The sequence below is a fragment of the Meles meles genome, chromosome 7, assembly GCF_922984935.1.
Source record: "Meles meles chromosome 7, mMelMel3.1 paternal haplotype, whole genome shotgun sequence".
In the NCBI taxonomy this organism is placed as follows: Eukaryota; Metazoa; Chordata; class Mammalia; order Carnivora; family Mustelidae; genus Meles; species Meles meles.
Genome location: NC_060072.1, coordinates 146316779 through 146460957, shown reverse-complemented (window position 1 = coordinate 146460957; position 144179 = coordinate 146316779). Strand labels below are relative to the sequence as shown.

Below are 144179 nucleotides of genomic sequence, written 5' to 3'. Positions count from 1 at the left end.
TTAGTGAACTAAAACAGTGAAGGTTCCCTTCCTCACCCAAGTTCTCCTGCAAGTCCTGGTGACCCACTTTCTTCCCTCTACACTTAATGTGAAAATCAGTAGCTGTATGTGCTTGAAGCTGAACCCTTCACTGTCTCTCAGCTCTATTACCTGTTTTCTACCTGCCCCACCACCGTCACCATTTCAGATCAACATCATACGCCAACCAGGTTCTGTCCCCCCATAATGGCACCTGCTTCTAATCTTTCCACAGCTCCCCCTATCATTCGCAGCCACAGTACACTTCCAGTAGATTTACATGTGTGTCACTGGCCTGTGTCTTCGGGATGGTGTCTGAAATACCCACAAGGTGTTCAAATTCTGAGCAAGCTGGCTCAGAATTTCTGTTTTACTCCTTCCCATCTGTCTACAGATCCCATCTGTCTTCTGTTTGTCCATAGTATTTTGCTTTCTCTCTCAACCTCAGGCCCCCATAAAAATGATTTCTTCTCTGGAGGATTATTTGTTCATTAATATGATTAACTCCCAATCACTTAGCTCTCTTAGAATTCGCTTCCTCCAGAAATCCTGTCCTAACTTCCTGAACACTAACCCTTATTACAGCATTTACTGGACATGAGGAGTCTGCTACTGTGTCTGTATTCCCCAAGGCCAGGATAGAGCAGGAACCCTGTCTTGTTTGCCACCAGATTGCTCTGCCTGGCACAGTGCTTTAGCCTTAGTAGATAGTCAATAAATGTTCATTGATTTTAAAAGAATGGGATATCCCAACCCTAACTCAAATAAAATGTACTGTAGAAGAAAGTACTTATTTTGCCTTTATGAAACACCTTATCTTGCTGAGCAAAACCACTTTAACATCTATGGAGATCTGCAAGTAAAATGTAAAGAAATATTTTGGAATTATGTCTATTCATCTCTATCAATTTTACAGTGAAACCACTTTCCAATTATAGAAATTAGGAATTTGCATATTTATGAGAGTTATGATATTACAGAGTATTTCATAAATCTGCTTTTACCACAACTTTATTATTATCAATGTAGTAGTCTAGGATTTATTATCAATTTAATCTATAACTTGACTATTTTCCAAATGACTGCAGCATACAATTTTCAGGATTCTAAACTGGCTCAGGGTTTTCTCAGACGTTCGTATGTCCTTCATTATTGTCAATAGCAATGCAATCTTTTATTCATTCATTTATTCATACATTCATCCAATATTCAGTAAGAACTATGGGAAATACGAATTGAGAATAATGTGTGTTCCTTACCTAAAAATATAATTTAGTTGAGGAGGTAACCATGGATCAGCAAAATACAACACAGGGAGGAAAATATTCTTGTAAAGTGATAAACACAGAACAGGAGAATGCCAGAGGAGAGATTCTGAAGACATTCACAGAAGATGACATCTAACTGGAGTGTGAAGATTAGATCAGATTTCAATAAACAGAAAGAGAAGATGGTGTTTTGAGGGCGAGGGAATAAGGTGAGCCAACGCACAGTGGTCCCACAGGAAAGAGTGGAATCCAGTGCAGCAGAATTACAAGACGCTGCTTGCAAATGATGGACTGACATAAACACCAAATGAATCATTTGTCTTTATCATTATTTCAACGGGAATCCATTGAACATTTCCAGAGCATGAAATGTCCTGAAATTTGAGAATGTAAAGGCAGCACAGAGCTGAATGAGAGAGCCTGAGCTGAAAGCAAGGCTGGGGACTCGGTGATAACAAGGAGATGACGTGATAGAGATTTGAGCATGGCAACAACAACAACAAAAACCCACTCAGGTCTGAAATCCACAAAGATCTGTTACTCATGGAGCTGAAATAGAGACTGAGGGGATCAGAAACATAAAGATATTTTTAATTTTGATGTTTCTGAACTGCCCTTCCTAGATAGAGTACACATACCTAATAAAAGCACAGCCCCCTTGGGACACCTGGGTGGCTCAGTCAGTTAAGTGGCTGCCTTCAGCTCAGATCATGATCCCAGGGTCCTGGGATCGAGTCCTACATGGGGCTCGTTGCTCAGTTGGGAGAGGGCTTCTGCCTCTGCCTCCTCTGCCTCCGCCTGCTCTGCCTACAACTCCCTCTGCTTGTGCTGTCTCTCTCTCTGACAAATAAATAAAATCTTAAAAAACAAACAAACAAAAAAAAAAAAGCACAGCCCCTGAAATAAAACGAGACGTCACGCTGTGTTCCAGATCTCTTCACAGACAATGAGGGATATGCAGACCACACCCCCAGAAACAGTTGAGTATGGTTTTCTTGTACCGAAATTTACGTTTTATGTCTAATAATTTTTTATGTGTGTATATACTATTTCCTCCAAATTGTCTCTTTCTTTTTTTTTATTTTTTTTAAAGATTTTATTTATTTATTTGATAGAGAGAGATCACAAGTAGACAGAGAGGCAGGCAGAGAGAGAGAGAGGGAAGTAGGCTCCCCGCTGAGCAGAGAGCCAGACGTGGGACTGGATCCCAGGACCCTGAGATCATGACCTGAGCCAAAGGCAGCGGCTTAACCCACTGAGCCACCCCAGGTGCCCCTCAAATTGTCTCTTTCTGAAGAAGGTAAGTGTTCTAGTTGGGAATGATCACTTGGGATCTTGGTGCCACAAGTTAAGTTTTTGCTTTTTTTTTTTTTTAATATGTTTTATTTGAGAGAGAGAGCATGAGCAGGGAGAGGGGTAAAGGGAGAGGGAAGAAGAAAGTCCCCAGCAGACTCCATGCTGAGTGCAGAGTCCAATGCGGGACCCAATCTCACCACCCTGGGATCACAACCTCAGCCAAAATCAGAAGTCAGACGCCCAACCAACTGAGGCACTTAGGCACCCCACAAGTTTTAAGTAGTATATTAGTGAGTTCAGAAATGAAAATCGAGATTTGTCACACAGACAAGAGAAACGTGTAAATTTTCATGAGAGAATGAGTCTAGATTTGGGTCTAGATTCATGGAATGAATATGACTAAGAATATAAGTCACCAGTTTCTATAAATTTATGTATTACCTAACACAATATCTCATAAACAGGTCATCATTAAATGTTTTGACTGCTAGCAACATCAATAAAATCTTGAGGTAGTAGAGATCTTCTAAAAATCTTATGGTTCTCCTACACGTAAAGGAGCTGGAGAAAGAACAAGAAAGAAACCCTAAACCCAGCAGGAGAAGAGAAATCACAAAGATCAGAGCAGAAATCAATGAAATAGAAACCAAAAAAACAATAGAAAAAATCAATGAAACTAGGAGCTGGTTCTTTGAAAGAATCAATAAGATTGATAAACCCCTGGCCAGACTCATCAAAAAGAAAAGAGAAAGGACCCAAATCAATAAAATCATGAATGAAAGAGGAGAGATCACAACTAACACCAAAGAAATACAGACAATTATAAGAACATACTATGAGCAACTCTACGCCAACAAATTGGACAATCTGGAAGAAATGGATGCATTCCTAGAGACATATAAACTACCACAACTGAACCAGGAAGAAATAGTAAACCTGAACAGGCCCATAACCAGTAAGGAGATTGAAACAGTCATCAAAAATCTCCAAACAAACAAAAGCCCAGGGCCAGACGGCTTCCCAGGGGAATTCTACCAAACATTTAAAGAAGAACTCATTCCTATTCTCCTGAAACTGTTCCAAAAAATAGAAACGGAAGGAAAACTTCCAAACTCATTTTATGAGGCCAGCATCACCTTGATCCCAAAACCAGACAAGGATCCCACCAAAAAAGAGAACTACAGACCAATATCCTTGATGAACACAGACGCAAAAATTCTCGCCAAAATACTAGCCAATAGGATTCAACAGTACATTAAAAGGATTATTCACCACGATCAAGTGGGATTTATTCCAGGGCTGCAGGGTTGGTTCAACATCCGCAAATCAATCAATGTGATAGAACACATTAATAAAAGAAAGAACAAGAACCATATGATACTCTCAATAGATGCTGAAAAAGCATTTGACAAAGTACAGCATCCCTTCCTGATCAAAACTCTTCAAAGTGTGGGGATAGAGGGCACATACCTCAATATTATCAAAGCCATCTATGAAAAACCCACCGCAAATATCATTCTCAATGGAGAAAAACTGAAAGCTTTTCCATTAAGGTCAGGAACACGGCAGGGATGTCCATTATCACCACTGCTATTCAACATAGTACTAGAAGTCCTAGCCTCAGCAATCAGACAACAAAAAGAAATTAAAGGCATCCAAATTGGTAAAGAAGAAGTCAAACTATCACTCTTCGCAGATGATATGATACTATATGTGGAAAACCCAAAAGACTCCACTCCAAAACTGCTAGAACTTGTACAGGAATTCAGTAAAGTGTCAGGATATAAAATCAATGCACAGAAATCAGTTGCATTTCTGTACACCAACAACAAGACTGAAGAAAGAGAAATTAAGGAGTCAATCCCATTTACAATTGTACCCAAAACTATAAGATACCTAGGAATAAACCTAACCAAAGAGACGAAGAATCTATACACAGAAAATTATAAAGTACTCATGAAAGAAATTGAGGAAGACACAAAAAAATGGAAAAATGTTCCATGCTCCTGGATTGGAAGAATAAATATTGTGAAAATGTCTATGCTACCTAAAGCAATCTACACATTTAATGCAATCCCTATCAAAATACCATCCATTTTTTTCAAAGAAATGGAACAAATAATCCTAAAATTTATATGGAACCAGAAAAGACCTCGAATAGCCAAAGGAATATTGAAGAACAAAGTCAAAGTTGGTGGCATCACAATTCCGGACTTCAAGCTCTATTACAAAGCTGTCATCATCAAGACAGCATGGTACTGGCACAAAAACAGACACATAGACCAGTGGAACAGAATAGAGAGCCCAGAAATCGACCCTCAACTCTATGGTCAACTCATCTTTGACAAAGCAGGAAAGAATGTCCAATGGAAAAAAGACAGCCTCTTCAATAAATGGTGCTGGGAAAATTGGACAGCCACATGCAGAAAAATGAAATTGGACCACTTCCTTACACCACACACGAAAATAGACTCCAAATGGATGAAGGACCTCAATGTGAGAAAGGAATCCATCAAAATCCTTGAGGAGAATGCAGGCAGCAACCTCTTCGACCTCAGCCGCAGCAACATCTTCCTAGGAACAACGGCAAAGGCAAGGGAAGCAAGGGCGAAAATGAACTATTGGGATTTCATCAAGATCAAAAGCTTTTGCACAGCAAAGGAAACAGTTAACAAAACCAAAAGACAGCTGACAGAATGGGAGAAGATATTTGCAAACGACATATCAGATAAAGGGCTAGTATCCAAAATCTATAAGGAACTTAGCAAACTCAACACCCAAAGAACAAACAATCCAATCAAGAAATGGGCAGAGGACATGAACAGACATTTCTGCAAAGAAGACATCCAGATGGCCAACAGACACATGAAAAAGTGCTCCACGTCACTCGGCATCAGGGAAATACAAATCAAAACCACAATGAGATATCACCTCACACCAGTCAGAATGGCTAAAATTAGCAAGTCAGGAAATGAGAGATGCTGGCGAGGATGTGGAGAAAGGGGAACCCTCCTCCACTGTTGGTGGGAATGCAAGCTGGTGCAACCACTCTGGAAAACAGCATGGAGGTTCCTCAAAATGTTGAAAATAGAACTACCCTATGACCCAGCAATTGCACTACTGGGTATTTACCCTAAAGATACAAACATAGTGATCCGAAGGGGCACGTGTACCCGAATGTTTATAGCAGCAATGTCTACAATAGCCAGACTATGGAAAGAACCTAGATGTCCATCAACAGATGAATGGATACAGAAGATGTGGTATATATACACAATGGAATACTATGCAGCCATCAAAAGAAATGAAATCTTGCCATTTGCGACGACGTGGATGGAACTAGAGCGTATCATGCTTAGTGAAATAAGTCAATCGGAGAAAGACAACTATCATATGATCTCTCTGATATGAGGACATGGAGAAGCAACATGGGGGGGTAGGGGGATAGGAGAAGAATACATGAAACAAGATGGGATTGGGAGGGAGACAAACCATAAATGACTCTTAATCTCACAAAACAAACTGGGGGTTGCTGGGGGGAGGTGGGATTGGGAGAGGGGGAGGGGGCTATGGACATTGGGGAGGGGAGGCGAACCATAAGAGACTATGGACTCTGAAAAACAACCTGAGGGTTTTGAAGGGTCAGGGGTGGGAGGTTGGGGGAACAGGTGGTGGGTGATGGGGAGGGCACGTTTTGCATGGAGCACTGGGTGTTGTGCAAAAAGAATGAATACTGTTACGCTGAAAAAAAATAAATAAAAAAAAAAAAAATCTTATGGTTCTCCAAGTCAGTTTTAAGCATTGATGTTTTATTGATTCCAGAAAAACTTCATGTAAAATCTGTTTGCTGCTACAGTACTCAAGATGGAGACATTTACAACCTTAGAATAGTACCCTAGAGAGAAATTTGCCAAGAACTAATAATCAAGATGTTATACAGTCAGCCAACTGTGATCTTTATTAGACAGTAGGATTATGAACTATATTACCTATTTCAGGGCCTACAATAAAGATTCTTTTCAAAATTGTAATAGGAAATAATTCTGTTCACTCCATAGCATGATAGAAGAAAATTTATGTTTTAAAAATATTTCACATTCTGTGTGTTTTGAGACGCATCTAAATTATCATTTAAGACATTGATGGGCACCTGGGTGGCTCACTGGGTTAAGCCTCTGCCTTTGGCTCAGGTCATGATCTCAGGGTCCTGGGATTGAGTCCCGCATCGGGCTCTCTGCTCAGCAGGGAACCTGCTTCCTCCTCTCTCTCTGCCTGCCTCTCTGCCTAGTTGTGATCTCTCTGTCAAATAAATAAATCCTTAAAAAAAAGACATTGACAATATGAAGTGTAAAATAGTAAGTTCCTGTTAGCCATACTGTTACTTTTTTCCCAAGGGAAATCCACTAAATGTAAAAGAGGTACTAGAGAACCACACATGTTATTCCCACCATTAATTAAATCAGTGGAAGAGCAAATTAATGGGATTTTTAATGCTATAGATACATTCATATGTGTTTTAAGTATTTTTTTGAACGTGGTGAGTGGGGAGTCATTTAGGTGCGGCTGGTTATGGGTACAGAAAAAGAGCTCCTCAAGGCAATGTAGCAAATAAGAAAGGAGATGGACATTTGGAATAAATTGAGAAACTTATAGACAATCTGGTTTCTAAAAGTAAATTAACTTAGTGATAAACATAGCCTTATGGGAAATACATACATTATGTCTATCTAGAGAGAGACTTGCACAGCAGGAAAACCAAACCATTGGCAAACAACCTCACAAGTATACAGCCAAGGACGTTAAAGCATTTAATCAGCCTCCATTTCCCAGTCCACAGCCTTCACCGTGTAGAAGCAGGAAAGCACACGCCTGTATCTCAAGAAAGTCAGGCCAAGTTTAACCTGATATTTAGCAGGAGGGCCTGGCCAAACTAGCTTCACACACTAGGTGGGAGTAACTTACAAGGGAAAGCCTTGAACATACGTTAGAATGGTGGAGATAATGTTGTTTAAACGTGGTTTCCTCCTTGATGTATTTCCCAGTGCCCACCCAAGTGCCATCCAGTTCCTACTGTTCTTTTTTTTTTTTTTTCCCCACTGAACTTAATTCCCGAGGCATATATTTCAAGTAGATTGCCAATATGTTCGGGTTTGGCGATGAGAATGCATCGAGAGCATTTTTATAGTTCTAAAACAAAATAAAAACATAAGCAGTAGATCTTCATTAACGAGTGCAAGGAGAAGATTGGCAAAAGGTCCAAAGCGGTTCTTGTTGTGATAATTAATCAAACAAGTACGATGTGTGTACTTGAGGTAATAAACACTTTAGGAATCGTGAAATAAACAGCAAAAGAGAGAGAGTAAGCAGGGAGAAATGCAGATGCCTGGGGACCGTCCTGGAGCCTTGGCATTCTCACGCTGCGCAACCCAACACTTGCCAGCCTCCTGCAGACAGCCTCCTTTCCACCTGCTACTCCAAGCCTGCACCCTGCTCCGCTCAGAGCCTCTCAGCTCCTCCTTGGTTCCTATCTTGGTACCAACCTATCAGCCTTCTGACTAGAAACTTAAGCCTTTCTCCAGCACTCTTTTTGTTTTTTAAATTACTGAATAGTAGTCCATCAAATGTTTTTATTGATAAATTACATTTCTGTTGTAAGCATAGATAAGCTTATTACAAAAAATGCAGCAGGCTAGAGAGAAAAACATTCTCAGAGTATCCATCCATATATTGAATACTAATATATAGGTAATAATTGATGATTTTTCAGGTACATTTTATTTCGTATTTTTTTATAATGTTCAGTTAGCCAGTAGATATGGTACACCATAAGTCTTTGTTGTAGTGTTCAACAATTCATTAGTTGCATGTAAACACCCAGTGCTCATCCCAACACGTGCCCTCCTTAATACCCACCACCTGATTACCCCGTTTCCCCATGCCCCCTTCTGTAATCCTCAGTTTCCTTCCCAGATTCCAGAGTCTCTCATGGTTTGTCTCCCTCTCTGATTTCTTCCCATTCAGTTTTCCCTCCCTTTCCCTGTGGTCCTTGTCCTCCACATATGAGTGAAATCCTATGATAATTGTTTTCCCTGCTTGATTTATTTCATTTAGCATAATCCCCTCCAGTTCCATCCACCTCAATGTAAATGGTAGATATTTGTCCTTTCTGATGGCTGAGGAATATCCCATTGTATACAAAGAACCACATCTTTATCCATTCATCGGTTGAGGGCATCTCGTCTCCTTCCTCAGTTCTGCTGTTGATCCACTATTCTTTTAATACACAACTCTTCCTGTTGAAAACACTTCATTGAATCCTTTCCTTCTGCAGGAAAGGACACTTTCTGTGGTGCAGGGAGATTTTCATAATCTGGGTCCTAGAATTCTTGTCACTCCCAGATGGAGACCACATTCCCCAGCCTCACTGAACTGACTTCATTTCATGGAATCTACCATAGTCTCACATCCCTGTCTTCTCTCACTTAGTGTTTACTCTCCTCCATCGTGCTAACTCCAAAGTCAGGACTTAGCTCCTGAGTCATGTTCTTCAGGAAGCCTTCCCTGACGCCCCACCCATGCTCTGCCTGTGCCCTTGGTCTCCTGCACATCTTCAAAGAGTGTGTTTGTGCTGTTAGTCCATTTGTATACCTCTTTTCACTGATTTGATGTACATGTACATCAGATCAATCTAAATCAGCATTGTTGACCGCAAGGGAAGATCACAGGTTAAAATTAGATGGATTTTACATGTAGACCACAAAATGGAGTTCTGCTGTATGATGACTACTATTTGAACTTGATTCATGGTCTAGTTTTTAAGCTGCTGGATCCCCATCAAAATTGTGTTATAGGGTTTAGAAATACTTTATCACGTTTTTATGTCATAAATGATTATAATTTAGCACATAGAAATTACTTTTCTTTGAAGGACCATATCTGAACAAAATATATGAGTTCTGTTTCAGTGTAACAAGTCTGAGGGCAGTGTGTTTAGACAATATAAAGTTAATTAATTTGGGGGGGAAAGGAAAGATTACATAAAAGATGAAAAAGAAGTAGATCAAAGCAGATTTCAAGAATACATAAACATAAGAAAACAAAGAAAATTGGGAAAACCAACAGAACTAGAAAAAAACAGACATGAGATTTTTGATATGAGGTAAATATCTGAAATAAAGGCAAATTGGATGACAAAACAAAAAACAGAAAGCATTGTTAATGCAATAGGAACAAAATCCTGTTCTCTCTTGTAGAATAATATATAAAAATATTCAGAACATGTTCTTACAGTAATAGAGAGTGAGAAATAGAAAAAAATTTTGTTCTGGTTTATTTTTAGTGAAAGTTTGAATGTTACATGACAAGTTTTCTTATACTAATTGTTTTCTAGACTATCTAACATTCATGGTGGTCTTGCTCAGACTATTGTTGATTTTAAATGTCTTTCAATTTATCTTTTCCCCCAAATATCTAAATGTCTTTTAATGTTTCTATGATATGAGTTGTACATGAGCCAATTTCACAGCCATGATCACATATATTTTTGACAGTTTTATTAATTGATAAATCTCTAGGGACAAGAAGAAAATGGAACACAAATTGGGTGCTTAATTAATACATTTTTATTAAGTGAATTTTATTTTACTGCCATACGCATTTAATCTTTGACATTAACTTTAGGAAAGGCAACTCCCAGAAAGAAAAAAAGAGGGGTAATAAGACCACACTTCTTTGTACTTCTTTATTTAAAAGAAATGAGATGGTTAGATCATTTTATTTCTGTAATGATAAAACAAAAACGCTACTATAAGCATGTTTGGATTTTCCTATCATTAGTCACTTTAATGACGGGTATTGCACCTTTAAGTAGTTGGTTAGTACCAATTGCTTCAAGAGAGAAAAACCATAAAAGACTCTTAATCTCAGGACACAAACTGAGGGTTGCTGGAGGGCCATGGGGAAGTATAGGGTGGTTGGATAATTGGCATGGGGGAGTGTATGTGCTAGGGGACTGCTGTGAATTGTTTAAGACTGATGATTCACAGACCTGTACCCCTGGGGTAAATAATACATTATATGTTAATAAAAAAAGAAAAAAAAGAAGTATTCTTTGACAAGGAGAAGGACTGAAGTCACTGCTCATTCTTAAGGCACATATTCTGTGTTTCCATGAGAGTGCTGTTGATTTGGTTATTTAGCTGGTTTATTTATTTATTTATGTGTAGTCTCGCTCAGTGTGACTTAGATGTGTTTTAATTTTTTTGCTTTGGATGGATGTAACAGATACACACTCAAACTAGCTTAAATAAAAAGTGGGTTTAGTGCAAGAATGCATCAAGACCCCAGAATTCAGTCTCATTCAGGCATCTCAAAGAGACAAATACAACTCCTGAGCCACATTTACAATTTCAAATCCTCCAAAAAATATGACTCATGGGTCCTGTTATCTAGTTCATCTTTATGCCTGTCGTCCTAGAATTCTGGCTGGTCTGCTTCCTGGCTACTGTTGGGTTGGAAGTCCACTCCTGCTCCAGTAACTGTACCGGGGGTGAATTTTGTCCTGATGCATAGAATATGGCTGCAAAAGAAGGCAGACATAGCAAAAGCAGATCTCCCTTAGCAAGAAACGTGAGGGCATTTCTCAGTGGTGCATATTGAATCCTAGAGATGCTGTTGCTACTACTCATTGAGCACATGATGATGAGACATATTCATTGATTTATCCACCAATTCCACAAATGCTTGTTGAGCTCCACTTTCAGCAGCCACTGGATTAGGCATTAGGGATGCATAACTGATTAAAAGCAGGCAAGTAACCTAATTCCATAACTCCTCAGTGCTGGGTAGGGATAGATACTTATCAACTAAAATATGAACAGGATAATTGCAAATGGTGATAAGTTGTATAAGGAAATTAACAGAATAACACTATAAAGCAGTGGTCAGCAATTTTTTTCTTTAGAAGGCCAGATGGAAAATATGTTAAGCATTACAAGATATACTGTCAAGGAGGAGGAGTCAAGATGGCGGAGAAGTAGCAGCCTGAGACTACATCAGGTAGCAGGAGATCAGCTCGATAGCTTATCTAAACATTGCAAACACCTACAAATCCAACGGGAGAGCGAAGAGAAGAAGAACAGCAACTCTAGAAACAGAAAATCAACCACTTTCTGAAAGGTAGGACTGGCGGAGAAGTGAATCTAAAACGACGGGAAGATAGACCGCGGGGGGAGGGGCTGGCTCCTGGCAAGCGGCAGAGGAACGGAGCACAAAATCAGGACTTTTAAAAGTCTGTTCCACTGAGGGACATTGCTCCAGAGGCTAAACTAGGGTGAAGCCCACGTGGGGTCACCGTGGCCCCAGGCCCCGCAGGGTCACAGAAGGATCGGGGGTGTCAGAGTGTCGGAGAGCTCGCAGGTATTAGAACAGAGAAGCCGGCTGCAGAGACAGAGCCGAGGACTGAACTCTCAGCTCGGGGTTACCTTGAACTGGTCGCGGGCTGGGTGAGCTCGGAGCGCGGCTAGAGGCTGGGGATACGGGAGTGATTGGGTGCTGTCCTCTGGGGGCGCACTGAGGAGTGGGGCCCCAGGCTCTCGGCTCCTCCGGGCCGGAGACTGGGAGGCCGCCATTTTCATTCCCGTCCTCCGGAACTCTACGGAAAGCGTTCAGGGAACAGAAGCTCCCAAAAGCGAACCCGAGCCGATTACTTAGTCCGGCCGCCGGTAAGGGCGGTGCAATCCCGCCTCGGGCAAAGACACTTGAGCGTCACTACAACAGTCCCCTCCCCCAGAAGATCAACAAAATATCCAGCCAGGACGAAGTTCATCTATCAAGGAGAAAGCAGATTCAATTCCTAAGACAGCAGAGCAATTCCAGAGGAGGAGAAAGCAAAGCACGGAACTCATGGCTTTCTCCCCATGATTCTTTAGTCTTGCGGCTACTTCAATTTTTTTTTTCTTTTTTCAATTTTTTTTCTTTTTTCTTTTTTCTTCTTCTGCTAAATTTTTTAAAACTTTTACCCTTTTCTTTTTTAACGTTTTTTGACTAGTTCATCTAAATATATATATTTTTTCTTTCTTTTTTATATTTTTTCTTTATTTGTTTTTTTTTTAATTTTTTTCTTTTTTTTTTCTGAACCTCTTTTTATCCCCTTTCTCCCCCCCACAATTAGGGGTCTCTTCTGATTTGGTTACAGCGCATTTTTCTGGGGTCTTTGCCACCCTTTTAGCAGTTTATTTGCTCCTTCATATCCTCTTATCTGGACAAAATGACAAGGCGGAAAAAATCACCACAAACAAAAGAACAAGAGACAGTACCGAAGGCTAGGGACCTAATCAACACAGACATTGGTAATATGTCAGATCAAGAGTTCAGAATGACGATTCTGAACATTCTAGCCGGGCTCGAAAAAGGCATGGAAGATATTAGAGAAACCCTCTCTGGAGATATTAAAGCCCTTTCTGGAGAAATTAAAGAACTAAAATCTAACCAAGTTGAAATCAAAAAAGCTATTAATGAGGTGCAATCAAAAATGGAGGCTCTCACTGCTAGGATAAATGAGGCAGAAGAAAGAATTAGTGATATAGAAGACCAAATGACAGAGAATAAGGAAGCCGAGCAAAAGAGGGACAGACAGCTACTGGACCATGAGGGGAGAATTTGAGAGATAAGTGACACCATCAGACGAAACAACATTAGAATAATTGGGATTCCAGAAGAAGAAACAGAGAGGGGAGCAGAAGGTCTATTGGAGAGAATCATTGGAGAGAATTTCCCTAATATGGCAAAAGGAACAAGCATCAAAATCCAGGAGATGCAGAGAACCCCCCTCAAAGTCAACAAGAATAGGTCCACACCCCGTCACCTAATAGTAAAATTGACAAGTCTTAGTGACAAAGAGAAAATCCTGAAAGCAGCCCGAGAAAAGAAGTCTGTAACATACAATGGTAAAAATATTAGATTGGCGGCAGACTTATCCACAGAGACCTGGCAGGCCAGAAAGAGCTGGCATGATATATTCAGAGCACTCAACGAGAAAAACATGCAGCCAAGAATACTCTATCCAGCTAGGCTATCATTGAAAATAGAAGGAGAGATCAAAAGCTTCCAGGACAAACAAAAACTGAAAGAATTTGCAAACACCAAACCAGCTCTCCAGGAAATATTGAAAGGGGTCCTCTAAGCAAAGAGAGAGCCTAAAAGTAGTAGATCAGAAAGGTACAGAGACAATATACAGTAACAGTCACCTTACAGGCTAATAATGGCACTAAATTCATATCTCTCAATAGTTACCCTGAATGTTAATGGGCTAAATGCCCCAATCAAAAGACACAGGGTATCAGAATGGATAAAAAAACAAAACCCATCAGTATGTTGCCTACAAGAAACTCATTTTAGACGCGAAGACACCTCCAGATTTAAAGTGAGGGGGTGGAAAACAATTTACCATGCTAATGGGCATCAGAAGAAAGCTGGGGTGGCAATCCTTATATCAGATCAATTAGATTTTAAGCCAAAGACTATAATAAGAGATGAGGAAGGACACTATATCCTACTCAAAGGGTCTGTCCAACAAGAAGATCTAACAATTTTAAATATCTATGCCCCTAACGTGGGAGCAGCCAACTATATCAACCAATTAATAACAAAATCAAAGAAACACATCAATAATAATACAATAATAGTAGGGGACTTTAACACTCCCCTCACTGAAATGGACAGATCATCCAAGCAAAAGATCAACAAGGAAATAAAGGCCGTAAATGACACACTGGACCAGATGGACATCACAGATATATTCAGAACATTTCATCCCAAAGCAACAGAATACACATTCTTCTCTAGTGCACATGGAACCTTCTCCAGAATAGATCACATCCTGGGTCACAAATCAGGTCTCAACTGGTATCAAAAGATTAGGATTATTCCCTGCATATTTTCAGACCACAATGCTCTGAAGCTAGAACTCAATCACAAGAGGAAAGCTGGAAAGAACCCAAATACATGGAGACTAAACAGCATCCTTCTAAAGAATGAATGGGTCAACCAGGAAATTAAAGAAGAACTGAAAAAATTCATGGAAACAAATGATAATGAAAACACAACAGTTCAAAATCTGTGGGAAACAGCAAAGGCAGTCCTGAGAGGAAAATATATAGCGGTACAAGCCTTTCTCAAGAAACAAGAAAGGTCTCAAGTACACAACCTAACCCTACACGTAAAGGAGCTGGAGAAAGAACAAGAAAGAAACCCTAAACCCAGCAGGAGAAGAGAAATCATAAAGATCAGAGCAGAAATCAATGAAATAGAAACCAAAAAAAACAATGGAAAAAATCACTGAAACTAGGAGCTGGTTCTTTGAAAGAATCAATAAGATTGATAAACCCCTGGCCAGACTCATCAAAAAGAAAAGAGAAAGGACCCAAATCAATAAAATCATGAATGAAAGAGGAGAGATCACAACTAACACCAAAGAAATACAGACAATTATAAGAACATACTATGAGCAACTCTACGCCAACAAATTGGACAATCTGGAAGAAATGGATGCATTCCTAGAGACATATAAACTACCACAACTGAACCAGGAAGAAATAGAAAACCTGAACAGGCCCATAACCAGTAAGGAGATTGAAACAGTCATCAAAAATCTCCAAACAAACAAAAGCCCAGGGCCAGACGGCTTCCCAGGGGAATTCTACCAAACATTTAAAGAACTAATTCCTATTCTCCTGAAACTGTTCCAAAAAATAGAAATGGAAGGAAAACTTCCAAACTCATTTTATGAGGCCAGCATCACCTTGATCCCCAAACCAGACAAGGATCCCACCAAAAAAGAGAACTACAGACCAATATCCTTGATGAACACAGATGCAAAAATTCTCGCCAAAATACTAGCCAATAGGATTCAACAGTACATTAAAAGGATTATTCACCACGATCAAGTGGGATTTATTCCAGGGCTGCAGGGTTGGTTCAACATCCGCAAATCAATCAATGTGATAGAACACATTAATAAAAGAAAGAACAAGAACCATATGATACTCTCAATAGATGCTGAAAAAGCATTTGACAAAGTACAGCATCCCTTCCTGATCAAAACTCTTCAAAGTGTGGGGATAGAGGGCACATACCTCAATATTATCAAAGCCATCTATGAAAAACCCACCGCAAATATCATTCTCAATGGAGAAAAACTGAAAGCTTTTCCGTTAAGGTCAGGAACACGGCAGGGATGTCCATTATCACCACTGCTATTCAACATAGTATTAGAAGTCCTAGCCTCAGCAATCAGACAACAAAAAGAAATTAAAGGCATCCAAATCGGTAAAGAAGAAGTCAAACTATCACTCTTCACAGATGATATGATACTATATGTGGAAAACCCAAAAGACTCCACTCCAAAACTGCTAGAACTTGTCCAGGAATTCAGTAAAGTGTCAGGATATAAAATCAATGCACAGAAATCAGTTGCATTTCTGTACACCAACAACAAGTCTGAAGAAAGAGAAATTAAGGAGTCAGTCCCATTTACAATTGTACCCAAAACTATAAGATACCTAGGAATAAACCTAACCAAAGAGACTAAGAATCTATACACAGAAAATTATAAAGTACACATGAAAGAAATTGAGGAAGACACAAAGAAATGGAAAAATGTTCCATGCTCCTGGATTGGAAGAATAAATATTGTGAAAATGTCTATGCTACCTAAAGCAATCTACACATTTAATGCAATCCCTATCAAAATACCATCCATTTTTTTCAAAGAAATGGAACAAATAATCCTAAAATTTATATGGAACCAGAAAAGACCTCGAATAGCCAAAGGAATATTGAAAAAGAAAGCCAACGTTGGTGGCATCACAATTCCGGACTTCAAGCTCTATTACAAAGCTGTCATCATCAAGACAGCATGGTACTGGCACAAAAACAGACACATAGATCAGTGGAACAGAATAGAGAGCCCAGAAATCGACCCTCAACTCTATGGTCAACTAATCTTCGACAAAGCAGGAAAGAATGTCCAATGGAAAAAAAGACAGCCTCTTCAATAAATGGTGCTGGGAAAATTGGACAGCCACATGCAGAAAAATGAAATTGGACCACTTCCTTACACCACACAAGAAAATAGACTCCAAATGGATGAAGGACCTCAATGTGAGAAAGGAATCCATCCAAATCCTTGAGGAGAATGCAGGCAGCAACCTCTTCGACCTCAGCCGTAGCAACATCTTCCTAGGAACAACGGCAAAGGCAAGGGAAGCAAGGGCAAAAATGAACTATTGGGACTTCATCAAGATCAAAAGCTTTTGCACAGCAAAGGAAACAGTTAACAAAACCAAAAGACAACTGACAGAATGGGAGAAGATATTTGCAAACGACATATCAGATAAAGGGCTAGTATCCAAAATCTATAAGGAACTTAGCAAACTCAACACCCAAAGAACAAACAATCCAATCAAGAAATGGGCAGAGGACATGAACAGACATTTCTGCAAAGAAGACATCCAGATGGCCAACAGACACATGAAAAAGTGCTCCACATCACTCGGCATCAGGGAAATACAAATCAAAACCACAATGAGATATCACCTCACACCAGTCAGAATGGCTAAAATTAACAAGTCAGGAAATGAGAGATGCTGGCGAGGATGCGGAGAAAGGGGAACCCTCCTCCACTGTTGGTGGGAATGCAAGCTGGTGCAACCACTCTGGAAAACAGCATGGAGGTTCCTCAAAATGTTGAAAATAGAACTACCCTATGACCCAGCAATTGCACTACTGGGTATTTACCCTAAAAGATACAAACATAGTGATCCGAAGGGGCACGTGTACCCGAATGTTTATAGCAGCAATGTTTACAATAGCCAGACTATGGAAAGAACCTAGATGTCCATCAACAGATGAATGGATAAAGAAGATGTGGTATATATACACAATGGAATACTATGCAGCCATCAAAAGAAATGAAATCATGCCATTTGCAATGACGTGGATGGAACTAGAGCGTATCATGCTTAGTGAAATAAGTCAATCGGAGAAAGACAACTATCATATGATCTCCCTGATATGAGGACATGGAGATGCAACATGGGGGGTTAGGGGGTAGGAGAAGAATAAATGAAACAAGATGGGATTGGGAGGGAGACAAACCCTAAATGACTCTTAATCTCACAAATAAACTGGGGGTTGCTGGGGGGAGGTGGGATTGGGAGAGGGGGAGTGGGCTATGGACATTGGGGAGGGTAAGTGCTATGGTGAGTGCTGTGAAGTGTGTAAACCTGGCGATTCACAGACCTGTACCCCTGGGGATAAAAATACATTATATGTTTATTAAAAAAAAAAATTTGGAAGGGGAGGCGAACCATAAGAGACTATGGACTCTGAAAAACAACCTGAGGGTTTTGAAGGGTCAGGGGTGAGAGGTTGGGGGAACAGGTGGTGGGTAATGGGGAGGGCACGTTTTGCATGGAGCACTGGGTGTTGTGCAAAAAGAATGAATACTGTTACGCTGAAAAAATAAAATGGAAACAAGATATACTGTCACTGTTAACAATTGTTCAACTTTGTCATTTTAGGATGAAAGCAGCCATAGGCAATGGGTATAGCTGCATTAAAAAAAAAAAAAAGCTTATCTTAAGAAAAAATCAGGTGGTGGGCTTGATTTAGTCTGAGGGCCACAGTGTGCTGAGCCAGTCACAGAGAATGATAGAGATGGTGTCCGGGTGAGCATTTGCTATAGAAGATACAATAAGAAGAAGCCTTTCTGAGAAGTAATGTTTGAACTAGGGTGCAAAGGATGAGAAGGAGGCAATGACAGCTGAAAAGCAGGCATTGCTCCCAGAAAGGAGCAGCAAGTGCAAAGGCCCTGAGGGGAATTAATAGAAGACTGAGATGGCTGGCGTTTAACGAGAAATAGAGCAGACATTGTAATTAAGTTTCCAGAGGCAGACAGATGTCAGCTTACATAGCTCATCATATTGAAGACAAACATGAATAACTGGAAAAATCAGAACCAGGTCAGCCAGAATTGGTGGGCACCCTTAGCGGGGCACTGCTATGAATCCATCAGCTCTCACTCCCTTCCTGTTCTGCCAAGAGATTCAGATTCCTTGGAGAAGAATCAGATGGCCATTGACCATACATGCTGAAGGATCTGTAAGGCAGCACAAAACAGAGTAAAGGACATTTCCTAGAGCCAAAATGAGATTCCACACATGAACAAGAGAGGGAAGGCTATAATGCAGACATGCAAGAACGTGGGTTTGCCCATGGTAGCCCCTAGATGAGCATGCATTTTCATGAATCTTGCAATCTGGAAAGTGTCAAGGGTTTCCCAGGTACTCGGAAACAAGCATTCAGATTCCAAGAGGGAATGAGCAAGTAAAAATGTTATTTATTGATGCGTATGCAAAAACTCTCATCTCTCAGTTAAGCAACTTTTGTTTTACTAAAGAAGCAAGGATATTTATTTTTTTAAAGGTATTTTTTTAAAGATTTTATTTATTTATTTGTCAGAGAGAGAGACTGAGCACAGGCAGACAGAGTGGCAGGCAGAGACAGAGAGAGAAGCAGGCTCCCGCCGAGCACGGAGCCTGATGTGGGATTCCAGGACGCCGGGATCATGACCTGAGCCGAAGGCAGCCGCTTAACCAACTGAGCCACCCAGTCGTCCCAGAAGCAAGGATCTTTAAAATGTACATGTCACGAATCATTTCTACAATGCCTGCTGGAATAACTTATTTAACATTTCTTTGGGGGCTTTTACATGTTTGTATAGATGACAGTTTTGTAAAAAATAAGACCTCCTTATGGAAAGAACCTAGATGTCCATCAACAGATGAATGGTAAAGAAGAAGTGGTATATATACACAATGGAATACTATGCAGCCAGCAAAAAGAAATGAACTCTTGCCATTTGCGACGACGTGGATGGAACTAGAGCGTATCATGCTTAGTGAAATAAGTCAATCGGAGAAAGACAACTATCATATGATCTCCCTGATATGAGGACGTGGAGATGCAACATGGGGGGGGGGTTAGGGGGATAGGAGAAGAATAAATGAAACAAGATGGGATTGGGAGGGAGACAAACCATAAATGACTCTTAATCTCACAAAACAAACTGGGGGTTGCTGGGGGGAGGTGGGATTTGGAGAGGGGGAGGGGGTTATGGACATTGGGGAGGGTATGTGCTATCGTGAGTGCTGTGAAGTGTGTAAACCTGGCGATTCACAGACCTGTACCCCTGGTGATAAAAATACATTATATGTTTATAAAAAAAAAAAATTGGAAGGGGAGGCGAACCATAAGAGACTATGGACTCTGAAAAACAACCTGAGGGTTTTGAAGGGCGGGGGTGGGAGGTTGGGGGAACCAGGTGGTGGGTAATAGGGAGGGCACGTATTGCATGGAGCACTGGGTGTTGTGCAAAAACAATGAATACTGTTACGCTGAAAAAAATAAATTAATTTAAAAAAAAAAGACCTCCTTGGGCCAATGTCTGAAAATTGATGACATTTTTATTTTATGCATTATCATTAGATAATCCAAATTGATAATGGAAGCAAATAAAGATAAACATTTTGTTAGAGTTAACTCAGTATCTCAAAACCCCTTCCTGTCCATCCTTTCTGACTTGGAGCAATAAGCGGGTGGATGCCTTCTCCATGGAAGAGTAAAATTCATTTTTCATGGTTAATCCAAAAAAAAAAAAAGGCATCTGAAGTAGTTGAATAGATTTTACACTGTCAGAACTAGAAGGTGTATGGGACTATCCAGCTGGGTAATTGATTATGATGTACTTCACTCAGAAAACCTATGAGCCACAATGCAGATTTTAATAACAAAACATCTCTGCTAATAAGAACTTTATTCAGTATATCGACAAATGTAAAATCATCATGCATCTGTATAAATTATTGAACATCTCCAGGAATGGAAGTTTTAACAATTTATGTTCAAGGATACCATGTATGTATCTCACAATAAATAAAAGGGTTTAATCCAAAGGAAAAAAATTTGACATTTTTGTGCTTTTTTTTGTAAGCCAGATTTTTTAATGATCTTTATTTTTTTATTTTTATTTATTTTTAAAATTTCTTTTCAGTGTTCCAGAATTCATTGTTTATGCTTCATCAAGATCAAAAGCTTCTGCACAGCAAAGGAAACAGTCAACAAAACAAAGAGACAACCCAAAGAATGGGAGAAGATATTCACAAATGACAATACAGACAAACTGGCTGATATTCAGGATCTATCAAGAACACCTCAAACTCAACACACACAAAACAGATAATCATGTCAAAAAATGGGCATAAAACATGAACAGACACTTTTCCAATGAAGACATACAAACGGCTAACAGACACATGAAAAATGTTCATCATCACTAGCCATCAGGGAGATTCAAATCAAAACCACATTGAGATACCACCTTACACCAATTAGAATGACCAAAATTAGCAAGACAGTAAACAACGTGTGTTGGAGAGAATGTGGAGAAAGGGGAAACCTCTTACACTGTTGGTGGGAATGCACGTTGGTGCAGCCACTTTGGAAAACAGTGTGGAGATTCCTTAAGCCAGACTTTTTTAAGGTGACAAAGTGATACTGATCAAGAGGCTCTATTTTTAATTATCTTTATTTGATTCGGACACATTTAATATTTTCATCATTTATGTCTTTTATACATATATGCTTTTCTAGGACATGAAAATAAAATTACCTTGCTATTTTGAAATATTTCGCTGCTTTTATATATTATATTGGATGTTTTAAAGATATATAATGTTTATTTCTCAACTATTCATATATATTCTTCAAAATTTTCCTATTAAATAAGTGCATTGTATTTGTGCACTTATCTCATGAAACTTAGAGATGCACCCAAAGTTTTTATTAGTCTCATAGTATTGGATATTTATCTATGAATCATTTAGCTATTGTCATAAAATTCCATTTAACAAGCCATCTCTGGGTTTCATTGTTTACAACAGTCACATACTGTCACATATCTCCACGGGAGCTGATGCTCAGAAGACAGGCAGGGTTTGGCTGGCTGGAGCTGCTGATCTTGACCAGCTCTGCCATGCCTCTGTCACTTACATATGAGTCATCTGGTCAAGCCAGGGTTCCCTGGGGTGTTTCAGCCCCAGTTCAAGTTCTCAGTTTCAAGTTCTCAGTCCCTTCCTGGAATCAGCAAGCTAGTCGCATGAGACTCTTCTCATGGCCATAGGAGAGATGAACAAAGTCGTGGTTGTGTGTTTCTACTGCAGCCTGCCAGTCTCCACCCCTTCCCTCCTTGGTTTCGCACTCTGTCTCTCTCTTCTTGCAACAGCTAGAATGCCAACATTTTATTCTTCTGCTAAGTTGACAAATTTAAATAAAAAGTAGATAGCTTTTGGCCTAAGGATTTAAGTAACATTTTTGAACCCCCCCCGAAAGATTTACTGGGGTAACACTTAAACTTACTGCATTGTTTACAGTTTTGGCTCCACTCCTGTCACTTCAAGAATCATTGCCTGAGTGAGTCTTAGTGCGTGCCAGCCAGCAGAGCAAGTTTCTGAAAGGATATGAAACTCCAGGGCTTGCAGACCCTGCCCCCCCCCCAAGTGATGTACTTGTTGTCTTTGTTTTAACTTTATTTCTGGTGGATGCTAACCATAGCCAGTGTAGATGACACCAAATTGCTCTTGCTGAAATTGATTTCATACTTCAAAGAGCTGGCTGGCATCACAGAGCCCTATGCTCTTCCCGAACCCTTCTCCACAGCGCCAAGTGTATACAGTCCTTCTCCCGAAGTCAAGCATCTGTTTCTGCCACTTAAACTTTGTGCAATAAGATTTTTTTTAATTAATTAATTTTTTTTTTCAGCAAAACAGTATTCATTGTTTTTGCACAACACCCAGTGCTCCATGCAATACGTGCCCTCCCTACTACCCACCACCTGGTTCCCCCAACCTCCCACCCCCGCCCCTTCAAAACCCTCAGGTTGTTTTTCAGAGTCCATAGTCTCTTATGGTTCGCCTCCCCTTCCAATGTGCAATAAGATTTTAACAAGCCTGGCCCATTGTCTGTTTTCACTGTTAGATGTTTTATGTAATTTAAGAAAATATATACACATGGATTTTTTTTAAAAAAATATTCCCCATATTCAAAGCTTTTACTAATAAACTATTACCCGACTAAAGGAATCGGTAAGAAATTGGCATTGATGGTTTGCTTTTCTTCCATCACTTCATTATCTTGATGGGTTGAAAGTTCATCATTTGTTTGGCTGAAGTGAATGCAAGCTGGTGTTGCTATCAAATTATGAAACATGAGGACAACTGTTTTCACACAAAACTCTTTCAGAAGATGACCCCTTAGTGAGGTCCCCTGACACTCAGTGGCCTTGTATCCCCAGCCACCCCCACTTTTGACTAATTACCCAGGCAGAGTTGTGTGGCTCAATGATATTTTTAAGAGATTTTGGTCTACTGTGGAACACCAGTGCTGAAATACTAATTAATTCAGCCCTGCAGAAATACAGTAAGGGACATTTTTGGCATGTAATCAGTCCATTACACATTTTCTAGCTCCGGTGTTAATAAATATGTAACATTATAAACCCAAATAAAAGTTTCTAAATTCCTCATTTAAAAATTTATTGTTTATGTCTCAGTCCAGACATCAGATCTGCACTGCAAGGGAAAAATGTACAGTCCTGCTAGATGGAATAAATTGGAATTAGTGTTGATTGATATCTACCAATCCATTCAATCCTCGTTATAATTCCGTGTAGTACATGTGCTCCTGTTTTGTGTGTGTGTGTGTGTGGCTAAGATTGGAATTATTTGTCTAAAATCACACAACTAAAAGGAAGTAGAACTAGGTTTTCAATCAAATCTGCCTGACTCAGGAGTCTGTGTTCTTTCTATTATACACCGGTACTGCAGTGATGTTTGCTCTTAAAGTCCTTTATTAAACCAGGAAAACTTCACAGAATATGAATTTTTAATGACAAGATTTATGAGCTTCAACACTCTGATCTCAGCCTAAATTTTCTAGTTTTGTCCCCTATTCTCTTCTAGTACCATCTGTCACAGTCAAGGTACTTACTCCTTCTATACCAAATCCTCTGACCCACAGACCATTACATGCCATTTCCTTACGTTGCCACCTTCTGATCTACTGGGTGGTGGGAATTCCATCCACCACATCTCAACTCATCAACATCTTCTCTGATTGTCTCCTTCAGGGATGAGCCACACCATTTATCCAGGTTTCTTTGCTCCTGCTGTTGACAGAACGTGACTCGACTTGAAGACAGGGACCAGTTCTGAAAGACGTTTCTGAAATTTCTCTTAGTGCACACTATCTTATCTTCACACACACGGTAAAAATAAGTGTGCGATGGAAGGACTAAAGAGTCGCTTGCATTCCCACGTCACACCTTCCAGTTCCATTGAACAGTGACATCCTATCCTGCTTTATAATACCGTAATGATAGTACAGTACGGTTATACTCCATTACAGTTGTGAGAAACAAATACATTTAAATATAGTATAATACATAGTACTAGACTGACACATTATAGTGGCATCGTGTTCTCATTTCAACTACTCTCCTGGGCCCTCTCTATTTACTACGTACAGTAAGTGGTCTTTGTGCATTACAGAGTCAGTCATCATGGCGACACTGTGATAAGTATTATTATCCCCATTTCACAGATGAGCAAGAAGATTAACTGGAATTATCACTGACACAGAGCTCCTAAGTGAAGGAGCAGGAAAGTCTGATTCTAACGCTTAAATTCTACTCCACTGAGCTTTCCTGCCTTCTGGAAAAGAAATGGATTCAGAGATGTTAAACACCAAAGAACCAATAGAAATGGTAGCAGTTTACTCCCAGATCCTTCAAAGCCAGTGTTCATTTTATTTTATCCAGGTTGCCTTTCCCCCATGTATGTACTTGTAAGTCATTTAGATTTAAAGATGCTGGCTTTAATTATTACCAAAGGAAAATGGTTCCTAAGGGAGCAGAAATTTTTCCCTTTCCAACTTAGCTACCAGTATACTCAACAATCAAAGTGGTTTGGGCTAACATTGAAAATCTCCCTGTGTAGTTCACTTACATGCTTGTATATCCTTGTGTAGACCATAGCATCAGTCTTAGGGAAGCCAGATCATAGGCAATGTACAGTTCAAACATTTGAAACCTATATTTGCCCCTAAGCCAAAAAGAACGGATCTGCTATCATCGATCACTATTTTAAAGGCTTACTTCCTGTTTGGAATTACAGTATAAAATGGTGTCAACTTGTCATTCTGACTTTGATTATTTTTCAATCTTAGTTTGAGAAAGTTGCTTTGATGGAGGACTCAAACATTCAAGGTATAGAAAGAAAAACCCATAATTTCCCTAATAAAACAACTTCATATGAATCACAGTCCTCGTAACGAACTTGCAGCCATGACACCGTGACCGTAACTCAGAACATAGCCCAGGGCTTTCCAACATCTTGAAGGTTTACTGTTTCTTCAAATATCTGCTCCAAAAAAAGCTGAAGGCCCTAAAAGGATCAGGATGGGCATGATCATTTAAGCAAGCAGGGAAGGTTTTTATGTACAGTTGGTCGCTGCTGGTAGTTAATGATTAATATGGGTACTAACTGTGGTAAACCTGTCTTGCTTTGCTAACAAGTGATAAATCTCTTTGATATAACATAGATGTGAAAGGTAGATTCCAGTTAGGTCCATTACAACGTCCATACTCCCCTTTATATCTGATTGTAATCTTTTTGGTAACAATGATCTCAGAGTACTGTGCAAATTATTTTTTATGTATTTCTTTGTAATGTTGTTTACTAAGGATATTTTAAATTGCACCGGCTTGTTTCTTATAGTGTTGTAGATCTGAATAGACCGTCTCCGTTCGGAGTGCTTTGTTCCTGTGAGCAGCTCCGAGGAAGTCAGTGAGAGGGTGCAATGGCCACTGTTGATCCAGCAGCTGGACAACAGGGGACCCAGTATCTTTGCCATACCTGTAGCTTCCTTCATCTCATTGCTTCTCGGTCATGTTAGGCATCACTACTCTGTTCATGACAGAGAGAAGTGAGTTTTGCCAGCCTTATCTCTATGTCACCAAATCCAGCAGACGTCTGTTCTCTTTTATGACTAGAATCAAGTTTCTCAAACAACCCTAGCTAAAATGTTGAGGGAGAGTTTGCACAGGCATGGAGAAAATGAAGATTTAATTCATTCAGATACATACTTAGGCTCTACAATGTGCAAGCCACAAGGCTATCTGCTAACTTACCTGGATGACCTGCGGAAGCTTTCTTCATTCTCTGGGTCCCAGAAGTGAAGTGGAGGGCTTGCAGATGGAGAACCCATAGAGGTTAAAGCAGGGGAATGATTTTTTCATGGCCGTGCATGAGCATCTAGGAGGACAATGAGAGTGTTAACTGGAGGATTTGAGATGTGGCTTTAAGTACAAATCAGGAGTACAGGATAGACGACTAAGTTAACCCGATGACCCAAGATTTGTGTCTAATCTTCCTGCTGGAAAGCAAAACCACAAAATCAGCAATTTCAGATACAGATTTCAGACTTTATCTTAATTACTCTGACTCTCTAATTAACCTCACTATTATTTTATATTGCTTAAATATTTATAAAGTCATATAGAAAACTCAGAACAAGCTAATGAAGTTACCAGAAGCATTATTAGACTCTATTATGGATGAATGTTGGTGTCTCCTCAAAATTCACCTGTTGAAGCCCTAACCCGCAATGGGGTGGTGTTAGCAGGTGAACCCTTGGGAGGTGATGAAGTCATGAGGGTGGGGTCCTAAGATAGCTTTAGTGCAGATACCTTGATCTCGGACGGCCAGCCACCAGAACTGTAAGGAATAACTTTCTGTTGTCTTAGGACATCCATCTATGATATCCTGTTATGGCAGCTTCTGAGGGCTCACACAGGCTCTGTCAGATGCTCTCCAAGAGGTCATGTAAAAACCATTATGGTTTATCCTGGAGGTTTCTTTGTTGTGGTTGCTCTTGTTCTTTTAGTCAAGTGTTTAAAAAGCAAATGTCTGTGACTGTACATATAATTGTGTAAAAGTGAAGCATCTGTTATTTTGGGCTCTAACCTTCAAGCCTGATGAGAGAGAAGCTGCTAGTTGAGGAAACCAGCTGTGATGGCTGGGGCATGCTGGACGGACACAATGAAAGATGATACGAGTTTCAGGGAAAGTCCTGAATAAATTAGGAAGGGAGAATGCATTTTTTAAAATAGTTTTATTTCATATATTAATTGTAGACTTATCTTTGAAAAAGAATCATTTGTCATTCACTTGATCAATATTTATTAAGCACCAGTTATGCACTGTTGCAATGCCTGGGTAGATCACAAAATAAAACACAAATCTAGCTGAGGGAGACAGATGATAAATAATAAATATGGAAGTAAGTAAATTATGTAGTATGTTAGAAGTTAAAGGGAAAATGGTAAAGCATGATAAAGAAATTAATATTCTTCGGTAGTGACGGTGTTGAAGAGAACGGTCTTACCGAGAGGGTGAGACTTGAGCCAGGCCTTGAAAGGCAAGGAATCTGCCAGCTGGATCCTGGGGGAAAGACACAGGTCAAGGTGTAGTTAGCACAGACGGTATACAAGTTACTCTAACACGTTTATGTCACCTACAGTCTCGTGAGAAGACCACTAGAAATCTATAGAAAGCACAACAGTAACAAATTTAATTTTCGAAAATGTGAATTTGGTTAAGAAAATGGAACAAAGTGTTAGTTAAAATAGATCTGAGATCTGCGAGTTGAATGTAAAATGATGTCTAAGAAACATGGTGCGAACATTTTAATTTCTGCTACATTCAGGTTCTAGACACATGAGAGAAATTGGTGTATTGGTTACGCTTGTGACCAATAATTCCTCTTCTCTGTTTGCCTTTCAGAACATATCCCATAGACATCACTGGTATTAAGACATTTATTTAAGGCAGAATTTTAGAATTTTGGAGAAGAATCAGGTTCATTAGTTACACTTACTTTACAAGGACAGACTTGTTACCTTTTTTTTTTCAGTTCTGAAATATTTATTTTTTTAATTATAAGGTTTTCACAGTTTTAGGTTCATAGGAATGTACAGTAGAAAATGCAGAGTTCCCAAATATCCCCTCCACACACACACTCAAATCCTCCCCCACCATCAACATCCCACACGTGGGGATGTTTATTACGTTTATTACAACTGATGAACAGATATTGACATATCATAATCACCCAAAGTCTATAGTCTACATTAGAGTTCACTCTTTGTGTTGTACCTTCTCTGTGTTTTGACAGATAATGACTAGTATCCATAATTACGGGATGGTTCAGGGTAGTTTTATTGCCCAATAAATCCATTGTTCTCCACCTATTCATTCCTCTCTCTTCCCAAACCTCTGGCAATCACTGATCTTTTTACTGTCTCTATAGATTTACCTTTTCCAGAATGCTGTATAATTGGGATCGTACAGTATAGAGCCTTTTCATTTTTTTTAAGATTTTATTTATTTATTTGACAGATCACAAGTAGGCAGAGAGGCAGGCAGAGAGAGAGAGAAGGGAGGAAACAGGCTCCCCGCTGAGCAGAGAGCCCAATGCGGGGCTTGATCCCAGGACCCTGAGATCATGACCTGAGCCGAAGGCAGAGGCTTTAACCACTGAGCCACCCAGGCACCCCGTATAGAGCCTTTTCAGATTGGCTTCCTTCACTTGGTAATATGCATTTAAGTTTCCTCTGTGTCCACTGGATAATATCCCATTGTCTGGATGTATCACAGTTTGTTTATCCATTCACCCACCAAAAGACATCTTGATTACCTCCGAGTTTTGGCAATTATGGATAAAGCTACTCTAAACATCTGTGTGAAGACTTTTGTGTGGACAACTTTCAACTCCTTTAGGTAAATACCAAGGAATGGGGTTGCTGCATTGTATGATAGACTTGCTTAGTCTTGTACAGGAAACTGCAAAACGCTCTTCCAAAGTGGCTGTCCCATTTTGCATTCCCACCAGCAATTAAAAAAAAAAGACTTTTTCATCAAAGTATTTTGGTATTTAAAAAATCCAAGGGAGGAAAGGAAAGCTCCTTTCTCATAAATAAATAAACAAACAAACAAACAAATAACAACAGTTCCTTGACCTTGGAGATAAGGCATGTAGTTACCTTTTCTCATGAAGAACAGTCTAGTGGAGAAGACTGACATTATTCCTACAGTTTCTGCCCATGCTGTAGAATTACAAGGTGTGACAGATATTATAAAAGGAAAGAATTATTATGTGAAATTGTATGGTGGTGAAGAAAACTCACCAAGACAGGAAATGCTTCCATGGATGTATATGTATCTTAAAGTCTGAAGGACGAGTGGGAAAAAACTAGCTAAGGGTTTTAGGACAGCACCTGCTGAGGCAAGAATGGCCCCACAGTGGAAGTGAGCATGGTGTGCCCAGGCGTGCACTAAGAAGGCCAGTACTGCAGGAGTGAGGGGCGGGGAGCAGAGACACCAGGTGAGGGTAAAGAGCAAATAGGGGACAAAAGTGAAGAATTTTACTTTATTTTTCTCTGAAAGCAATGAAGAAACATGAAACGTTGTAAACAGTGGAGAAGTATCTTGAACATCTTTGGGACAGATATTCTGATTAGAAGTGAGGGAATTTTGGGGAAGGGTCATGGATTAGGAACAGGGGAACAAGTGCTGAAGGCTCAAACTCAGGTAGCAGCAGAACAAATCGAGAAAAGTTGATGGATCTGAGAGATGTATAGGAGAAGTAAATCAGGAGAGCTTTTATTCATGTGTTAAGCAAGGGAAAAAGAACAGCTAAGGATGATTCCAGGTGTCTAGCCTATGCAAAAGGATAAAGGGCAGTGCTATTATGAGGGATCTCCCATAGCTGATGGCAGTGGCCTTGACCAACTGGACTCAAAGACCTTCCAAACCTTGGAAATGCTTTACTGGGTGGAGAAGATGGTGAGCATACATGGCTATGTCTAAGAAACCTTGGGACCACACTCTGAGAGCAATTGCCTGAGCCACGGTGTGAAAGCTCACTAGGCAAGGATCAGAGAAGTTTGCAGAGAACGGATGGGTTTTGCTGGAACCCATCTGCACTGCCCGAAGTAGTCCAGTCCTCCATCTTCTTTCCACTCTAGACCTAGCCTTACACACTCTTTAGGGGACCAACTTCCTAGGAGACAGAGTGTGTCTTCAAAAAAACCGAGACCCTGAAGCCTGCGGAAGATTAGCAGAATCAACATGTACTTCTTTTGTAAGCATGTGTCTAAACACAAGTGGAAACCACTCTGGTGATTTTCTCCTCATTATCAGATGCTTGGACCAGTGATCTCTAGCTTTCTTTAATTAGGAAAAAGAAAGGGCTTTTAAATGTCCCATTAGTCTTCAGATGAGGCAGGACACAACCCAAGTTCAGTTCACTGGTTAGGCATTGGTGAGCCCGAGGGTTGCAGAAAACCACACACACTGATGCTGCTTGGGCAGGGTCTCCGGGACAGAGGACAGCTTGTCTCTGTTGTGAAATTGGTCTTTCCCTGTCAGTATTAAACAGCTCTAGTGGGAAAACTCTTTCCCTTTCTCCTCTTGAAAAATTTGTTGGGAAGTCTGGATGTTACTGCCTGAGTATAAATTGCATTCTGAAAATGAGACAGGACAAGTCAGATGATTCACCAAAATAACTTACTGCTGATAAGGATCTCATGGGACGAGCGCCCCTCCACCCCGGAGCTCAGTTGAGGGCAATCAGAAATGACAGAGATGGCACTCCCAGGCAGGACGTGAGGAGCTGCACTTCTGACCCTCAGAAGTCAGCAAGGGAATCAGTTTCTGATTCATAAGATGAGGAAACATGGCAATTAATGCTTTAAGCTGGAACAACAGGCATTATCTCATTGAATGAGCTTACAATTCCCCAAATAAGATGCTGAAAGTATGCGAAAGAAATGCCCAGATTCCAGTCATGGAAAACTGCCCCAAAGCACCTGATTGAACAGTGATTCTCAGAAGAGGGCAACTGAGGAGAATATCCAGATTCTTGAAGTTTCTGGAATATTGCGAGAAGATGTCATCCACACAGAGGAACGTGGCATGAGGTGTCTACAGAGGCAGATAAATCCTCGCTTCTTCCCACCATCTTTGAAGGAAGAATGGCATTCCCAAGCAACTGCACCACCCAGGTTTTACTTGGATTCTGTTAACAGTGTGACTGTAGGGAAGGCCAATCTTATCTTAGGGTGACCTTGAAGAGTCAACCTGTACTGGGAGGTCAGTGTCCCAAGTAGGACAATATTTTAATCTTTCAGCAATGCACCTGAGCAATCTCCTATGACTAGGTGGCTCTGACTCTGTCTGTTTTAGATTTGTTTCCACAGAAAATAAAGACTGAAATTTGTTTACAGAATTTTATCAGGAAGGACTCTTAGGAGTAACATGTGAGGAAATCCATGAAGATTTGAGCAGAGAGAAAAACTGAACTGCAGGACAACCTCAGAGAGACCTTGGCCGATCTGACCCATGCTCTGGCGCTCAAAACACACCTGAGCGTCCCTCAAAGAAACTTAAAGCCAGGGCCTTCCCGGGAAGGGCCTTGGTAGGGAGCACTCAGCAGGCAGCAATCCTTCAGCGGGGAAGTGCCAATCTCAGACAAGGCAGATCTGGGAGGAACGGTCTACTTGGGCCCAGTGAGCCAGGCCACACTTGTTAACACAAGGGTTCCTCTGAAAGGAAGTGAGGTCCTGTCACCAGTCGTCCCAGAAAGAGGTTAATCTGGGAGAGACTAGGAGCTGCTTTTAAGGATGATGTATTGGAGGAGGGAGTTCAGTTTATAACCACATCGCCAGTGTGAGCTGTACTCGAGATATTATGAAATGACACAGGTATCTCATGCAAAGCATGACTAGAGTCTATGTTGTCTGATTCTGATTTCAGCAATCAGACACAATTATTCTAGTACAAGAAATACACTGCTATACAACAATTACATGATTAAAAGAATCACGGTGTTGATTATAGTACCATGGCTTTACTTCATGTGGGGAGCCCGGGAGCCACAGGGGCCAGAGGTAGAGGGATGAACACAGCCTTCAGGACGGGTTTGACCGCCGGTACCTCCATAGCCTGCCCCATGAGCTTCTTATCTAAGACAGTGAAGGAAGCAAGAACATTACCGTCTTGTAGAAACAAAATGGCGGCCACACACAGAAGTTCAAACTTTCTAGGACCCGCGCTAAAACCAGGAGGAAAAAAACACCAGACGAAGTGAAGTTTATTTGGCTCCTTTAACTCAATATGTATTATCATTCGATATGAAAATAAATATTACTGATATATTTTACTTTTTCTTCATACTGTGTTTCCAAACCCATGTGTATTTTACAGTTCTAGCACTTTTCAGTTCCAACTAGCCACATTTCCACTCTGCCATTGTCAAAGATGGCCAGGCGTAACCATAGTACAGTTTTAGCATTATGCCTGGTGCTTAATAACAATTAGCTGTTAGTATTTTTAATTTATTTTATGTTAGCTAGTATATCCTTGCCTGGGTTGATGTTTTAATAACTTTTTATGTCCTTGCAGTGTAAATACTATATATTTTAAAATTTCATCTGCCACCTTTTCCTCTGTGTAAACACACACATGCGCACACATACATTTTAAATGAAAGGGATTTTTATTTGTTTATGTGTTAGTATTTACTTGAAGAGAGAATAAAATGGACTATATTTATATAAGCTAATTTGTCAGAATATCACTGTGGAATTTTCATCACCACTGTAACTATGGGTTAACAATTTAAAATTTGAGACTGTTCAGAAAAACTAGTGTTTCAGCTGGATGGGGTTTTAGGTCCTCATTTTGAAGACATGAAGCTATTTGTATAGAGTAACTATAATTGGCTAAAATTTCAGTGGATAAATTTAGTATTTAGATGTTAGTTTGAAAATGGTTTATCCTAGAAGAATTAAAAATGTGCTTCTGTTACTTTTGAAGGATAATATCAGATAGGTTGGGTTTTTATTCCTCCCATATAGAGAGAAAATATTTTTTCTCATTGCAGGAGGTATTTTTATCATTGTTAGAAGATCTGTAGCCCCCGGTATTTGTCAAGGTAAATAAACACAGAGCTTTCTTTTCCTTTTTACCTTTTTCTTGTCTTTTTTACTGCCTCTTTTTACTAGTCAGGATCTGTCCAACCTAAATCCAAAGGGCTAGTAGAATGTCCAGGAGAATGTCATTTGTCCTTATCTGAAGACTAATCAAGACTACTCAGCCTTAAAGTCTGGGAAACACAAATGCTCTGCTTTGATGCATGCAAAAGCACTTTTCTTCCAGGGAAGAAAAGGAAGGATGTTTGGGTACCATCAACAACAGTGTCTTACTGCTCACAACAGCATGGAAAAGTCCCTCTGGGTCCCTGACTTGCCTGTCCTTTCTGTGACTGGACCAGTGGGCTTTTTCTTTTTTATTATTTTTTTTTCTTTTCAGCATAACAGAATTCATTGTTTATGCACCATATCCAGTGCTCCATGCAATACATGCCCTCCATAATACCCACCACCTGGCTCCCCCAACCTCCCATCCTCCGCCCCTTCAAAACCCTCAGACTGTTTTTCAGAGTCCGTAGTCTCTCATGGTTCATCTCCCCTTCCAATTTCCCTCAACTCCCTTCTCCTCTCCATCTCCCTATGTCCTCCATGTTATTTGTTATGTTCCACAAATAAGTGAAACCATATGATAATTGACTCTTTCTGCTTGACTTATTTCACTCAGCATAATCTCTTCCAGTCCCGTCCATGTTGATATAAAAGTTGGGTATTCATCCTTCTTGATGGAGGCATGATACTTCATCGTGTATATGGACCACATCTTCCTTATCCATTCGTCCATTGAAGGGCATCTTGGTTCTTTCCACAGTTTGGCGACCATGGCCATTGCTGCTATAAACATTGGGGTACAGATGGCCCTTCTTTTCACTACATCTGTATCTTTGGGGTAAATACCCAGTAGTGCAAAAGATGGAAGACCATTCCATGCTCTTGGATTGGAAAAATAAACACTGTTAAAATGTCTATACTGCCTAGAGCAATCTCTACTTTTAATGCCATTCTGATCAAAATTCCACTGTTTTTTTTTTCAAAGAGCTGAAGCAAATAATCCTAAAATTTGTATGGAATCAGAAGAGATCCCTAATTGCTAAGGAAATGTTGAAAAAGAAAAACAAAACTGGGGGTATCACTTTACCTGATTTCAAGCTTTACTACAAAGCTGTGATTACCAAGACAGCATGGTACTGGCATAAAAACAGACACATAGACCAGTGGAACAGAGTAGAGAGCCCAGATATGGACCCTCAACTCTGTGGTCAAATAATCTTCGACAAAGCAGGAAAAAAATATACAGTGGAAAAAAGATAGTCTCTTCAATAAAGGGTGCTGGGAAAATTGGACAGCTATATGTAGAAGAATGAAAATCGACCATTCTCTTACACCGTACACAAAGATAAACTTGAAATGGATAAAAGACCTCAACATGAGACAGGAATCCATCAGAATCCTCGAGGAGAACATAGGCAGTAACCTCTTCGATATCAGCCACAGCAACTTCTTTCAAGATATATCTCCAAAGGCAAAGGAAACAAAAGCGAAAATGAACTTTTGGGACTTCATCAAGATCAAAAGCTTCTGCACAGCAAAGGACACAGTCAACAAAACAAAGAGGCAGCCCACGGAATGGGAGAAGATATTTGCAAACGACAATACAGACAAAAGGCTGATATCCAGCATCTATAAAGAACTTCTCAAACTCAACACACACAAAACAGATAATCATGTCAAAAAATGGGCAGAAGACATGAACAGACACTTCTCCAATGAAGACATACAAATGGTTATCAGACACATGAAAAAATGTTCATCATCACTAGCCATCAGGGAGATTCAAATCAAAACCACATTGAGATACCACCTGACACCAGTTAGAATGGTCAAAGTTAGCAAGACAGGAAACAATGTGTGTTGGAGAGGATGGAGAAAGGGGAACCCTCTTGCACTGTTGGTGGGAATGCACGTTGGTGCAGCCACTTTGGAGAACAGTGTGGAGATTCCTCAAGAAATTAAGAATAGAGCTTCCCTATGACCCTGCAATTGGACCAGTGGGCTCTTACTGCAGTTTGGGATTTGCAGCTGAATCAAGATCGCTCGATACTAATGTCTCAGTCAAACTAACATGTTTAATAATGAATGTTGGCACAGTAGAATGGTTTTGAGTTATTTCTAGCACTGGGTTCTTAAAAATAGGATTGATCTAAACTTTCCTGTATGTCTTTTGATGAACAGAATACATACCTGTCAGGTATATTCATAGGAATGGGATCGATGGGGTTTAAAACATGCATATGTGCAAATTTACAGATATTTTGAAATAATTTCCCAGGGTGGCTGTACCAATGACACTCTCACCAGGAAAGTGTGGGCATTCCAGTTGGTCCACACAACAATGTCTTGATGTATTGTTCCCAGAATTACAGAGTGATACCTCTCAGTTTATTTTCAAAATTCTATAATTTTAATAAAATTTTTCTCAAGGCATTCAGGGATTTGAAAGTTTATTTTTGAATTTCCTTCTACTTAACCTTATGCCATAACCATTTTATTAAATATTTTCCAGAAAAAGAAAACAATGTTGACACAGTGGGCGAAAGAACAAAGATTCAAACCCTCGTTTTCTCTCCCTTTGTGAGTGTTGGTTTCTCTTTCCCCCGTTCCTCCTAATACACCCAGAGCTGGGGTTGCACTATTTAAAGCAAGTGTGACGTATCTTAGGCAGCAGGCATGCATGTGTGTGTGTGTGCACGTACATGTGTGTGCGTGTGTGTGTGAGAGTCTGGGGACAGGGATGGTGTGGGCGTTCTTTGGGCTGCTGTAAAGGAAGTCTGAGATCAGGGTGCTAGCATGTTTGGGTTGTGGTGATGGCCCTCTTTAGAGGTGCAGACAGCTGTCTTCTCTCTGGGTTCTCCCATGGTACAAGAGGCCGGCGGTTCTCTGGAGTCTCTTTTATAGGAACACGAACCCCATTCATGAGGACTCATGTCCTCGTCACCTCCCAAAGTCCCTCTTCCTAACACCATAACCTTGGGGCTTAAGTTTCAATACATGAATGGGGGCGGGGGGGACACAAACATTCAGTCCACAGCAGGAGAAGGGCAAGAACTTGAAGGCATAAGGCATGCGTCAAAGTAAAAGGAATAGCCTATGTCAAGAAATGGTAAGAAAGGTGTTTCCTTAAGTTGTGCCAGACTCTTGAGTTCAGAACTCTTCTGGCTTCTATGTGGCTTCGAAATTTTTATCAGAAATATTACTGGCTCCAAGAAGTAATATAAAAACTTGTCATTTTCATAATCTTCTGGTTCTATTAAATTTACTTAGATATTTTCAAATGATTCCACTTACTAGGAAAGTATTACTGTATATACTTTTATATGCTGAAATGAACTCAAGTACAATGCAAATTGTCTCCAACCGTAATGCCCAAGCCTTGGCTTATGTTTCAGCATCTTCATCCCTAAACTGGGAATAAAAGCTCTTGCCTGTGTAACCAACCATGTGATTGTGGGAATTAAAAGTCTCAGATGTGACAGGATGGTAGATTCTTCTCAGGGAGCTCATGAAATTTAAAACTGCAACCACAAGACCGTCACCTTGAACAAGGAAGAAAAAAAAAAATCAAAGGAGCTGCCCGGTGAATCTGGTGCACCCATCTATTAGGGTATTTATTTGGCCTTTGGATTCCTAATTGTGTGTGCAAGACATGCAAAGACCTGACGGGAGTTTAGGGAAAGTCAATGAAGATGACGAAGGAGCTGCTTGCACTGATTTATGAAGACATTTTAAATGAATGCAGTATGAATAACTCTCCTAAGTGACGACCAGGGAGAGACATAATAAATGTCCACAAATATCTGTTGGGTGTGAACACTGCAAAGAGAGATAGATGAGGTGCAGAAGGCTCTCATAAGAAATAATGAGACAGAATCGGGAGAGTTTATACAAAAAAAATTGTCATCCCTTTATTCCCCTGAAAAGTGTCCATCAGTGAAAAAGCTCGATACCATGACTGGAAGCCCCTCAGACTACAGAGTCCAGGCTGAGGAAACACAATGCTACACACGAGTCCTGGTGAGCTGGGCAGGCTCCCAGCGTGGCTGCAGGGGACCGGAGCAGGAGTACTCATAAATGCAGTGCACTGTTCACTGCACCTCCTCCTGTGCTCCTGGGAAGAAGTGGGGAGAAGGGCTCTGCTAGGTCAGCGCATTGTAGGAGGGGCTGTGTTGCGTACACTCACTTCTCCAACCTAGGGGCGCGAGGCACAACATTTGAAGGTCTATGTGTGTTGGCCCACAGTGTGCTGACATCATGGTCTTTGCTTTCCTGACCCATGACGTCTCCCATCCTCCTTTGCACCCTGAGATCTGAGACCATAAGACAGAGAGAAAACCAGGGAAGGGGGGTGCGGACCCTGGCATGAGGTCCTCCTCAGTCCCACAAAGTACAGATTCTCTATTCAAAAAGGGGAAGTCAGTTGGGTAATGATTAATGAGCCCAGCTGAGGCAAATAACAATTAAGTCTTAATAAGGCCTTAACAATTAGCATTTTAACCATTATTGCATGGGAAGCGAAACATTAGATTAGTTATGCTTGTAGGAAGTCATCGGCTAAGAATCACTCCACTCATTTTTAAGTAATAGAATTATGACTCCGTTCGTTTCTAGCAAGACTTTCAACTGAGGCTCCAGGCTGAGCCCTTGCCACAGCCAAAGAAGGAGCCACCTTGCAGGCTGAGAAAGTGGAATTGTTGAAATGCAGCCTCAAGTTCATTTCTAGAATAAATGCATGAGGATTTTAAAAGAAAAGTTAAATGAGTAGCTTACGGGATGGAAGGGTGCAGGCCTCAGCAGGGATCCATTCCACATTTTGGGCAAGGAATGTGTGTAGATGCCAGATGAAATCACAATAATTTAGCCATCAGGCACCACTGCCCGAAGGAAATTTTGAGCAAGTATGTACATAAGATCTATCATTGATCAAATGGTTTAAAAGAGCCAGGATGAAAATGGGGACTCCCCAGTGAATGAGATAATCCCCGGCACATTGCAGAGGTCCTGGATTTTATATTTTTTATATTTGCCATTTTTATTATTAGTAATGTGTTTCTATTATTTTATCCTCCTGGGGGGATCATCGAATACATATCGGTCAACACTTTCCTTTCATTGTTGACTCTGCCGCGGTGGCAGTAAGCTCTGCGAGATGGAACGAGGAGACCGTTAGAGGTGATCGCAAGGTGTAGTGGCCGAGGTGTGTCCCCAGGACCCTGTCACGAACCACCCACAATGCTTTCGGCTACAGCCCGTCAATAACTCCCTTGCTCTGCTGCACATTTTCTGCCCGTCTCTCCCCGATTCTCTGCTGGCTATGCACAGCCAACAACGTCCGATTTGGCACCCTCGGATCAGAATCGACTTTCACGCCAATCAGCTTAAAGGAATATTGTGTTAATACGCCTCAGTTTATCTGTTAACAGTCACAAGGACAGGTTAGGAGACAAATACATTTTTTTCAAATTAAAAATAAAAGATATTTTAGAATTTGTCGTGAAAACAGGAAAACCTGGGAAATCGCTCGTCCAGAGTTAATTCCAGGGACAAAGGCTTTAGGAAATTGAAAAGAAACAGGTTCTAACATGGACAACAGGAAATAAAAGTGGAACAACGTTTAGCCGTTTTTCCGTCTGCCCGTAATTGATCCTCAGTGATCATCATAATGCTTAACGCTATTGGATACCAATTGCTCTGAAGTCCATATGACACTAATTTTGACCTTTTAAGTCAGGAAACATTTACCCTACATGCCAGAAGAATTCTAATTTCATTTGAAGTCTTGGAGCAGCATACGCTAATGCAGAAACTATCCTTTAATTTCCCGTGACAATCTAATTAAAATGAATGACCTACAATTGAATTGAACCATATCTACCTTCCAGTGAGTGACGTGAAATCCTGCTCAGAGCTCGCCAACTGTAATTCAATAGCGGGCTATATTTAGGTCTCTGGCATGACTCTCATTCTGCGTACATGACTAAGTTTATGACGTTAATAAACAAAAAGCTTCTTGTTTCTATAGTAATAAGAGGGAAGAATTCATTTCTTAATGCCTTGAAAGTTACCATTCTGATATCTGTGAGTCCTTATCCTCGTTCTTAAGTAGATGGATAATCGACTGGTTTGATCCTTCACATTATATAATTTTCTGGACATAAGTTCTTTCTAGTAATGTTTCAAAGTACAGTGATCACAGAGACGTCAGGTTTACTGCAAACGGAGATGTTCAGAAACACCATGCTTTTCCCCCGAAAAGTCTTTATGTTCCTATTATCTTGGTTTTTTCTTTTCTGTTCTCATTGCTTGGGTAACATTTGCCAAAAATCAAAGCACTTACAGTTCATAAATGCGCATGTGGAAACCTTTGCAGTTTACTAAAATATTAACATGTGGGTCGTTGGCTTTCAGGTCTTATTAATAATGAATTATCGGTTCTGTCTTACCAGGTGGCTTTTCTTTTTTTTTCCCTATTAACTTTGCCAGAGTCCTTTGGAGGGAAGAAGAAAAGGAAATGAATTTCAGTTTCTGAAAAACATGGTTTATAAATGAGTATAAGCGTTTGTCAGCAATTTTATTACCAGGAAAAATTTTCTGTACAAAGATACTTCACCAATCCAAGGAGAACACCTTCTCGGTTACCTCTTCTCAGGCTCTGTATCTTTCCAAGGAGCATAGGACTGGCTTGTAGTATTTTGAGACTGATTTCATATGCATTTGCAGAGTGGCCATTGAAAACAGTCAGAAAATAGGGACGCCTGGGGGGCACAGTCAAGTGACTGTCTAACTCAGTGTCGGCTCAGGTCATGATCTCAGGGGTCCATGATCTCAGGGGTCCTCGATCTCAGGGCCAGCTGTTAGATTGAACCCCACATTACTCTTTGTGCTGGAGAGCTTCTCCCTCCCTCTCCCTCTGCCCCTCCCGCTCCTCCTCTAGAATAAATATATAAGTAAAATCAAATAAATAATATATAAATACATATATATTTATATAAATATTTATATGAACTTTTATATATTCATTTATAAATATATAGAACTCTAAAATAAATATATATTTATATATTTATTTGTATATACATTTTTATGTGTAATATATACTTATATATAATACATATAAATATATAAATCTTTTTTGAAAAATAATTTTAAAAGCAGTCTTAACATAGAAAGACCATTCCCTAGTGTTGCAGGCGGAAGGTTTTGTGTCCAGCCCCGTGAGGTTATGAGGATAAGAATTCTGCAATCCAAGAAGGGCCTGAGTGGGAGGAAGGCTGAGGGTCCATGTATGTAAAGACATCAGGGGAGGACACCGTGTTTGAGGAAAGACCCTCGGAGTGGCCAAGCCAGGGCTGCCCAGTCCCAGGGGCAGGGCAATGCAGCAGCAGGAACCTGTGTTCAATGCTCAGCACAGGTGCTGCGTTTCTCTGCACTAAGTGTGATCTGAATTGTATGTTTCTAGGCCACTCATTTCAGCTTCCGGTACCTCACCTATCCTGAGAAACCCTGACCTGGAGAGCTGCAGAGAGGCCAGCCAGACCCTTCAGATGCGTCTTCAGAAAACACCGTGAATGAGCATTTGCTATCTTTGCATTGCCTTGAAAATTCCACTTTTCTTTTCAAAGGATCCTCAGCTGCTTCTTAGACTTTTGGAAGGGTTCAGAGGAGCCTGGAGTGGCCCTTGGAGTGGCCCTTGGAGTGGCTGATGACCTCCAAGGAAATCCCCCAACCCTCTCGGAGCTTTGGTTCCGTGGGTTTTCTTTGTCAAGTGTCAGTGAATGTATTTTCCTGTAAATCAAGCACCCAAGGCCAAATGAGTGACTGAAAGCAGCTGCAGAAAAGCAAGGGGGCGGGGGGAACCTCTGTTTTGACACCTGGGTCTAATGGCCCCAGAGCCACTTATCCAGCAAGCCGACCACCTGGTCACATATCCACACAAAGGAGCCTGTGGAATGGAGAGTGGCTAAAAGCCAGGCCCCTATAATGGATGCGAGGCATTTGCCATTCTTGCTGGTATAAGACAGAAGTCACAGGAAAGAAAAAGACCATCTTCCTGGATAAAAGATTTTTCCTTCCAAATCTGTGCCGGCCACATGGAGTCTCCTTCCCCATGGCCTTTGCTGACGCCGTCCTTCTTGACCAGCTGTCCTTCCTCTCTCAAGTGTCTGCCCGTCTTCTCTCTCCATGTTCTCTAATCAAAGAGCCATTTTCAGGTTGGTTGTCACTCCCCAGACAATAGCCATAATGCACGTTTCTTCTGCATTCACTTTCGCAGCAATTGTTCTTGGGACCTGAATAGGGGCTAAGGAGCCTTTCTAAAACCAATGAACTCCAGAGAGGAAGGAAAAACAAAGGTTGTCTCTGTCCCCCTGCCAGTCTGGGAACAAACAGAGGTCACATCTCTGCTTTCTGGCAGAAAGAAGGAAACTCTCCTTGGCATCTGTCCTCACCACACTCTGCCGACTCAGGCGGAAATTCTAAGCAAAAACAGCCCTTGTTTGATGTGGGATACTCGTTCGGAAACAGGTCAGAGAGAGAATCCCAGGACTTGCCTGTTGGGATACAGCGTAAAAAGGAAAAAGAAAGGGAAACACTGAAAGGACCCTAAAGTAGTAGTAAGAAGGATAATAGTGATGACAAATGTTTATTATTAAAACAGTGTGTCTCTGCTCAGCTTCCGCTCAGCCTCGCAGTGCCGTTTAATATGGACAGTGTAAAAAACTATGGACAGTGTGCATGACAGGAGTAAATAGCTCTCTGCCTCGTCTGTCCGCTTCAAGTTTAAAAGGAACAATGGCTTCCATGAGGGCCCTGTTTTTAGATTCCGCGTACAAGTGACATAAGACGGTATTTGTCCTTCCGCACCTGCCTTATTGTTGTTGCAAATGGCAGGATTTCCTTCTTTTTTAAGGTCATGATATTCTCTTGTGTGTGTGTGTATGGTGGTTGCTAAGAATGGGAGATGTTGGTCAAAGGGCATGAGGCTTCAGTTATCAAACGGATGCGGTCTGGCGATCGAACGTACGGCACAATGACTGCAGGGAACAATATTGTGCTGTGCCCTTGAAATTTGCTAAGAGGACAGATCTGAAATGTTCTCACCACAAAAAGAAAATCCTATGTGAGGCGACAAATGTATTAATTAGCTCCATCGTAGTAATCATTTCACGATCTATGTGTATACGAAACATACCATTTTACACCTGAAAGATGTACAGCTTTTGCCAGTTACCTGGAGAGGCTGGGGAAGCAGGACGTGTTGGCTTCTGGGTACCTACCGAAGTGGTGATGCCAGCACGGCCTTGGCCGAGTAAGGAGCAAGGACTAAGACAAGGCCGGGAGGCAGTCACATTAGAAAGGATTTCTTACACAAAGCCAGAGAACTTGCCAGCTGCTCTGTGTCCTGGGAGGGCCCTAGGATGTTTCAGCCCCGAAAGCAAGAAAGCTCACCAGGGGGGCCTGTGTGTGTGTTTGTGGATCACCTCAGCGTCCGCGGTCCTGTGGGCCAGCTCGAGAGCAGAACGTGAGCTCCCCAGCACCTGTGGGGGTGTCAGGAGTCTGAAGTGGCAGATGCCAGTAGGCAACAAGGGGATCTGTGGCCCAGGTGATAGACAAGGGAGGCACAAGTGAGAGGCAGACAGACAGCCAGGAGGGTATTGCTTGACCTGACTAGAGAACGACCGTACAGAGCACGTGAGCAGTTACCACAAAGACAAATAATGAGGTAGACAAGTTAGGCCGTCTTGCTCCCTCTGTCCTCCTAGGTTCTCTGACTGGGGCAGCCGCCAGTTAGCCTGACAGAAGACTAGCAGGGGAAAAACAAAGAGATTTCCAACACGTGCACTGCACATGCACAAGGACGCACTCAGAGATGAGTGGTCCAGTGGGGGGTTAGAACGTGACAACACATTTGTAGGCGGTGACAAGACAAAGGGAAAGAAGTTTGAGTTCCTAGAGCAGCAAACTATAGGGAAGCCAGTGTCTGGGACCTAGTTTAGTGGGGTTTGCTGCGTAGACTCCTCTGCGCCATCTCTGGGCTGATCAGGACCTAAAGATGTCTCCAGCAGTTAATGTCTGCCCTTCCTGGTAGAGAAGGGGAGACAGGGACACCTTACAAATTTACAGGGGAAGACAGAGAGCTTTTCTTCTGTCTCTTCTCAGTTCTGTTAAGCTTAAAATAATCATTCTGCCAAAGTGACATGTTTTGGAGTGATAGACTCTGTTACCCCACAGTGGGAAGTAAGTTCCACCAAAGGTTAAGGAGTATCAGGTCTGGGTAAAGAGTTCAGGAGCCCAGTGTGCAGGAACATTATGTGACATTACTTTTTTTTTAATTAAATTGAATTAAATGGAATTTCTTTCTTTTTTTTTTTTTATCTGAGCATAGTTGACACACAATGTTACATTAGCTTCAGGCTCGACATCATCTTGAAAGTAAAGAACACACTTGAGTCTTGCATCTCCTGACACAAAGAAGGGAGGGCACTGCTCTCAGTATATGGCTCTTTGGTTTGGGAACCAGGGTAGTCTGAACCCAGAAATACTACTCCAACCCATTATCAGGTGCTGGGGAAGATTGTTGTTTTTGAGAAGAGCCTGGAACAGTGATAACTTTGCAGCAGGTTCAACATGAGTTACACCGACCCTCCTGCTTGAGCCATACCAAACAGCAGATCCTGCTGGGATAGAGGGACCTGTCGTCATAAGAGTGCTGTGTAGACCACTGATAAGCCTCAGTGAGAGGGATGCAGTGTAGACCTCCAGGATCTTGGAGCCTGATCTACTTTCTGCAGTGGAGAACCTGTGGTTTCTGGATACAGTAGAGGAAAGGACACGAGCAGCGACTCCAGAAGTCCTGTCCTGGGGGGATAGGGGTAACAGGTGCAGCCGTATCCTTACTCAGTTGTGCTGTGGCATGTTTGTCTGTGTTTCTGGCTGTGGAGACTCTAACGCTCTGGAAAACTCCATGGACTATCCAATATTTGTGTTTCCAAGTTCAAATTTGGCAATTCCTTCACAGCTTACACCATCACAGTTGGTATCTATTGCAAAGAATCAAAACACTGAGCAATGGTAATGATGACCCCAGCTCTGTTACCACAGGAGTTTTCTAGGGGTGCGGGAACATAAGATGTTCCAGGATTGGGTCAAAGTTTGCTGGTGAGCTAGAAATCATATCATGCACTGCTCTCATTTTTCACACTAAGGAGTGAGTCTCCCAGAGTGATTAACTGCTTGCTCGAGTTCACGTGAGTACGCAGAGTCTTATTAAAAGAACCCATATCTCCTGATGCCCAAGCCGGGGTCCCCTCAGTTCAGGTGCTCTTTCTTTGCCTCTGTAAACACACAGACTGAAATGACTTTCCCCTGTTCATTTTATTAACCTCCCGAGACCAAACTTGATATTATCCAAATGGAGGTCATTCCCCTTATGTCTGAAAAATAATGGTGTTGCGTGTTTCTTGGTGGCTATCGAACTCTATGGATTACTTGTACAATATGATGAAGGACTTTAAAAATGTTGCAGTAATGATAATTGGGTCAAGGATATATCAAGGAGTTAATTGGAAGGGTTTATTAATTAGCATATCTCCCGCAGAGCTGTTGCAACTGATTAATATCTGCGTAGTGTGGAAAGGAACGTGAAGTTTAAAAATCAATGACCCAATCGACACCACTGTGTCTTCCAGATCAATTGCACCGAAGCTTTTTTAGAGAAATCTCAGATTATTAATCATCAGCCCAATAGCCCTTTGTACAAGCTGACCAAGGTAATGTGTGCATAGGGGAAATAGCTTGAATCTCCCTAGGAAATGTCCTGCGAATTTATTTATGTTAGAGAGTAAGTCTTCTGTTCCAATTGAAATAGCTGCACTGTTTAATTTTAGTTTTAAATAGCAACGACAATTAGTCCACTAAAAGAACTAATTGCTTGCAAATTTTCATATTTAAACACAAAGCCATTTTTTGAAATGACAGTACTGAACATCTCAAAGTCTAGGCAAACAATGATTTTTAAAAGTATCAAGTTATGCATAATTTCATAAGATTTCTCACTAATTGTCGTACAGGAATGCAGTGGCCTCAAAAAATTCGAGGAAAGATTAAAAGTCATTATTACTTTGTAAATCATTTATTTTTGTAAGTAAGAGGACATTTTAAAGAGTGCGATTATAATCATTGCCTTTGTTAAACAACATATTCCTATTAACAAACACATCACTCTCAGCGTGCATGCTAACTCACAACAGACTCGTAATGCAATCTACTTCTGAAGATCATCATTATTTTCAGAGCTGCAAAATGATAGACTTGTTTTTCTCTCTCCATTTAAACCCACTTCACAACGACCCCTTCTTCTTTTGAAAGTACCTCAGGTGATTAGTTCACAGAAATAGAGTGGATGAACATCCACAGCACTTGCTTTCACAGGCTCGCCAAAATTATAGAATTCTCAAAATTAAAATGGGCCTTTTGGGGTGGAAAGTTGTTCCTAGAAGGCCCTCCCTTCTCCTTAATCTATTTTTTTTAAGATTTTATTTATTTATTTGAGATACAGAGAGAGAGAGCACAGCATGGGGAGTAGCAGAGGGAGAGGGAGAAGCAGGTTCCCTGCTGAGCAGGGAGCCCGACATGGGGCTTGATCCCAGGACCCCAAAATCATGACCCAAGCCAAAGGCAGACGCTTCACCAACTGATCCACACAGGTTTTCCCCCACCCTTCTCCTTAATCTTATTTCAGAGCTTATGACCAAGGACTTTGGAGTGAGCCAGACAGAAGAGATGACCTTGGGTAAATTACTACTCTTTTCAGCATCAGGGTCCTCACCCATCTAGTTATTGTCAGGATTAAATAAGATAAGCCGGCGCCTGGGTGGCTCAGTGGGTTAAAGCCTCTGCCTTCGGCTCTGGTCGTGATCCCAAGGTCCTGGGATGGAGCCCCGCGTCTGGCTCTTTGCTCAGCAGGGAGCCTGCTTCCCTTCCTCTCTCTTTGCCTGCCTCTCTGCCTACTTGTGATCTCTGTCTGTCAAATGAATGAATAAAATCTTTAAAAAATAATAATAATAAATAAATAAGATAAGCATATGGTGTGATTAATAAAAATGTGCTCAGTTTTTGTATTAATATTTTATTATCATGAGTAAAATGACCATACCTTACAGGAATCAGACACAGGAAAGGTATTTTGTGAACCCTTACTCTGTGGTAATGGCGAAGCAAGGAAACCAAGAAAAGAACTGCTAACAAGACATAGTTAGGAGGGGCCTCTAGACGGAGCAAGGATGATGTGCTGGTTCCCTTCCTGAGATTTCAGGGTGTCTAGGCAGAGATAAAGTGCATTAGGAAGCGAAGTGAAAAAAACAGACACTTTATCTACTCCACGATTTTGCCAAAGACTGCTTCTAGTTTAATTCAGGAGCTATTTTTAAATTATGGCGACCATAGGGAAGATTAAATAAAAGCTTGAGTCGATTAATATACAGCCAAAACATGGAAGAAACCCAGTGTCCATCTATAGAGGTATAGATAAGCAAAATGTAATACGTAGAGAGGGAATATTAATCCCTTATCAGATATATGAATTGCAAGAATTTTTCCCCATTCTTTGGGTTGCCTTGTTACTCTGTTGATTTTGCCTTTTAAAGCAAAATTTTTTTAATTTTCATGGTGCTCAATTTGTCTCTGTTTTTTGTGGTGTCATATCCAGGACATGCGGCCAGATGCACTGTCATGGGGCTTAGCGGGTTTTTACAATTGACAAAAACAAGAAGCAACCAAATCCAGCGTTGGGAAACTTTTGCCCTATATTTTCTTCTAAGAGTTTTATGGTTTTAGCTCTTATGTTTAGGTCTTAGATACATTCTTTAATCATTTTTTCATACATGTTTAAGTTAACTTTTGTATTTGGTGTGAGGTAAGAATCCAGCTTCAATTATTTTTATTTGTGGATTTTTAGTTTTCCCAGAACCTCCTGTTACAAAGACTGCCCTTTTCCTATTAAATTGTACTGGCAACCTTGTCAAAAATCACCTGACCACAGATGAGGATTTATGTCTTGGATCCCTGTTCTGTCAGACTGACTTGTGTATCTGCCTTTATACCAGGACCACACCGTTTTGATTTCTATAGTAATCAAAAATCAAATTACTGAAATAATTTTTGAAGTCAGAAAGTATGAGTCCTCTAGCTTTGTTCTTCTTTTCTTTTCTTTTCTTTTAAGATTTATTTATCCATTTTAGAGAGAGAAAAGGGGGGCATGAGCAGGGGGAGGATCAGAGGGAAATAATTCCAAGTAGACTCTCTGCCAAGGGCAGAGTCCTTCTCAGCTCTCCATCTCACAACCCGAGTTCATGACCCGAGACAAAGTCAAGACTCAGGCACTCTTGACTGAGCCACCCAGGCACCCCTGTTCCTCTTTTTTAAGATTGTTTTGGCTGCTTGGGATCCTTCGTGATTCCCTATGAATTTTAGAATGGGTTTTTCTATTTCTTCAAAAAATGTCATGAGATTCTGATAGGGATTGCATTGAACGGGCAGATTGCCTTAGGTAGTATCGACATCTTGACAATACAGAGTCTTCCAGTCTGTGATGGATGTGTTTTTCCTTATTTCTCTCTTCCTTAACGTCTCTCAGTGGTCTTTTGTAGTTTGCATTGTAGTCCTCCAGCTCCTCGGCTAATTTCCAAGTATCTTCTTCTTTTTGATGCTATTATAATTTGAATTGTTTCATAATTTCTCTTTTAGGTTGTTTATTGTCAGTGTTTAGAAATACAGCTGAATTGCCTGTTGAGTTTGAATCCTGTCCTTTGAATTCACTTATCCGTTCCTAATGGTGTTCGAGGAGTCTTCAGGGTTTTCTATAGATATGATCATACCATCTGTAAAAAGAGATAGTTTTACTTCTTCTCTCCAATTTGGACACCTTTAATTTCCTTTTCTTGTTCTGACCAGAACTATGTTGAGAAGAAGAGGGAAAAGTTTGTTTCCTCGTCTTGTTCCTGATCTTGGAGGAAAAGTTTCTAATTTTTAACCGTTGAGTAGTGTTCGCTGTGGGTTTTTCGCATACGCAGAGAAAGGTCTCTCAAACAAAGATAAGAGTGTATGCAAATGTAAAAACATCTAATAGGTCTAGAGACTAGAGAGCAGTGAACAAATTGAGGAATTTAATGTTCAGAAATGTAGGAAGAATGCAGCTAGATGCAATAAGACTTTAAAGGTAGTTAAGACGAAAACGTTGGATAATAAAGGACAATAGTATCTCATACTGTGGGGGGTGGCTGCCAACCTGACCTGTAAGCCCATGGTTTTCAAACACGCACATGCAAAATAAGGCAGAGTGTTTCAGGCATTTTCATTTTGAGGTTTTGAAACAAATATTACTTTGATAAGAAGAAATCAACAAAGGTTTTAAGGCAGTGAAAGGTATGAAATTCTGGAGGCCAAAAGGTACTCACGCTAAAATGATTATAAGCTATAAGAGAAAGTCGAAAAATTGACCTCTAATAGAGCACAAGTCAAATTAGTTAGATGGCATGGGTGGGGGAATAGAAATTTTAAGCAGACCTGATTAAATTATAAGGCAACTTTTAACAAACCATACATATACAGGTAAAATTAACAATGGGCCAATGGTTAAAACTAGCAGAGCGTTCCGACAACTTGGAATTCTGGGACCTGAATTCTCAGGGTATCCAGCCACCTGAAGAAAACTGGATGAAAGCACAGAATTTCAGGTGACACAATATCTTCATCTCAGAAACATGAAAATTAACACTGCAAGTTTTAAAAATCTGTATTACTTTATGATTTTGTGCAAATCAGTTTGCCAGAGATTCTTTTCACCTCTCCTAAATCAGAGATCCCAGAGTAAAAAATAAGGATTTTTGCTTCAAAAGAACACGTTGGTTTTAGAGAACACATGGATGAAGGAACTCTGCTCCGAATTTGGAAATCACCATCATCTAAAAGGGAGTACATAACCAGCATATAGATATTGTAATTGTTCTATAAACTTATCTATCCAACAGTTTTATTAAATGTCTTTAAGCAGATATATTTAATGTACTATGTGTTTCTTCCTACAGGTAAATTGACTCTACTCTTTATATCCTGGTGAAAAGTGATGCTATCAACCTACCAAGATAGATTTAAGGCTGTCCTCCAGCTTCTCATCTCCCCAGCCTCATCCCATCAAAGGGACCATTACTTCCTTTCATTCTATAAGCAAGAAAGTCCTGGGTTTACTCTCTCCTCTCCCAAGTCAAACATACTATTTTAATAGTAATTTATTTCAGCCGTAACCATTTGTTGGGGACTGAGTACCTTCCCCAGCAGCCACTTATCACATTTCTGCCACAGTTAACGTCTTTTAAAAGTCATGATGCCCTTGTTAGGAAAGTCGCATTATTTGGAATAGAACAAGAATGTGGCCAGGGAGATGAAGCAGCTTAAAATGGGAGCATATGAAGAAGGGTAGAGGAACTGAAGTTTTTAGCCTGGAGAACAGAGGGCCGAAGCAGGGGGATAGGAAATTGGAAAGGGAGAAGATGTGGTAGTTGTCACCAAGCATTTTTAAAAAGTCGTATGAAAGAGTTATCAATCTGTGAGTCCAAAGGAGCATATCGGAAACTAATTGTGAGGCAGTTGCAAAAAGGATTTTGATTTTATGCCAGGAAAGCCATCCATCAGAGCAAGCAAAAGGGGAGGAGGAACCCTAGAACCTTAGCAGGGGAGGTATTCAGAGGCTTGGTAATCACCCAGGAAAATTATTTTGAATGGAATTCTAGCAGTCAAAGAGTGTTGGGCTAGAAGACCTTAAAAGCCCATGTGATGGAGATCTCTATGATTCTCTGCATTCCATTGTCTCTATTCACTTGTTGTCCTTCTGTGATGGATATATTTGTGTTTTCCCTGAACACGTTAAGAAAAGAGTGAGTTTTGTGAACCAGTAACACTCAGGAACATTAATATTCTCTTTGGCAGTAGATTTATGTTGAATAAAATTGCCTTGATGCTAATGGAGAGAATGTGTGCTTTCCAGTCTGGTACATACAGAGAGCTCATTAGTTCTAAATTTAGATGTAAGCCTCAGTGTTGGCGGGACTCCAAGTTTGACTAATACATCTGAACGTGTCCTTGTTAGAAAAAAAAATGATGGAGAATTCTATTTTTCTACTTTGTGTGTGGGGGGGTGGAGAGGGAAAAACACATGCTCTTTCATATCAGCCAATTCCATCTGCTCACAATTACTGAGTAGGTGTGCCCATCTAATGATGCTAAATGCACAGTAGGTATGCAACCGATGCTTTCAGTTTGATAGCATAGTTCTTCCTTGGCAGAGGCGAACCAGTGCACCAATTCTTAAGAGCATCTTGATTTAAATAAACTGCTGTACTTTTTTTCATGGCCAGCTCCCCCAGAATGAGGCAGCGGCCAATGACAAGATGTCATGTTTTATTTCAACAAAGCTTTATTGAACAACTACCAGGTTTTAAGATAAGCAGCAAAGGTAAACAGGTGGCTGCTTTTAAATTTCTACTCTCAAGGAATACAATCTTGACAGAAATGAGTTTCAAAAGTAACAGACATGTCACTACCCCTGCTCAAAAAGCCTGTTATTTAGCATAAATTTCCACATTGCTCCTAAAAGCATAGAGTGTTCAAAATTCTGTAAACTACACTGCCTAAAAGCATTCACTAACTCTAAAGAAACAGTTCATTGTAGAATATACTTTCCCAAATATTTCCTCTCCATCAATATCACAATATATTATAAAAACAATTTGTCACAAGTTTTGTATATCTTTATTAATTACAAATAATGTTACATATAAATTTTAAATCATTTAAAATATTTAGTTAAAATTTTTTAAAGATTTCATTTATTTATTTGACATAGATCACAAGTAGGCAGAGAAGCAGGCAGAAAGAGAGGGGGAAGCAGGCTCCCTGCCGAGCAGAGAGCCTGATGCGGGACTCGATCCCAGGATCCTGGGATCATGACCTGAGCTCAAGGCAGAGGCTTTAACCCACTGAGCCACCCAGGCGCCCCTAAAATTTTTATTTAAAAAAAATTTACTCACAGGGGATCCCAAGACTCAACAGTGTCCTCATTCTATCCACCTGCAGGTTCTGCCTTTGTTGTTATCAACAGGTGGAAAATGACACCATCAAACTTATCACTAGGAAAAGTGGTGAAGTGAAAGAACCACAACATTTCCACCTGGAGAACCAGTTGGAGTACTCTCTGATCAGGAGTCATCGGGTAAAATGATACATAGTTGACATTACAATCTAAAGAACAGCTGATGACAAATTTAAGAATGACATCTTGTCATTGGCCACTGGCATGTCACTATCAGACATTCACTCTGTTTCCTTCCTCCCAGTATTTCCTTAATAATGCCACTGGAAATGGTTTGCCCTCCAATGAAAACCTACTTTACAAGCCTACACCGACAAACACTTTCTCACATTATGCTCACTCAAAATGCACTAGTGACTGTGTTTTAGATATTGTTAATATGTTGGGAAGAAGATGGACATCGTGGTGATTAGGAACCACCATAGTAAGGTGGGAATAGAAATGATGCCTAGAGAAGGGTATGAGGAAAAAAAACACTTATATATAGTATTTTTTCCTCAAAAAAAAAAATCCACCTAGAGTTCATCAGCATCATCAATTACCAGATAAAATTAATACCTATGGACTGCTTCACCAAACAATATCAGAATCTACACTCTTCTCAAGCTCATATGAGACATTCACCAAGAGAGGCCACAATCTGGGCCATGAGCATTCCTTCACAGACTCAAAAAAGCAGAACCCACACAATGTCTGCTCTTAGACCACACAATTAAACCAGAAATCAGTAACAACAATATATCTGGAAAAACCCAAAATACACAGAGATTAAACAACACACTTCTCAATAACACATGGGTCAAAGAAAGAAATCTCAAGATAAAATAAAAAGTATTTTGAGAGTCCATAGTCTCTTATGGTTTGCCTCCCCTTCCAAATTTTTTTTTAATAAACATATAATATATTTTTATCCCCAGGGGTACAGGTCTGTGAATCGCCAGGTTTAAAAACAACCTGAGGGTTTTGAAGGGTCAGGGGTGGGAGGTCGGGGGAACAGGTGGTGGGTAATGGGGAGGGCACGTTTTGCATGGAGCACTGGGTGTTGTGCAAAAACAATGAATACTGTTACGCTGAAAAAATAAATAAAATGGAAAAAAATAGAAAAAAAAGTATTTTGAACGAAATGGAAATTAAAACACAATTTATCAAAATGTGTGGAAAGCAATGACTAGGGGAAAATTTAAAGCATTGAATGCACAAATTAGAAAAGAAGAGATATAAAATCGGTAACCCAAATTTACATTTAGGAATCCGGAAAAAGCAGAGCTCATTAAATCCACAGTAAGCAGAAGAAGAAATAATATGAATTAGAGCAGAAATCGATGAAATCGGAAGACAATGAATAAAACCAAAACCTGGTTCTTTGAAAACACAATAAAACTGATAAAGATCTAACCAGGCTAACTAAGAAAAGAAAAAAAAGAGAGAGGACACAAATCACTAATGTCACAAATGAAAAAGGAGACATCACTGTAGATGGGACTGTAGGTCCCACTGACAGCTAAAAGGATAATAAAGGAATATTATGAGCAAATCTGATGACCTAGTTGAAATGGACCAATTCCTTGGGGCGCCTGGGTGTCTCAGTCAGTTAAGCAACTGCCTCATGCTCAGGTCATGATCCCGGGATCCTGGGATCAAGTCCCACACAGGGCTCCCTGCTCAGTGGGGAGCCCGCTTCTTCCTCTGCTCTTCACCCTGCTTGTGTTCTCTCTCTGTCCCTCTCAAATAAATGAAATCTTTAAAAAGGAAGGAAGGAAGGAAGGAAGGGAGGAAGGAAGGAAGGAAGGAAGGAAGGGACCAATTCCTTGAAAGACCCAATTCCCAAAACTGAAAGAAGAAACAGACAATCTGAAAAGTCTTATGTATTAAATCAATAGAAATATCAGTATATAATAGATTGAATATCTGTTAAAGAAATTCAATCAATAATTAACAAATCCTCCAAAACAGGAAGCTAAGTGCATCTGGGCTTACTGGTGAATTCTACCAAATATTTAAGGGAAAAATAAACCAATTCTCTAGAATTGTTATCCGAGGATAGACGCAGAGAGAAAATATCAAACTCATTACCAAAATCAAAGATATTAAAGGAATAAAACTATAGTCCAAAATCTCTCATGATCATACATGTGAAAAGCCTCAACAAAATGTTATCAAATTGAATCCAACAGTGTATAAAAAGAATTAGATACTATAGCCAAGTGGGATTTATTGAAATATGCAAGGCTGATTCAAACCTTGAAAAACCAGTTATTAGAATGAACAAAATCCATAACACTGACAACACCCATCGCTGCCAAGTGGGGGCAAGGATGTGGAGAACAGGAACTCTCATTTCTTGCTGGTGGGAATGCAAAAAGCTGCAGCCGCTTTGGGAGACAGGTTGGTGGGTTGCGACTACACGTGCTCTTTCCACATCATCCAGCAATTATGCTCCTTGGTATTCACCCAAAAAAGTTGAAAACTTATGTCTACACAAAAACCCACACACAGATGTTTATGGAAGGTTTATTCACAATCCCCAAAACTTAGGAGCAGCAAAGATGTATTCAGAAGATGGAATACTATTCAGCACTAAAAAGAAATGAGCCACCAAGCCATGAAAAGACATGACATAAACTTCAATACATATTACTAAGTGAAAGAAGTCGATCTGGAAAGGGTACATACTGCATGTTTCCAAGTCCAGAATGTTCCGGAAAAGGTAAAACTGGGCAGGCAGTAAAAAGAGCAATGGTTGTCAGGGGCTGGGGGAAGGCGGGTGATGAGTAGGCAGAGGTTTTTTAGCGCACTGGAAATACTTTGCATGATATTATGATAAATCCCTGTCATTACACCTTTGTCCAACTCCCTACAGCCCCCTACACCAAGAAAGGACCCCAATCCCTAATGCAACCTTCAATTTTGCTGTGAAATTAGAACTGCTCTAAAAAAAAAAAAAACTTAATTCTTTAAATATTTTAAACAAAAATACACCCAGCTGTATATCCGCCCTGAAGCTTTGTCAAGTCTCAGCATTAACGACATTTGCTTGGGCTAGGATGTTAAATAATAAATCGGTAAGTGTTGAATGTTGGGGGGAATTTTGATAGGACGTCATCGAACTGATGATCTTCCTAACTCTTCCTTTCTATCACAGAAGCAGGGATAGTGAACAGTTCTGACCTGTTCCTAATCATAAAGCAGATGAATTAGAAGTTTCACATAATACATAATATTTACTGGTCTGGCATGACCAAATTGAGGGGCATTCTGCAAAAGTCGTTGTCTTCCAAGCGTCAAGAAGGATGAGGGTTGAGGTTCTGCTCTACTCACAAGCTGAAGTTAGCTGGCTGCAGCTTCACAGATGCTGACAGAAGACAGAAGCTTTCTGCATCCCAAAGGGTTTTTCAAGATGGTCTTTCTGAAGCAAGATTTCAAAAGACCTCGTGTGGTTTACACACTTCACAGCACTCACGTGAGTGCTGTGAAGTGTGTAAACCTGGCGATTCACAGACCTGTACCCCTGGGGATAAAAATACATTATATGTTTATTAAAAAAAAAATTTTGGAAGGGGAGGCGAACCATAAGAGACTATGGACTCTGAAAAACAACCTGAGGGTTTTGAAGGGTCAGGGGTGGGAGGTTGGGGGAACAAGTGGTGGGTAATGGGGAGGCCACGTTTTGCATGGAGCACTGGGTGTTGTGCAAAAAGAATGAATACTGTTACGCTGAAAAAATAAATAAAATGGGAAAAAAAATTAAAAAAAAAAAGACCTCGTGTGGCTGAGATAATACATATTCTGCCCTTATTTTACAAAACAATTTGGGTTGCTATAAAATTACAGATTCAAAGTTTTGCCTTTTCCTCCCAGGTTTTAAAATAGTACTTCATTATCTTCTTGGTCTGGTTTTGTCAATCTGACTTTTACCTTTGTCGGCGGTCCCTCTGTATCTCTGAAGCATTTAAATGATCATCAGAGCATTTATTCTTCAATTTCCTTTTAATGTGTTCTTATGCAGATTTTTTTAGTTCTCTTTAGTATTCTATAGGCCATTTCAATCAGATAACTTTCACCTTTTTGAAACAGTGGTTTTCAAAGTATGCCCTCCAGAAGGATTCAGCTTGGCTGAAATGCAAGTTCTTGGCCCTGACACCAGACCTGCTGAATCAGAAACGGAGGCTATCACACCTGCTCGCTGTGGCAGGTGATTCTGATGCCTTGTCAATTCAAAACCCACTGTTTAAAAAGCCAAGAAGTCCGTCATCTTATTTTCCTCAAATATTACCTCTCTTCCCTTTTTTCCCCAGCTTTACTGAGAAATAAATGACGAAGTTGCATATATTTAAGGTGCAGAATGTGATGCGCTGAGATGTGTGTGTTCTTCTCACACAGAGAAACAGGAACCACAAGCAAATCAGTTAACACAGCCCTGAGAGAAGGACATGGTGCCATTTGCAACAGCATGAATGGATCTGGAGGGCTCTACATGAGTGAATAAATAAAACACAGAAAGACAAACACTCTATGACCTCCCTTGTATGTGGAATCTAAAAAAGTGGATGGGGCTCCTGGGGGCTCAGTCCGTTAAGTGTCTGACTCTTGATTTCAGCTCAGGTCATGGTCCTGAGGTCCTGAGATGGAGCCTCACTTCGCAGCTCCAAGCACAATGCAGAGTCTGCAGGCTCCCTCCCCACCCCTTGCTTGGTTTCGCTTTCTCTCAAATAAATCAAGTTATAAACAAATAGGAAGGGAGGAAGGAAGGAAGGAGAAAAGAAGGAAAGAAAGAAAGAAGGAGAGAAGGAAGTCACGCAAGCCCAGAGTAGAAGGGTGGTTATTGGGAGCTGGGGGGGAGGCGAGGGAGACATTGAGGTGTTGGCAAAGGCCACGCTTCCAGCTAGGAGGTGCAGAAGCCGCAGACGAGGTGTGCAGCTGGGGATTCTAGCTCACGGGAAAGTAGAAGAACGTCGCCGTTGCTCCTCCCCCATAATTTTTCCTTTCTCACCAGACTCCTTTCCTGGATGTCGACATTGCTGCTTGTGCATGTTTATCCCCTCTGCTGCTTTATCGCAGGCTTCCTCGATGGCTTCACATCCTCCAGTCTGCAGCTTTATCAATTTGCCTGCCCCCCGGCCCGGGCTTGCTTCTTCTATTCCAAATCCTCTACCTGGTGCTTAACAGCACCGTTTGGTATTTGATAAGTTCTTATTTCTTTTTCAGACGAAAACTATCCATCCTTGCCTTCGTAAGGATCTTCTTATTCTAAACTGCTTGTCTTTCGTAACCTTTCAGGTTACCAGGGGTCTGTTGGCTCACCATTGTCCCCTTTGTCGTGGTGGTACTCCCCATTTTCTCTGGGGCGCTCACCACCACTTCTGGTGAGGTCTTTGAAGGAGGGGCAAAGGCAGGCCCCAGTCTGTGTGTCTCCAGGTGAGGTCCATTGGAATGGAGAGAATGTGGCCAAAGCCCTGTGTGCCAAAGAACACAGAGCCACTGCTGATAACTTATCTCTGTTATGGTGTACTCGTCTAGCCAGTGTTTTATTTTTAAACTTTTAAGGGGATGCGGAATTGGCAGGCAAACATTTTTAGTTTATGTTCCTTCAGCGTTTTGCCTTTGGAGGGGGCGTTCTTCAGGACTGCGTATCCAAAGGCAGCTGGTCAACCTGTTTTCATCTGCAACCTACCCTAGGGTGACTCCTACTTTCCAATTTCTTTAATAATGGGACAGCAGGAATCATCCCAGTGCAAGACTTGGGACATTTTCTCCTGCGATTTGTATGCTCTGGGTAGCCAGCAAAGATAACACCTTATTCCCTGTAATCCGTACGCACAACAGTTTATGCCAGGCCTTGTTGTCCCTCAGGATTTGGTTTTCACTGCGTGTGTGTCTCTGTATGTCTGTGTCTGTGTGTGTTGCCCAGACCACGTAACTTTGTAGCTTCTTCAAGCTCGATTTTGGGTGAAGAACTAGTCTAGCAGCCTGTGCTGATTCCCCATTATTTTCCAGTATGATCTTTCTGAAATATGGATTCAATTATTTTACTCTCCCATCTAAAAACATCCAACCACTGCCCTTCCCCAGTGAATCCAAACTCCTCACCACGGATTGCCATACCCTAGGCCCAACCTACCCTTAAACTTTAAATCCTGCTAGCTTCCTTCTTTACCATATAACCTAGTTACCCACACTTTCTTGCATTCTCTGGTATGCCACAGTCTGTTGTATCTTGTCTTTTTAGGTGCTGTTTATGTTTTGCAATATTCCTCTCTCTCTCTCTCTTTAGTCAACAAAATTATATTCTGTATTTAAGACCAAAATCAAAATTTTCATTAAAAGGAATATCACCTACGTCTTAGAGTAGTGAAGTGTTCAGAATGAGCCCCCCTAAGACATGTCACTTTGGTATGTGGATTATTTTGAGCTGAAGAGCATCCGTGCCCAAGAGACTCCAGAAAAGGTTTTATTCCTCCTTAACTCCCTGTAAGAATTTAGACAGGGAGCATGGTTCAAGAAGAGAGATATCCCCAGAAAGATCTACAAAGACTGTGGGCGAGGTGTGGTAATCTGGGGGCAGCTGCGCAGGGTGCGGAGTTCAAATTCCCCTCTCTGATCAGGCCATGAGAAGCATCTACCAACATCCACTCTTCCCACCTTGCATGGATTGTTTTTCTTCCCTTTGAAGCAACAGACACCTACCCATGCTCTTTGGCTCAGATTACTATACAAGCCTCAACTGCCCGACTTGCCAATGGGTCTACTTTTATGATGCTCCCATATGTATCAAATGAAATTGGTTTTTCTCCTATTAGTCGGTCTTCTGTCAATTCAATTATTAGATCAGCCAAAGAAAGACAGAAGAAAACATTTTCTACCTCTATAATAGAATTAGTCTTTTCTTTCTGTGGTCAGGATGTGGAAAGAACACCATGTCTAACTTTCCTGCTCCGTTTTGTAGATATTGCTAAAACTGAACAAAAAATTTAGCTCTGTTAAAGGCATAAGCACTAAGTAGATTCAGCTCCTAATTCTTAAGTGTTGGTCTGTAATCTTGTAAGTATTTGTTACTCTGGCTTGAACCTGGACCAACGTATCAACAAGTTTCTTAAAGTGGATAGATAAACCAAAACTAGGCAAATGTTACTCAGGGTAGCTCATTTAAGTAACAGAACTATTTAAAAAAAAAAAAAATGAAGTAGGCGCCTTGACTGTCAAGTTTTCTCAGTCACTTATACCAGTTGTAATTCCAAATAAATCCACTCTGGTACGAATCTCTGCTAATGCTAGATTTAGCCACTGCTGTCTCTTACCTGAGCTACATAAAGTAGCAGCTAAGTGATGTACCTGCGAGGAGTTTGCTTCTTTACAATTCACTTTTCACATGGCAGGTGATGTGAGCTCTCCAAAAGAAAATTTTCTGCTTTCCTGTGGCCCCCAGTACATCAGGAATAGAATCTTTGAAGACCCGAATGACTTCAATCTAGACATCAGTTTACTCTCAGTTTCTGAAAACTCTCAGCAATTTTCTGCTTTAAGGCCTCTGCACTTTCTGTTCCTTCTATCTGGAATGTTCACATGCCCAGCTTCTCATCATAGGTCAAGTTTCAGTTCGCTTGTTTGCTTTTCTGAGAGGCTCCTCTGGAAACAATATCATATCTGGAGTTTGTCGTTCGGGACACTTTGTACTAATTTCGCAGCCCACTGAGTCCCTTCATTGCATCGAATCCATGGAATGTGATGGTCACCCTGCCTCCTTACGAATGTGTCTGGGCTTGTCTTTGCGGTGTGGAATAGGTAATTCATAAAAGCAAAGGAGAGCTCATCTGGCTTCTTTATTATTCTAAACCCAGCAACACCCACAGGAAAGACTACATATAGTCCTAAAGTCTTACAAAATTGTTTTTTGTTGAATAATTATATATAATACTTAATCATCCCGAACTTTTGTAAAACTAACTTCCCATTATCCTTTCAATATATTTGTTGAAGAAAGACCTGGTTTTACCTTTCATGTTGCCTACTATATTTTCTGGAACAGCACAAAAAAAAAATCCAATATTAACCTGAGCGGTGCAGAGCTAATGAGTAATGAAACATTATGCCCACTGTGTGTAGCGATTTGTCAGCCGATGTTTGGCACTTTCTCTGATATGCGGGAAACAGTTATGTGAGTAACCATGAACTGCATTATAAACTATTAAATATTACTTTTTCAGCACACTCCAGGATTCTTGACCAAGGAGCACTTCAAATTATACTTCTTCATAACAACCACCGTGGGGTTTTAGAAACCTTCCCGTCCTCTCCCAGAGATCTGTTCTTCCGATGGGCGACTTTCTTGTTTACTGTTGCTGTCACACGCTGCCGTCCTTTGTTCGCTGTTACTTCGTTTGCGGCCTAGTGTTGCAACTCTGTCTGGCACATGTCACAGTCCAAACAGAAACGTGTCCAGAGCACTCTGTTCTCGTCCTAGGATTATGTAAGACCAAAACCCACCAGGCATACCGCGGGCTTTTGCACATAGGTTGAAATGCTGGAGGAAACCCACGGCTGAGAATTTTTGTGGTTTCTTCCAAATTTTAGGTCTTTCTAGGCAGGGACTGAGAAGCCAGAGACATGCAGGACGTTGGGAAGAGGCACCGATTACACATGGCTCTTGAGGCACGTGAGGCCCAGGGCCATGATGGAAAAAGGAGGTGGGATTGGGAGAGGGGGAGCGGGCTATGGACATTGGGGAGGGGAGGCGAACCATAAGAGACTATGTACTCTGAAAAACAACCTGAGGGTTTTGAAGGGTCAGGGGTGGGAGGTTGGGGGAACAGGTGGTGGGTAATGGGGAGGGCACGTTTTGCATGGAGCACTGGGTGTTGTGCAAAAAGAATGAATACTGTTACACTGAAAAAAATAAATAAAATGAAAATAAAAAAAAAAAAAGAATTCAATAGTATGTTTAACATTTATAACTTGGGAGTCACTTTTTCTTTAACATACAGAATTCTTTATTGATGCACTTTGGACATGGAGAAGGCTGTTCATTTATCTTCAATAAGTCCGTGATTTATTGAGAGGAATAAAATACTTATTAATCATTTGAGTTCAGGATATGAAATAATTTTTCAAGTTGTCCAGATGAGCCTGTCCAGTAAAATTCTATCATCAATTGTAGGAGTTGGTAGAAACTTGGCCTTGAATGTCAATCTGTCTTCAGACACAGTTTTAATTTCAGCCTCGACCGGTCCTCAGTGACTTGACAGTGAGTTATGAATTCTCACCCTCTCCTCTGGACATGTTGCTCACAGATTTTCTGATAAAGCCACCACATTCTGGAGGAATATGCTTAGATAAATGTCGCTTTCTTAATGAAAGTAAAAATCTCTCCTCTTCTGTACTACATGAAGATTGTGAGTGTAGAATGAGCCGTGAGACATATAAAATGGTAACTATATTCACTGTGCAATTCTGTCTTTCGAAAATCCTGCACTGCATACCGAAAATCAATTCTCATCAGTGAAGAAGAAAATCTGGGTAAAGAAATAACATCATTCTGCTAACAGTTCCCGTGGGCCAGAGGCAAACTCCATTATCATAGTACTTCCCAAAGTGACAGTTTAAATGGCAAGAATGCAGTTACATACACAGGTTGACGTACACGGAGAAGAAAATCAATTAATGGTATTGCCCGACACTGATGAGAACACAGGAAAATAAAATAAAATGGCAGGATTTATTTCAAAGGAGGAGTTTAAGGTAAGTATCGTTTACTGGTTATGCATTCTAATAGAAATCAATGGCAGAAAGATTTTTTAAAAAACACAGACGAATTGATCATGAATAAAGTGAGGAAAACCTATGAGGCTTTGCCAGTGGATACCTCAAGTACCTCATAAGGCTACAGAATTTGAAGTCCTCCGTGGGTTCATACACCCTGCTGAGGTTTATATACGCCTGTAACTGGCATTTAGTGTTGTTTTAGGGATAAAATTGGGTTATATATATGCAGAATGTGGCATAGCGTCTTGTGTGTGGCAGGTGTTCAAGGTAAATGACCTATTACAGTTACTAGTAATTAGAAGTTATTTTATATGCCGTTTAATACTGAGCTATTCAAGTAACTATGTATGAACTTATCTTTTCTGAATGTAATTTCTGTACTAAAAAGCACTGTCTCTAAACCAATGGCTCCCAATGGACGATGGCTCTTTGTCCCCACACATGCTATGTGACAGCATCTGAAGACGTTTTCGGTTTTCATATGGGGAGGGGGCTATGGTAGACATTTGATGGCAGAGGTCCAGGGTGCTGCTGGAGGCCTTACGATGCACAGGACCGCCCCCACCACAAAGAATCCTCCAGCCCAAAGTGTCAGTAATGCAAGGTTGGACGATCTCACTCTAACCCTGTGATTTCCTTAGCGGCTGTGAGAACTAAGAAAACAGTTGTCATGAACACCATCACACACCACTTCAATTCTTGTCCAACCTCTCGTTGACGCTGCAGGCAGACCGGGCGAGAGGATGTGGTCAGCGAGTGCTGAGAGAGAGAAGCAACTGGGAGAGACGCTCATGAAACAGCAAGTGGGCTTGCCAAGAAAATTTGATTAGTATGTCTTCCTCCAAATTCCCAGGGTGAGGGAGTGGGCTGAAAGTGAACTAAAACCATCGAAAAGCAAAAATCCACCACAATAATAAGGCTCCACACAAATACGATCTCCCAGGAGGGTCTCTGAGAATATGGAACTCATAAAAATGTGTGCACATAATTGGAAAACACACAAATAGAAACACAAACCAGACCACAAAGGTGAGTACGTTTAAACTCCTCCTGCTGACGTGTACTGACTTGGCCCATTCGGGCTGCTAGAACAGGACATCCGACACCAGGTAGTTAAACAATGTGCATTTAGTGCTCACAGCTCTGGATGCTGAAGTCCCAAGATCAAAATGCTGGCAGGTTCCATGTCTGGTAAGAACGCACCTCCAGGTCTGCAGAAGACACTTCTTGCTGCTTCCTCACACAGTGGAGAGAGATCATCTCTCTCCTGTCTATGACTACGAAAGCACTAACCTCACCATGAGTTCCCACTCTCATGACCTCATCACCTCCCGAAGGCCCCACCTCCTAGGGCATTAGGGCTTCAACATAGGAATTTAGGGGAACACAAACATTCTTTATATTATACACCATAATCAACACCGTAATGAGTGGAAATTAATACCAGACTCCCTCTTTATATTCTTGTTTATATAATTACTTGTTACTAGATTGTAAATTTGCTCACTGAGTATTCAATAATTCTCAGCCTTCCTGCTTGAGTAAACAAATTCATATAAATATTGCTGGAGATCATTCTCTGCTATGCAGGTACCACCTGGCCATTATGGCTTTGCCCCCCAGCTCAAGCAGAAACACGCTGGAAAAGGCACTCTTTACAGAATGTTAAGTTTGCAAGGTCTGTGTCAAGGTCTTCTCCAGGTTGTGTGTACAGACAGCTCTCTTGGCTGGGTCCTTTACGCTCATTTATAAAGCTGAGTATGATTAATGCTGCTCATGAAATTAAAGTCAAGAACCAAGAAGAAAGCTTAAATGAGGAACAACCTTCAACGATTTATAAAATGTTATTCTCATGGCCACCCTTGGCAGGGTGTAGGCCAACTTATTCCTCTTATAGATGAGTAAAGTGAGGCTCGGAAAATTCAAGAACCTCATCCACGGTCTCACAGCCAATCAGAGTCAGATTTCAGTTGAGATGTGCCCAGTCAAAGCCATGTTCTTTACTCCTGGGCCACGCTGCTTTCTCCAAGCACACTAAGATAAAGTTCTTAGAATATACCCTCCGTCAAAGACTAGAGAGAAGGGAATGAGAGGGACTCTTCTGAAGTCACCTTGATTGTAAAGAGCAAGGTGTGGTCATCTCAAAGGGTCGTAGTCATAGGAAGACATGGTTGCAAAGCTGCAACAGACGTAGTGCTGAGAGTAACCCTTAAGGTGCAGAGGTCTGTGTGACACAGCAGGGGGGTCCGAGCAAGGTCGGAGCAGCACCACCGGTGATGGTCTCCATCAGAGAGCAGGCGAGGGAACAGACACAACAACATGTACATGGGATAAGTTCTCTGGGTTTTATGGATTCGGAGCACTTGGCCCATTCCCCTGTGACTTGACATAATAAAAAATTGCCTAGACTATTAACATGTCCAGATAAAATAGTAAATTAAGGACAATTTAAAAATTTAAACATTGGAAGTGGACTTTAAAGATTCCTTTAAGTTTTGGACACGCCCACATCTATATATTTAGCCTTGCCTTTTTTCCAAGAAGCGATCTGTAGTGGAATAATCTACACTGCCTCGTTCCTTCTCAACAGCGCTCCGCTCCGGTGGATTGGTACACAGACCTGGGAGGTGTTGTCAGAGCAGATAAGATGCTTGGAAGACACAGCAGTGATAAAAGAAATGCAGAGAGTGACGGAAACAAAAGAGTTGGCTAGAAGCTCTCCAATTTTTTTCTTCTTTGTAGGGAGGTCAAAAAGTCTATCATGCATGATTAAAATTTTAATTAAATAAGTTTAAATCCTGGTTTAAAATATAGTTTCACCATCCATCGAACACTTTGAATTCTCCAAGAAGATAATAAATCTCAGTTGCCATAGGAATTTCACTCCCTGAAATGTGATTAAAAGTGGGTTTTTGTTATCTAGCAGAACTCATTATAGGGATTGGCTGTCAATAATGGTAGGGAGATTTCCTGTTAAGAAGGAAGGAAATTAGCATTTGCTAAGTCACTACAAATGCCAACCAGTGTTACTTGTTTTTCAGGTATGATCTTGTCTGCTTCTTTTTTTTTTTTTTAATTTCAGTTAGTGAATATACAGTGCAGTATTGGTTTTTGGAGAATTCAGTGATTCTTCACTTACATACAACACCCAGTGCTCACCACAACAAGAGCCCTCCTTCATCCCCATCATCCCTCTAGCCCATCCCCCACCCACCTCTCTCCCTCCACACTTGGTTTGTTCTCTACCCTTAAGAGTCTCTTATGGCTTGTTTTTCTTTTCCCCCCTACCCATAGGTTCATCTGTTTTGTTTCTTAAATTCCACATATAAGTGAGATCATATGGTATTTGTCTTTCCCTGACTGACTTATTTCCCTTAGTGTAATACACTCTAGCTCCATCCCCAACATTGCAAATGGCAAGATGTCATTCTTTTTGATGGCTAAATAATATTCCATTATATACATATACCACATCTTCTTTAGCCATTCGTCTGTTGATGGACATTTGGACTTTCTCCATAGCCTGGTTATTGTTGATAATGCTGCTATAAACATGGGAGTGCATGTGGCCCTTTGGATCTGTACTTTTGTATCCTTTAGGTAAATACCTATTTGTGCAATTGCTGGATCATAAGGTAGTCCAGTTTTTAGCTTTTTGAGGAAGCTCCATACTGAACTCCAGAGTGGCTACATCAGTTTGCATTCCTACCAACAGTGCAAGAGGGTTTTGTTTACTTTTTTTTTAAGCCAAAATTGAAGGTGAGCATTACGGCCCCCATTTTATATATGAAGAAACTGAAACACAGATAAAAATATTTCATACAAGAACACATAGATGAACCATGAGAGACTGTGAACTCTGAAAAACAAACTGAGGGTTTTGGAGGAGAGGGGAGTGGGAGGTTAGGTGAGCCTGGTGGTGGGTATTAAGGAGGGCACGGATTGCACGGAGCATTGGGTGTGATGCATAAACAATGAATCTTGGAACACTGAAAAAACAAAATAAAATAAAATTACAAAAAAAAAGAAGAAGAAGAAGAAGAAGAAGGAGAACACATAGCCGGGAAAGTGGGAAGAACCAAGGTCTATGGCTCTGAAGGCTTTGAAATTTATGCCACAACTCGGTTGCTCTCCAATAATATTGAAAGGAATGAATGACTTATTTTCTAAAATGGAACTATCAAAATCTAAACATGCTATGTATTGAAGGTTGGAAGGATTCCATGGAGTAATACAATCTTAAGAAAAAATTAAAACTTATTTTTAAAATATTAAACAAACTTTATCTCCAGGAGCTATATAACTTTGTTCTAGACTTACCGGGAAATGTGGCATCGTGGGTTGACCATGTCTGTGCACAAGTGATCTGGCCGCAGTTGAAGGGACTTTCAAGAGAAAGGAGTCCTGGGAATGCAGTCTTTCCCTTCTTGGCCCACCGGTGTTGGAGTTTCTTTGCCCTTACAGTTTCATACTATGACATCATCCTAATCAGAAATGAAAGCGTGCCCTGCTAAATTTAGAACACACTTGAACTTTGTGATTTCCTACATTAGAAATAAATGCCAATCTTTAGAATTCCGTTTGTAAACTATAAAATAAAAGAACATGACTTCCTTTTTCCAAGAAAAGTGCCTCCCAGCAGCTTCTTGGACATCACATTTCCTCCACAAAACCAGACTTGGGTGAGCTAAGTGCGAGTCAATTAGAAACATATGTACAGAGTTGTCCCTGGATCTAATGGTTACGAAGGAAACACTTGAGTGCTCTCCTGATAAATGCACAATCTGGGGATTTGGGTATACATGCAGCAGAGTTAAAAATGAATAACTTAATACCTTCATGGGGGCAGAAGTTGCATTTGTTCACCAATTCCAATGCTTGATACCCATGTTCTGGATTTTTCTTCTTAAAAACAAGTCTAAAGATAACTTAAAATAAAACATTCCCAGGGCGCCTGGGTGGCTCCATGGGTTAAAGACTCTGCCTTCCGCTCAGGTCATGATCCCAGGGTCCTGGGATAGAGCCCCACACTGGGCTCTCTGCTCAGCAGGGAGCCTGCTTCCCAGTCTCTCTCTCTCTGCCTGCCTCTCTGCTTACTTGTGAACTCTGTCTGTCAAATAAGAAATAAAATCTTAAAAAAAAAAAAAATTCCCCTGTGACGGCAAAGCCACCCAGAATGGGAAAAAAAACTTAACAAAACAAAACAATGTGAACCTGGGGGGAAAATCATACCTTTCTTGTAGGCACGTCCATCAGGCTTCTCTTGAAAGTGAGGTGTGCTGGGTTCGTTTTTATATTAAAAGTGATGATCAAGATTTTATGTGTCTTTGGGAAACTGAAAAAAAAAAACTGACTTACCCCTGAAGAAGAGGCCATAACACTGTACAAACACAGCACGGATCTTACAATGCCATTGCATTGCAGTATCAACACTTTATCAACCATCCACACACCTCCCGAGGAATTTGCGATCTTGATTTATTTCCATGTTATTGGGAGCGGATCATAATTGTTTTCATTTGTATTTGAAAACTCACTTCCAAAAGATTTCTCTTGGAATCTGTATTTTCAGAGGATTTGGAGGGACAACAGTATCGTTTTGTTTTCATTTTTGTGTATCATTTTATCCATGACCAATAGATCTGAAAAAAACATCTGACGCTCTCACTCGTATGAGTCAGTACCCTCACATGTGTGTACGCTAGCATCTTCCACAAGGGGTGGGTGTGTTCACCTCAGGCCGGCTCACCTCGGAAGCAGGAAGCCGGCCTGGTGTGCTTGGTCCCAGACGGCACTGTTCTAGGGCAGGATGGTGGGTTTTGGGTGAAGAGCAGTAAAGTCTTGAGTACATGAAGGATTTGGCCCTACCTCCGCTCTCATAAAAGCACAAATTTCCCTTTTATTTTTTAAGTCCCCAAATGATGAAAGAAAAGATGATTCTTGAACTGAATATAAAGACAATCATCGATCGTTTTTCTAACTGGGGCTGTTTCCTTCTCCATGCAGGCACTGGTGTTCTTCTTTTGATTTGAACGGGACCTGTCCTAAAGTGGAAGGGAGGGGAATTCGGGAGCCTTGGCTTCCCCACGTGGCTGTGCACCTTGGCTTTCTTGAGATGGGATTGTATTACGGTGACATTTCAGGAGGAAAAACCAAGCTGTTCCAAATTGTGTGTCTCACTTATAATCTATTTCTGAACCGTGTCCTATCACAATATTCCTGTTCCCACAGAACTGGTGATTTATCCTCTGGTGGGCTCTACCCTTACAGCTGCTTGGCAATAAATATAGTCAGAGCAGAGAGAGTGTGTAATTAAAAATTAACTGCACTCAGTCGACTCCACACTGCTTTCATTTTTTGCATGCTTGTTTGATGAGGTACTCTTCAAGTCTTTTTAATTGCGATATAAAATAAGTCCTCTGGTGATCAAAAGCTCTAAATAAGAGGGGGACGGGTGTCATCCACCTTGGTTGTCCTCAAATCTTCCTTCCTGGGTTTCTACTTCTCAATCTTACTGCACCTTCATAACTCGTGGGGGAGATTGGACGAAAAAAAGCGGGTGCTACCATGCCCATCCCAGGAATCCAGGAGCTCTGATTTTCTTGCTAATATTTAACTTGCTATGGAAGCTTTCTAACAAGACATGCTTTCAAAGACTTTAATCATTAAATGAATGCTTTAATCATTAAATGAAGGGGCAAGGAAGAAGAGAGGGACGCACCCAAAAGACAGAACCAATTGAGTTATGCATATAAATTTCTAAAATAATGGCCATAAGTTTATTCCATGCTACTCACCAGGGTTGATGAGATTTAAAGAAGAGACCAGTTCTGAGCTCCCATCTCTTACACCATTCCGTGAAGAAGCAGACACCTACTCTGGGGCAAGTCAATTACATTGGACTCTTCATTATGGAGAGGGAAACTTTATTTTATGGTATTAACAGGAATTTCCCTTCACTTGCCACAATCCTTCTTCCAGAATCACCACTCATAAACTTTCAGAATGACTTGTTAATCACTACTTGTTAATCAGAGAGAGGAGGCAGGGGGCTCACACCCGTAGCACAGGGGGCTTATCATCTTACGACAGCCAATAGAATGATTGAGTCCATGCAGATGACTCAGAGCCAGGAGACAGCTCCTCTGAGTTTGGGTTTCCATCCCACAGAATTCCATTTGACTCTCAAATTCACAGCCAGTGTATTGCATCGACATTATCGTAAGAACTTGGAACCATGGAGCAGAGTGAGAACAGACCCCACACGATTACGTTAATGGACCCTTAGGAAGGGTTTGGCTTCCCAGTTGCATAGTCCTGGGCCTTTAGGCTTTGAAGGTTAATCTTGACCAAGAGAACCACGTTTCACCAGAGAATGCAGTCATGGTCCATTGGAGTGTAAACGAGGACAAACCACACGGCCAGGCTGGGCTCCTCATACTGCTGAAAAACAGATGGGAAGTGGATTTGTACACAGCGCTTTCTGTCAGTGTAAATATATACATATATATGTAAATATAAAAACATGCAACTTGTATGTGAGTATTAAATATGCCTTGAAAGAGAAAGTGAAATGCATCCATATCAAATCATTTGATTAAATAAATTTTAAGAACACAGTTGACCCTTGAACAACACAGGTTTGAACTGGAAGTGTTCACTTATAAAGCAGATTTTTTTCAATAAACACAGAACAATACTATAAATATATTTTCTCTTATGACTTTCTTAGTAACGTTCTCTTTTCTCTAGCTTTCTATATTATAACAATACAGTGTATAATGCATAAAATATACAGAATATGTGTTAATCACCTGTGTTATTGCTAAGGCTTCTGGTGAGCAGTAAGCTATTAGAAGCTAAGTTTCTGCAAAGTCAAAAGCCTTACGTGGATTTTTGACTGTGTGGGGGTGGGTATCTCCAACCCTTATGTTGTTGGAGAGTTAACTACAAAAAACACATATACCTAGCTGTATATGATCTGTGTCCCCGATAGGCCCTACCATTTATTAATAGTCTGGGTCTGAACAACTTAATCACTTTTGACTTGATTTCCTTGACTGCAAAATGGGACAGTAGACATCTCTTAGAATTATTAAGAAGACTAAATGATATAATTTATATGAAATCATAATTCATGTGAATCACTTAACACCCCTTTCCAAGAAAGTACACAACAGAAATGGTCGATTACATTTATGTATTTATAAAGATATATTCAAGTACACGTATGCATACAAATATCAAATGATAGATAAAGATAAAGTGACCATTTATCGTGCAATTTTTTAAATATTTTATTTCTAGGAAAATCACACTGGAGTTATAAACCTTCTTTAAAACATTTCGATTTAAAATTTACAGTTTAAAAATGACAGGTGTGAAAGTAACAAATTGTTTTATTGTGTATGTAATTCATTCTCTGAACAATATCAAGAGGAACAACCAAATATATTTGTGTTTATGAAATTGAAACTTTCAACGTTTGATATATACTTAACTATTTTACACTCCACGTATTATCCGCAGAATGATTTTTCAATTGTGCTCTCCAGATTCTTGTTAAGTATTAGTAATGATGTTAAAATTACCATTCCTATGGTTCCTAAGGTTATACATTTTGTCAGCCTTCAGCTTTCAACCACATTTTTCTCGCAGTTTTAGAATTTATAGGGCAGAATTTGCTAGGAACATATCTAGGGCCATTTTTCTTAATGCTTCTATGGCTTTTTTAAAAGTTTAGGTTGAAATTGGTACAGATTTTTTTTGAGTAAATCACTCCCCTTGAATGGCATTATTGGGATGACAACTCTGTCGGCCCAACCGTCTAACCCACAGACTGCCTTGATGTGGGAATTGTAAGGCTATAATTAATCCTGAAGCAAACTGAAATACCCGTGATCATTTCATGGAATGTTTTTTAGCTGTGTAATTCCTCCCACACTGGTGCTCAATCTGTGCATTTTCCAAATATGGTTGCCAAAGAGAAACACTGATGGAAATAAGCTTGAAATAGACACGGGAATGGGAAAGTAAGTGGATTTAAAAGTTTAATGAGAACCAAAATAAGTTTAACAGGGTTAGAAATTCTTTGCCAATTCTTGGCTAATTGCAGTTAATCAAGCTGGCTGTTATTAAGACTGAGAAGGGGGAGTTTCCTCTCTTAGAGATCCTTTAGGCCACACAAAGACTGACTGAATTTTTTTTAAGGGCCATAGACCATTAAAACTAAAAGAAAGTATTCCTATTAAATAGTCTAAAACACTGATTGGATAGATAGATACACATACCAAAACTTAGAGATGCAAGTTGTTTTCCTAACTAACATCCCCTGTACATTACCAGTAGAGCCAGGATGAAATTCAGGTTGAGTTTTCCATCTATGGTCCTCATGACATGCTATATACCAGACACAGATCTACTGTCTGTCCTATTTCAGTCATAGCTTAATATTTATAAAGCTGATCTCAAAGTACATGATTAAGTTAACTTCAGAAGGGGAGGTGGGGAGAGAAAGCTTTATCACAATGGAATGCCAATTAATAAATGCAGAAGGAATGATGAAGGTAGTCAAAAAACCACTTAGCAAACATGGTAGTAATCAATGATCCAGGCAAGAGAAACAATGAATGCTAAAACAATTTGATAAAATTCACCGGGGATAATCAAAGAACCTGAAGTTATCTTCCCAGAGATTGCTCATTCACAACCATGGGGAAAAGGTTACCGCACTGGAGAAAACAGGCAGATACCAACAGAACCCAGAGCCTAAAGCTCACATTCTATATACAGGTTGGATGGGGAGGTGTCTCCAGCATGATGGGCTAAGTGCATGCACCTCAGGGAACATTGTTGCTGACAAACAAATGGCACATGATTCTAGTCATGAGGAAGCAATCAGAAACTCATTAATCAGGAGACAATTTGAAAATATGCTTCAAAAAATGTAAATGTCATAAAAGGCAGAGATTGAGGAGTTGTTCCAGAAGAACACTAGAGAGGCATGGCGGCTAAAGGAAGCCAATGAACCAGACTTCTTGTTGACTTGAACAAAATGCTGGGAAAGAACTTCACCAGAACAATTAATGATGTGTAAATGCAGTCCTGTATTATGTACTAGGACTGTGTCACGATCAATTTTCTGAATTTTATAACGGCACCGTAGATGAGTAAGGTGATGCTTTGCTCTTGGGAGTAGATGAAGAACTCTTCTGGGGTTGAAAGGCTGTGATGTCTACAACTCACGCTTCACTGGATGGTGGTATTAATAATGAGAATGATACTAAGGGTCAACTTGGCTGGGCCTCAACGCCCAGCTGTCCAGTCAAACATTATCCACAATGTTCTGTGAGGCGGTTGTTCTATGAGATTTTCATTCAAACTGGTGGAATTTGAGTAAAGACATCGGCTCTTCCTGGTGCTCTAGCAGGCTGCCTTAGGACTTCAACTATAGCTTTTCCCGAGTCTCCAGCTTGCTCCCCCAGCAGATTTTGGGCTCACCAAGATTCCACAATCATGTGAGCCTTACAGTCCTTAAAATAAATACCTTTTTACAAATATGTACATCCTATTGGTTCTGTTTCCCTGAGGAGCTCTGAGGAACATGGCTATCTAAATCACAGAGGCAGTGCCAGATCGATGTATCATGATTAAATTTAAAATGCCAAAAAACTACCAAAAGAAGAAGAGAAAGAGAATGGGGAAATGACAAAAAAGGAAGTAAAGTTCAAGTATTTTTATAAATACCATTTGACTGCTTTGAATCTTGCCAATATGCTGTTCGAATTAGCCCTAACCTTCCCAAGATGATCCGGTTTTCAATTCATATAAAAAACACGTTCCCTGAAGCACCTGGGTGGCTCAGTCTGTTGAGCGCCTGACTCTTGAATTCAGCTCAGGTCATGATCTCAGAGTTGTGAGATCAAGCCCCAGGTCGGGATCCGCATTCAGTGGGGAGTCTGCTTCTCTCCCTCTTCCTCTGCCCCTTCTCTCCCCTCACTCACATTTCTCTCTCTCTCTCAAATAAACAAATATATCTTTAAAAAAAATAAAATAAAATAAAACAAGAAGGCTCGGTTCCAGCCACATTGCCAGAACACCATTAGCTACATTAACTGTTGTGATTCTATCTTAAGTGCAGTGGGAAGCCTTGAAAAGGTTTGGGATAGGACAGTGAAATGACAATATGTTTCAAAAAGAAGAGACAACATCAATGAAAGGGTTAAAAGGGAAATATTTGGAGTGAAAATGAAACCAGATCTGAAAAAAAAGGGTGCAGAATATATAAGGATCTTGAGTCACTGCATGTCTGAAGACATCTTGATTCTCTCCTCACTTGACAGATCAATGAGCATAAACTTCTAGGATGAAAATAATTTCCTTTCCCAACCTGAAGGGCAATGTGGTGCTGGCCACCAGTGTTTTACAGGCAGGAGAGGAATCAGTTTTCATTTCCCTCCCATTGTACACTGACTTCGAACGATATGAGTTTGTTTTAAATTCTGTGTCTCTGTAGGAAAATGCACTTTTCTTTCTATCATCTCTGAGAATCTTTTCATCCCTAGTGTTTTCACATTCCAGAAAAACATGCCTTTGTTTAGATCACTGTGTTCATTTCACTGGGTGCAGAACACAGTTTCAACGGGGCAGTTTGTAATTTTTCCATTCAGCAATTTTTCCTGTATATTTTCTTAACACATTTGTCTCCCTCACTATACCCACACACACACACCCATGTGTACACACACACACAGAGGAACATATAAGCAGGGCCTTGGACATAACTGCTTAATGTTCTTGTTTTATTATGTACCTATATTTTAAAATGATTTCTCTTCTTTTGTTTTCATACTAATTCAGAGAAATTGTCCTGATTTTGTCACCCGACTCTTGTAGTGAACCATCAGTTTTCTCCTCTTATTCTCAGCTCCCATGACATCTTCCATATGTCTTGATTTTCCCTTCTTCTTGCTCTCCTGTTTTTATTTAGTGGATCTTCATCCTCGGGACTCATTAACTAATCATAGATTCTTTTACTCCTGTGATTCTCACAATGCCCTGATGTCCCCTTTATTTTTTTCCAGCTTCACTCCCAGTCCCGAATGCTACTGCCTGGCTCTTTCCTGAGGGGAACTGGGGTCTCTCCTACCACCATCATTCCATGGAGGCTGAACACAGGGCTTGCAACGGGAAAGTCACACCTTTCTGTCCTTCTTCCGGTTTTATTGTTCAAGGTTCAGCTCTCCCCCTTCTCTTCTTTGCTGTTGAGTGCTTCCCAGCATCTTTAAAAGTGTGCATATCTAATTGCTGTATTTGGCAATTATCCACATGACCGCTGCGCTCTCCCACCTTCAGCCAGAAGCCTGACGTGGTTTTGAAAACAAATGATGCTAATTTTTTGTTTGATTTTCTAGTAGTCTTCATCAGATAAATTACACCAAAAATAAGGTTGAAAAGGCTACAATGACGTGTGCTGTAACATCTTTGAGAGGATGAAGGTTAAGAAGGCAAAATGGGTTCTTATTGAATACAATTTTGCCCAGAGGCATTTGCCAGACAATAAATTAAGGCTAAATTAAGTACCATTTAAAGGATAAATTGTTATTGAACATCGGTGAGAGGATTGAGCAGGTTAAAAATAAAATTGAATCTTTCCCATAAAGATTGAAACAATTTTCATATTTTGTATTTTGTGTCATGTCGGGAGGGAAATGGTCGGCAGTCTGCTGTGTGGCCCATCTATGGATACGAGGTTTGTCAGACGCAGAAGTCAGCGTTTCACGGTTACGCAGACAGTCAGGTTAGGAAGGCTTTTCCAGAACTGATTTTGTTCCCATTGTTCATCCTACTGCTCCACGTTCCCGTGGAAACGCTAGATATCTCAGCTTCATGGTCTTTTATGACCAGTTTTCCATTTTGTAGCTATGAACTATTACAAACTGGTATTTACTTGTCTTTTGAGAATTTATAGGGAATGTATAATTTGCCAATAAAAGAAAATGGGCCACTTTTATGATTTATTTCTGTCCGTGTATTTGGTCCTTGTACTGAATTTCAAATAATATTTTAAGGCTTGATAGTGTTGATTTGTTTCCTCTATCAAAACAAAGAAAAACAAGCTTCTCTTCTAAAATTAAACATGAAGCCCGTTTAGTATGTATATTTTCTTCTAGGCTAATCAGAGATGAAATTACTCAAACTGATATGACCGAAATCAAGGTTTCTTCTCTAACAAAATGCTTTGAATTAATGGACATTTTATTTTAACTTTAGATTATGTTATGAAGTAAATACCACGGGTTTTTTAAAAAGGATTCAACTTGTGTGTGCTGGCAAGAAACCTATCATTTCTGAGGTCAACATCCTAACCACAACATTCCTAGCTGCAGTCCTAGTTCATGCAATTTACAACGTTATATTCATTCGCTAATCATCTGCAGATTCTTTCATGGGTATTGTCTGATCATGTATTTGACTCACTTAAATTGAAATATTCCCGGTTTTTTAAAAGAAAAATATGATTTTCTTCTTTCCTAGTTTCACGTTAGTTTTTAATGTTATTTGTTTCCAACGTGTTTTTAATTTCTAGGTTCTATCTAACATATTAGAAACACGTAATTTATTCCGACTGTTATTCAATTTTGTTAAAGTTCTACTCTTTCAAGTCACTCTTACTCTCTTCTGTTATTTTTGAATCATAAGATTTTAGATCACAAGGTCGTCTTAGCGTGCATAACGAATTAGGTGAGGTCTTCTTATATGTGACAAAACACAGGTCAGATCAGGCCTCTAATCTGTTTTCTTGGAACATGCAGCTTTGCTATATGAATTTTGAGGATGATGTCTAAAGAAAGTGATTTTCAGGCTGTACAGAAATAAGGAGCCTTTAGAATGTGAATGATACTGCATCACGTACTCAACCAAGAGGGACAAGAAAGACTGGTCCTCGAGTGACATGACTTCCACAGCCAAGAACTCTCCAGTCAGTAGGTTGGCTTGCACACAGGTCAGTCCTGAGCTGTGGCCCTAGCATGAAATCTTACGAGGACTGAAATACATTTTTTCTAGAGAAAACAATTTTTTTTTTACTTTTTGTTTATTTAATCAGACTCTTGGTTCACATAGTCATTTACCTGTACAAAAGGAAGGATTGTAGAGCAGCATACACAGTAAGAAAATACAGAAATGTGTATTTCAAATTCTAGGAAATGCCCAAGTGATGAAATGTCTCCATGACTTAAGAAATACAGACAAATCAATTAACCTCTAGAGCTCCATGTGGCCTGAAGAGACAGTAGAGAAAAAGCAATTATCAAGAAGAGGGGGTAACTCGAGAGAACATTGTGACCAGGTCAAACCTACCAGTGAGGTCTCTGTTAACTTGTAAGCTCCCTGGCCAAACACGGTCTAGCACAAAGCAGAGTAAATCCTTGTTCTCAGAAGTATCCCTGCTCAAGGAAAGGGCTGCCTTTAACCACCTGGTCTGTGGGATGGTATGTAACTAGTTTGACCTGTGTGTTGTCCGCATCCTGATTGGTAATAGTCACTAAGATGACCTCTGAAGCTACAATTCTAGGACTCTAAAAATAACAGAATAAAATAGAAACTGATTCAAGGGAGTAGAACTTTTAAAAAGTTGGATACCAGAATGTGAATGGGATGTTTCCAAATGGTTAGATTAGATCTAGAAAATTAAAAACACATCTGGATCTTGCTCTCAATCACCCATGGTTGGACTTGGGGTCACCTTTCATGGTGAAGCATGGTACTAATGGCTAGAAACATTTTCCAACCATATTAGAAATATCTCAGGCAGGAGTACCTGTAAAATATAGGAAAGTGATACTTCAAACAGTGCTAATAAGTGGTTTGCAAGTAGCTACTATTTGTCAGTTATCTCTAGAGGACAGTTGGTTTATGTTGAGCCATATTTAAACAAAATTAGGTCTCTGCAGTTGGGAATCTAAATTTTATACACATCTCCATGCTTGTAGTAGTCCTTCTTGAGTTTCAGGAGAAATGGGACTAAATTTACTATTCTGCTGTGTTTGAACCCAAAATCTGGACAAAGTATGTGTATGCTTTGGACATGTTGTTACTTTTCCTGCATAGAACAATAGAACATATGTGATAAGTAAACAACTACCCTCAGTTTGGGGTTGGTCTCTGAATAGGCCAAGCAAATCGGAGCAGCCTCCTGAACTCTGCTAGACTTCTTCCAAATCCAATGACAAGAACCTACACCAAAGAGTCATGGGAATGCTGGCAATCCCTTGTTACCTCTCAGGGGTACAGGGATGGCCATGTCACTTACACTGGCCTTACGTGTCTGAAACGAAAGACTTTTGTTCCATGGTTAGGAGAAATGTTTTCTGTCTTTCCCAAATGGTATAAGGCTTTCTTTAGAAGATTTCCTTCCACTTTTTTGGTACCTGATTTCAGATTGTTGACATAATTCAAGTTCAGCCTAGTTTCCCTTAACTATTCCGTATTCTGGATTTGTCTAATTATGTCTCATGCTTACATTCAACTTTAATGTATTTTCAGTAGCAATACTCACTCCATAAATGATTGGTTTCTGCAGAGTCTGTACTCTGCAGAGATGAGACTACCCTTCCCTCACACGTGACACCAATTTCAAGTTCCAGATTCCCCCCAAGACAACAGTGAGGCTTAATAATTTGCTAGAACTCACACTGAAAGTGTTTTGCCATCTTTTTAAGCAATAACGTGTTTTTTGTTTTGTTTTTTTTTTTTTTTTTTTTTTGCTTGAAAGCAATGCTTTTACAAGGCTGGATAGAAAAAGCTCAGTGAAAGATTAAGTCAAGGACCTCTTCTTTTTCCCTCTTCTTTCAAGAACATCACTCTGTGAACACTGATTGGTCGGTGGAAGCAAACTTAGGAAGCAAAAGGGATGAGTCCAGGTAAACACCCTGTGCGTGTTCTCCAGAACCACACAAACTCGTGAGGTCACGTGCACATTTTAGCTACCTCGAATCAGCTGAAGCCACCTGACCAGTGAAACCCCTTTTGTCATGCTATTAAATCACACTCATTTGCTTTGGTATAGGCTCTTTTAATTATCATCAACTTTTTCATCCCAAGCATGAAAATTTCATCTTATAAAAAAACACACAAAGAAAACAAACCCAATTCGGAGACAGCCAGAAGCATCAGGAGAGAGACTAGGAAGTATGTCGTCGATGACAAACCTACGAAGGGTTTTCGATCAAACTCTGCTCCTTTTAGCAGAGATACCTTTATTTACAGAGTGTCTTAATTTATTACTTCAATTTATTTGCTGGCCTATTTGTAGGCTTAGTCTAATTTTAACACTGTCAAGAATAATTCAAAGAGAATCGGGCAAGTCTGCTTAGAAGAGAGAACCTACGTTAATCTTTTCTGACATTAATAGAATTAGACCTTATTAATTCTGACATGATTTATTTCACATTGTGTAAATACTAAGTGCAAACATCATGCTCTCTTTGAAACAAGTGTTTTACATGCTCCGTATACTGCAATTTAAAACACAAATTGAAAGTGAGCCTTGAAAACAATTTGAAATTACTTAAATCTTGTCAAACTTGGAAAGATTATTACTGCCAAATGGGACCTGCTACGTGCTGACAGGCAGTGCTGGTGGAAGTACCTGGGGGGGAAACGGAGGTGAGCCCCTCTTAGGAAGAAACCAGGCTTGCCGGGTGGGGCTCTCCAGAGTCACTAAAGCAGATATTCCTTCTACGTAAAGAAATTTCTTCTCAGCACATGCCCACGTGTTTACTGCATCTTTATTTTCCTCTTTTTATATCAGGAGAACTGAAACTTGCATCAGTTCTTCTTTGGGCTTAATTTGGTTGTACTGTTTCTCTGTCAGAGAGGCATGCTGGTGTCTAGGCCACGGCTCTTGGGAGGGTGGAGATGGTGTGACAAGGAGGGGAGGTAGAAGTGCCACCTGCCTCACAGCTTGTCCCTCACACACTGCGCCCATTGTCCTGCCATAGCTCCTGTTAAGGAAGAAGAAACTATGCTTCTGTGGTTTGCCTAAATTCCCGATTGCCCAAGTGAGTGTCTGACAAAATGGCGGAGGGGATGGTCTTGTCCCATTCTGGTGCTGCTTGCTATTCAACAGCAAAGGCGCATTTTCCCGTCTCTTTCCTTTGACTTGGGCTGATGCCATCCGCAGATTAGCCAGATGATTTAGGCCAAACAGTTGCCTGGCAGTCCTTTGGAGAATTTTGAATGCATGAGAATGTTAGGAGTACATCGTTAGAGGACGTGACCCATCTAAGCTGCAGATGTGTGGAAAACGTCTGAACTACTTTATGAGCACCGTAAGATGAAGAGGAAATATTAATATGGGCTTCCTTCAAACTAAGTGATCTATGAAGTGAATATTTTTTTAATTTTTATTTTTAAATTTTTAAATAAACATATAATGTGTTTTTATCCCCAGGGGTACAGGTCTGTGACTCGCCAGGTTTACACACTTCACAGCACTCACCATAGCACATACCCTCCCCAATGTCCATAACCCCACCACCCTATCCCATCCCCACTCCCCCCAGCAACCCTCAGTCTGTTTTTTGAGATTGAGTCTTTTACGGTTTGTCTCCCTCCCGATCCCATCTTCTTTCATTTTTTCTTTTCCTTCCTGAAGTGAATATTTTTTTAAGAGTAGAAATGGATACTGTGTCTTTGTTCTTTTGAAATGAGAGCAGAGATACAATTTCTCTTAAGCCTCAATTATTTATTTGCCAGAAACATATGGGGGGGAATTATTAGACAAAGATTTCATATTTCTGGAACAGTATATTTAGGAGCTGCCAATTGGGGTGTGAATCACACGGCTTAATATAGTGCATGAATGACCGAAAACAACTGAAGGGATCTGCTGCGTTTGTATATTTTCTACATTATCCCTATTGTTACCTTGAATTAACACACCTCATCCAACGATCTTAAAGTAGAGACCAAATCAGAGTCTACTTCTATGAATCAGTAGGACTGCTATTTAAGCACTGAAGTATTTAAGATGGCCTTTAAAAAGTTCGTCTTTGAAATGACCATTCCATGCGTCAGTGAGAACTCCAGTCTTCCTCACCAATGACAGAAGATTGAAGATTTCGCTCCTTAGAAACACGATGTCCAAAACGGTAGGTTTTACAGAGGAGAGTGCTAGTTCAGTAGCAGATCAGTGTCGTGGAACCAGAAGACGCTGTCAGGCCCATTATCAGCCTGACATCAGACTGAATGCTGGGGAGGCCAGTGACTTGCCCCAGGTCACACACCTGGACCTACAGCCCAGACTTCATTTCGAAGTCAGTCCTGCCCTGCCAGAGTGTATTTCCCTGTTGAGCTGTACCTTCAAATTATCCTTGGAGACTTTAGGATGACTGAATGGAATAACACTATGTGCTTAGTATATGTGTGTCTCAAAATTACTCTGTTTGTTGATGTGTTTATTAACATCTATCTTCCTCTAATTTATTTCTTAGTGCTAGACAGTGCCTTCCGGGTTTTGTCTCTCTCCTTCTATACCACTTCTTCCCTTTACAGCACAATTTCTAATAGCCCTTAATTTCTACCACAGATGAAAATAAAGAGGACTTCAAGGTGTTCTCATATTAGAGAATTTTAAATGACCCTTTGAGGGACTGGTCTGTCTTAGGAAGTCTGAATCACTCTTTGAGTTGTTGATTTCTATAGAGTGAGCTCAGTGTAGTGCCTTTTAACTTAGAGCTACAGGTCTCAGTGGAGACATATGCTTTCTCTTCTCTTGGGTAAATGCCTAAGAATGGAATGGCCTCATCATATGGTAGATTTATGTTTAACTTCTAAGGAGCTGCCACACGTTTTTCAAGGCAGCTGTACCATTTTGCGTGCCCACCAGCAGCAGAGAGCTCCCGCTGCCCACATCCTCATGAACATGTGGTGTGATCACTCTTGAATTTAGCCTTTCCAGTGGGCACGTGGAGGCATCTTACTGTGGTTTCAACTTGCATTTCCATAACGATGAAATGTGATGAACATCTTTTCATGTGTTCATTAGTCATCCCTGTACCATCTTCGATGAAGGGTCTTTTCAAATCTTTTTTTTTCCCATGTTATTTTGTCTTCTAGTTATTGAGTTGTAAGAGTTCTTTATATATTCTAGATATGGATTTTCTCTTGCAAAACTATTTCGTACCTATTTGCTTCTACTGAGTGCTTACCTTTTCATTTTCCTAAGTGTCATCTGAGAAGCAAAAGTATTTTATTTTTGATAAGCACACTTCATTTATATGTTTTATTTCATAATCCTTGATTTTTACTTATAATTAAGAAATATTTGCCAGATTAAAAGTCGCTAATTCTCCCCAAGTTTTCTTCTAGAATGTTTGTTTTGAGCTCTTACATTTAAATCCAGAAACATTTGTAGTAGGTATACTTGTGAGAGCCAAACCTGTAACCTCCCGCCATATGTCCATCAACAGATTAATACACAAATATATTGCATATATATAAAATGAAATCCTATTCAGAAATGAAAATCACTGATATACACAACAGAATAGATGAATCTCAGAAGAATTATGCTGAGTGAAAGAGGTGAGCCCGAGAATGAATACATGCTGTGTAATTGCATTTCTATAAAAATAGGACCTACAAGCTAATGCAAAGTGACAGGAAGCAGATTGGTGGCTATCTGAGGATCGGCACATGAAGGGAGCAGGGGAGGGTGTGAGGGGCATACAGAAGGGCCACAAGGAAAATGGGGGAAGCCAGATATGCTCATTGTCTTGATTGGGAGGATGATTTCACACCTAAATTGTGTGCAGCAGGTGAGTTTCAGTTATGCTTCAATAAAGCTATAAAACATAAATAATAAATATAAATATAAATGAAAATAAAGAACTAACCAAGTCACAATGCTAGTCTTAAAAATGAACTTAGTTCCTTTGTACTGCTGGTTTTTAAGGAAGAAAACAGATTTGGAGGCTCACTGGATGGCCAGTTTGGGATTCAGTGAGTCCTATAATTCACCTTACTCTCCATAGTTATCCCATAAAATAGACATTAATAGGACCAGAAAAATTAGTACCAGAGAGGGTTACTGACTGCATGATGTCAGGTAAGAGAGCCAGGAAAGATCATAATAGAGTAAAAGAGCCTGTTTCACAAGGCACCTCTCACTCTTTGTACTGGCATGTAGACCCAGGATGCAGGAGAGTTAAGAAACAAGGTGTGGATAAGAGACTATGGACTCTGAAAAACAACCTGAGGGTTTTGAAGGGGCGGGGGTGGGAGGTTGGGGGAACCAGGTGGTGGGTAATAGGGAGGGCACGTATTGCATGGAGCACTGGGTGTTGTGCAAAAACAATGAATACTGTTACGTTGAAAAAATAAATTAATTAATTAAATATAAAAGTAGGAAAAAAAAGAAAAAGAAACAAGATGTAGGATGCTCTGGTTTTGCAGATCGCACAGTTGTGTTCATGTTGGCTTAGGGAGCCCAGCTCTGAGTGTTTGCTTTCTCAAGAAACCAGACACGGGGGCGCCTGGGTGGCTCAGTGGGTTAAGCCTCTGCCTTCGGCTCAGGTCATGATCTCAGGATCCTGGAATCGAGCCCCACATCGGACTCTCTGCTCAGCAGGGAGCCTGCTTCCCCCTCTCCCTCTGCCTGCCTCTCTGCCTACTTGTGATCTCTCTCTGAGAGGTGTCAAATAAATAAATAAAATCTTTAAAAAAAAAAAAACAGACACAGCTGGAGAACTGAGAGTCTCTGCACGTCCCACGTGGCCACATTTTTAAGTTAGTCCTATGCGTCAAGCAGGAAAGTTCTGGAGACAAGATGAGTCTGACAGGGCAGCCACAGGCACATCCAATGAGTACAGGCCATCCAGGGTGCCCACGGGTGGTCAAAAGGACCATACCAGGCAGCGGTTCCATTTGGGGCTTGCAGACAGCAGCCTGGTATCCAGTATATTCCACAGTGGCCACTGGGAGGGCTGCTTCCTGACAGGGTTTGGCCGCCAGATCCCTACAGAGATCTTCTCAGGGTTCCGGCCCCACAGCAGACTTGGGGTCAGATGTCCGATCAAGGCAGAGCCTCCAGCCTGGACATCTGTCCTCATTCCAGAAATCTTGTCAGAACCCACTAGGGGTGAGATGCAGTTGGCAATGGCCCTTGGAATTGGACTGAAGTGTCTTCATATAGCCCTTGGATACAAAGTGGGTGAACTTTCAAGTCAAGAGCAAATTAAATCTGCTGGTCAGGAATAAATAGGTTCAAACATAAATTGAGATGGGTGGCAAGAGACAGTTTCCACAAATACTACATACTTCGTCTGAAGGCACCTGCTAATATCCAGTCCAGGAAGGGTGCTGTGCCCTCCCCTTCTTCTCCTGGAAGCAGGAGGAAAGATCCCCCATGGACGACGCCTTCCTGTGCCTGGAGGAAAGTAACATTCTCGTCACCAAGAACAAGGAGTGGAAGCTGAGAGAATTCTGTACAAACAGACCTTGTTAAAATAAACCCCATTTCCTTTAGCATCCTGGTATATTGCGCTATTTTTCCAAAATTTCCTCTCTGCTCAGTCTGGTAAAAAAGCATTTAAGTTTGCCTCTTCTTTGGGTCTTCATTCCTTGCGAGGGCTGTGTCACCTAAACCTTACATTAAATGGTCCATGTGCTTTTCTCCTGCTGATTTGTCTTGTGTCAACTTAATTCTCAAGCTCAGGTGAAAACCCTTTAAGGAGAGAAAACCCTAAAATTTTGCCTCCTCTACCACATTAAAATTACTTTTTTCCTCACATATAGCGCTATCTCTTAAGTATATGACTATGTAAAACAAATTGATCAATAAAAATATTTAGTATTTACTAGTAAATACAGTTCTGTATTTACCTTTGTGGGGAAAAAATAAATATATATCTATAGTTTGTAAGCCACACCATGAATGAAATCTGGGCCATGCGCAGCCAGTGGGTGATCATTGAGAAAGGAAATGAGAAATAAAACACATGCCATCCTTGAATAATTACTATTCTCTAGATGAGCAATCATAGCAATTAAATGACCTGGAAGGACCCTGGAGGCCTTCAAGGAGGCGGTGAGCCTGGAGCAAGACCCTGACAGCAGGGCAGGATCCCATGAGACAGAGAGCAGTGTCTGCCTCACAACGTATATGAGAAATGAGCCCCCATTATTTTAGAATTCAGGCAGAGAACTCTGATGTGGGTTAAATAAATGGTGTTTTGATTTCTAAGGAACAGATAAATTATCTGTAGTGGATGGAATTTGAGACATTATGGATTACCATTTTAATTTAAATGTCAATCTTTTAAATTCTGTCATTTCTCTGCATTACAAATCAGACCCGTGTTATATTTGTACATAGGAGAGACCACTGGTTTTCTGACCCTGATTCTCACTAACTGCGTCTTAGTTATAGAGGTTTTGCAGTGCAAGGTAAAGACTGGACAGAAGGATGGCACATGGGCCAAAAATCTGTTGACACATTGCAAAATCATTTTTGTCATCAAATTGCTATTATGAAACAAATATGTCCATTGCCAAAGGTAAACCTATGATCTGTTATACCACACAAGCTAGCCTGAACCTTGAAATGATAAAACCTATGAATTCTGGAAAATATGTAAACACTTTATGTAGCAAATTCTATGTAAGAAGGTGAAAGGGAGGAAAAAAAAAAAAAAACTAACAATCCTTAATCAGGTGTTAGGCTGAGATTATAAAGATGTGATATCAAGTCTTCTGACCTTTATCCAGCTAATCGTTATCCTGAGCCATTCTTCCGTGATGGGTGTTTCTATTTCAAAAAGAAGAAAGAAAATTGTCCACTGAGTAATATATCTTGGCTTTAGAAGGTATTTTCCCAGAAATATATAAATAATGTTGCCGCTGGTGAGGAGTTGAAGATGGGGGATGGGGAGAAAGGCATTTTTTTTTTTTTTTGAAAGGAGACTGCCTAATTCTGTTCTCTTCTCATAAGCCCACCTCCTTGGAATTCCCAGAAAAAAAAATACAAAACAAGAAACAGACTTGGTTTCAAATCCATTACCAGTGTGCTGGGAGTCAAAAGCATTAATGCATTCTGGAGGCTCAGGAGAGGATTTCGGGCTCCAAGCCCTGCAACCACGTCCAGTGCTCTTCAGAATTCCAGCACATGCCTGATCAACACAGACAGTGGGTGAGCTGCTCTCTGGTACACAATGCTGAAAACAGGAGGCTGAGCGCCTTTATTTAAAAACAAAACAAAACAAAAAAACCTTAAAAGTCAAGCATGGGCTCTATTAAATATTAATGGTAATAGATCCAATAGCTAAATGACAACTTTGTGTGATTTATCACCTACTCCTCCAGCCCTCCCTCTCCCTGGAACATCACGACAGAGCTGATAAAGGACAGCACTGAAGGTGGTTGCAGGGACGTGAAATGAGACCAGTGTGCAGTGTGTGTTCACTGAGAGTGGCCTTTTGTTGCTGAATGTTCTTTAGTGTCTCCGGAATCTTCTAGGAACTGCCATTTCCGAGAGGAAGCTATGTGAAATTTGTGATATTTTGGGCAGACGAGTTAATTTTACTAAATTCTCATCTGTTTCGTGTTAGTTGACGTGACCTCAGATAATAGGTTAATATTCTAGAGATGGTGAGGTTTGGCTAGGTAAGAGGGAAATTTACTCCAAATGCTGAATTTCCATATAGTTTTGTTCATCAGAGGGTATATGAAAATGCGTATGTTTATTGAAGTTGAAATCAAAGAAACCCAAAGCAAACATTTCATACAATGTCTTCCCTACCAAGAAGACGGATCTGTGGTGTTAAGATCAGAAGTAATGCAGATGTGTGTCTTTGGAGTATCCTTGCTTCTGTACCTAGCTTGGTCCCACTGACTCCTGCAGGCCACTTAATTCCAGTTCCATTTTCTGTTTTTAGAGTGACTGCACTCTCATCCAGCAATTCTGGGAAGGAAACATGGAGGCCATTCTCTTGTTTAGAGATACGGAAGTTCTACTCATGAAAAGGCAGGTGACTTGTTGAGGTCATGAGGTTAATGCATGGGGATCACCAGCTTTCCAGTACCCAGGTCTTCTGATAACTTACTTCCTGTCCTTCTCTCTTTTCGTAAGAGACCAATGGACCAGATATACATCGATCACGGGCATACAGATTCTGTAATTCATAGTAAAGAGAGAACACAAGGAGTTGAGCACCTGCAAGTGTTAGCTCTTTGTAAAGGTGAGATTCTTCAAGGGTGGGGACCATTTCCAGTTGGGTTTCACCAAAAGCAAGTATGATACAAGGACGTGAGTCCCAATACTTTATGTGGGAGAAAATCCTAGTGAGTTCTATCTGGGGAGCAGGGAATGGGGACAAAAATGGAAAGGGGCAAGCAAAAGTCCTCACTGAGTAGACGACTTCTGTGGCCAACTGCTCTCAGTTCCTAGGGTATTTCTTGGAAATGCTGTGGAACTCACCCCCAACTACACCTCTTTGGGTAGGGACACTGGAGTATTTATGCTCCCAGCCCCGCCATCAGAGTCATCCTAGGGCTGAGGGAAGCCTGCAGAGCTTCCATGTCCTGAACTGAGAGGACAAGTCAGCAGAGAGTCCAAGACAAACATGGGGCTCAATGCTGGGAGCACCTCCACACAGACAACACTGAAGGTGGACTGCAAGGGGCTAGGGCTGGGCAGTCTAATAAGCTGAAAACCTTCCCAAACTCTGATATAGTCCAGGGAGTTCAGATGTCTCAGGGCAACCCCTTCCACTGTGAAAATTGTACACAACATCCCACAGAGAAGTCTCAGAAGGGGTGCTGCCATGGACTGAATGGTTGTGTCCCCCTCGATTCATATTCAAACCTTAGCTCTCAATGTGACGGTTACAAAGTGGAGCCTTTGGGATGCAGATAGATCCTGAGGGTAGAGCCCCCATGATGGGATTAGTGTCCTTATGAGAGAGACCCAGGGGAGCCCCTCATCCCTCCCACCCTGTGAGGACACAGAGAGAGGACTCCATTTGTGAGGAAGTGTTCCTATCCAGACACCATGGGACCTGACAACTTGATCTTGGATTTTTAGCCTCCAGAGTTGAAAGAAATTAATGTCTGTTGTCTATGAGCTGCCCAGTCTGTGGTCCTCTGTTAGAACAGCCTGGTCCAACTAAGACAAGTGGGTACCACCAACATATTTAGGGGAAAAGATGATCAAGTTGGGGATCAGCATAAGGCAAGCTGTCAAGCGTGGCTGAAGGACAGTGACTACACTACTCTCGCTGGAACAAAACACGTACACTGGGGTACAGTGGGAATGTGTCTGTTATGAAGGTTTGCTGAGCTCCTGAATGTCAGGAAAGAAATCTGAATTTATCCTTGTGGCAAGTAGAGCCCTAGTGAAAACTTTTTTATTCTGGAGTGAAATTTTAGCAAAAAAATGGAAGTGTATTCCTCATGCAGTGAGGGATCGCTGGGGAAAGGAGGCATGAAGAACAAAGGTTCTGCCTTCATTCTCAGCGGGTGTTAGCTGTGACCACTGTTATTTGAGTAAAAACAAATTACTTTAATTTCCTTCTTTTAGCAGCCTTGGTGGCAGCAAGTGGATGCAGAATTCGGGTAATTTCAAAATAAAAAGATATGGAATATCATTCTAAAATATTATTTAAAAATCAATAATATGATTCAAAATAAGTTAGAAGTAATATCAGAATTTTTGATTCACTTGGAAGCCTGGATGGAATACATATTCATCTGATGAAAGATCCTTGCTGGAGTCTATGGACATTCACCGGAGTGTAGAAATTTAAGTGTGGATCCCAAAACATTGCTGGTGGAGAACATGAACATCAAAACAATAAAGTGGTAATAACGGACAACTTTTAAAGCATAATATAAACAAGGCACGAGCAGACAGTATAGCATTCCCACTGATCACAGATGAAATCTGGTTGTGGAGGCTGTGGGGGAAAATGCTCCTATGAAATGCAAATTTAAATGTGTTATAATTTAATCAATTTATCTACTGTCTTTAATAGATTATGTTTTGGGGGAAAATGAATAATTTCTCTATCAGTTGGAAGTTGAGAAGATTGGAGGGACTTAGATTCATTGGCATGAAGAAATGGTCATGATTTTGTGAATTACAAGAACACCCTAAATGTCCCTTTAACAGACCACTAGAAAATGCTGCCACACCAATAAAGCATGATTAGTTGGTCTGGAACGGAAGGAGGGGGAGCATTTTCATAGCCATGCTTTGAAACTGTTGCAGCTGCTTCGTCTCAGCTTACTCTCAGTTCTGTTTGATTTGTCCACACTTAAGTCCTAAAACGCACAATCTGTGATACCTCACTCTTTATGTTACTGCAAACACTGCAGGTGCCAATGAAATTATAGACACCATTCCCAAATTTTTACCAGTGAACAGAGGGCAGGATGGAAGCAGTGCCCTTGAATGAGCTGACGGCAGTCTTTATTTTTCCATTACGTTATTATACAGATTCTTTCCCATCTGTGGTCTGAATGCTTGTTCCCAAAGTTGGCAGCCAGCCATCGCAAGTGACAATGTACAAACGACTTGATTACGTACATCTCATTATTTGACTCCATCAACCATGAGCCTTAGAAAGAAGATTGCAATAAACTTTGGGACTTATGTAAAAAACAGAAGAAATACTTTAAAATGCTAATAGAATTCAGGTGAACCTCAGGGGGTTGTAATTAGGAAAAGTAAGGCACAGGTAATAGCTCCTTGCCCTGAGACAAATAGAATTGCTTAAATACTGAAAACAACTCAAGAAAAAAACACTGAAATAAAGAATTAAAAAGACAAACTCAGAGTGAGCCCTGTAGTTTAGACTCAAACGCTTTATATCCCACAACTTTTGTAGTTTCTTCTCATCTGTCTGAAAGCACTTTATTCTTCCAGAATTTTATTCTTCAAATATCTGCCTCACTATTCCTAGATATTTTTCTAGAATTGGCCTTAAAAATCACATTCCTTTCATGCTTAGAATATTTTCAAGACTTTTTATTTTCAAAAATGTTAGAAAATGTATTCTCTAATTCGAATTTCCATGCCACCTATGTCTGGGGTCGTGGTGGGTCCACTGGCCTCCGCTCCTGCCCTGGATGCCTGAACTATGGCTAGTGAATGTCTTACTGGCTCCTGGTGTCTCAGTCTTCAGGGATGCCTGAGCTTCTGTTCCTCATCCACGTGCACCACAGCAGAAGCCAGACGAGGCTGTACACCCCAGGTGCAGAAGAGGCAGGTCATGCTGCCAAGACACACAGGGAACATCCATGAAGCAGTGTCACGTTCAGCCAGGAGCAACAAGAGATGGAAGAAGAGGGTTCGAGTGGCCGGAGCTCTGTAGAGAAATAGAACCAATAGGATAGAGAAGAGAGAGAGGAGGAGGAGGAAGGGAGAGAGAGATATTTATTACGGAGAATTGACTCATGTGATTGTGTGGCTGAGAATTCCCACAATCTGTCAACCTAGGAAAGCTGGTGGTGTTTTGTGGTCCCAACCCAAAGGCCAGAGAACCAGGAGCACCAGGATATCCTGGGATGGGAGATGGACATCTCAGTTCAAGCAGAAAGAGAAAAGTTAATACCTACATTGGAGAAGATCTTTTCTATAAATTCACCAACTCTATTGCTAATCTCTTCCAGAAATCTCCCCACAGTCACCCAGAAATAATGTCATACCGGTGATCTGTGCATCCCTTAGCCCGGTCAGACTGGTGCAAAGAATCAACCATCACAAGGCAGACAGATTTTTGGCCCTCCCTTTGCTCCCCTACCTAGGGATTTTTCCCAAATAAGAGACACTGAAGGTTACTGACCCAACCCCTTTTATACTACTTCACTATCTCCCGGATTACAGCCCCCTTAAAAATATGAGCACTCACATGTAAATGGATTCAACATTAAATACCTTCTTGTGGAAACCACTTGGATAGAGTACACAGGTGACTTCCATCCAGTAACAGAGGTTTAAAAAAAAATAGAGAGAGAGAGAGAAAGACAGTCATTGCTCTAAACAACCCTAGTCCTTATCCATTATTAAATGTAAAATGATTCTTATTTTCTTGATCTGTTGTTTAAATAAAAACAATAATTAAGGAGGGAAGATTACAATCTTTGCTGCAAAGTCCTTCAGAGTACTTGACAACTATGGTCAATGGTTCACCATTGAATCTAATGGTTCTCTCATTAGATTCCCAGTCCATGTAGACCTGAGACCAGGGCCAGCTACATAATCTGAATGGTCTTGTGCAAAAGGAAAATTCAGAACTCATTGTTCAAAATGCAGGAAATCCTGGCCATTAAAGGGGCTACAATATTAGCCTATCATTTTCCTATGTGGTCTCTCAACTTGTCATAGTGTCTTTCATGTGTTGTTTAGCATCATTCTGAGAAATAAAATACATGAACTTAAATTGTTAGCATGGAATTTACCATTCATCTTTTGTGCAACACCAATTTTAGATGCAAATATAAAAGACATTTAACTTACAGGCTCTTTCACGGTGTCTTTGGAGTCATGGCAATTGTACAATTCATAGTTCAGACACGTGTATGGGTTTTGCTCTTAACAGAAGAGTGTCAGCAATGCACAAAACAAACTCAGCACCTTCCTTTCCATTTGTGACGTGCACACAGTCTACCAACGCTCTCTGCGTTCCACTGACTGCCACGGAAGGAAGGTCAGACAGGTGGCGGGGAGTAGGTTGCCACTTCCTCTTTCTTTCCACGCTGTCATTGTCCAAGGACATGGTTGGCGAATACAGGGAAAAGACAGTTGCTCAGAAAAGCTGTGACATGGCTCCTTGGCCACATGCAATTATCAGGTTTCATTGACTTCTTTGTGCGTTCTATGTTCCAGTCTGGATGGTGAACAGGTCTCCTGGAGTTGTCAGTGCTCCCACTTCCTCAACGCTGGACTCTTGCTAAACTCCCATTCCTGCAGGTGTACCAGGACTCTGTGCTCAGGGGCCTTGCAAACTTTGCATGCAGTTGGGGATGTGCAACTCACCCTTCTTTCCTCAGCTCAGGTACACACTCTAGTGTCCCATCAAACTACACTTAAAAAACCCAAGTCAAAGATAAAATGACTATGAATTTCAAGATGGCAGCAGAACATTGAACCAAGCACAGGACCTTCTGAGAGTGGGGCCCTGCCCCCAGCACACGTTGCAGATGCTCACAGCTCTGCATGGCTCCATCCCCTCTGCACTCAGCTTACGGTGGCACTCAGACCTCGATGGGCCAGTGAACCCTAAGTGACTGTGTGACCCAGTGTCCAGCGCCCTCCCTCCCTCTGTTCTTGCTCTGTGCCTCTCTTCTTCACCTCCTCATTCTTTCATTCATTCGTTCCTTCATTTATTCCATTCATTTGTCCTTTGCTTTCCTCCTTTGGCTTTTCAGATTTTTAACATGTATTGTGGTTGCAATCAGATAGATGGGGAATTTAACTAAATTCTAAAACTTCCTGATATAATTCAATTTGTCACTACTGCTCAAGCGCCAGGGCATTGGAAATTTTATTATCAGCCTTGAAATTAGCCATGTTCAGCATTTGCATCTGGTTACAAATTATAACCATGACCAAAATGAGAGACATCAAATCATTCATGCCTCGGAATGAAATTTATAGGCCTGCTAAACTCTTAACAGGTGCTCACTGCCAACATGAGGTCACTGAAAGCAGGGCTGATTTGGTTGTTCCTGGAAGAAAATGTGAACAAAGTCACACACATATGAAGAAGAAGAGGAGGAGGAGGAGGAGGAGGAGGAAGAGGAGGAGGAAGGAGAGAAAAGAAAACAAAACAGCCTTTGCCTAAAATCATGTCCATGTCTTTGAACATGTTTTTCCCTTTCTCTAAATTCTCCCCATTGGGAAGAGGGCCTGACTTCTCAGCGTGAGGTCACATGTCTTTGTCCTTGCTGCATTATGCATCCCGTCTTGGCCAGGCTCTGCTCAGTCACTCTCCACTCTGCAATATATGACCTGCTGTGACAGAGCTCACTTGGGAGCATCAGGAGCTCCACTCTCTTGTTGTACCTGCATCTCCAAACAATAAGCAAAATGCCCATAACAATAAAGACGTTCAGTAAATTTGGCCTGAAATGAAAGTACACATACTGCCTTCCTCTAAATCCATGTGGAAAGGAAAATGTGTCCTCACTGGCAGGGAAAGAAATCTGAGGTCTCACACACTCACTCACTCTCCTTCCCTCTTCTGGTGTGAATCTGCTTGCTGTGGGTTAGGGCCTCAGCTGCCCTGCTGCTTCTTCCTAGCTCCTGCCCTGGAACATGAGAACTTAACATGGCAAGGACCAGGTGCAAGGAAGACAGTAAAACTGACAGCAGCAAACACAACTTGGTTCACTGAAAATCAGCGTTTTGCAACAAAAAAAGCATAAATCTACGAAATTTCATAAGCAATTTTACTTACTTACTACTGTCTTTGAGGTTTAGGGGATCTTTCTGGTGCTATAATCTCCCAACGGCTATTGCATTTTAAATCTAAATAATTGGGGAAAATGAATTTTAGCTAATACAGCTCCACTCCCAAAAAGTCAAGAAAGATCTCAAAAAAAAAAAAAAATGGAGAAGGGACAGTTTTCTCTCTGTATCTCATTAGATACAGCTAAAGACTGTGGACATTGTAAGAAACAAATATAAGGAGATTCTGAATAGTGGAGGGAAGAAGGCAGAATGCCTAAGGACCTCAGGACCCAAGAAAAAGATGGTTGGGAGTTCCCTCATGCATCCTGGAAAATGTGATGGAGACGTTGGCCATCTGGAGACACCAACAGGTGCAGACAAACAGCCCCAAGGAAAGCATACTCTCCTTAACAGAAGGCAAAGAAATGGGTAGCCACACAAGAAAACTTGTAGATACGAACAGTTCCACTCCAACCAAAGAGGACGAGGAGTCAGGACTTGGACCACTGCACATGGCACAAAGGCTCCCCTGTCTCTTAACATCACTGAAGCCGCATGGTGGGCTGGAGCTCTCAACCTCTGCCTGTTACCGCACAAAAAGGGTCAGTGGCTGGGAGCCGTAACTCCCTCCACCAGCCAGTGAAAGAAGTGCCCTTCACCCTGGCCACTTTCCCCGGAGGTAATCAGGCTGACCCAGCCTCCTCCCAAAGCTTTAGAAGAAGGCTTACTAACAGAGTATTTAAGTAAGATCCACACCCTCATGACACAATGGGTTTTATTTTTTTTATTTTTTATTTATTTTTTTTTAATTCGTTTGTTTATTTACAGCATAACAGTGTTCATTGTTTTGGCATCACACCCAGTGCTCCATGCAGTACATGCCGATCCCTATTACCTACCACCTGGTTCCTCAACCTCCCACTCCCCTCCCCCCCGCCCCTTCAAAACCATCTGGTTGTTTTTCAGAGTCCATAGTCTCTCATGGTTCATCTCCCCTTCCACTTTCCCTCAACTCCCTCTCCTCTCCATCTCCCCATGTCCTCCATGTTATTTGTTATGCTCCACAAATAAGTGAGACCATATGATACTTGACTCTCTCTGCTAGACTTATTTCACTCAGCATAATTTCTTCCAGTCCTGTCCATGTTGCTACAAAAGTTGGGTATTCATCCTTTCTGATGGAGGCATAATACTCCATTGTGTATATGGACCACATCTTCCTTATCCATTCATCCGTTGAAGGGCATCTTGGTTCTTTCCACAGTTTGGCGACTGTAGCCATTGCTGTAATAAACATTGGGGTACAGATGGCCCTTCTTTTCACTACATCTGTATCTTTGGGGTAAATACCCAGCAGTGCAATTGCAGGGTCATAGGGAAGCTCTATTCTTAATTTCTTCAGGAGTCTCCACACGGTTCTCCAAAGTGGCTGCACTAACTTGCATTCCCACCAACAGTGTAAGAGGGTTCCCCTTTCTCCACATCCTCTCCAACACACGTTGTTTCCTGTCTTGCTAATTTTGGCCATTCTAACTGGTGTCAGGTGGTATCTCAATGTGGTTTTAATTTGAATCTCCCTGATGGCTAGTGATGATGAACATTTTTTCATGTGTCTGATAGCCATTTGTATGTCTTCATTGGAGAAGTGTCTGTTCATATCTTCTGCCCATTTTTTGATATGATTATCTGTTTTGTGTGTGTTGAGTTTGAGAAGTTCTTTGTAGATCCTGGATATCAACCTTTTGTCTGTACTGTCATTTGCAAATATCTTCTCCCATTCCGTGGGTTGCCTTTTTGTTTTGTTGACTGTTTCCTTTGCTGTGCAGAAACTTTTGATCTTGATGAAGTCCCAAAAGTTCATTTTTGCTTTTGTTTCCTTGGCCTTTGGAGACATATCTTGAAAGAAGTTGCTGTGGCTGATATCGAAGAGGTTACTGCCTATGTTCTCCTCTAGGATTCTGATAGATTCCTTTAAACCTGAACAGACAAACACGGAAATAAAAGCATTCCGCAGATGAACTCTGCAACAGAATGGGAGGACAGAAGAAAGAACCAGTGAGCTTCCAGACTGAACAACAGAAATTCCCCAGTCCAAATGACTGAGAGACAATAGACTGAAAAGCCCCTGGGACCTTCGGGGCCTCAACAAGTGATCTGACCCTCGCTCATTTGAGCACAAGAACACCAGGAAGAAGGCAGCCCTGGGAAGGAACTCAAAGAAATAATGGCTGGAAATTCCCAAGATTTGGCCAAAGACCAGTAAACTAAAACAGGAGCCACCAAAGAAATCTACGCCTATTTAAACCTCTGAAAACTAAAGACGGAGGGAAAAATCTCGAAGGCAGTGAGAGAAAGAAGGTGCCTCATTCTAGAGGAAATATGATCAGAACACAAGACTTTTCTCACTAGAAACCATGGAGGCCAGAAGGGAGGAACACATTTATCACAAGATGGAAAAAATGCAGGGTCAGCCTACAGTCCCAGACCCAGTGACAATATCCTTCCAGCCCGGAGGGGACGTCCTAGTGCCCTCAGACAAAGACGGTGAAGACAGTTGTCACCAGCATACCTCCACTAACATAATGACTGAAAGGAAGTTCTCTAAACAGAAAGAAGATAAGAGAAGGAAACTTGGAACACCAAAGAGGAAGAAAGCAAAACTCTGAGTAGATACACGTGCCTTTCCTTCTCCTGTTGTGCTTTCAAAATCATGACACCTGACAGGTGGAAAACAATTTACAACTCTCTGTAGATAGAGGAAATATTGGGGACAATTATATTATAAATGGGAGGGTAAAGAGTTGTACCTTCTACCCTTCCCTCAAACTGATTCAGTCACTCTGGCATTTTTTCCAAAACTAAATATATACTCAGCATACAACCCGCTGATCCCACCCCTGGGCAATTGTCCCAAAGAAAAGAAAACCTTGTCCATGTAGAAGCCTGTACATGGATCTTCACAGAAACTGTTTGAAATAACCCCAAAATCTGGAAAAAACTAAAATGTCCTACAAGAGCTGAATGGTTAAAAAAAAAATTACATTTGTTGCAAGGAATACCACCAAACTATAAAAAGGAACACACTGTGACACACACAACAATTCTTATGGATTTCAAGGCATTGTGCTGAGCAAAAAATGTCAGTCTCAGAAGGTCGTGTATCCTGTTTCCATTTATATAACATTCTCAAATGGCAAAAATTATATAGATGGGGAGAAAATTAGTGTTTGCTGGGGTTAAGGAAGGTGGAGATGGGTGGGAGGCTATGACTATGGAAAAAAAATGAAGGCATAGCACAGGGGAAGATATTTGTGGTGATGGAACATTCTGTGTTTTGACTGCAGGAGTGGTCACACAAACTATGTGTGTCATAAAACAACACAGAGCTACACGTGGGGCCAAGGACAAACTCATGGTTTTGATATTACATTACAATTATGGATGGAAACTGGACAGAGCTACACAGGACTTCAGTGTACTATCTTTGCAACTTCCCGTGAATCTATTATTATTTTAAAAAGAAAAGTACTTCATTTATTCTTCTCCTTGTCCTCATATCAGGGAGATCATATGATAGTTGTCTTTCTCCGATTGACTTATTTCACTAAGCATGATACGCTCTAGTTCCATCCACGTCGTCGCAAATGGCATGATTTCATTTCTTTTGATGGCTGCATAGTATTCCATTGTGTATATATACCACATCTTCTTTATCCATTCATCTGTTGATGGACATCTAGATTCTTTCCATAGTTTGGCTATTATAGACATTGCTGCTATAAACATTCGGGTACACGTGCCCCTTCGGATCACTATGTTTGTATCTTTAGGGTAAGTGCTGGGGCGCCTGGGTGGCTCAGTGGGTTAAGCCTCTGCCTTCAGCTCAGGTCATGATCTCAGGGTCCTGGGATCGAGCCCGCATTGGGCTCTCTGCTCAGCAGGGAGCCTGCTTCCCCCTCTCTCTCTCTGCCTGCCTCGCCACCTACTTAAATAAATAAATAAAATAAAATAAAATAAAAATCTTTTTTAAAAAAAAGTGCTTTAGTTAAATCAAAAACCAAGATAATTTTACTAACAACTACACTGCAACACAAAACCAGTATAACATGTAATGAACATACTGAATAATAGCCCTCGTTATGTCAACACCCAATAACAGTGGGAAAATATCACTTTTCCAACACCAGAACGATAAACTATGTAAGATTGTCATAACTAAAATATCAGTATCTTTATGAAAAAAGCTGTTAAAACTATTAAAGGACAGAAGAATTACAAACTTATCAATTGATCAACAATATTCTCAAAGAAAAAGACCCAGCATCCCAGAAATTTCTGTCTTAATTCAATGTGGGAATTTCAGATCATCCCCTTCCTTTAAATAGCAACAGATTTTAAGTGAGAATTAGCAAACTTATTCAAAAGCTCATGGAGAGAGAAACAAAAGGAAAACAAAAAACTGAAATAAGGAGGACTGATTCAAAGACCATAGGACAGTACAAAGAGGTCATCCTAACAGGTAACAGGACATGTTATAAAGCCTCCATGAATAAAACAGTAAATTGTAGCCCCATGTACGGACAGAAATACTTACCTAACAGAACGGAAAATCCAAAATTTGGATTAAGCTTATATAACAATGTCAGATATCTGTAAAGATGACATTTCACATAGGGAGAAAAAGGAAGTTCTGCTTCTGATGATGGTGGGCTCAGATATTCAGGGCAACTTTTCTAATGAATAGAACAGTAAAAGCCAGATAAAACACCTTAGAAATCAGACTGAAGTCATCACAGATCTATGAAAAATTATGATCCCAAAATGATAAGGCATCCCCAGGAAGTGATCTGGGACTTGGGATAATTTTACCACTAGAAACATCTCCTGATAAGGAGAATATGCACCCGAGCAACATGGAGTGGTGGAGCAGGGCCCCGACAGTGCCGGTCACGTCTGAAAAATGCCTGGCTTTGGATCCGGACCCCAAAAATTACACCTGAGAAATAAGAGTTACTTAGAAAAATGCCAAGCCAGCTTTAGGAAAGGCTTCTCCTTCAAACTGCAAAATGTGATTCAGGATTTTGTCAAGTCACAGCCTTCTGTAAGAAGGTAAGACCCATCCTCTCCAAAGGAGATAACAAATTATTGTACATATTTCCAATGAGTTTCAACACACTGAAGTCACAAGGATCAGCTGAGAAGGAAATACACACGCACACCACAAGAAACAGCAGAAAACAGAAACAGAGAACACAGATAAGAGATATAACCTTCATGGATCTGGAAATAATTTGTTTTAACATGTTCAAAGAAGTGAAAGACGAGATGAAGAACTTCACCAAAAAGTTAGACTTTATAAGAAGCAGCAATTGGTCACCTAAAAATAAAAATCGTAACAACTGAAATTAAGGACTCACCGGGTGGGTGAAAGTAGGTTAGACTTAGGAAAAAGGAGGATGAAGAAAACCACGAGCTAGATCTGCAGAAGATGTGGAGAATATAATGCAGAAGAGGAGAACAGCCCAGAAACAAGACTTGAGAAAATAAAGTCGAGTAATTTTCCGAAAATGAGGAAGGGGATCCAGCGACCAATTAAAGGAGTAAATGGGGGCCCCTGTTTGGCTCAACTGTTAAACATCTGCCTTCTGCTTCCTTCACGAGCCCAGGGTCCTGGGGTCAAGCCCCACATGAGGCTCCCTGTTCAGTGGGAGGTCTGCTTCTCCCTCTCCCACTCCCCCTGCTAGCACTCCCTCTTTGTCAAATAAATAAATAAAGTCTTTAAAAGAAAGAAAAAGAGTATATAAACAACAAGCAAATAAATATGCAATTTTCAGGGACAGCTTTATGACATCATGATGACATCATCCACACCAAGGGGACAAGAAACCTTACAAGCAACCAGAGAAAAAATACTGCCTACTTTCAAATGAACAGCTAGCTTCAGAGAGCAAGCAGTAGAGTTAAGAAAACAGTATATTTGAAGTGCTGAGAGACACTCCCAGTCTAGAACCGTATATCCAACCAAAATACCTTTCAAAAGTGAAGGTTAATAATAAATATTTTAGACAAATCTAATAGAGTCATCCCCCCTTAAATCTGCATGAAAGGAAATAGTGAGGAGTGTCCTTCGGGCAGAAGGAGAGTCCCCATAGAGTCACAGGAAGGTGTGAAGAAGGAAAGGTAAAGATTTGGGCAAGACAAATAAATATCAAACTCCATAAAATTTAAAATCTATATGTTTATTTATTTATTTATTTCTATTTATATGTTATATGTGTGTGTGTGTATGTGTGTATATATATATATTTATATATTCTGGAATATAGAATGAATTTAGACTCAAAAAGAGAAACAAAAATAGCTTAAGAGTTGGGAAGAGAGTTAAATGAAGTAAGACATAAGCTCTTTGTCTTGTCTTCAATGAGGTGGAGTGCCCGCGTATGCTCAGAGTTCACAAGTCAAGAATGGGCATTGAGGAGGGCACGGGATGTAATGAGCACTGGGTGTTAGACTACTAATGAATTGTTGAACACTACATCAAAAACTGATGATGTACTATACACTGGCTAATTGAACATAATAATAAATAAATAGACAAATAAATAAATTGAAAAAATAAGAGTGGCTTTTAAAAGTTCATTAAAATAAATGTCTTATGCTATTTCCTTCAATTATATTAAAAGCAGTTCTCATATACTTCACAAAAGAAAGAATGTGTACTAGAGTGTCTCTGATAATCTTTAAAATACTAATAAAAATGGTTCAATGAAAAAGCTAAGGGGTGTAGAATAATAGAGATAATCTAAAATAGTTACTCTAAAGGAGAAGAAAGAGCATAAAAATAGAAAAATGAACAGTAAGGTGTTAAATCTAAACATAAATAAATTAGCTAGTACTTTAAATATAAAAGTTCTCTAAGAAAAAGATCAAAAATTGTCAGACTAAATTAAAACACACAGACCTACATGCTCACACACACTAATTCTGTGTTGTTTATGAGAGACTCACCATGAGATTATGTAAAGGTTCTACAAATGACTATATGAGAACAAATAAAGGTTGAAGTAAAATGCTGGAAAAAGATCTGTCACGGAAACACTGAAAAAAGAAAGGCCACGTAGCTAGATGCATCTCAGACCAAGCAGACATCAAGACAACGAGTGGTACTAGACATAAAGGGGACATTTCATATTAGGAGGTGCAATTCACTAAGAAGAGGTAGCAATTGCTACATTAAATTCACGCACTAGCATAGCCTCAAAATACACAATATAATTAAGGAACTTTGTAAGAGAGGACAGAGACAAATCCACATCACGGAAGATGTTAACATACCCTTCAAGGTCAATGGTAAAATAAGCTGACAGAAAATGATGACCCATAAGGACCTAAAAAATGTTAACCAAGGATGGGGGGAGGTGGGATTGGGAGAGGGGGAGGGGGCTATGGACATTGGGGAGGGTATGTGCTATGGTGAGTGCTGTGAAGTGCGTAAACCTGGCGATTCACAGACCTGTACCCCTGGGGATAAAAATACATTATATGTTTATAAAAAAAAAAATTTGGAAGGGGAGGCGAACCATAAGAGACTATGGACTCTGAAAAACAACCTGAGGGTTTTGAAGGGTCAGGGGTGGGAGGTTGGGGGAACAGGTGGTGGGTAATGGGGAGGGCACGTTTTGCATGGAGCACTGGGTGTTGTGCAAAAACAATGAATACTGTTACGCTGAAAAAATAAATAAAATGGTAAAAGGAAAAAAAAATGTTAACCAAGGAGACCCAATGGACATACCTAAAATATTATTTCCAATGTCTACAAAAATACGTGCTATTTTCTAGTACACATAAAACATTTATAAAAATAGAGTATTTCCTGGGCCACAAATGAAGTTTCCAACTATTTCCAAGGATTAAAATAATACAAACATGCTTTGTAAAGACAATGGAATTAAGCTAGAAATCAGAAAATGAGAAAATCCTCAAACATTTGGAAAACACACATTATCTTTCTAAATAGCCCATGGGTCAAAGATGAAATTACAATGAAATTTGGAAAATATCTTGAACTGAACGCAATTTTAAAATGGTCCGAGCATTTCAGAACTTGGGGATGCAGTTGAAAACATGCTTACGGGTTTTTGTTTTCTTTTTCAAATTGTGAATGTATATATTAGAGGGGGGAAAAAAACAAAAAACAAAAAAGAAAGGCTTGTGATCGGAGCTAAACAGTCCCTTTAAGAAAGTAGGTAAACAAAGACAAAACTTGAAAGGTAGAACAACACAAAACAGAAAAAGTAAAAGAATAATTAATAAAACAGAAAATGAATGGACTGCAGAGAAGGTCACCAGAGCAGAAGTGGGTTTGCTTTAGAGCGCCGGGAAGTCCTTGGTGAAGCAGATCAAGAAAACACTGGAGATGACCCAGAAAACCACGGAGATAGTGCACGAGGGTTCTCAAATAAATCGTGTTAGGACAACCAGTTGCTCTCTGAAGGAAACAAAAGCAAACGTGTTGTGGATCTCCAGAGGCACACCAGATTAAGTTTCTGATGGATAAAGACTTCATTCTTAAAAATTTCGACCATGAAAACAAATACTGCTGCTTTATATGTATGAAATAGGTCTTTTCTGAAGTCTGGAAGAACAAAAAAGGACTCGGTATTATAAGGGAAAACCTCTACCATACCTACTTCTTGGTGAATAAAAAACAAGGGAACAGACAATGTGTCTTTCATGAAAACATTTTTTTAAAGGCCTCCTTTTAAATCTAGCATTGCACGTTCATACCTACTTGAAGAGGCGCCTGGAAATCCAGAAAAGGGAGACTGGAGGGCTGGCCCCAGAGCACTGAGAGGAGCAGCCAGAAGGTTTGGGGACAGTGACCATAAGACTTTCCTCAGTGCATCTTTAAATGTAAAGAGAAAAAGCATAACAGAAATGCATGCACTTAACTATTTTTGAACGGCATCATGCATTTTGGAATTTCAGCCCCGCTTTGCAGATTCTGAGTGGAGGGCACCCCGGAGCAAAACCGGAAGGGAAGTCATTCCCTTAGAACTCCTTGTGACCAGGATCCGAAAGGCACCCCTCAGCTCACGCACTGGCAGGAAGCCTGTTTTAGAAAATCATGTGATATATTGTATAATTTTTTAAAATCACATGGAAATAGAAAATAATCGCAAAATGAGTTCAAAACATAAGGATTGGAAAGGCAGGACAAAGCAATCATTATTCATAGGAGATATAATTGCCTCTATAGAAAAGGCCAAAGAATCTGCAAATATTGAACTACTGTTCTTTCAATTTGCTATCAGCGCAAACAGGAATATGTTTAATGCCATGTTTTTCATTAAACCAATAAAAGTTAATTTAGTCCATACTGAATTCTGAAGTGGGAATAATTCATTCATTTTAACCCTTGGCTGCGTGTGCTTCCTTGAAGTATTCTGGAATGGTTTTCTATCTTAGCTTGTTCTATCTACTTGGACTGCAAAAACCCCCCAAAACAGGGACTCTATCTGATGCTGGTTTTTAATCCCCTGGACCATCTCAGCATGCAGGTTCAATAAACCTACAAATAAACTATTTGTAAAGAATACTTGAATAAATGCAACAGGACCTCAGCCTTCCAGGGGCCATGAGGGATCAAGGCCATGCCATAGTCTGGGGCACAGTGTGGTCCGCAGACCAACAGCCTCAGCATCACATGGAAGCCGAGAAACACGAATTCTACTTACCCCGAAGCTCTGGTGGGTTTAACCTAGAGTTGTAGCTGTTCCTATGTGCACTGAGAGGTGAGGGCTGTGGGTCCAGGAGCCAGAGTCCATCCCATCACCTGAAGAGGGAAGAGGACAGAGTTATCATGGAGAATTAATGATCTGGTGACTTGTCTCCGGCAGTAACTGTTTGCATCAGGCTTCTTCGATGCCTTCATACCCGTTTGATTATTTTGTGAACAGTTGCCCTTGACCCCCATGCCTAACACTCAAGGTCACACGCGGGTACAGCCGCAGACTGGGCAGAGTCCCCTTGGGAGCAAGGCTTCTCAGTCCCCAGTGTGCAGAGACTTTTACGTGCACAGCTTGCTCAGCACTTGGCTGTCGCTTGGAATTTAGCTCCACAGGGTCTGGGGGTTGATCCCCAATATTCTGCATTTATTTTAGTTTTTAAATAACTGACTTCGGTTCTACAAATGACTATATGAGAACAAATAAGGGTTGAAGTAAAATGCTGGAAAAAGATCTGTCACGGAAATACTGAAAAAAGAAAGGCTACGTAGCTAGATGCATCTCAGACCAAGCAGACATCAAGACAACGAGTGGTACTAGACATAAAGGGGACATTTCATATTAGGAGGTGCAATTCACTAAGAAGAGGTAGCAATTGCTACATTAAATTCACGCACTAGCATAGCCTCAAAATACACAATACAATTAAGGAACTTTATAAGAGAGGACAGAGACAAATCCACACCACGGAAGATGTTAACATACCCTTCAAGATCAATGGTAAAATAAGCTGACATTTATTGGGGGGGGCATGAAATGGAGGAGAGAGAGAGAATCTCAAGAGAAACTCCACGCTGAGCATGAAGCCAATTGCAAGGCTCAATCTCACGACCTTGAGATCACGACTTCAGCTGAAACCAAGAGTCAGCTGCTCAACCGACTGCCCCCTCCCCAGGTGCCCCTATTCTGCATTTATTTTTAACAAGCAATCTAATGACTCTTGCTTGAGGCCGAGAGACTGCAGTTGAGACCTATCACCCTGTTGGCCCTGCTACCCAAACTAGGATTCTAAGTCGGTGGTTGGCATCATTTGGGAGATTGTTAAAAATCCAGACTCACAAGTATCATATGGTTTCACTTATTTGTGGAGCATAACAAATGACATGGAGGACATTGGGAGATGGAGAGGAGAGGGAAGTTGAGGGAAATTGGAAGGGGAGGCGAACCATAAGAGACTATGGACTCTGAAAAACAACCTGAGGGTTTTGAAGGGGCGGGGGTGGGAGGTTGGGGGAACCAGGTGGTGGGTAATAGGGAGGGCACGTATTGCATGGAGCACTGGGTGTTGTGCAAAAACAATGAATACTGTTACGCTGAAAAAAATAAATTTAAAAAAATAAATAAATCACAAACAACTTCTGTCTGATTGCCGTTCCCAACACTATTGAATTACACCAGGTTTATTCTACTTCTTGACTCCCAATTGCTTTTTTGTCCTTCGTGACCGCAGTTCTGGAAAAAAAAAATGTGATATGTTTACAATAGTACACATATAAATAACTCTAATTAAAGCTCAATGGAAAATATACAACATAATAGATGAAATTAATGTAATTAACAATAATTTATGTGGAGCCCCTTATGTTTTAGTATATCAAAATAAATTAGTTGATTGTAGGAAGTTAATAATTAATTTGAGATGTATATTGTAAGATATTGACCCAATAATGTATTATGTTTTCTTTCTAGATTTTAATATTTATATAACTTAGAAGTTGGTTTAAAAAGGGGGGTATTTTAAACTCTTATAATTGGACCTGTTTCTCTTAATTTATAGTCAAGAGGAGTACATTTATTTAAAATAGAGAAGTACCATTTGCATTGCATTAACATTTACTAAGAGGGCCAAAATATTGGTACTTATTAGTATAAAAGCTTATCAGACGTGGCTTTGAATTGATTTTTGTATAAACAAAACTTTTTTTTTACTATGGCTATTTGGACACTTAGCCATTTTTCTTACTCTTTGTCTTTGGAGTTATTTTTCTCCAACTATGCTTTTTTTTTTTTTGCTTGTAATTTTCATAACTTATTCATCCTTTTTTTTCTACATTCATGCCTTACAGATAATTCTGTAGCTCTAAGTCGTACTTAATGACTCTAAGTGTCTAGATGCCTCATAATCAGTGATGTCCTCAAGTCTCTAAACATTGCAGAAAGCTTGCCTAAACTATGGACGGAAACTATGGGCTGTGGGATGGCCACAGATCCTTTCAGAAACAAGACAGGATATAAACGAGCATTTGAATAAATGTGCGGGGCATAATGGCAGACGCTAGAGGCGGGACTCTTGGTCTGAATTACAAGCATGACCATCTCCCGCTCCATCCCTGTGGAGGTGTTACTCAAAGAAGATTGCATCCTCAGAATTGCAAACGCCCTTGAGAGGGACCCACATTAAGTTCCTCTGAGCAATCTTCAGACTTCAGAGAAGATGAGACTACAACATCCCTGGAAATGGGTCAGGGATCAGACCAGGGAGCCACGGGTAAGACACCCACCAATTATGCCTGCCTATTAGATTTTCTAACCCAAGAGTTTTTAAAGTAAAAGACAGATTTTATCAACAGGCCTTTTAGTAACAGAGAAATTTGCGACTTAAAATTTATATGTACAGAGAGAGGAAAGTCTGACTAAAGAACCCTAAAGTCGGGGAAAGATGAGAGCGCTGGCTGACATCCAGGCCCTACTCTAGACCGGAAGGCCTGACCATCCCCTCGGCCGCCAATCTGCTTCATTTCAGGTAATTCCCTTCATCTCTCTGGGCGTAAATTTGCTCATCTCTACGGTAAATTGGACGGGATGATCCCTAATGTCCCCTCATTGCCTTTATTTTCCAAAGAACAATAACAAGAGAAAGAGAGAATGCGTAATTTAAATTTCCCCTTCAACTAGTTTTAAAATTACCACCTTAGGCTTACAGATCTGGAGTTATTTTCTAGGATTCAGTGAATTAAAAAAATACGAAAAAAATACTGGAAAAAAGAGAAAAATGGTTTAGGCAAAGCAATAAAGTCATTATTTAATATTGAAGCTCCAGGCTTTGTGGTTTTGAGTAGAATTTGAAGGTGGATGAGTGTTTTATTTCCTAGCACATATTAACCCATTCTTTAAAAAGAGGTAACTTCCTGCCTTCCAACGGACTGCAGTAATATCTGACATCTTTTGGACAGTGTCCTAATTAGATTGTTAACTGCATATGAATTTCATTTTTAAAAGGAGGAAACGAAATAATTGTTAAGTTTTTGCCTGAAGACTTGAGAACATCCTACATAAATTAATGAATCTCATCAGAATGAATTTCACTATGAATGCACACGTGAGTAATAATTATTGATAGGAATTTTAAAAAGATCTACCTAGTTTAAAAGTGCCAAGTGGTAGTAATGAGCCAATACAGTTACACCTCGATGAAATTAGCTAGAAAGATGATTACAGGCTGTTTATAAGTGTCGATTTTAGAAGGAATTTCAACTTTCAAATAATTTTCTTTGAATAAATCATATTTCTTTAAATAATCCCCAGTATCGATATTTTGCTCTTTCACCATCTTAAGGCTCAAAGACGATAATGGTGTTTGGTATTTAGTCTTCATACAGGTGAGTGAATGCTACTGTATGAGATAGAAGCAAAATACCATAGAAAACAAGACGATAAGATGTCGCTTTGGCACAGATGGGGGAGAGCCCTAAAAGGGCCCGTCTCAGCACCAGAATGCCCTTTATCAATTTGCCAATCAAGAGTTCATTACAACAGGATTCCATCACTAAATCCATAACTAATAATGTAAGATGTGAAATGGATTTGTAGGTGCATTATTTCACAATTTGGCAAGATTGAGAATCTTCCTCACCGACTGAACAGGAGTGTCTCTGAGAAGGGTATTTCAGGATACCAGAGAAAAAGTGTCAGTTGCACAGTGTGTTAAATGGTGCCTCTTCAAGGCAATGGTGGTAACTTTTAGGTGTTATTCCTGCTGTTTTCTCCCTTCGCCTCAAGAGATCAGCTCCTTGCCCCCACCCACAAACCTGATGCACAATCAATGGCATGGGCACAGGGATTTGCCCACAACTCACACAGTTTTAAGGAGAAGACCAGATGACCACTCTTGTAAAAGTTGTGTGCCTGTGGAGGGACACCTGACCCCATTCAACACCAGTAATCTCGTTGATCAGTCATGGGAGCCAACCATTCTCAATTCCCTTATTTAATTTGAAAGTACACAGATGTACACAGGTAACATCTGATTGAAGTTCTCTTAATGAGGCACCAAGAGACTGTATTTTTCACTGTTCTCTAATAAAAACATAGAATGGACGCTTCTACAGTCTCCTAACAAAGAGAATCTACAGATTTTACTTTTCTTTCTTTTTACAGAAAGCCTCTGGGAAGGAGGTACATCTTGGAATAATGTACTGAAGCGCGGTAGAAATGCTCGAAACCTATTAATCCTGATTCCACATTTTTTAGAAAAGAGACATTATAACGTGATGAATACCAGGTTTGTGTTTCATCATTTTAATGACAAAAAAATGTATTTGGCCTGCTTTCATAACAATATTCTAGAAATATTAACATATTACAGTGAGATCTTATATTTTATATATGTGATAAAAGAAAAAGATTTGTGTAAGTCAGTGTTCATTAAAAATTTCTGGCCGATTTGCCCCATTCTGACATGTCAGAACAGCAGAAATTATGGCTAGTGATTAAAAAACACTTTTTCCATGCTATACCTAACATAGACCATGAACAATTGTGTCACATTGGGGTTTTTTTTTTCCTTTCTTTTATATGATATTGGATGACTATTGTCAGGGAGGAAGAATTCCCCCTACCCCTCAAGGTCCTTCTCGCTGGACTAAGAATCAAATTGACATGAGACAGATTCACAGGAGAAAATCCAATTTAATTTCATACGTACAGGGAATTCACACAGACATGGAAAAATTCCAAAGGCAGTCAGGCAAAATGAGGCATATATGTCATTCTGAACTAAGGAGAAGTGGGTGGGGGTCTGGGACTTCATAAGGAAGGAATGCAATTCACAGAAAAAATGAAAAAGAACAAGAATTTGGTAAACAAATGTTTGCTGGGCCATTCAGAAACCATGGGGCAAAGAGAGGACTTTGATGGAACAGGCTTCCCTAGGTTCCTCCCCGTCCGCCATACTCGCTTTCTCTCCGTAGCTATCCGTGGTGATAGGTCTCTTCCTGGAGGAGGTCCTCCACCAAATTCTTTTAACCAATTGTGCAGGAGGTAAAGAGCTTATCCCAAATCTGCTGGATTTTGATTGCTTCTAATCCAAAATAAACTTTGTGTCAAAGTGACCCATCTCGGGGTGACCTGTGCTTGACCCCTACACTACTCATGAGAATATCTAACAGTTTGGAACCAGTGACTTAACTAGAAATTTGCATCTTACACCCCTGACTTTTTCATTTTTACAATGAAATTTCCAGAAACAGCCTCATAAGGCCAAAAGAACAGATCTGCAGTTCAAGACAAATCGTGGGCCATTATTTTTCCAGTGGGGAAAGAAAAGAAAAACGAAGAAGGTCATCTATTAACTTTATTGTACAGAGAAGCTGGAATATTAAGAAATAACCTCTGAACTTAATTTATAGATAAGGACATTCTTTTGAGTTTAAAGAATTTAGAGATATAAAATGTATACAGAAATCAGAGCTCAAAGCAATCCTACAATCTGATAAAAATTAAACTCGTTTCTCTTGTTGAATCAGCAGGATCATGAATCAACTGCTTGAGGGTGTCCATAATATGACTTTTTTTTTCAATAGGTGGGTCCTGAAGGTTGGCTTGGCAATTAATATAATTTGATCTGGAGATGAGACACAGAAACTGTAGAAGTCAGATGGCATTCCTTGGCATATTCCAAACTGATGGAAAACCCCACCATTTCTCCCCATCATCTCCCCATGTACTGTTCATAAGCCTCTGGGCTTGTGAGTAGGTATAGTTGGGGAAGGGATAGTCACGCCTATCTCATTAGTTCTTGGAGCATCTGGTTCTTTACACTCACCACCTGCTGTCACTTTCTGAAACGACTTTCACAGACCCATTAGCCCGTGGGCAGCCGTTTACTGCTAAGCCATTCCCCGCTAAAAGCCATCAGTAGCCCCATTCCAGCTGAGAACCAAAGAAGGTTACAATAGAGTAATCTTCACTCTAACCAGAGTGGGAGACCATGGATTTATAGCAATGTCAGTGTGCGTGTTCTCAAGGGGGTTCTCATTAGAAACACACAGAGAGCCCTAGAGCAGGGTCTCTAGCACAGATGATCACTGATATTAGTTGACTATGTTGATTGAATCCTTTAAAGGACACCATCCCTTGAGCCCTCCTAGACCACATGTTTCCAAGTCCAAATTGTTTCCAAGTTATTTAGAACTGAAAGGCCATAACAGTATTAAAAACATTTTTGTAAATTACATAGCCATCTTCTGATCACAAAATGCTTTCAACCCCTTATCTCCCTTATTTAGCAAAGCATGAAAGATGTGGGTTATCATGCAAGAGAAATAACACAATTTGTTGTGTTCTAACGGTGCCAGCCAGTCATGATATCCGGGTGACTCTCAAAATTCATGCGAACAGTATATTCATTCTCCAAACTCATAGAGTCATAGAGGAAAGATGAAGGATACATTTTTGATGAACGGTTATGCAGCAAACTTACATAAAATTGGGTGGCATCTATTTTTGACCTGAGACCGGTGACCCATAGAACTACAGTCTTTTAAGATTTCACTTGCTGTGCAATGAAAAATTTGTCACAATGAACACACTAACATGGGTGTTGGGTGTTGGGTGACCTTTCCACCTGTCTTGGAAGCTTTAAGAAACAATCTTAAATGAATAGGAAAGCGCATTTATAGTAACCTTTTTCTCTATCTTATAAGCTTATTATATATTTTAGAAATGAAGGAATTTCTTATAATATATTCCTACAAGTAAAGTCACTCTCAAATTCATACAACATTTACATAAATTCGTTCAAAAGAATGTATTATGGCTTATTTTAAACTACCTAACTGTTGGAGTAGTATTTGGGCATAAATATGGACAGGACGAAGTACATAGAATATACTAAAAGTTAGTCATGTAAATATTTTCTATCTAATTCTATTGGACAGAAAAGACAGAATTGTTATCCATTCATATAATAAAAAATAAAGCATTAAATGCTCTAAGTTGGACACCCTTCAGCAGCTTTGGCCAAACTACACACATGAGCTAAAGAAACTAATTTTTTTATACTTGACACTTGGGTAATGCTACTTCCTCACAATTTTTAAAAATGTATTTTGCAGTTTCCTGCACTAAAAATTACAGAAGCTATGACTAAAGTAAAATAAAATATGGAATTAAATAAAAACTCAAGAAAAGTTTTGATTGGGTTTCCGAGGCTTCTTGAAATTGAGTACCTCGCCATTTTAATTCAATAAATTCCAGTCTATTGAACTGAATTCTCTTCATCCATCCAAAGAAGATTTTAGGATGGGATTCCCTCCGGACCCTCACCCTCCCCGCACCACCCATGGGTGGTCCATTGATCAGCCAGGGGAAAACTCCAGTTGTGGGAAGAGGGGTTTAGCCTTACAAGCACTGTGTTTGGTATTTAGTTTTGTTAATAGCAATTCTGATCTCTTGCCGGGTTCATCCAAAAGAATGGAGATGCAGATACCTTAGGTGGTCAGGGCAATGGTCTCCATCTTCTCCTAGTGTTCTGTTATTTCTCAGCAGATTTTCAACAGCCTTTGCATGTCTTCAATTGCCCAATATCTCTTACATTATCCAAGGTCAGAAAAACCATATGGCTTTACAAAGATCAAAGCGTAGAGTCAGGAACCCACACTTTTAAAAGTAAAGAACTCCCCCACTGCCAATTTTAGAATCAAATGCACATGGCCCACTAACTGCAAAAAATTTATGTGGCCAAGTTAACCTACTTGGAAGAAGAATAATGTGTCCATTAAGACCAAAAGGACAAGCCCATCTTCCAGTGAGAAAGTAGTAGAGGGTAGACATTAAGGGAAACAAAATTAAAGACACTGGATTGGGAGACTCCGAAAGGTAGGTACAAGTGACAGAAAATGGAGAAATTAAATGAAAAATTAACCCCTCACCCTCTGAGGTCACTCTTTGTGTTGAAACTCAGTTGTTTTAAAGAGTCTTTATTACTGGAGACATGATTTTCTCATAGCCGAGGGGAAAGTTCAATTACTGTGCCCAACTAATCATCCATTTTAAATCATTTTTGTGTAAAGATTGAGTGTATTGGACGGATTTGTCATACTCGGAATGAAACTGGTACAGATGAAAAGCCTGTTAAGGGGCATTAACTTCACTATTTTCTCATTTGCTCTAAAAGCCTGGTAAGTATGAGGATTTGGGATAGACTGGGGCTTATTATCAGCCAAGTAAGGGAGGCAAGAGCTTCCTGATGGGTTTAAAAACAAGCAGCTTTTGGTTTAGAGTATAGGGAAGTTTTAAAAAAAGTCTCCACCTTGTTTTCTAGGGTTAATGAGATCTCTCTTCTGCTGTTATGACTCACTTGTTTCTATATCCCACCACCCCAGATATTTTAATGGGTTTCTCTATGTCAACCCCATTTCTCCAATTGTTACCGCCCATATGCTAATCAAACAATTATCTTGTCACTCCTTTTATAAGACCTTCTGTCAAGACCCACAGAATCCTTTCAGAATTACAGAGATCCAGCAATATTCAGATCATAAACATTGTTTTAATTGAATGTTTCATGGATAATTTGAGTAAAGAAACAAACGCCAAACTAGTAAATATTTTATGGAAATAAAGGGAGTATTTAAAAATTATTGAAATTTATTAAAAGCTGACATATGTTGTTTTTATGGCTTTCAGAGACTCTTGACAAAGGGAGCTGTGCGCAATTTTAATTGGTGTGTTTCAACAGTTATCCAGCGTGAGTTCCCAGCAACAAACGGAGGACACGCTGGAGCACAGTTACCAAAACTGGCTTCTTGATGATGTAGCTCAAATTAGGGTTTTATGCTGCCAAATGTGATTCTGTGTTTGACTTTGGAACCAGCCATCGTAATGCAGACTTTGACCGTCCTCATAGACACATAGGAGTACAAGCTAAATCTGGAAAGCTGAAAAGACAAAAAAGGGTGGGATATTATGAACTACAAACTTTTTTCTGATTCCAAATGTGTCCCTTGGTGCTCAGATGGTGGATGCCTTTTAACAAGCTACATGTCCTCCCAGGTTCCATGTTAATGTCAGGTACAAGATTCAGCATTAACCTGGCTCTATCTTGCACGAGTATGTGCCATCAAATGCACAAATATGGCAGGTTTCTTGGCACCCATTTTTGGATAGACTGTTTCCAGCAAAAACAATGAATTACCAAGCAGTTCCAAGCGATGTACCTAGTGAAAAGTGTAAAGCTGCAATGACTTACAGATGCCCGGTTTTAGGAAATAAACCAATCAATTCTAAACTGCATGAGGAGCCACTCCTGAGCATAAAATCACAACCAGGAAATGAAAAGCTGCTACTGAAAACAGCGCCTCAAAATTAAAGGAAGCTCGAGGCTGAGAAAGTTGAAGAGCAGAGCATGAGAACGGGCAAGAGCCCCGATGGGTCCCACTCCAGCCCCACAAAGCAAACCACAAAAGACTGCCATTCAGGGGGGGAGGAGTCAAGATGGCAGAGAAGTAGCAGGCTGAGACTACATCAGGTAGCAGGAGATCAGCTCGATAGCTTATCTAAACATTGCAAACACCTACAAATCCAACGGGAGAGCGAAGAGAAGAAGAACAGCAACTCTAGAAACAGAAAATCGACCACTTTCTGAAAGGTAGGACTGGCGGAGAAGTGAATCTAAAACGACGGGAAGATAGACCGCGGGGGGAGGGGCCGGCTCCCGGCAAGCGGCGGAGCAACGGAGCACAAAATCAGGACTTTTAAAAGTCTGTTCCACTGAGGGACATTGCTCCAGGGGCTAAACCGGGGTGAAGCCCACGCGGGGCCAGCGTGGCCCCAGGCCCCGCAGGGTCACAGAAGGATCGGGGGTGTCGGAGTGTCGGAGAGCTCGCAGCTATTAGAACGGAGAAGCCGGCTGCCAAGACAGAGCCGAGGACTGAACTCTCAGCTCGGGGTTACCTTGAACTGGTCGCGGGCTGGGTGAGCTCCGAGCGCGGCTAGAGGCCGGGGATACGGGAGTGATTGGGTGCTGTCCTCTGGGGGCGCACTGAGGAGTGGGGCCCCAGGCTCTCGGCTCCTCCGGGCCGGAGACTGGGAGGCCGCCATTTTCATTCCCGTCCTCCGGAACTCTACGGAAAGCGTTCAGGGAACAGAAGCTCCCAAAAGCGAACCCGAGCCGATTACTTAGTCCGGCCGCCGGTAAGGGCGGTGCAATCCCGCCTCGGGCAAAGACACTTGAGAGTCACTACAACAGGCCCCTCCCCCAGAAGATCAACAAAATATCCAGCCAGGACGAAGTTCATCTATCAAGGAGAAAGCAGATTCAATTCCTAAGACAGCAGCGGAATTCCAGAGGAGGAGAAAGCAAAGCACGGAACTCATGGCTTTCTCCCCATGATTCTTTAGTCTTGCGGCTACTTCAATTTTTTTTTCTTTTTTCAATTTTTTTTTCTTTTTTCAATTTTTTTTCTTTTTTCTTTTTTCTTCTTCTGCTAAATTTTTTAAAACTTTTACCCTTTTCTTTTTTAACATTTTTTGACTAGTTCATCTAAATATATATATTTTTTCTTTCTTTTTTGTATTTTTTAATTTGTTTTATTTTTTAAATTTTTTTCTTTCTTTTTTTTTTTTCTTTTTTTTTCAGAAGCTGTTTTATCCCCTTTCTCCCCCCCACAATTTGGGGTCTCTTCTCATTTGGTTACAGCGCATTTTTCCGGGGTCTTTGCCACCCTTTTAGTAGTTTATTTGCTCCTTCATATCCTCTTATCTGGACAAAATGACAAGGCGGAAAAAATCACCACAAACAAAAGAACAAGAGACAGTACCGAAGGCTAGGGACCTAATCAACACAGACATGGGTAATATGTCAGATCAAGAGTTCAGAATGACGATTCTGAACATTCTAGCCGGGCTCGAAAAAGGCATGGAAGATATTAGAGAAACCCTCTCTGGAGATATTAAAGCCCTTTCTGGAGAAATTAAAGAACTAAAATCTAACCAAGTTGAAATCAAAAAAGCTATTAATGAGGTGCAATCAAAAATGGAGGCTCTCACTGCTAGGATCAATGAGGCAGAAGAAAGAATTAGTGATATAGAAGACCAAATGACAGAGAATAAGGAAGCCGAGCAAAAGAGGGACAAACAGCTACTGGACCATGAGGGGAGAATTCGAGAGATAAGTGACACCATAAGATGAAACAACATTAGAATAATTGGGATTCCAGAAGAAGAAGAAAGAGAGAGGGGAGCAGAAGGTCTATTGGAGAGAATCATTGGAGAGAATTTCCCTAATATGGCAAAGGGAACAAGCATCAAAATCCAGGAGATGCAGAGAACCCCCCTCAAAGTCAACAAGAATAGATCCACACCCCGTCACCTAATAGTAAAATTTACAAGTCTTAGTGACAAAGAGAAAATCCTGAAAGCAGCCCGAGAAAAGAAGTCTGTAACATACAATGGTAAAAATATTAGATTGGCGGCAGACTTATCCACAGAGACCTGGCAGGCCAGAAAGAGCTGGCATGATATATTCAGAGCACTCAACGAGAAAAACATGCAGCCAAGAATACTCTATCCAGCTAGGCTATCATTGAAAATAGAAGGAGAGATCAAAAGCTTCCAGGACAAACAAAAACTGAAAGAATTTGCAAACACCAAACCAGCTCTACAGGAAATATTGAAAGGGGTCCTCTAAGCAAAGAGAGAGCCTAAAAGTAGTAGATCAGAAAGGTACAGAGACAATATACAGTAACAGTCACCTTACAGGCTAATAATGGCACTAAATTCATATCTCTCAATAGTTACCCTGAATGTTAATGGGCTAAATGCCCCAATCAAAAGACACAGGGTATCAGAATGGACAAAAAAACAAAACCCATCAGTATGTTGCCTACAAGAAACTCATTTTAGACGCGAAGACACCTCCAGATTTAAAGTGAGGGGGTGGAAAACAATTTACCATGCTAATGGGCATCAGAAGAAAGCTGGAGTGGCAATCCTTATATCAGATCAATTAGATTTTAAGCCAAAGACTATAATAAGAGATGAGGAAGGACACTATATCCTACTCAAAGGGTCTGTCCAACAAGAAGATCTAACCATTTTAAATATCTATGCCCCTAACGTGGGAGCAGCCAACTATATCAACCAATTAATAACAAAATCAAAGAAACACATCAATAATAATACAATAATAGTAGGGGACTTGAACACTCCCCTCACTGAAATGGACAGATCATCCAAGCAAAAGATCAACAAGGAAATAAAGGCCTTAAATGACACACTGGACCAGATGGACATCACAGATATATTCAGAACATTTCATCCCAAAGCAACAGAATACACATTCTTCTCTAGTGCACATGGAACCTTCTCCAGAATAGATCACATCCTGGGTCACAAATCAGGTCTCAACCGGTATCAAAAGATTAGGATCATTCCCTGCATATTTTCAGACCACAATGCTCTGAAGCTAGAACTCAATCACAAGAGGAAAGCTGGAAAGAACCCAAATACATGGAGACTAAACAGCATCCTTCTAAAGAATGAATGGGTTAACCAGGAAATTAAAGAAGAATTGAAAAAATTCATGGAAACAAATGATAATGAAAACACAACAGTTCAAAATCTGTGGGACACAGCAAAGGCAGTCCTGAGAGGAAAATATATAGCGGTACAAGCCTTTCTCAAGAAACAAGAAAGGTCTCAAGTACACAACCTAACCCTACACGTAAAGGAGCTGGAGAAAGAACAAGAAAGAAACCCTAAACCCAGCAGGAGAAGAGAAATCATAAAGATCAGAGCAGAAATCAATGAAATAGAAACCAAAAAAAACAATAGAAAAAATCAATGAAACTAGGAGCTGGTTCTTTGAAAGAATCAATAAGATTGATAAACCCCTGGCCAGACTCATCAAAAAGAAAAGAGAAAGGACCCAAATCAATAAAATCATGAATGAAAGAGGAGAGATCACAACTAACACCAAAGAAATACAGACAATTATAAGAACATACTATGAGCAACTTTACGCCAACAAATTGGACAATCTGGAAGAAATGGATGCATTCCTAGAGACATATAAACTACCACAACTGAACCAGGAAGAAATAGAAAACCTGAACAGGCCCATAACCAGTAAGGAGATTGAGACAGTCATCAAAAATCTCCAAACAAACAAAAGCCCAGGGCCAGACGGCTTCCCAGGGGAATTCTACCAAACATTTAAAGAAGAACTCATTCCTATTCTCCTGAAACTGTTCCAAAAAATAGAAATGGAAGGAAAACTTCCAAACTCATTTTATGAGGCCAGCATCACCTTGATCCCAAAACCAGACAAGGATCCCACCAAAAAAGAGAACTACAGACCAATATCCTTGATGAACACAGACGCAAAAATTCTCGCCAAAATACTAGCCAATAGGATTCAACAGTACATTAAAAGGATTATTCACCACGATCAAGTGGGATTTATTCCAGGGCTGCAGGGTTGGTTCAACATCCGCAAATCAATCAATGTGATAGAACACATTAATAAAAGAAAGAACAAGAACCATATGATACTCTCAATAGATGCTGAAAAAGCATTTGACAAAGTACAGCATCCCTTCCTGATCAAAACTCTTCAAAGTGTGGGGATAGAGGGCACATACCTCAATATTATCAAAGCCATCTATGAAAAACCCACCGCAAATATCATTCTCAATGGAGAAAAACTGAAAACTTTTCCGTTAAGGTCAGGAACACGGCAGGGATGTCCATTATCACCACTGCTATTCAACATAGTACTAGAAGTCCTAGCCTCAGCAATCAGACAACAAAAAGAAATTAAAGGCATCCAAATTGGTAAAGAAGAAGTCAAACTATCACTCTTCGCAGATGATATGATACTATATGTGGAAAACCCAAAAGACTCCACTCCAAAACTGCTAGAACTTGTGCAGGAATTCAGTAAAGTGTCAGGATATAAAATCAATGCACAGAAATCAGTTGCATTTCTGTACACCAACAACAAGACTGAAGAAAGAGAAATTAAGGAGTCAATCCCATTTACAATTGTACCCAAAACTATAAGATACCTAGGAATAAACCTAACCAAAGAGACTAAGAATCTATACACAGAAAATTATAAAGTACTCATGAAAGAAATTGAGGAAGACACAAAAAAATGGAAAAATGTTCCATGCTCCTGGATTGGAAGAATAAATATTGTGAAAATGTCTATGCTACCTAAAGCAATCTACACATTTAATGCAATCCCTATCAAAATACCATCCATTTTTTTCAAAGAAATGGAACAAATAATCCTAAAATTTATATGGAACCAGAAAAGACCTCGAATAGCCAAAGGAATATTGAAGAACAAAGCCAAAGTTGGTGGCATCACAATTCCGGACTTCAAGCTCTATTACAAAGCTGTCATCATCAAGACAGCATGGTACTGGCACAAAAACAGACACATAGACCAGTGGAACAGAATAGAGAGCCCAGAAATCGACCCTCAACTCTATGGTCAACTAATCTTCGACAAAGCAGGAAAGAATGTCCAATGGAAAAAAGACAGCCTCTTCAATAAATGGTGCTGGGAAAATTGGACAGCCACATGCAGAAAAATGAAATTGGACCACTTCCTTACACCACACACAAAAATAGACTCCAAATGGATGAAGGACCTCAATGTGAGAAAGGAATCCATCAAAATCCTTGAGGAGAATGCAGGCAGCAACCTCTTCGACCTCAGCCGTAGCAACATCTTCCTAGGAACAACGGCAAAGGCAAGGGAAGCAAGGGCAAAAATGAACTGTTGGGATTTCATCAAGATCAAAAGCTTTTGCACAGCAAAGGAAACAGTTCACAAAACCAAAAGACAACTGACAGAATGGGAGAAGATATTTGCAAACAACATATCAGATAAAGGGCTAGTATCCAAAATCTATAAGGAACTTAGCAAACTCAACACCCAAAGAACAAACAATCCAATCAAGAAATGGGCAGAGGACATGAACAGACATTTCTGCAAAGAAGACATCCAGATGGCCAACAGACACATGAAAAAGTGCTCCACGTCACTCGGCATCAGGGAAATACAAATCAAAACCACAATGAGATATCACCTCACACCAGTCAGAATGGCTAAAATGAACAAGTCAGGAAATGACAGATGCTGGAGAGGATGTGGAGAAAGGGGAACCCTCCTCCACTGTTGGTGGGAATGCAAGCTGGTGCAACCACTCTGGAAAACAGCATGGAGGTTCCTCAAAATGTTGAAAATAGAACTACCCTATGACCCAGCAATTGCACTACTGGGTATTTACCCTAAAGATACAAACATAGTGATCCGAAGGGGCACGTGTACCCGAATGTTTATAGCAGCAATGTCTACAATAGCCAGACTATGGAAAGAACCTAGATGTCCATCAACAGATGAATGGATAAAGAAGATGTGGTATATATACACAATGGAATACTATGCAGCCATCAAAAGAAATGAAATCTTGCCATTTGCGACGACGTGGATGGAACTAGAGCGTATCATGCTTAGTGAAATAAGTCAATCGGAGAAAGACAACTATCATATGATCTCCCTGATATGAGGACATGGAGAAGCAACATGGGGGGGTAGGAGATAGCAGAAGAATAAATGAAACAAGATGGGATTGGGAGGGAGACAAACCATAAACGACTCTTAATCTCACAAAACAAACTGGGGGTTGCTGCGGGGAGGTGGGATTGGGGGAGGGGGAGCGGGCTATGGACATTGGGGAGGGGAAGCGAACCATAAGAGACTATGGACTCTGAAAAACAACCTGAGGGTTTTGAAGGGTCAGGGGTGGGAGGTTGGGGCAACCTGAGGGTTTTGAAGGGTCAGGGGTGGGAGGTTGGGGGAACAGGTGGTGGGTAATGGGGAGGGCACGTTTTGCATGGAGCACTGGGTGTTGTGCAAAAGGAATGAATACTGTTACGCTGAAAAAATAAATAAAATGAGAAAATGAAAAAAAAAAAAAAAAAAAAAAAAAGGCTGCCATTCAACCACTTCGTGAGAGCGCAAGACAGACAAGCAGATCAACAGCCTAAACAAGACGCTCCAAGCCATTGAACAGCTCAGAGAAGCAGCAGCACCTGGAAAACAGCTAGAATAACACCGTTCAAAGAAAATGCAGCAAGAGAGAGCCTTTCTCCAGGAGCTAGAAGACATGGATTTGAGGATTTAAAGACTCAGGGAAAGCAAGTTCTCAGAAGATCAAGACAAACATCATTAAAACTATGGATTACCCGTGTGCCCACTCTTAATGTTCATCTATAACTTTAACCATTTATCCAAGATTAAAGAGAAATAGAACAAGAAACCATAAAATAAGAGTACGTCCAACGGGGGATGTCCAAGAGCCCTACAGAACTGCCCCCCATTTCAGAATCAACTATTTAGAAGTTAACCTACACATACATGATAAATTTATTTTTGACAAAGATACCAAGACAATTCAATGAGAAGCAGAAAGTCATTCTGACAAATGATACCGGAACATTAGACATAGACCCTTTACTCGTAATCACACATTTAAAAACTTTGAATGCATTGCATATATTAATTAAAAATCTCAAACTAAAATATCTGGAAGAATATGTAAAAGAGAATAAAAATCTTATGATTTTGGATAAACACACATACACACAACATACACACTCCTGAATCTTATAAGAAAAAATAATGACTTGAACTTTATTAAATTGAAACTATTTTTTCTTCTAAGAATTAAGAAAATCACACAGTCAAAAAGAGAATGAACAGGGTGAGAAAATATTTGCAATACAAACATCAAATATAGGACCAGTCTCCAGATTATATGAAGAATTCTTACAATTCAGTAATAGGAAAACAAGAATGGAAAATAAATAGGAAATAAAATGGATAGGAAAATAGGAAATAGGAAAGGAATAGGAAAATAAATGATCCAATAAAATGGACAAAATATTGAATAGTCCTTCACAAATAAGATTAAATAATCTCCCCAATGGCCAACAGATACATGAAAAAATGCTCAATATCATTCATCATCAGAGAAATACAAATCAAAACCACAATGAGATACCACCTCACACCTGTCAGAATGACTAAACTCAATGACACAAGAAACATCAGGTGTTGGAGAGGTTATGGAGAAAGGGGAACCCTCTTACACTGTTGGTGGGATGAAAACTGGGGCAGCCACTCTGGAGAACAGTTTGGAGGTTCCTCCAAAAGTTAAAGACAGTGCTACTCTACAACTCAGCAATTGCACTACTAGATATTTATCCAAAGGATACAAATATAATGGTTTGAAGGCCCACATGCACCCCGATGTTTATAAGAGCAATGTCCACAAGAGCCAGACTATGGAAAAAGCCCAGATGTCCATTGACAGATGAATGGATAAAGAAGATGTGGGGTGTGTGTGTACACATATATATGCATATATACATTTATTATAATGGAATATTACTCGATCATCAAAAAGAATGCAATCTTGACATTTGCAACAATGTGGATAGAACTAGAGGGTATTATGCTAAGTGAAATAAGTCAATCAGAGAAAGACAGTTATCATATGATTTCACTCATATGTGGAAGTTAAGAAACAAAGCAGATGAACAAAGGGAAAGGGAAGAAAAAATAAAATAGAGAGGGAGACAAACCATAAGACGCTGACCTCTAGGGAACAAACTGAGGGCTGTTGGAGGGAAGGTGAATGGGGGGAAGGGATAATTGGGTGATTAAGGAGGACACGTGATATGATGAACACTGGTGTTCTGTGCAACTGATCAATCACTGAATTCTATCCCTGAAACTAATAATCCAGTATACATTAACTAAATTTAATTTAAATAAAGAATTTTTTAATCCCCAATACACAAATTTTCCTCCAAAAATGCACAAAAAGACAGTATCAACAGTCAGCAGGGAAATGCAAGTTTAAATCACAATCAGATCCCACCACCCACCTTCTAGAAGGACTGGAGTCTCATACACTGTGAGATTAGAAACACTTTGACATCTTCTTAACAAGGTAAATATACACTTATCATAAGAAGCAGCCCTTCCCCTACTGGGTATTTACCCAAGAGAGAAGGTAATGTATATAAAAAAACTTATTACATCAGTGTTCATAGCAACTTTATTTATAGTAACCAAACACTGGAAGCATCACAAATTTCCATTAATAGACTTATAGGCAAGCAAAATATAGTATATTTATTCAATTGAAAACCACTCAGTAACAATATGCAACCTTTTGATACATACAACAACATGGGTGGATCTCAAAATAATCTTGCTGAGTGAAAGAAGAGACAGAACACTATCCCTCCTGTATGATTCCATTTTATGAGATTTCAGAAAATGCAGTCTAATCCATAATGGTGGAGAATAGGTTGTTGGCTGCCAGGACAGGATTGGAGGCAGGGAGAGATGGCTCAGGGACATGAAGTAACTTCTGGAGGAGATGGAAGGGGTTAGTGTCTTGTTTATGGTGATGGCTTCACAGAGCATATATATGTCAAAATTCTTCAAATTGTGCAACTTAAATATGTGTAGTTTGATGTGAGTTAATTCTATCTCAACAGAGTGGAAAAAAAGCTTAAATTGACATAAAACTTAACCCACTGAGGAAATTGTGGTTTTACTCTGTAGCTTTATGTTTTAACAAAGCTCAGATCATGAAATGATCTCAAGAATAAGATAATTCCTGAATGTTATACATTCCTTGAGGTTACTTTGGGGATTCTTTCCCATCATGTAGTATCATTTAGGATTCTAATATAGTCAATTGCTGCTGAGAGAGGTCATGTGGTTTCCCAAAATTCCTATCACAGTTTCTAAAATTAAAATATCTGGTTAAAAATTTTTCTTTCAGAATGTCACTAGCAGGCTTTTAAAAAATGCTAAAGGATAAATATAAGAACACACATATTTTTTAATTAAAAAATCAAAAAGAATAGTTGCTAAATGCAGAAATCTAAGTAGAAATTAATTCATTATCATCTGATATTTGGTATTGTTCTTCATTCTCCCATTAAGAGCTTTTTCCAAGGGGCAAAGATTACACATGAAAGGTATTAGCTAAGTCAAGTGATGTTAAAATGAATGAAATAAAGACTATTTTTTAAGTATGGTAACAAGGTGCTCGACATTAATTAAAACATGAAAAATGGAAATAAATTCTCAATGAATTTTTTTAACAGAATCTCAGGAGGCAATAGGTGTACCAGTCCCATGTTTCAAAACAAAAAGTCTCGACCATGATGAATGCAGACGTCAGGTGCCATCTTTTGGACACTCTTCTGTAGGGTAAATATTTTCATTGCATAAATTGGAGACAATTTGATAAGGATTCTGGAATTTGGTAGTAAAAACAAATCATATTAACATCTAGGAAACTTTACTAAGATCCAAATATTTATACAGAATACCCACAGCAAGTGACGTCTGATATCCGGGATCTTGCTGCAACACTAGCTTCATGACTTGAAAAGTTAATTGAATTACCAAAGTGAGGAAAAATCAAAACCCACACTACGCATCACCAAACTTTCCAACCAGTACACACACACACACACACACACACACACACCCTTCAGTAACACTCATAACTTGTTAAAATGAACAAGGATTCCTCTGAAGTGAAATTTTGAGGTAGATAATTTATAAGTACATCAGTGACACCTGCAAAATGATATTGTAGTAACAAACCACTTGAAAACTGTAATAAGCTTTTATAGAAGTCATGGCTTTGTGGGTTTGCAATTTCAACTGGTCTCAGCTGAGCTGTTTTCTCAGTTGGCTCACTCATGTGTCCAGCTGTGGACTGGCTCTGGGACAGGGCAATGGGATTATCTGGGCCCTGTGTCCCTCATCCTCTCTCAAACTAGCTTGAGCATGTGCTCATGATTATGGCAAGAATGCCAGGGTGAGCATCATTGGTATGTACATTTCTTCTGTTAGCATCTCATTCTAACTTCCCATTAGCTAAAGCAAGTCACAGGACGGAGTCCAGAGTCACAGCTGGAGGCAACCTCAAGCTACACAACAGAACTGTAAGTATGGGTCATCGTCTGGAAGACCTATTTTGTTCCATCAATCTGTTTGCCTATTTTTCCCATGTTGTCTTAATTATTGTTGTATCCAGTAATCATGTGCCGTGAGTTCTCTGACTTTTCTTCCTTTATCAAAAATATTTTAGCTTGTGTAGGTTTTTTGCATTTCCACATAAATGTCAAAACAATGTGTCAATTTTTACAGAAATTCCTGCTAAGAGTCTGATGTGGGTTGCATTGAACTCATAGACAAATTCAGAGGAAATTAAATCTTAAGGTTATTGAACCTTATAGTCAATGAACATGGTATATCTCTCCACTTATTTGGTCCTCCTTAGTTTCTTCAGAAATGCTTTCCTGAACACATCTTGTATATCTGTCATTATTAAACTAATTTTTAAATATTTTGATTTTTGCTTGTATTATGAATGGATTTATTTTATTTCTGATAACTCATTGCTAAAACAAAGAAATACTTTGTTTTTATATTGATTTTTTTCCTCATTATCTTACTAAATTAACTTATTATTTCTAGTGGCTTTGTAATATTTTTCTTAGCATTTTGTATATATATAATCATAGCATACGTGAATGAAAATTATATTCCCCCCATCTTATGATTCTTATTTCTTTTGTTTGCTTTGTTGTAGTGAACTAAGATTTCTAGTACAACGATGAACAGAAGTTCTGGGAGTAAAAAACCTTTCCCTTTCCTCTGTTCTTCCATAGAAAAATACCATTAGCAATGATATTTTGTCACCATTAGCAATGATATAAAGTATACATTTTTCCTAGATGGCTTTTGCTACTTTTATTCTTATTGAGCACAGATATTTTATAACTAATGAAAGTTGAATTATGTTGATGCATTTATTGAGATTTCATATGATTTTTCTACTTTATTTTATCAATAAAGAAAATTAATATTGGCTATTTTTTAATGTTAGACCAATCTTGCATTCTTGAGATAAACTCCACAAGTTGCAGCCTATAATCCTTTCCATATTCTGCTGTTTACATTTGTTAACATTTTATTAAAAGTTCTGTCTCTCTATATGCATTGGACAGAGTCTAAGTTTGCCCCATGATCCCAGACTATTCGTCTTTGTGAATCTGACCATCATCTGGTCCCCGTGCTCAACTGTAGATGTGTCCTCTGATTTGCCTTTATAAGCAAAGACAATGCAGCACAGGGAAGGGATGCCCTGATTATGTGTACGTGATTGTGTTTCAAAGGACTGTGGCTTCCATCTTGCCAGAGGACTCTCTCCCTTGAACACTTTAAGAAAAAAGCTGTAGGTTGGGGGCTGGCTTATGGAGAGAGCTACGTAGAAAGGAGACTAGAGCACCCACTGTCCTGCAGGCAACAAGAAGCAAAGACCCTCATGCTGCCATTGTGTGGAACAGAATGTGACCACTGCCAAGCTTGGAAGCAGATTCTCCCTCTCCCACCAACTCCCATCCAGCCTCAGATGAGGCCACAGCTCCAGCTGACACTTTAATTGTAATCTCAGGCGAGCCAGAGGCCAGACACACCAAGGGGAACCGGGACGAAGGTGACTGACAGCAGGGACATTGTCTTTACTTCTGAGATTGACATATCAGTTCACTGGGGCACCAAGTACCTCGTGTTCCCTTTCATTTTCTTGAAAAGAGAAGACAAGACTTCGTATTTTAGTGGTTTTACCATTTTTCCTGATGTTTTTTCCAGTACTTCTTTATTTGTTAGTGAACCAGTAGCCTGAAGTGATTTGGGGTTTTTGACATTTGCCTTCACTTCTGACACGCTTACCTTTGGGATTTGGCTTCAGTCATTGCTTGTATGTTTGCTACTGCTGTGATCAGAGTCCCACACTGGACTTTGGCCTAGTTTTACATCTATGGTTCTTTATCCAGCTGCCAACAAGTAGTCTGGACCTCTCACTTCTCCTCCTGTGTGAGGGCACACAGAACTGGATTCAAGCATATTTCAGTGTCCGTCCACACTGTCAAACCCAAAACCATTCTATTTTACTCAGAGTACAATTTTAAAAATAATAATAATGAAATGGCAGCCTTAATGAGCATTATTGTTTGCTTTCCACTTTTCAATTTCCAGAAAATATCCCTCCCAACTTAGATCTTCACCTTGCAAAACAGAGCATATTTGACTGTTTTTTCCCCAAAATTTCAGTCCTGATATTGTGAGTCCTGAGAAGCAGTACCAAGAGCTTAACTCACCATTTCTCTCATCAAGGTACTAAAAGCTCCAGGTACATGGACTTCCAGTGTTGGCCATGGTCTCCAAAGGTTTGAGGGTGGCACAATAAATAGGCTTTTACTCCAGATTTTTGCTGAAATAAAAATAATTTCTAGCACAGCTTTTGAGATATCATTACTTCTACAAATGTGGACATACTTGTTGAATCACTCGGCAGTATCTTTTACGGCAAATATTTTGGGGGGAAAAAAATCTGACATTAAGGTCTGGCAACCGTTCCAATCTGGGCTTCTAACCCTATTCTCCTGAAACACTGGACCCTGGGGATTGGCTAGTGACCCTGATTTAGACTGGGCAGCATGGAAACGTGGTGACCAAGATGATCTATGACCGGCCTTCAGGCGTAACACCACCACTAGCGGATCCCCTAGTCGCCAGTGAGAACGGGTGGTGATTTCTATATTTTAGAACATGCCCTTTTGAAGGTCACACTATTAAACTTTTACAAGCTGGTTTTTGTGGTCTTAATGTTGAGCACTTAATGCTCCTAATAATCTCAGATTTTTAATTGGTTTTGACAGGAATCCTTTTCTCTGTTACCTCAAAAGAGGTAGGAGTATGTCGTGGAAGACTGACCTCTGTGCTTCAGAGCCAAAATATAACGCAAAGGCAGAGCTTGGGATAAAGAGGAACAATTAGCTCTTGGCTTTTCCGGGCAAAGGAGGCTGTGGCAGGCTCTGGCTCTGACCTTGAAAACCTGCAAGCCTGCCCTGAGGAAGGGGCTGGGTGTGTTGGGGGCTGGAGGGAGGGGTATAGGGAAAAGCAGGATCTAGCCTGTTTCCACAGAAACTGTGTCTGTGCTGTGAGCTGCTTGGTCATTTCCAGGATGGTGGCAGGTTCCTGAAACAAAGGGCTGAGAAAGGAAGAGGGGAGGTTTGTGGAAGGGGGAGGGAATAGGTTACTTTAAAATCAAGCTTCGCTGAAGCATTAGTGCAGTCATTTTGATTTTTGTTTTTAAGCAACAACAAATAGACATAAAAATTTATTGTTTAGATTCATAACATCTAATTCTAGACTCTGGTTAAAACACATAGATCTGCCTTCAGCATTACGCTGTTTTCAATTTCCACTGCTATCAGCCCTTTACAAAGATTAATGGGACTTCCGAAACATTATCGTCATTATTGTAAAACGTCCATGTTTTGCTAAAAATAAACCCTTCTCTGACCATTTACTGGGCTTGCTTTTACCTTTCTTTCCTGCCTAATTACTTTTATAGGTTGTTTCCCTCATTAATTTAATGATGGGAGTCCTTTGCTTAATATAGCTGAGTCAAGACGGTGAAAATTGGTCTGTATCCAATCTATGTCTACTAGAAATGTGCCAGAAATGATGTCGCTGTAAATTCCAGGGCCGTACATTTCCGCAGGCTTGCACCTGTTCCACCTTTTCTCTCTCTTTCTATTTTTAATAACACAGAAGCTGAAAAAATTTTAACAGCCATGGAAGAAATGTGATGCCACCTTCAGAATCAGTCACAGAAGAGCTCAACGGTTCTGCTCACTCCTTTACAGAGATGTGTCTATGGAGAGGATACAGTTCGTTACGTCCCAGTCCGTCCTCCCGTGAGCATCCCCCAGGAAACATCTACTTCGTTCTAGGACCACAGCATCTTACTTATCTCAATCTTGTGGACATTTTGAATTCAGTGGTCTGATTTGCCCAGAAACTGAGAGACAAGTCCGTGGTGGAGGGTCTTCTGCCTAACCAATCAAGTCAGACTCTAAGGGGGAATCTAAGGGTCTGGGAATCTGTATTTCTGACATCCCTAAACATTTTAATCTGCAATTGTGGTTAAAAGGCACTGACATAAACTAGGAATATCCATGATCAGGAATACATTTTAGTCACAGAAGTACACCTGGTATGTGTTTCCACTTTTGTTTTATCATCTGTTTTAACGTTCTTATTGTAGTTCATACGTTTTTATGAACTTTTTTTTTAAAGATTTTATTTATTTATTTGACAGAGAGAGAGATCACAAGTAGGCAGAGAGGCAGGCAGAGAGAGAGGAAGGGAAGCAGGCTCTCTGCTGAGCAGAGAGCCCGATGTGGGACCCGATCCCAAGACCCCGAGATCATGACCTGAGCCGAAGGCAGCGGCTTAACCCACTGAGCCACCCAGGTGCCCCCGAACTATCTTTTTTTTAAGATTTTATTTATTTATTTGACAGACAGAGATCACAAGTAGGCAGAGAGGCAGGCAGAGAGAAGGGGAAGCAGGCTCCCTGCTGAATCGAGAGCCCGATGCAGGGCTGGATTCCAGGACCCGGAGATCTTGACCTGAGCTGAAAGCAGAGGCTTAACCCAGAGCCACGCAGGCGCCCCTACAACCTGTCTTATACAGGTTTCATAATCAAATAAACAACACAGACTGATGGCTATGAACAGAGAAGATTATGCTCAAAGAAGAAATGTGACTTTGGACCTTGAACTACAATACAGAACACAAAATTGTCTGTGCTACCTTATCTATCAATAAATTAATGTAGGAGGGAAATAATTATATGGTTATTTGAAATTTGTGTGCCTTTTATATTTTAATAGTGTAAATGCTTATTAAAATCTAAAATAGGAATTACAAATGCTGTAGGATGCCTCCTAATAAATACCGTACTTCTAAAGTGTAACAAAATGGAATTGATCAAGGCAAAAGTGTCTTGCACTTAATAATTGATACAAATGAAACTAGAGCTCAAAAAATGTCAATTATATATTATCTCCTATAATAATATTTTTCTCACTGTTCCTTTTTTTAAATTTTATATTCTTTTTTTCCTGATTCCAAGATTCATTGTTTATGCACCACACCCGGTGCTCCATGCAATCTGTGCCCTCCACAGGGCAATACCCACCACCAGGCTCACCAACCCCTCAACCCCTCCCCTCCAAAACCCTCAGTTTGTTTCTCAAAGTCCACGTCTCTCATGGTTCATCTCCCCACCTGATTTCCCCCAATTCACTTTTCCTTTCCTTCTCCTAATGTCCTCCATGTTATTCCTTCTGCTCCACAAGTGAGTGAAACCATATGATAATTGACTCTCTCTGCTTGAATAATAACACTTTTGATACTGATAAGGGCACAGATGCACCTGCTTTACCCCAAGTAGCAACAGTTAGTCGAGAATGATAAAACTGACAGCATGTTAGACTCATGAGGGCAGCGTTTGGGTTTCACTTCTGCTGGAATACCCCCAAATCTAGAATACTGCTTAACAAAGAAGGTGCTCAAAAAATATTTGCTAAATGTATGAACGTACACATCTGTACGTGGTCATATATAAAGACAATAAGGGATTCCCTCCAAATGCACAGGCATACATTTAATATAAATATTTATGCTTAGATGTAAAATAAGCATAACCATATGAATACTTATACTCAGATATACATATATTAAAATCTAACATATATAAAGTAAAAATGTATGTAAAATCTAGGCATGACACATTTACATACAGATGTGACTTTTATGTAAAATATACAGACCTACATCTACATAAACCCACGGACACGCAGAATGGAAAACGGTATTCATCCAAACTGGAAAGACATGTCATATATTTAAAAGCGATTGATCATACAACTTGGAAGAAAAGGGAGAAAATGTGTTTCTGTCTTTTCCTTGGTCTCAGAGTAACTCTTCTGCTCTCGAATAATAGAAAAACATCTTCAGTGACAGGGTACAAATTATGGGGCATGACTTACTTTGCAACCAAGAGTCAAGGTAGAAGGGTTGAACAATCACATCCGCCCACTGCCATCCTGGCAGGAAAGCAGGTAGGGAAACGTTGGGATTGTATTTCAAGCCAGAAGCCCATTTTGTATTTAATGGCCACTTCCTGGAGTGGCCTTGCCTGGGGAAAGCAGAGAGCATTTGTCACCGGTCACATTTCGCTCTGTCATCGGCCTGGAATGCCGAGCATCCTTTCCTCTGTACTTGGGAAGTTTCCAAAGGGGCCATTCAGCCCAGCTTCACTTCAAATGAAACACTGCCCTCCCTTAAACTCAGCTGCTCAGTGAGTTGTAAAGAACAGGCCTCTGACACAGAAAAAGAAAGGAAACCAGAAAAACAGAAATGAGACAGTCTGAGTTCTTTTTATTTTTGTAGTTTTTAACGAACTGCTCCTTTCCTGAAAAGTCTGATGTTTATCTTGTGTGTCAGCTTTGGGCGTGTGATGGAGACGCCCAGAACATGAAATCTGAAAAACAGGAAAATTTACTGGGTTTGTTATCAAGTCAGACACATCAACCTCACCATACTTTGTCCTCCCCTGAGAGTTCATGCATGTCCTCAGAGGATCTGAAATTCATACGGAAGTCTGTGGTAAGTAATGAAGGCGCTTGGTAGAAAATGCAAACTCTGCTGTTTAATGCTAGAGAACCAGGCAAAACCCCTTTTGTTCCTGGTCAAATTTAATGGGTCGACACACAGAACTGCCCAACACTCCAGAGAGCCTCCACAGCCCACAGGAGAGACACAGGGTCCGGATGTGGGCTCCCTGGCCAATAATTGCACAACTAGTTACAAATCCTAGCCAGACACCTTTTTTTTTTTTTTTTCCCATCCACACATGGGGCTCCTAAGCCATCCATGACATAAACCATGGGCAGGGGTGACACAGAATGTCTCCTTTATGGAATGTTAATCTTTGAGAGTGTCTCCTCATGCTAGGCGAACCAAAGTGATTCGGTCCATTTAGTAAAAACACTATACAGCCAGACATGGGAAAGAATCAAGCTATAATTAGGATTTGTATTTTCAAGGAAGATTTCTCCCCAGTACAAACTAGGGTAACACGATATACGCAATTGATTCATTAAAGTAAGCATTTTAGGGATGGCAGGCCCCTTCAATGGGGTCCCTTTTCCAATACAGTACATGATTAGTTTTTTGACCAGTGGCCTAGAAGTCCAGATCCAGGAAATGGTTTACACAGGGTCTTAATTTGGTCTCTGATGCAACCAGCACCACAGCTTGGAATGAAATTCGCAGCTCACTGCCTCTTTCCGGTGAAACACCCTGCAGTGCCAAAAACCTCAGTAACTCCTTTGTAGCAAAACTGACCCTTTAACTTAATTAGAACTTTACACTTTACTCTTCCTTTTGCATAATATTCCTTCAAGCTTTTGATAGACCTGAAGAATGTAAAGTCATCTCCAGGAGACAGACTCTGTTTTTCACATCTTTACCGACTTGGCATAAACACAGCACAAAAGAGAAAAGGCTGGGAATCTGCGGGAATGCACCCTCTGTTGCCCCTGCCCCCACGCCCAGCGCACACAGCTCCCCCAGAGGAAGTGATTAAAAACCACCTTGTCAGATTCAGTTGTTTGTCTAACGATCAGAATTAAAGATGGCAACCATTGAAATGCCAGGATTTGTCACCCATTTTGTTTTGTATATTTTTTAAAGATTTTATGTATTTATTTGAGAGACAGAGAGCGAGCAGAAGGTGGGGGAGGGGCAGAGAGCGAAGCGACTCCCCCCTCCCCCATCCCAGGATCCTGGGATCAGGACCTGAGCCCCCCAGCGCCCCCCTATACACTTTAAATGGTGATTGGAAAACACTCTGTCAAGTTGCCAAACACTTCCCAATCCTAGTTCAGGTGGCGACACCGTGTCCTGAACAGCCGGCGCCACCCGCTGAGAAGCTGCGGCATTTGGCGTGGGAACACCCAGCGCGGAGCAGGTGTCTCCGCGCGCTGATCCCGGGAAGCGGCAACGGAGACGGTAAGGTTCGTCCGAGTAGGAGGCCCCTGCTCTGTGACCTGCGCTCTGGGCCCTGAAAGTGAGGACCGGAGAAGCGCCACCCTGCGCGACCCCGCCGGGGACAGTGCTGGCCCGCCACAGCCACGTGAGGGTGAGACGGCAGCCCCGTGGCGGTGACTGGCACACCAGCCAGAGGAAAGAATCGCGGGAAAATGGTTCGAGGGTTTCGTGGAAGATGAGGAACTGGAGGCGGTGATTTCCCTGAGGTCGGAAGGAAGGTCTCGGGGTCACACGTTGTGCACATCGGGGGACCCGCGCCCCAGAACCTCGGAAGCCGCGCCTGCCCGCAGCGCTGTCCCAGATCGCAGTTCCGTGGTCAGTAACCACTGGCTACCTCGCCCTCTTAGGCACCTGGTCAGTCCATCTCCCCGGAGACCAGAGCGCGGCCCTGGACTCCAGGAACCCGTGGCACCTCATTCAGGTCTGGATGCTTCCTTCCTCCGAAGGGTTGAATGGACTTCCCGGTTTACCCTGGTGCCACGCAGGACCTACTGTGAATACAGTCCTCTTCTGTAAACACGCATCAGCTTCGCCTGGCCTGCCCTTGAAATCTCTACGTTGTCTGTTATTAGATAAACATTCTGGTAATTACGCTTGCCTCAATAATTCCCGGGGTTAACACTCTCGCTCTCTGCCATTTCTTCCACCTGCCTCGCCCGGGAAGTGACTTTTTCTCAGACTGTAGTGTGCATCCCATCGGCAGGAGGGCTTTTAAAATGCTGGCCTGTGAGAGCGGCCAGGGCCTCTCTGACTGGCTGGTCAGATACCGGTCCGGAAATCTGCAGCTTTAAAGAACATTATTGCATGGAGCACTGGACTTGGTGCATAAACAATGAATCTTGGAACCCTGAAAAATAAAATAAAATCATTTTTTTAAAAAAGAACATTACAGGTATTTCTAATGCACGTACCATCATTATTAATTTCAGCACTAGGGAACTATGGACGCTCCTTGCTGAAGACATTTGCCATATCTTAGAATATATTTTGAAATCAGATGTGAATATGACAACTTCCAGAAATGGAAAAGGAGAGACTGGATCTCCATGATATGAGGCACTGTGAGCCAAGCAAGCACGTACAGTGATGATTCCTCCAGGGCTTCTTCAAAGGACCACACTGACATTTACATCAGCAGCCATGCGTAAGCGGAACAGTACAGGGAAGAGTCAGACCCTAAGAGCGGTGCAGAGGGTCCCAGCTGCCTCTGTACCTGACGACCAGGAGCCCTGCCATAAAGCCCTCTTAGAGAGAGGGTGTCAGGGTCAGAACCATCTCCCATTGTTGCCCTTGAGTCCATGGAACTATTCATCTCTCCACCCCCAGGTTTGTACAGAATCAGCAAACTGGACACGTTAATGACAGTGAATCTTCCAATCCCTGAACATGGTATAACTTTCATGTTAATGTGGGTCCTCCTCTCCCATACCTCTTCAAAGTCTTGTCATTTCTAGCATAGAGGTCTTGTATACCTTTTGTTAGACTTGCCCCAAATACTTTATGATTTTTATGCTACTCTGAATGGCATTTTTTAAAATCCCTCCATATCTACATTTCCCCCCAAGTCTTTGCTCCTACACTGTAGAAATCCAACTGCTTTTGTTATTGACCAGACACTCGGCCACCATATTATTTTCATTTATTAGTCCAATAAACGTTTTTATATTTTTCTAAGGATTTTATATAAGTGATAATGACAGCGGAGAATGAAGACAATTGCCATGATGTTTTCACCTTGTCGAGACTTTTGCCCTCCAATACAATGCCAAAGAGCAGTGGTAGAGCTCACATCCTTGCCTTGTTTGTGATTTTACATGAGATGTTGGCTGAGCATTTTAGTAGGTGCCCTTTAGCAGTCAAGAAGCTTCCCTTCTATCCCTCATTTGCTGACAGTGTTCGTCATGGCGGTTTTTTGGTTTTTTGTGTTTTTTTTTTAGTTTTGGCAAATGATTTTTCTGCATCTTTTTAGATCATCATATGGATCTTCTCATCTGTTCTAACAAGACGGTGATTTTGTGAATTATGGCTTTTACATCAGGAATGTAAAATGCATTTTGCTTTTATGTTTTTGTTGGATTTTATTTGCCGATGTTTTGTTAAGATCTTCCTCTTTATGTTCATGAGAGATATTAGTCAAATTTTTTTTAAAAAGTCTCTCAGAGTTTGATATCAGACTGGTACTAACCCATATGATGAATGGAAACTGTTCTGTATTCCTCTAATATCTTAAAGAACTTGAGTAGAGCATGTATATTTCTTTCTGAAAAGGTTGATAAAATTTACCAGTGGAACTATCTGAATGTAAAGTTTTCTTTGTGGGAAGATTTTTAACTGAGAACTTCATTTTCCTTATAAACATGGTGTGTTAAGTGAAACTACATACCTCCAGTCCTCAGCCTCATGAATTATGGCAACGTTAGCAGCCTAGAATTGCAGTTTCTGTCTTTTAAGTTCAATAAGAAAACAGTGCTCTCCTGGAGCTCCTTCTTGTCCAACATCCCAGTTTCCAAGTCACCTCCAGTGGCAGGGTCCCCCACCATCTCCAGGATTATCTTAAGTGTCACTGCAAAGTGGTCTTCTATCTACTGGAAACAAGTCACCTCTTTTCTTCTCCACCACCTCATAAATAAACTCCTGAGAAGACTGTCCCGTTCAGGGGCGCCTGGGTGACAGTGGGTTAAAGCCTCTGCCTTCGGCTCAGGTCATGATCCCAGGGTCCTGGGATCAAGCCCCACATCGGGCTCTCTGCGCAGCGGGGAGCCTGCTTCCTCCTCTCTCTCCCTGCCTGCCTCTCTGACTAGTTGCAATCTCTGTCTATCAAATAAATAAATAAAATCTTTAAAATAAAAAAAAGACTGTCCCGTTCACCACCACATAAAAGAGAATGTAGGTAGCATCGAGCATACTACCTGCTAGTTCCTTAGCCAACATCTCTAGACACAGAGAGAGGCAGAGCAGCAGAGAAGATGGAGAGTAAGCAAGACAACAGGAGATGTGGAGAGAGAATATGGTTGGGCATGGAGAAAGAACAGGAGACAAAGGGGTCAAAAAATTTAACCAGTATGATTAAAAAAAAAAACAACTTTGAGTCACTGAATATTCAAGAAGACATTCACAAGATGTATAATCTTTCCAAAAGAACATTTTGTTAAGTGCTGGGAAGTTTGTGTGCCCTCTGTCATTGACAACTTTACCCTCCATAAAGTAATGACATCCCCAAAACCAATTTTCTTTTAAATTTTAAATTTAAATTTTAAATTCGTTTGTTCGAATGCACTTTTTCCTGTATTTTCTAACCATTTCAAATGAATTTGTTTGAACCACATAAACTTATATGATCAATATTTGGTCACTATTGACCTACCTACTCATTTCATAGGGTTTAACTGAACACATTAATTCCAGGATTTTATTTTAGGAAATCTCTTTCTTCCGTGACAGTGGAAGGTAATTTTATGCGCATTTTTTTCACCATCTAGACCAGAGTAAAACCCTGGTGGGATATATACACTGGTTTGGTAATCTTGTGCATGTTACATTATGAGTTAGGTTCTTTGACTATAAAATGTGGACAGAGTATCTATTTCATGGAGTGTTTTGAGAATATGAAGTGCTTGGCACAGTGCCTTACAAATACACTCCCAGCAAATGTTAACTGTTACTAACATTATCACTCTTATTATTAGTGGTTCTTTACTTTAAAAAACTCTGGACCAGATGGTTAAAAAATGGGTCACGCATTCATTTTTTTTTAAGTATTTTTCAAGGACAAGGATTTTTTTTTCAAAAATAAGAATCTTTTTTTAAAAAATCTTTAAATTTTTATCCCAGTTATTTGCAAATGGGCTCTACCAACTATATCTCCTGACCACTGGTACATAAAATTTGTCCCTGAGTTAATGCTCACAATGTGTGCAAAGGTTAATATAAAACAAGTCTAAAATGCTCCCAATGCAATGTGTTAGCTTTCTTCCTCTATTTAACTCCCATAAAAGTCATGTGAAAAATGTCAACACTACAATAGAAAATGGGCAAAGCATGAACATATAAGAAAAAGCAAATGACAAGTAAACACATAAAACATTCTGTTTTAGCAATAAACGTTGCAAATCAAAACAGCGGTAAAGCATGATTTTCACTGGCAAACCAACATGCTATGGTCATACTTCACATTTGTAAGACTGCAGGAAAATGGACATCCGCTCTGATGGCCAAGCTACAAATTAACACGACCTTGATGGATAGCAGTTGTCAGTATATACTGAAGCAATAAATATGCAGAACTTTTGACCCAGAAATACCATTAGGAATATACACTTGAAGGCAATGAGAAGAAATAAGGATAACTGTATTTATTTTATGCTTATTTTGATTCATATCAAAAGAACTTTATCACCACATCATATAAGTACATAATAAATAATGACATAAATGTCTAATGGTAGAAAACTTGTCATAGAAATGATGATAAAGTCAGAAAAGTGAGAATTTAGAAGACCATGTAATATGTATTAGCAGATACTTATAATGTAGTATTTTTTTAAGATTTTATTTTTTTATATATATAAAGATATATATAAGATATATTTTATATATATTTTTATATATATTATATATATTTATTTATATATATATTTTATTATATAAAAAAGATATATATAAGATATAATTTTTTTAAGATTTTATTTATTTATCTGAAAGAGAGAGACAGCACAAGCAGGGGGAGTGAGGGAGAAGCAAAACCCCAGGATCATGATCTGAGCTGAAGACAGATGCTTAACCGACTGAGCTCCTGGCTATCCCTAGGACGATCCTAGTTTTAAAGTTCACCTGATTAATGGATGGTAGAATTACAGAATGTTTTCCTTTCCCTCATACTTTCTAGCACTTTATACTAAACATCCATTTTTTTAATAATTGAGGAGCTCGTGCATGGACACTTCTTTTAAGAAGGGTGCTACTATTAAGAATTCTGGTGGTTTTCAGGTTCTCTTTCAGTGTAACAATTATTTTAATATAAAATCGTGGTGATGTATTTAAAGAGGCCCAGAGCTCTAGCATTGCTTTAAGTGGGGGACAGGAAATGTGCCCCCTATAGAGCAGTGCAGGATATAAAACCAGCAGGTGCTCTGCTGGCCTGAGGGAGTGGTTATCACCTGGGCATTCCAGGCACTCAGTAGACCAGCAGAGTTTCTACTGGAAAGTCATAGAATCGGCTGCAGAGAGAAACACACAGCATCTGCTTCAAGAGTGGGTGTGACTTAGTTTCATATAGTAGTTGTGCAGTCTCGTTCTACAGAAGGTCTTTTAGTGTGTCCACAGACTTGACTCCCTGGCATTAAATATCCGTTAAGGACAAAGATCTGGGACCCTGGTGTGTTCGCAGTTCATGGGATTCTGTCTTGATCCTGCATTTCATGGTATCACTAAAAACAGACAAAGAGGTTAATAGGAATAAACATGTCTTTTGGGTTGTATCACACTTCTGACCCATGGTGTTAATACTTCATATATTTCTTATATATTGTCACATATGTGCTCATTGCTTATTCTGAAAATATTCAATTGGCAAGAAGATGGTGCACCTTCATACAACCTGATGATTTTTTTTTGCAAGTAAGGTGATAGAACTCATAACCTCCTAATTTCCTTATGTATTTAATAAGGATAATTTTGTTTATATTATAGAGCAATTATAAGAATTCAATATAATTATATATGTAAGTTTGTGTGTGTATATATATACATACTATATATATTATATAGGGATGATGGCACAATGACTCAACCAATTTTACAAAAATTATCAACTCTTTTGAAGCCATTTAATTGGCATTTTATAGCAATAGATTATACTTTAAAATTCCTTTAAAATCTCCTTTAAAATTGCCAATGAAATATGGTAAAAATTATCTTAATGCAAAATTTGAGTCTCACTTCAAGCATGCTGATAGAAGAATGGATTTTCTTTTTTTTTAAGTTTTATTTATTTATTTGAGAGAGTGTGTGCAAGTGAGACAGCGCAAGCAGGGGGAGCAACAGAAGGAGAGAAGCAGACTCCCCACTGAGCAGGGAGCCCAACGTGGGGCTCAATCTCAGGACCCAAGCCAAAGGCAACCCCTTAACTGACTGAGCTACCCAGGCATCCCTAGAAGAACGGATTTTCATCAGAAAAAGAAAGATGACTCCATATGGTCATTAAGGGTGGGAGTCTCTCTCTCTCACATAAACACACACACACACACACACACACACACACACTCACATGCTTGACAGTGGGGCACCAATGCCCACCACCCCCTCCCCAAGATACTGTAACATCTATGAGAGTCCTCTTGTGGTCAGTATGAAGTAGGGTATTGGTACACACTGTGATTCCTACTGCATCGATATTGGTATGAACCTTCGTCTGGAATTCTTTCAAGGCATCTACTATAGTCTGGAATCTCATAAATCAATTGTTCTGTGTTCAGATCTTGATCTTAGATTGGAACATGTAAGAGAAAAAGAGCCATTTGTACAGCCTTGGCTCTTCTACTTACTGATTTTGCTGTGTGTAAGAGACCATGCAAAAATTCTCAGAATTCAGGAAACCAGTAAGCATTCATTAAACATCTATTGCAGAAGTTTACAAGCTGTAGCAGGGGAATTTATTCAACATAAAATTGCCAGTGTATTACTTTAGAAACCTCCGACAACAGTTGCTGCAGGACATTATTTAGAACATTATCTACCACATGACACAGTGTCCCTGCTATAATTTTCCATAAGAAAGATGCATTCAAAAGAGAGTTCTGCTTTCTTTCATGCATGGGTAACTCCCCTCCCCTGTTGGTTGTGGTAAATAAGGATTGCCAAAGCATTGCTGAAAAAGAAAACCAACAAAACCCCATATCATATCACTTGTAATCAGGACAAGGAGCTATGTCTAGAGCACCACTGGTCAGAAACATGATCCTGACCCATTTCTTGTACACGGTGATTCAGACAAGGAGTCCAGTGGGAAGCAGACACTTTAATCATTTGTGATAGCATTGTTTGCTGAAGTATGGTGGGGTGAGGGAGATGGGGAAAAAGGAGGGCAGAAAGACCAGCACGTAGATTTGAGTTTCTGCCTTCATTGTCATGAATGATGCAAGTCCTTACATGGAACCATGACTTCCTTGGGTCACATTACAATATATTTGAATAAGAGACGTTTTATTCAACAAAAAATCAGGGTTCCATTTTTAAAAGCTCCATTTAGTAATAAGGCATGAAATGTGACAATTGCTTAAAGAAATTTATGGTGCATTTTTATTATTATGACTTTTGCAGCCTACTGGTGCTCTTTGATTCATGAGGCAATTGCAAAAGTGGACAAGAAAGTTCTCATTGTTTCCAGTTGCTGTGAATAGGATTATGTGTAACAATTAAATAGTAGACTCAAGTGTCAGAATAAAAAGAAATAGCTCTTATTAGTTCCCAAAGTTGTTGGTGTGTGTTTTCCATTGCAGGGCAAAGCTGAGAGGAGTGTAACTTTACCAAAAACCCATTTGCACGTGCTTAAGAGCTACACCTCCAAAATTGCTGTGTCTTAATTCACTGATTTCCCTACAACAGATGCAAATTTTGTGACTTGAGCAGAAGATTCCTTCCTTAGTCGAGTTTTTTCTATTTTGACCGAAAGCATTTATTTTAAATATAGAGTCATACACTAATAATTCATTCGGGATATATTTTAGGGTGATGTAGATTTTATTCAAGTGGAATGCCACACTTCTCAAAACATGTAGAAGAATATAGTGAATGTTTAATTCTTTATGAGCAAGACATTACGTCCACCCCAATACCTTACTTTTTCCTCCGCTGTTTAAATAACCTCATAAAATCTCCTCGGTAATCCAGACCAAGTTAGTTGCAAAGCATTCTTTTGATCCTTGTCAGTCTTTACCATTTCTTCCTAAAGTCATAGGGGACATGAAAATAAAAAGCCCACACTCCATTTCTTTAAAATAGTCAGGATATGATACAAATTCTGGAAAATCAGTATTGTTATCCATCTGCACGTGTCACCTTATAGAGGAAGCGTGTCATTGTGTGTTCCTATGTATAACCGTGTGTGTCGGTGTGAGTGTGTGTTCCTATGTGGGTGTGCCTGTGTGAGTGTGTGCCTATGAGTGTGGATGCCTAGGTGAGTGCGTGTGCCTGTGTGGGTGTGTGTGCCTGTATAAGTGAGTGTGTGAGTATGTCCGTTGGTGAGAGTGGAAGAGAGGAAGAAGGAGAGGTAGGAGCTTCCTCCTCTCTTTTGAAGTGACCTTTAACTGGAAAAATGATAGAACTTAATACATATTCCATTCATATATCCACTGACACATTCTTCAAAAGCAAAGTTAAGAGTCTCCTACAGTCCAATATTGTGATCTTGTGGCTTCTTTTAGCTTCTCTAACACTGGGCGTAATTGTTCCTTTCATTCTTGACCTTGCTGAGAATTCACTGGTGAATTATCTGAAACACAGAACCAAAACACTCCCTACAGAGCAGATACAGAGAGAGAAAGCATAAAATAACAATGCATCTTTTTCCTTTCTTTTTTTTTTCATTTTTTTCTTTTTCTTTCTTTTTTTTTTTTTTTTTTTTTTTTTTTTTTTGCTTTCATATTAAAACACTTATCCCCTTATGCCAAGGAAAACTTTTGCGGTAAGTAAGTTTTGGAGTCTTGAGGTAATGTCGTGATCCAGACCCTTACTGAATATATATTATGTTGAGTCAGCATTGATACTGTTCATTGCATACATTATCTTCCCCCACAATAAAACCAACTTGATATCATTGACCTGATTTTAGTACACTACACTACAGAACACTTCCACAGCCCTAGTAAAGTGCTTTAACATCTTCTTATTTAGCTATGTTTGCTCATATCGAAGAGCCTCTCTCTAAGTAAATGTCCAAAGACAGAGAGGACACCAAAAATCCATCTACAATTAAAATATTTAATACTAATTTCAAATATTTTTCGTGATTTTTATTTCACATTTTATGTCAACTTTTCACAGTTACGGGATAGAAGACAGTGTATTCATATAGTATTCTAGGCCCATGTGAAGTATAATCTTCAAAAAGAAAAGTAAAACCAAACAACCCAGATATAAATCCTGTAGGTGCTAAATTCCTGATCTCGTGCCTGCCGTGCAGCTCCAAAAAAGGAGGTTTTTTTTTATTAATTAGCTGCCCACCATACCTGTATAATGCTTCTACCTGCATTTTTTTTATTTTTTTTATTTTTTCAGCATAACAGTATTCATTGTTTGTTGCACAACACCCAGTGCTCCATGCAAAACGTGCCCTCCCTATTACCCATCACCTGTTCCCCCAACCTCCCACCCCCGACCCTGCAAAACCCTCAGGTTGTTTTTCAGAGTCCATAGTCTCTTATGGTTCGCCTCCCCTTCCAATTTTTTTTTATAAACATATAATGTATTTTTATCCCGAGGGGTACAGGTCTGTGAATCGCCAGGTTTACACACTTCACAGCACTCACGATAGCACATACCCTCCCCAATGTCCATAACCCCCTCCCCCTCTCCCAACCCCACCTCCCCCCCGCAACCCCCAGTTTGTTTTGTGAGATTAAGAGTCATTTATGGTTTGTCTCCCTCCCAATCCCATCTTGTTTCATTTATTCTTCTCCTATCCCCCTAACCCCCCATGTTGCTTCTCCATGTCCTCAAATCAGGGAGATCATATGATAGTTGTCTTTCTCCGATTGACTTATTTCACTAAGCATGATACGCTCTAGTTCCATCCACGTCGTCGCAAATGGCAAGATTTCATTTCTTTTGATGGCAATGGAATAGTACTCCATTGTGTATATATACCACATCTTCTTTATCCATTCATCTGTTGATGGACATTTAGGTTCTTTCCATAGTTTGGCTATTGTAGACATTGCTGCTATAAACATTCGGGTACACGTGCCCCTTCGGATCACTATGTTTGTATCTTTAGGGTAAATACCCAGTAGTGCAATTGCTGGGTCATAGGGTAGTTCTATTTTCAACATTTTGAGGAACCTCCATGCTGTTTTCCAGAGTGTAAACCGATATTCTTAAACCCTGCCTCGGGTGTTTTTCATTCCTTACTCACTTTAAATGCTTGATGATACATTAAATCCTTTCCCAAATTTCCCTTTACTATCAACGCTGCTGCACCACACTGGAGTAATTCAACGCTAACATTTCCCTGAGTATTATTTGTTATTGAGTATCGTTGGACATGATTTACAAAAGTCTATTTGCTAAATTTAAATATTTTATGTAAATTCTTTTTCCAATAGTAAGAAAAATATTTAAATAAGAAATAATACTCTAAAGTATTTTCAAACATAATAATATTGGGGAGACAAAGGCTGTATTCAAAGTATGTTTTCTCCACGCTTTGTCCCTTTCTCCTAAAGGAGAAAGTGAAAGGGATTGATTAAAAAAAAAAAAAAAACCCCTCACTTAGAGGATATCCTATGAGAGATAACTTGACAGTAAAAGTGATTGATAAGCTTATCTGTAAAAGTTGAAGCGAAGGATGATTTCAAGTAGCTCCACGGCATTGGAATGGCTTATGGAGTGTACCTCATTCTCAGACAGACTCAATTCCCTAGCCAGGTATTGAAAGAGCTTTGCAACTCATGTGATCAAAAACGAGGATGACCAGGCACTTCAGCATTCATAATCAGGACTCTTTGAGGAGTGAAAGAAAGAAATACCTAATAATTATACAGAGATACCAGGCATAAATGCAGATTGTTTCAGTCTGAGCTACGTGAGATATTTTCCTCCAGCTGCAGAACACATTTTCCTTTGGGTGTAAGTTACAACAATCCAAACAAAATGCTGAATTAAGATGAAATATAGCCAAAAATAGCCAAAACATTGTTGGAAAAGAAGAACAAAGTTGGAGGGCTCACTTTGACTTCAGACAAAATACAGGAATCAAGAATGGGTGATCCTGGCACAAAGATAGCCACATGCACCAGAGGAATCAGTTCAAGATTCCATGAATAAAACTTGCATTAACGGTTAAGTCATTTCAACCAGGGTACCAAGATGATTCAATGGGAAAGCATTTTCGGGTTTTTTTTTTTCTTTTGGTAAAACGTGTATTCTGGAGTACTGAACTTTACAGGGGCTTGCCTTAATCTCTATTTAGAAGTTTCAAGGTGTATGCACTATTATTATTTTTTTTATTTGTTTATTTACAGAATAACAGTGTTCATTGTTTTGGCATCACACCCAGTGCTCCATGCAGTACGTGCCCTCCCTATTACCACCACCTGGCTCCCCCAACCTCCCACCCCCGCCCCTTCAAAACCCTCAGGTTGCTTTTCAGAGTCCATAGTCTCTCATGGTTCATCTCCCCTTCCAGGTTCCCTCAACTCCCTTCTCCTCTCCATCTCCTCATGTCCTCCATGTTCTTTGTTATGCTCCACAAATAAGTGAGACCATATGATACTTGACTCTCTCTGCTTGACTTATTTCACTCAGCATAATCTCTTCCAGTCCCATCCATGTTGCTACAAAAGTTGGGTATTCATCCTTTCTGATGGAGGCATAATACTCCATTGTGTATATGGACCACATCTTCCTTATCCATTCATCCGTTGAAGGGCATCTTGGTTCTTTCCACAGTTTGGAAACCTGGCCATTACTGCTATAAACATTGGGGTACAGATGGCCCTTCTTTTCACTACATCTGAATCTTTGGGGTAAATACCCAGCAGTGCAATTGCAGGGTCATAGAGAAGCTCTATTCTTAATTTCTTGAGGAATCTGCACACTGTTCTCCAAAGTGGCTGCACTAACTTGCATTCCCACCAAGAGTGTAAGAGGGTTCCCCTTTCTCCACGTCCTCTCCAACACACGTTGTTTCCTGTCTTGCAAATGTTGCAATATTCTATGTAGCCCAGAAGGTGGGTAAAACAGTATGAGTCATGCCTAAATAAATAAGCTAAAGGTGTCAAAAAAAATCAAAATGCTTTCTGCTTTGCAGAATGTATTTTCCTTTTCTCCCTCTCTCTCTCTCTCTCTGCCTGCCTCTCTGCTTACTGTCTTGTCACCAAACGGTGAATGAAATGGACATCCACATGTAGAATAATGAAGCAAGACCTCTGCCTCACACCATATTATAAAATTAACTCAAAGTAGACCAAACACCTAAATATAAGAGTTAGAATTATGAAAACTTTTAAAAGAAAATTTAAAAACAGAGATAAATTGTTTTGACTTTTGCTTAGTCTTGGGTTTCTTTTTTTTAATATAAACCTACATATTTATTGTTTAATATAATGCAATATTGAATTGATTATAACAAATATTTAAATACTATAACAATGAAGTCTATCATTAAGAAATATTTAATTAATTATTGAAAACCTCAGGATGTCAATCATTGAAGAGTGTCTTGTGCTATGTGCTTACATTGGGAGGAAAATGTGTTTTCATGATTTCATTATTTTTTAAATTTTGAGTTATTTCAGACCTAAGTAAGATATGTTACATACATTCTTTTTTTTATGACACCAACAGGATAAACAACCAAAGAAAAATAGATTATTTGACTTCATAAAAATTAGGAATGTATGTGTGTCAAAAAACACTATCAAGAAGGTGAAAAAAACAACTCATAGAATGGAATAAAATGCTGATAAATGATTGCTCAGTGGGTTAAGCCTCTGCCTTTGGCTCAGGTCATGATCTCAGGGTCCTGGGATCGAATCCCATGTCGGGCTCTCTGCTCAGTGGGGAGCCTGCTTCCTTTTCTCCCCCCACCCCCCGCCTGCCTCTCTGTTTATTTGTGATCTCTCTCTGTCAAATAAATAAATGAATTCTAAAAAAAAAAAAAATGGTGATAAATCCCATAAGGGGCCTGTACTAGACTGTATAAATTCTTACAACTCAATAATAAAAAGACAACTCAATTTTTAAAAAATGAACAAAGGATTCAAATATACATTTCTCCAGGTAAATATACAAATGGCCAATAAACATCTGAAAAAAATACTTAGCCTCACAATCTGTTGGGGAAATGCAAATCAAAAACACAATGAGATACTACTTTTACCCAGTAAATGGTTACGCAGGCATGCCTCATAGGTATGGTGGGATTGGTCCCAAACTACCACAATAAAGCAAATGTCACAATAAAGCAAGAAAAATGAAATTTTTGGTTAGAAGTTCACAGAAAAGTTATGTTCACACTATAACGTGATCTATTACGTGTGCCAATGGCACAACTCATATACCTTAGTTTAAAAATCCCTCATGACTATTAAATGCTAACCATCATCTAAGGTTTCAGTGAGTCCTCATCCCTGGTCACAGGTCACCATAACAAACACAATAATAATGAAAAAGTTTGAAATATTGTGAGAACCACCAAAATGTGACCCAGAGACCCAAAGTGAGCAAGAGCTGTTGGAAAAATAGTACTGACAGACTCGCTCAACACAGAGTGACCACAACTATCTGCAAAGCGCAATAAAGTCAAAGGCAATGACACATGGTGTGTCTGTGATTTAAGACAGTAACAACTGTTGGCAGAGATGTGGAAATGTAGAACCCTCATCCATTGCTGGTGGGAATGTAAAAGGTTGCTGCCACCTTGGAAAGCAGTTCTGCAGCTCTTCAAAAAAACATTTAAGCATAGAGTTATCATATGACCTGGCAATTCTGTCCTGTGGTACAAACCCAAGAGAATTGAAAACATGTCTACACAAGAAAATGTACAGAAAGATTCAAAACAGCATTACCTGTAAAAGCAAAAATGTACCAAGAGTTCAAATATCAATTGATGAATGAATTAAAAAAATGTTCTGTATATTCATACAGTGAAATATTATTTGACAATAAAAATACTTATTGACCAGCTACAGCGTGGATGATCCTTAAAAATACAGTGTTAAGTGAAAGAAGCCGGGCACGACAGACCACGTACTGTGTGAGTGTATTGACAGGAAGTATCCAGAGTAGGTATAATGCATGCGGACAGGAAGTAGATTAGTGCTTGCCTGGGGCTGGGAGAGGTAGGGAATGGATAGCGACTGCTAATGGTATGTAGTGTCTTTTTGAGGTGATGGAATGCTCTGGAGTTAGAAAATAATTGTGTTCTTTGGCTAAGACTGCCATGACATGGTACCACAGACAGAAGGGCTTAAACAGCCAGAATGCATTTTCTCCATAGTTTCGGAGGCTGGAAATTTGAGGTCGAGGTGTTGACTATTTGGTTTCTTCTGAAGCCCTTCTCCTTAGTGCACACACAGCCATGTTCTTCGAGCATCTTCACCGGTCATTCTGTGTCTGTCTGTGTCCTAATCCCCTCCTCCTGTAAGGACAGCCAGTCACACTGGATATGGGCCCACCTAACCATCTCATTTTTTTGTAATCACCTCTTAAAGACCCTCTCTCACCATCTGAGGTAGTGAGAGTGATGGTTTCAGCATAGGAATTTGGGGGGGATGCAATTCATCTCATAACAGTGCTGCTGATAGTTCACAGTTTTGTGAATTTAGGAAAACAACTGAATTATAAGCTTCAAGTAGGTGGATTGCATGCTATGTGAATGAGATCTCAATGAAGCCATTATAAAAATGAAGTAATGAAGTATATGTTTTTTCCTTCTTAAGCTTTTTTTTTTCCCTTTTTTTTAATTTTTTCAGCGTAACAGTATTCATTCTTTTTGCACAACACCCAGTGCTCCATGCAAAACGTGCCCTCCCCATCACCCACCACCTGTTCCCCCAACCTCCCACCCCTGACCCTTCAAAACCCTCAGGTTGCCCCAACCTCCCACCCCTGACCCTTCAAAACCCTCAGGTTGTTTTTCAGAGTCCATAGTCTCTTATGGTTCGCCTCCCCTCCCCAATGTCCATAGCCCGCTCCCCCTCTCCC

General features: G+C 40.3%; 1 pseudogene; it reads left to right on the top strand.

Moving 5' to 3' along the window:
- Positions 1-27087: 27087 nt before the first annotated feature.
- Positions 27088-117366, top strand: LOC123946530 (annotated as a pseudogene).
- Positions 117367-144179: the final 26813 nt, after the last annotated feature.